This window comes from Megalobrama amblycephala, linkage group LG8 (assembly GCF_018812025.1).
Source record: "Megalobrama amblycephala isolate DHTTF-2021 linkage group LG8, ASM1881202v1, whole genome shotgun sequence".
In the NCBI taxonomy this organism is placed as follows: Eukaryota; Metazoa; Chordata; class Actinopteri; order Cypriniformes; family Xenocyprididae; genus Megalobrama; species Megalobrama amblycephala.
This window is the reverse complement of record NC_063051.1, coordinates 13915934-14043479: the sequence shown is the minus strand read 5'-3', so window position 1 is coordinate 14043479 and position 127546 is coordinate 13915934. Positions and strand designations below refer to the sequence as shown.

The following is a 127546-nucleotide window of genomic DNA, read 5'->3' as shown; positions in this document are numbered from 1 at the left end:
TCTTCTAAAAAAAAAAAAAAAACCATTATGCACTTCAGAACATTATGTTTTTAATATATAAAGAGCAGAAGGACAAACTTTGTCTGCCCGCTAGAGAACTGGAATCATCACAGAGAAAATCACACACAGCCACAAATGTACAAACAAACTAAATTCCTGTTACCGATGCTGTATATGTCAGCATACTGTTGGTATTCTCAATAACAGACAACAGAAGGGATAGCTATCATTCTGCTGTTAGATGACATTCTATTAGGCACAATGTTAGGGACTGAAACTCACCATTTTACACCAATCTTACATTCTTTGCACTGGCTGCCAGTCCGATATTGACTACAAGATTTTGTTATTTGTCTATAAAGCTCTCAATAATTTAGCTCCTAAATATCTCTCCGACTTGATTGTTACGTACTATCCTTCCAGATCACTTATATCCCAAAATGGTCGTTTTTTGTTGGTACCACAATCTTGCTTGCAACGCAGGGGAGACCGAGCCTTCGCAGTAGCTGGCCCTAAGCTGCAGAATAGCCTGCCACTACCTATCAGAACTGCTTCTACATTTGCCGAATTTAAATCTATGTTAAAAACACATCTTTTTTTCTTGTGCTTTTAATTCTTTGTAATTTGTATGTGTTCCTTTGCACTTTTCTTCTTCTTTTTCTTTTTTAAAGAAAAAAGCATTTTTTTTTTCCTCCATTCTTTGCTTAGAAGTAAAAAGAAGTTGGAAATACCTTGACATCCATTCTGAGAGCGGCATTCAGATGGTTATGTAAATATGTGCTGCACACTTTCCTCTCAATAACACATGACAAAATGACAGTAGTGAGAAAACAGCAGTTAAGAAAGAATCTGATGGAAGTGATGTGGATATATTTGCATCAACTCTTAAATATTTGCATGGCGACAGATGAGGCCATTAAATTACACTGTTATGATAGTTTGATTATAAACTAGGCTATATTTGAGACTATAGACTATGTAGATCTGGCTAGACTATTTCCAAACATGATGCCATCACATATTACCGATTCACCTGCTAATTGTGGACTGATACAAAATAGTCTTAATAATCTTAAGTCTTAGTCTTAACAATAATCTTTTGACTTTTATTTTGCCTATGTCCCAACATTTTTGCAGTGTGTTGCAGCCATCAAAATTAAAATTTGCTTATATTTACAAAATGCAATTAATTTCCATATGAGTCAAAGAAACTGCTCATTTAAAGTAAACAGCACTTGATTTTAAACTTAAATTTGTTTTAAGCAGAAGCAATTTACCTTTTGTTTTGTTTTTTTCTTAAATTTATTTTTACTGCATTCCTCTGACCGCAAGGTTTATGTCAAATCACATGTAATAAATAACAAAGGCTTCTGAATGAAAAAAAAAACAAACAAACAAAGGAAGTAGATTTATGTAACATATCACTGATCAAAGGACTCCTTTGAACTCTTCTGAGATCTGCACCCATCAATAGTTCTTTCTAATTAACCAAATAACCCAAGAGCAAAAACTTTTGGAACCTTTATAAAAATGTGCTTTCCATTCAAGTGGAAAGTTTATATATTTATTTATATATTTATTTATTATTTGCATCATTGTGATCTGTGAATTTACATTATGTTGGATACTAAAAGTTTGTATGTCTGTTTGTTAATGGGGCGTAGGGGTGTTAATTCATTAAACAATTAGATTTGAATATTGTTTGTATTTTGAAGTGAAAAGTTAAAGTAAGGCCCTTAGAAATGGGGCAGAAGGCCCCCAGTGGCATGTTGTTGCTGGTGTTTCTATGTTATTTTATGTACATTTCACATCTTCATTATCATAATAACCTAGCTAATTGAGAATTATGCATTTATACTATCTCAATTCATATTTGGTGACATCCCTTTAAATATATAGGACTATATAAAAATTGTTCATATAGTGTAATTCAGATGCATCTCATTGTTAACTGAGATACTGTTATTTGTAATTTTTCAAATTTTCAGCTGTCAAAATGCATAACCTTGCACAGAATGTGTGATTTATTGTTTTAGTTTAAAGCTGCTGTCCGCAGTTTTTCCTCTTTGTCGCCATCTGTTTGAAACATTGCGATTGCAGTCATATGCGGAACAGTTATCTGTACGTGCGTTGTGCCTCGGTACAGCTCGTCAGCGCGGATTAATCTAATGCTTGCTGTCAGTCACCACACCGGTGTGGATACTGAACTTAAGAATCACAGATTCTACGTCTTGAAAGTATGACCAATATAAGAATTTTCACTGGAAAATATCATCTGAACAAGTATGTAACATTTCTGCCACTTTTGTTCTGACCAACTGAGGAAAAAAGCATTAGGCCTACAATAAATCGTGCTGCCAATGATGATTAAATCTAACGATCGCTTAGCTCGGATCATGCCAAACCGTGCAAATTATTATTACTGTTATATTTTTCTCAAATTGTTATTGTTAACAACATCAGCACTGCGTGACTGTGTATTCAGTGTGTATTAGTGTATTACCTGTTCAATTTCCGTATCCACTCCACAGTCCGAAGTCTTTTGCTTTTTGTCTACGGCTGAATCTTCAGTTGTCACTGATGATTGTCATTTGGATATTTCTGGATTACAATCCGCCATCAAAATGATAAGTTTAATTATTTCAGCTGCTGTGAGAAAAGGCTATAAATGTGCCGCTACCAGCAGCTTCCTCACATGATATAACTGACTAGCCTGAACGGGACTCCTTCCTTTGTTTACGGATGTGACGTAATGACGCACAGAGGAACTGCTGCATGCATGGAAATCCGCCATGTCGCTCTTATTATAAAACATTATTACAAGCTTACTGTTGTGAATTGAGACAAGATAATTAGATAGTTTTGAACACTGGCTGGTTATGTACTTGTTCAAAAGTTGATTTTGGATAATTTTTAACCAAAAAATGTTGCGGACTGCAGCTTTAACAACATTTTAAATATATATATATATATATATATATATATATATATATATATATATATATATATATATATATATATATATATATATTTTTTTTTTTTTTTTTTTTTTTTTTTTCATATTTTGCAAAACAATTAAAGAAATAATAATAAATAAAATCAGAGGTCAGATGACATCAGTGATAACATCAGTGGGCCCCTGGTCTGCAATAATACAAGGCTGGCAAAATGGTTTTCACATTGGAAAACGTCCATATGCTATTGTTAACTGTGTCTCAAGGCTCTCTTTTAGTATACTCAGAAACATCACTAAGGGGATGAGTCTCGAAGGATGGGTCATAGACTTCTTTAAATCTTTCTAGAATACAACACACAGGTAAGGGTCATTGACAAATGTTTTTAAAAGTGAAATATAATTACTTTTGAAGTTTTATTAACTGTTAATGAGATTATGTGGTTTTTATGATCAATTAACACTGCTTTTGTCATTTTTTTATAAAATGGACAAAATTTGTCACCAAAAAAGATTTTCGGTTTAACCAAAATTTACCGAACCAGAGTTTTACCGAATGACACTTTTGTTTATACCGAATGACGATATTTTCGAACAATGCTAACAGGCTGATATCTAGCTAGCTAGCTAGTTAGCTTGATCGCTAGAAAGCAAAAGGACAATTAAACATTTTATATTAAGTAAGTTTTTAAAATATTACAACATTTTCCATGTTTATAGCGGTTGTACCGAATGACCTGATGTTTCGGGACATGCGTAAGATCAAGTGAAAACATGCATTTTTCAAATAGTTAAAAGAGTGTTAGTTACTTTGCTTCACAACCATTTGGTCCTTTGCACGTGTCTGAATGACGTCACATACTGTCACATGATACTGACCACATGATCCAAAATGGTTATATCGGTTACTCCAAATGACATCAATGAAATTCATTTTTCCGGACATTCTTTCTCATAACAAAGCAAAGACTTCTACACAATTTTAATACTATTTTGCACTATGTTAATGATGTTATAAAATCATGCCAGAATAAAAAATATATACATTTATTAGATTTTAAGATATTTTAATTACAAATGAAATGGCTGTATTGGCCTTTGGACGGTTAAACCGAATGACCTTTTGACACTTAAAAATCTTTAAAATACCTTTATATGTAACACAATATAATTAAAACCTTTTGGATTCAATAAAAGAGATCTAGTGGTACTACCTTACATACTTTGGATGTCATATCTATTAAGGCCTTTGGACAAAAAAAAAAAAAAAAAAAAATGTCATTGACCCAAAACAGCTCAGTAAGAGATAACAGTATTCTCTTTATGTGTCATTTATATCCAACATAGGCCTACTTTAATAGCTTGTGTAGCACTAGGGATTGAGTGACAAAACACAAGGAATTTCAATTTATGTAATATTATGAACTTAATATTCAACATTATCTTTGGTCTAATTGCACTGACAATATTTGATGAGAAATTAACTGAGATGGACGATGACATCACTGTTTTCTGCAGAGTTGTTTTATAGCCAAATTGAACTAATTTAATAATTTGTCTCTAAAGCAGCTCTAAAAGGAAAATGCCAAATTTAACTGAATTAATCATTATTTTCCTGTTTATCACTGTAAAGCTGCAATCTGTATTGTATAAAGTGCTATAAAAATATGACTTTATTATGTTATATTTTGTGTAGCATATGGGTCAGCGACATGACACTTTTTATGTCAGCATCTATTCATTTATATAAAAAAATATACTCATTGGGACTTGAATAAACATATATGATGAATATTTCTGAATTATAGGCTACTTCGTTTTAATATTTATCAAATAAGTTCAGCAATGTCAGGGTGATACATTTGTCTGGAATCATAACAGAAGAAAAAAAGCCTGATTAAAAGAGTGACATTTTTGAAAATAAAACCTTAAAGGGGTGGTTCAGTGGTTTGTTTCTAGCATAGTTTAACATGTCTTAATGCTTTGTTTAAAAAAAAAAAAAAAAAAAAAAAAAAAAAAAACATATTTTAATATATTTTACCTTTATTCTACACCTCTGTTTCCATTGTCATTCGACCGGTGTTACGAGATTTTCGGTTTCAGAAGGCGGAGCTTACATGAATATTAATGAGTTTCGCAGACATGCGCGATTGCACGTGCAACTGAGAATTTTAGTTCACATTGTATCTCAAGACATTAGTGGATTATTCCATAAAGGTAATTATATTCTCAGCGTCGCGGCTGACTTATGCCTAAACTACAGTTGTTTTCAACACGTAACAGTTTATAATGTGCTCATTAGTATGCACGATTTGTGCAGTCGTCTGTAACAATGACAGATACTTCGTGTAACAGCAGAACACCTTCAGCTATTGTCTACAATGAGTTCTGCTCCTCGTGCTCTTCCTTTGCGATGTTTTAAAACTCGGTATTTTATTGGTTGTTATTATTAAGTACATCACTGCCTGTAACAACTGAAATAAACCTGTAGCCTATAAATGTTTTTGAGGACTTAGCTATATCTATTCTGGTATTGTTCTTAAATTCTTGTTCATTTTGATATGATGTAGGCCTATTGCTCTTCAAAAGGATTAAAATTGTTTATGTTTAGGCTCACCAAGGTTGCATTTATTTGATCAAAAATAGGCAAAACAGTAATATTGCAATTTGTGTTCTATTTTAATATATTTTAAATGGCTGTTTATTCCTGTTCCTCCAGTCTTCAGTGTCACATGATCCTTCAGAAATCATTCTAATTTGCTGTTTTGCTGCTCAAGAAACATGCTACTATTATCAGTGCTGAAAACAAGGAAACCATGATACAGTGCCTGTTGATTCACAGAACAGCAAGTTTGAAGAACAGTATTGAAATTTTTTGTAACATTAGAAATGTATTTTTCCCCTTTAAAAAAAAAAGTTAATTAATTTATTTAATTAATCCTTGTTGAATAAACTTCATCTTTGTGAAATTCATTTTTTTTAAACAAAACAAACAAACATACAAAAAACTACAGTGATTCCAGACATTCAAATAGTAATTTAATGCAAATGCATTTGTGTAAATTATTTGGGGGCCACTGTCTGTAAAAAGATAACGTTTTGTTGTTATAAAAATAGTTTTAAGTAAATAAAGTCATTAAAATTCAAAGAGAGGTAAAAATGTCAATCTTTGACTAAAAATGTAATTTTTTGATCTGAGAATAGCTTTCTTATGTGTCATATTTTCATATATTAAGGGACTGCTACAGTAGCTAAAGTTTGTTGTTGGCAAGTCCATGCCCATCTTTTTGTACAAAAACAAAATGTCATTAAATGTCTCACATAATATCATATGTTCACTCCATCACACATTATACAAAGCATCTATTAATCAAAAGCAAATCAAGGCCATATTGCCATCTTTATTCCAGGATTTGTGATATATGTTTTGACATAGTTTAATTTTTTTTTTTTTTCTTTCAAAATTTCAATTTCAAAATTTCATGTGCCCCTAATTAAAACCCCATGAAGAACATGCATGTTTATGAACATTAATGACCAGTGAATTCAGGTTGACTGGGACACTTTTGTCAATTGAGATGACTGGGAAAAAGTTTCCCGATCAACCTTAATATATGTCAAATAATGAATGTTTGTGTATCAAAATAAATTGTCCATTTATATCACTGATCATCATTGTATATCCAGGTAGACAAGTCACACATGGTCAAAACAAGGCATGGCAGAGAATAACAAAAGGTTGCAAAAATCTTTATTTAGCCACTGATTTTGGACATTATTTATTTCATTTCCAGAGGGATGACCTAATTTTAAATCTTCATAACGGTTAGGTAACAGAAGAACATAGCAATACATCATTGAAATGGCAGCTGCATATTTTTTAACAATATGTTATTTATTTATTTTCCCATTTATTTGTTATATGAAATCAGTATAATCTACTTCAACTCATTCAGGTGTTCTGGGATGCTTGGTTTTATTGAGTAAATGAAAAATTAAACCTTGTGGTGTCAGTGTATCTTTCTTTAACATATATAAACGGAAACCATGAAAAGACAATATATTTTCAGCAATATTTTCAGAATTTTCCTCTGAAAATATTTCCTCTGAATTTTAGATACAATGTGAACTAAAATTCTCAGTTGCACGTGCAATCGCGCATGTCTGCGAAACTCATTAATATTCATGTAAGCTCCGCCTTCAGAAACCGAAAATCTCAGAAACCGAAAATCTCATAACACCGGCTTCGAACAGAGAAGCCACTCCCTCCGAAATACGCAATGTGCTCAGATTGGTTAGCTGGCCCAGTGTATCCAGAGCCATCGTGATTCGCTGAAGCGTCTGGAAACGCCACGCCCCTAACCATTTGTTACCGGTTAAGTGGGCTTCGGGGGAAATGTAAATAATGGCGATTATATTGCTGTATCAAATTGAGCCCGAATCAGACCCAGATGAACCGCAATCGCTGCTTTTAAAGGACGTTTATGAATGGTATTTCATTTAGTATTTGAGTCAAAGTGTTTAGATATGCTGTCACTGCTGTTTGTTAGCTTTCAATATACAGTTTTATCCTGATTAAAGCTTTACTGTAGCCGAATACATTACTGAGTAGTAGCATTTTTGTAAAGGTAGCGTTTAATTTATAGTATGAACAACTGTTTGTCTATGAACATAGAAGTTTGTTGGAGAAGTATGCACTATAATACAGCTAACTGGCTAACAAAGCAAAAACGCGTTGGTCTTTGTTTATAAGTTTAAAAGACATGTTCAAAAAATAAAACGTACTTACAGTTTGAAGCCAATAAACAGCAGCTTCTGCTTTTAAAGTGGGAACTGCTTCTTTCAGTAATAGCATTTGTGCATTCAGTAATAGCCATCCAGCATTGAACTCGTGTAGATTATGGAAGCTGTGTTCAGCACTGCATCCAGTGTAGAAAATATCACAGATTATTATGGGTTCTATAATCTTTTGACGCGTCGCGCCGCTCGCGTCTGGTGTACACAACTCTTCCGCTTCTACATGCTGCGGGACATGGCCTCGCCTAATTTGTTGCGTGCTCCCAGGGGTGTGTTTTGCAGGGTTTATGATGTCACCAACCCGGGAAGAAGCTTGTTGTAGTCCAAACGTTTTTGTAGGCATTAAACTGCCATAACTTTAAAAGACAATATCTCCGTTTGCATTGAGCTTTCAGCGCTGTAACTTTGCAGATACTCTTTATGCTCAAGCAGCAACACACTAACGTTAAAAAAGTGAAATCGCATTGAACCACCCCTTTAAAAATAGGCTAATATTTGAAAAACTCTTGTCTTGTGGTGATAAAAAAATAAACCAAACCAGGAAATTATAATCATAGAGCAGACCCAGACCCTAATGACTGTATGTCATTAGGTCAATAATTCAGAAATTTTAGATAATTTGACCTTTTTATGACAAGGCAACTAGTTGAGGTTGTAAAATGTCATTGTAGCAAGAAAGACAGTGCTCAACGATTAGCATGCAATACTTAACAAGTGGAGGGGTGACCAGACAGAGTCAGTTGCTTTGGTCAGTCACCATTTATTCACATTTTAGCTTTTCTGTACATATTCACAGTCCATACAGTCTCTCCATTAATACGATTCTAAATTATACTGTATGAACTGCCTCTGCTTGAAATTAACTACACATATACTTGTAACAACACTAAGACAATGTTTTTTTTTTTTTTTTTTTAATTAAACAAAATATACAGTACATGATGAAATCTAAAATATTATGTAACCAAATATAAGTGATTTTACAATGACAGTAAGCACATGTAGTTGTCATGGAAACCAGAATTACAGGCTGATTTCTTGTATAATGGTTGCACTTTTTTTTTTTTTTTTTTTTTTTGCCACACTAAACTTTGTGCACTATAAGTGTACTTTATTAGGCACATAAAGGACAGACGTCTGATGGGCATGATCCATTTTTTTCTATGAGCTCCATGAGCCTCACGGTTTCATTCTGGTGCCCATATTAGATGACACTGTTTACACTGAGTATAGCCTCTCTCTCTTTCTCTTTCTCTCTCTCTCTCTCTCTCTCTCTCTCTCTATATATATATATATAGAGAGAGAGAGAGAGAGAGAGTGGTGGAGAGTGGTGTTCTTAAATGAGGAGGCACATTTTTTTTTATGAATCAAATGTAAATTCATGTGCATTACTCTTAACGTTGATACATCTTCCTTGTTAATTGAACATTGCTTTACATTTACTTTACATTACATCAAAAAAGAAAAAAAGAAACCAAATACAATTCTATTTTGTAATTTTACATTAACAATGTATTGTAATGTTCTATTTATCAAAACCAAGTCAATCTCATCAAGTTAGTGTTTTAAGCATTTTTACATTAATTCCAAATTATTAAATAAATCCCGCAGTCATCATGTTTTCAGTCCATTTCAAGTTTGATTTTGACGTGACATAAAGCGGTGATATTTAACTGGGTGATCTGCTTACTTACTGTTTACTTACTTCCTACTGACATCATCATTTGTTCATTCAAACTGACGCACGGAACGCGCATGTAAACGAGGCGGGATTTATCACACAAACCAATCATATCTAATCATAACCAATTACATCCAATCATAGCGCGATATAGACATTGCCTCCTCTCACATGACTTTCCCCCATTCATTCCCAATTACCCGCCACAAAACCCACTGCATGCCGAGGGTCTAATTGTTTTCTATAAAAGCAAAGGGAGGCATGACTCCTGCTGTAACTTTACCTGCGGGTGTCTCTGTTGGGCAGTATTCCTTTAGAAATACGAGTGACTTGCGCTCTTTTTAATGTCATAATTTGTAATATTTGTGTTGTTTTAAATGTATTATGGATTCATTTCTCATCCTATTTTTTTTGGGAAAAAAAACACCCCTGGTTCCCTGGGGTTGAACCCACGATCACATGATCACATATTGTTATATATTGCAATGCTCTGCCAGTTGAGCTACGTGAAACCTGAAATGTGACGCAGATAAAAGGGAACAATGCATTAAAATGAAAGTGACCTGTTGTTGATAGGGGCACAACTTCAGGGAAGTGACAAACGACCTACAAGCTATAGGCGTATTGGTTGGAGAACATGTTGCAATAATACGTGAATGCAGCATTTGTGATTAGGCTATAATGTAGCTTAGGTGATATTATTATATAGTTTCACCATCAGCAGTTTTTTATTAAAGGTGCCGTAGAACGTCTTTTTAAAAGATGTAATATAAGTCTAAGGTGTACCCTGAATGTGTCTGTGAAGTTTCAGCTCAAAATACCCCGTAGATTTTTTTTAATTAATTTTTTTAACTGCCTATTTTGAGCCATAATTATATATGCACCGATTCCTTGCGCGGCCCCTTTATAACTCGTGCTCTCCGCCCCCGGAGCTCGCACTTGCCCTAACCAGCATAAACAAAGTTCACACAGCTAATATAACCCTCAAAATGGATCTTTACAAAGTGTTCATCATGCAGCATGTCTAATCACGTAAGTATGGTATTTATTTGGATGTTTACATTTGATTCTGAATGAGTTTGATAGTGCTCCGTGGATAAAGCTAACATTACAGACTGTTGGAGAGATTTATACAGAATGAAGTTGTGTTTATGAATTATACAGACTGCAAGTGTTTAAAAAATGAAAATAACGACAGTCTTGTCTCCGTGAATATAGTAATAAATTATGGTAACTTTAACCACATTTAACAGTACATTAGCAACATGCTACCGAAACATTTAGAAAGGCAATTTACAAATATCACTAAAAATATCATGGTATCATGGATCATGTCAGTTATTATTGCTCCATCTGCCATTTTTTGCTATTGTTCTTGCTTGCTTACCTAGTCTGATGATTCAGCTGTGCACAGATCCAGACGTTAATACTGGCTGCCCTTGTGTAATGGCTTGAACATGGGCTGGCATATGCAAATATTGGGGTCATACATATTAATGATCCCGACTGTTACGTAACAGTCGGTGTTATGTTGAGATTTGCCTGTTCTTCGGAGGTCTTTTAAACAAATTATATTTATATAAGAAGGAGGAAACAATGGAGTTTGAGACTCACTGTATGTCATTTCCATGTACTGAACTCTTGTTATTTAACTATGCCAAGATAAATTCAATTTTTAATTCTAGGGCACCTTTAATATAATGTAACACTGTAACATTTAGTTATGTTTTGGTTTGGTTTATTGAGTTTTGTTGTAATTCTCCTGTTCTCATTTGCCTGTGTTCTTTGTTGTTAATTAATTCCTGCACGTTTCTGTTCTGGTTAATTATCTCTCTTTGTATTTCAGCCCTTAGTTTCCTCAGTTCTTTGTTCGGTCTTGTTTATGTGTTGTGGTTGTGTTTTTTAGTATTTTTCTGCATAATAAAAGTTTTCTGTTGAATTCTCCTTTGTTGTGCATTCACTGCAGCCACTCGTAACAAACACCCAATTGATGAATTATTAGAAAAATTATGCACACTGACCCGAGGTGGTATTGTGGCCACAACACAAAGCAGACCTCGGGTGTAGATTATATTTCTAATAATTCAACAGCCCGGAATCAATTATTCCACTTATATTGGTTACCAAACCTCAAGATATTGTTTAGATATTTTGTTTGTAAGGTTTTTGTCTCGCCCCAAGCCTCCATTGTTATTTCCCAAATGTCATTTTAGAGCTAGGCCTACTAACGGAGGTTTTAGCCATTAATATGCAGACTAATACAGTTATTAGAGAGAGAGAGAGAGAGATTGCTTGATTGATCAATTGATTGAGCAAGCATGTGTGAATTAAAAGTGGTAAGTGTAATGTGGTCAAGACCTGCCTGAAACTACTTTAGCTGTACGTTTCCTGAAAATTAATTGCACACCTCAAAACATTCTTTAACCAATCAGAATCAACCTTTCACCAGCCCCGTAACACGCATGCAAACACCTTCTCTACCTCGGCAATGCAGCATCAAGTGCTCCTGTCCATGATGATATCATAGATGCTAAAAGAAAGACAAGGCGAGTAAGTCTGTGGAACAGTGCTTTATTATTGCACTAAGGTTTCTCTAATATTAATATATATGTGCAATACTTTTGTATCTTGTGCAATTTATATTGTATTTAAGCTATACTTTGTTTTTATGTCAATTGTTTCTTTAATACTGTTTTTATTTTGTGGTGGGGGGACTGGTTTCTAAAAAAGAGAAAAGTTAACAACAAAAGCAAATGTTGCCTATGGCAGATCCTGCAATCTTATTATGTTCTGATCGTCCATCACTGTGTGTGTTTAATGCTGTGTGGAGTGGCAGCTCCTCTTTGCATTCGATAAGATTGTGGCTGAAATAAACAAATGTACAAACGTGTGAAGTGTCTATTCATCTATGGATTTTAGTCTTCATTAGTTTGAAGACATTGGGCATATAAAGGGGCAAAGTATGAAAAAAAGATGACTCTGTTACCATGAGACTGTCTGTTGCTATGACAAAATGTTAAGTATTCACATTTCACATCTTACACATTAAGACAGCTCTGAGGAAGCATTTGCCTCTTTGAACTCCTTTTTTACGACTCAAGGACTTTTCCATTTACTGCTTTTACTATATGAGCAACCTCCAATATCTATATCTTTAGTGGCTGTACCAAACCTGAAGAAGGCTGTACAAAACCTCAAGAAGATTTGAGCATTTTCTGTGCTATTAGCGACACAAAACAAAAGGGCAAATCTGTCAATGCACCTCTCAAGCTTCATTGTGTCCAATAGGAACTGTCTCAATAGGACTTTCAAAAAAACCTTGAAAGACAGCAGCCAGCTTCAAGTTGAATAACATGAATGCAAGATTTCATTTGAAGTTTAAAAAAGATGTGTATTTATGGACTTTTATGAAATTGAAATACATTTATTAAGAAGGGATGCATACAATTGATTAAAAGTGATAAAGACATTTATAATGTTACAAAATATTTCAATTTAAAATGCTGTTCTTTTGAACTTTCTATTCAGAAAAGAATCATGAATAAATATTATGTTTGCACAAAAGTATTAAGCAGCATCTGTTTTCAACATTGACGATAATAATAATAAACTTAAACATGAATAAATGATCTGAATGATCATGTAACAATAAAGAATGGAGTAATGGCTGCTAAAATTCAAGTTAATCATCACATAAATTATTTACATTTTATAATATATTAAAATAGAAACAGTTATTTTAAATTGTAATAGTAATTCACAATATTACTTGTACTGTATGTTTGATTAAATATACTGTATTTTTCAAATAAATATATTGTTAATTGTCACAATAAAAGATACGACTCGAGACATAAGCAAGTGTGCTTAAATGAATTCCTCATCAGGACATGCAACATTATCAAGTCAGCGTAGAAACTGGTACTATTACATTTTATTAATTTCAGTATACCGAAGTACCAGTACTTTTGACATCCCTACTACAAAATATTGAAATATTTTAATAGTTGGTTGAGAATGTAGAAAGACTGATTTGATTTTGTCATTTTCAATGCTTATTCGAAAGCGTGGCTACTGCTGAGCTCCATTTTCCATGGTAAGAGCGACTTCACCAATTGGTGGATTTATCTTCAGGGTTTATAGGGTAGTTCTTTATCTAGAATTTAATAATTATTAATTAAAACTTTTTTTAATGATTCATATCGATTGTTTCACAAAAAAGTAAAAAATAACACTTGACTGGTGGCTTTTACAGAAGCATACTTGTATCACAGCTTAACAACACACGGTAATTAAAGGTGCTCTAAGCGATCCTGGGTGGAGTAACTTCCTGTTGACGTTCGAAGTGTTGTCAAACAAAACAGAGGCTAGCTAGACCCTCTTCCTGTTCCAACAAGTTCTTATATATTCTAAAATCCTAATATACATACAAATTTCAGTGAATCAAATAAAATTATACAGATACACTATTACACATTTACTGTAAACATGTTCATGATTTAGGGATGATGTATAAATACATAATGCAAACACACACACATTCCACAGAGATAACATGATCTATTGTTCCATCACAATATTTATACTTTCTATCTTTACCTTTAATTAACATTTTGTGTATATAATGAAACAGCATATTGTTTCAATGACAAGCAGCTACTTTGTTTTGTGTTCTGCCTGTGATAGACATTGTTATTCGTCAGCATGTAGTTGCACAGCTGCTCAAAGATTCTTCACTTCATCCTGACTGTTCAACCAGACTGTCAGTTCTATTGTGCTCTGCAGTGCATACCATTGCTTGTCATAAGCCTATATACAGTGGTGGTCAGAATTATTGGCACCCTTGGTAAATATGATCAAAGATGTCTATAAAAATATGTCTGCATTGTTTATTCTTTTGATCTTTAATTCATAAAATTAGCAAAAATCTAACCTTTCATTGAAGTAAAACAATTGAAAGTGGGGGGACAATCACATTATGAAATTAATGTTTTTCTCCAATACACATTGGCCACAATTACTGGCACCCCTAGAAGTTTTTATGAGTAAAATATCTCTGAAGTATATTCCCATTCATATTCCCATTTTTTTAGCACACCAGGGAGACTAGGAGCATGAAATTGTCCAGCCATGACTTCCTGGAGTATAAACATGATGAAACACAGGGAAACACAAAAGCCAAATTCCCTTAATCATTCATCACAATGAGTAAAACCAAAGAATATAGTTCTGATGTGAGCAAAATATTGTTGAGCTTCACAAAATAGAAAGTGGCTGTAAGAAAAAAGCTAAAGCACTGAAAATCCCCATTTCCACCATCAGGGCAATAATTAAGAAGTTCCAATCAACTAAAGATGTTACAAATCTGCCTGGAAGAGGACATGTGTCTAAATCGTCCTAATGCGCGGTGAGGAGGAAAGTTTGAGTGGACAAAGACTCTCCAAGGATCACAGCTGGAGAATTGCAGAGATTAGTTGAGTCTTGAGTCTCAGAAAGCCTAAAAAAAATTATCAACCAGCACCTACATCACCAAAAGTTGTTCGGGAGGGTTTCAAGAAAAATCCTCTGCTATCATCCAGAAACAGTCTCCAGCATATTCAGTTGTCAGACACGACTGGAACTTCAAACAGGACCAGCTTCTATGGTCAGATAAAACTAAAAAAAGAGCTTTTTGGCAGCAAACTCACCAGATGGGTTTGGTGCACACATGGATAAAAAGTACCCCATGCCCACGGTTAAATATACTGCTGGATCTTTAATGTTGTGGGCCTGTTTTTCTGCTGGAGGTCCTGGACATCTTGTTCAGATATATGGTATCATGGAATCTATCAAATACTAACAGATAAAAATCAAAACCTGACCGCTTCTGCTAGAAATCCTATAATGGGATTGGATTGTCCATCATGACAATGATCCAAAACAAACATCAAAACCAACACAAAAATGTGTCACTGAGCACAAAATGAAGCTTCTGCCATGACCATCCCAGTCCCCTGACCTGAACCCTAAAGGAAATGAGTGGAATGAACTGAAGAGAAGAAGCACCAACATGGAGCTGGGAATCTGAAAGATCTGGAGAGATTTTTTGTGGTGGAATGGTCTCTGATCTCTTGTCAGGTGTTCTCCAAACTCATCAGGCATTATAGGTGAAGACTTATAGCTGTTCTCTTGGGAAAAGGAGGTTGCAAAAAGTATTGAATAAAAGGGTGCCAATAATTGTGGCCAACGTGTTTTGGAGAAAAACATTTATTTCATAATGAGATTTTCCCCCCACTTTTAATTCTTTTCCTTCGATGAAAGGTTAGATTTTTGTTAATTTTATGAATTAAAGATCAAAAGAAAAAGCAATGCAGATTTATTTTTACAGTCATCTTTGATCATATTTACCAAGGTTGCCAATAATTCTGACCACAACTGTATATATTAAAAGTATGTTCCATCTGGACCAAGAAAACAATTAAATCCTCACACTCAAGACATTAATCATCTGTAATTACTCTGAAGTGTCAGCAGGAATATGTCTTTGGCAGTCTGCAGCAAGACGGAGGGACACAGTGGCCTCTGTGGTGCTCGGGTTGACCCGAAAGTGGTTGTGGGCAGGCTGGATAGCGACTATAAACTGCCGCTTAAAGGTCTTACTCAAAATAATATAGAGAAAAGGGTTAATGCAGCTATTAGCGTAGCCCATGCTAATGGCAAAATGATAGACATAATAAAATGAGGCACTGGGTTTCTGTATTCCCAGATGGACAAGTTGAAGGATGTAGTACGGAGCCCAACAGATGAAAAATGCCAAACAGATGGCCACAGCCATCCGAGTCACACTTTTGGTGCGCACTTGTTGGTTCCTCGGGGGAAGAGGTGCCACTGTGGTAGACATATGCTTTAAGATTTTAAAGAACACCACACAGATAATCATTAACGGAAGGGCAAACGCCAGCACAAACTGATAGATGGTGAACCAGCAGATACTGATGGATGGATTCGGTAGCAGGAGAGCACATCCCACTTGGCCACTGTGGAGAGGCATCAAGCCAGTGTACATTAAGACAGGGGTGATGGAGATGAGAGAGAGCGCCCACACCATCCCCACCACAGTGCTGGCGACACAGGTCGTCCGGACATGGTTAAAGCGGAATGGGTGGACGGTAGCCACGTAACGGTCCAAGGTCATAACTGTAAGGATGTAGGTGCTCACTGTCTGGCTGTTAGAATCTAAAGCAGAGATGACTTTGCACATGGTGGCTCCAAAACACCAAGATCCGTTGCCCAGGAGCTGATGGATGAGAAAGGGCATGCCGAGGAGGAAAAGCAAATCCACAATAGAGAGATTGAATATGAAAATGTCTGGTACCGTTTGTTTAGCCTGGCATTTGGTCTTTTTAAAGATGGTGTAGATTACAATAGAATTTCCAGTGATGCCCAAAATACATATGGTTCCATAAATACTGGGAAATATGGCATTTCCATACTGGACTCCCATAGTCACTAAGCACAAAATAGAAGCAAGAGAAGAAGTGAAAATAAATTTAAAAAGTACAGTGGTGTACAACATTTATTAAGCAGCATTTTGCTAATTCTTTTTAAATTATGCCGTTTTTATGGTAAAAAGAAATTGTGCCACAGTGCCTAAATACACATTCTCTTATAGGCTACGTTCACAGATGTAATCAAAATATCGATCTTTATTGAAAGAAAAACACTTAAGGACATGTAATGCACCACCTACATGTATATAACTAAACATTTCTCATATAGGTTAATAATAATAATAAGAAGAAGAATAAGCTGTTGCCGTATTCTGTAGACAATGTTTTATTCGCGAACAAGTTCAAAACATCAGTTCTGTTTCTTTAAAACAAACTAAATTGCCACCTTCACTTCCATAAAACTGATTCCCAGCAATATCTACCTACCTTGTGTATGTTCCGAGGAGTTAAAGAAAAGCAGAGATGCGTTTTCAGAGTCTTCAGAGATATCCATGGTGAAAATTGCGAAAGAAATGTTGTTTCTACCTATCTACCTCAGGCAGACAAACAAAGCAGCTAATAACTAATAACTAATAACTAAGTCTCGCAGTGCAGGTCCCACCTTTAGCACCGCCTCACATTTGCTAGCCTACTTATACACAATTTTCAAAGTACACACTGTTGTATGAATGAATAAAGACAAGTAAAAACGAAAGAATAACCCTGGGTAAAACTTGTTTGAAAACGCACGAGATGATGAGCAGCAGCATCCAGTGTCTCTGCAGAGAGGGGTTAGTCAGTCAACGCTCACTGTCTTTGGACACCAGCTGACACCTCCAGTCATAGAATGGAAACTGCACCTTTATCCATCAGGGCATCACAATTTCTTCTCCTATTTGCAAATGTTCTCGTTTATTCATAGGTTTGCAGTTGTTCAAATATCGATGGGGGGCGTGTGTCAGTCTATTTGTGTGTCCTAACCACTGCACCAACCCAACAACTCTTGCTGTTTCTATTGATTTCTTGACGTAACAGCGTATACTCAACAGATTACACAAATCATTACATTGCATATAAGTTTAAATATTTATCTCTACATTTTGATATAGCCTACCATTTTGATTTGTATTTTTTTTACACATTTAATTTTACATTAAATGTACAAAAATAGATATTTGAAAAATATACCCTCACATCAACATCCCACCTACCTTAAATGACAATAATTAGCCTTTCCTCTAGTATAAAAGTGGTGTTTTATGTGGTTCATTTTTGTAATGTCATTTATTTGAGCATATGAAGACTTCATATGCTCGTATGTTTAATCGTATGTCGTATGTTTAAAATGACCTATTAATTGCCATTTAAAGTGAAATTACTGAACCTAAACTTACGAGCTTGATAAAAATGCTCATTTTAGAAGAAAATTTCAGACGGCACTTAGAGGCTTTTGCATCTGAAATTTTCATATAATAATTTGTTAGTGCTGTTGTTCTGAAAATGTTTGTAAAATTGACTTTTGCAGCCAGACTCTTCTTATGGAGTGCTGCATTTCACCCTTTAACCATTAGATGTCGCTCCGCTCATCTGTGTGTCATGCTGTATTATTCTCATGGAGAACTGGAACAACCAATCTCTCTCCAGTTTTATGCCAAATCTGTACTACAATCTTCAAAGCGATGTTAAAAGGTTTGGATAACGGGGCACGCGCGTTAAATCGAATCTCTGATCTATACTGCGCTGTTTTTTTTATGTAGGCTAGTTTCTATTTATTAATTCAGTTTGCGAAGTTTTTGTTTGGACCTTTCCATCTTTGAGGACCATAACACGAAGGAAGCGGAAATTAACAGTCTGCTTGCTTTTTCCAGAGCTACTCCGGAGTCGGGAAAATGAACTGAAACAGTGAGCTGTTTAATATGATTTTACTGTTGTTAAAATAGTTTTATTTAGATCTTTTATCTTCAATGCGTAAGTGGGATCGGAGAGGGAAGACTCTGCACCTCTGTGACTTGGGTAAGTAGTGTTTCTGTTTGCATAAGAACTAATGTTCGACTCGTTTCAATCAGATCGATTTCTTGATAGAAAAAATATTTATACGTGGTGGAAAGATAATAAATATATACGAAGGAAATTATGTTCGAGTGGTGTTGGTGAATGATTTGCAAGGCTGAAAAGTTTAGTGTTAAAACAAAGGATCGCATATTCACAATCACATCATTGAACGAATCTGTTCATTTAACACTAACTATTTATAGCCTATATAGTAGGCTACCTTAACCGATTATATTAACACCTACAATACATATACTGCTGCAAACGTGCGACGCGAAGCGACAAACCAAAACGCTCCTATTATAATCAACGCTGTCCACAAGCGACGTGACTGTCGCCTAGGGCCCACATAGTTCAGCGCGAGCTGTCCGGAGGTCGCGAACTCGTTACATTGTTGCAGCGTGTTGACACTGACAGCTTGATTATAACGACAACCTTCTAGTATCTCACATCACTAGCTGTGTCGAATAGTGGATTGAACAAATCTTTTAAGTGAATCGTTCTCGTTCAATCCCATGCACCGACTCCAATCCCATGCGCGCGTGACTCCATTGGTTGCCTTTCTAAGCACGAGCAAATAGCATTCGAGTGTGGACTGTGAAGGAGCATTTTCAATGGTTTGAACGTTTGGACGAATACACCCCTTTACTGAACGAGACTCGGAGGAGTGAGACTGAACGCGATACATTTCGTTAGTGAGCGATTCGAACTGTACGATTTTTACGTCAACAATCTGCTGACCGACTGAACGTCGTTCGTTCGTTCTGTTCGTTTCGTCACGTCAATTTTTGACAACGAGGAGAAAAGTGAGAATTATGACCATACACAGTTAAAATTACGTTTACTTAAACTCAAAACTATTTTGTTTATTTTGTCCTCGGTAAAAGTCATGGGCCATGGCTAGCAGTTGAATAAATGAACGAATAAAATGAACTACTTTGTTGTATGAGTAAAACGCAAATGGTCCTTAAACAAGCAAAAATATCTTATGATATACGTAGATACAGACATTTTAATAAAAAATAATGAGTGTTTTAACGAATCTGTTAAGTGAATCATTGATTCAACTAAAAAGGCCTCTGAACGAACTAGTAAGCGAGTCAGTGAATCGATTCAAATGATTCAAATGAAAGGTAGTCTATGAATCAAAACACCACTACTGTAGAAAAGCTTTAAACGTGATCTTCAGACATGAATGTATGAAGAATTTGTTTGTACTTGAAATTAGTTGACATTTGTTGTGGGGCAAATGTGTCAGAGCTTAATGACTCAAAATCTCAGCAGCATCCAGTAACACCAAGACACCCCTCATTACATCTGATTCCTCTTATTGGCTCATAGTCAGTTGCAAGAAAACGTCAGCTCGACCCAGTTATTTCATGCCCTTTATATTTGCGTACATTGCACAGCTGCTTCACACCAGATCTGATTAAAAGGCAAAAAACAATCTTTTTTCCTGATGCTTTGTCCATATAGGTTAACTACAGTGTTTCAAATCTTTATGTCTGTCTGCAGGTTGACAGCACCCGAACAAGGAAGATCTGTCACTCCACGGACAGCAGGGACAAGGACAGAAATTAGGAGATTGAATCAGATCAGTTAAGGGTGTTATTCTGCCTGTAGAAACACTTCCTTCTGGAGCTTTATATCTGTCTCACGTCCTCACAGTCCATGCCATGGAGGCAATAGCTAAATACGATTTCAAAGCTACTGCGGATGATGAATTAAGTTTCAAGCGAGGAGAGATTCTAAAGGTAAGTGCCATTTATTGCTGCAGCTTTTTTCTTCTTCTGTCTTTCTATATGATAAAGCTATGAGAAACCACTTATCTACAGAGATCTCTAGCTTATCTGTTTAACTTTAATTAGTGTGGAAAATATGCTGCATTGATTTCATACGTGCAGTGATGTTAAGTAAAGTCAATTATCTTATTTGTATAGTACTTTCTCAGTGTACATTGTTTCAAGTCAGCTTTTCAGAAAATCATGATGTTAATGTTTGTAATATCGTCATGCCTTACAGTCAAATTTAGCAGATTAGAGCTGGGCGATTATATAGTTTACTTTTTGGGAAGAGATAAACAATCAAGCAGTTGATGTGTTGATGTGTGAAACACGCTAATAAATAAAAATGAGGGTTTTATTACATTTTGTCCATGTGTGGTAGCTTTGAGGCTGTCGGCCTTGTCAGAATACATATTTAAAACACTTTTAGGGGATTTGAACATTGAACATTGCAGCCTTTAATAACTTTAACTTCAGTAATCAATTCATACATTATTTTTGTATGAAAATAGTTGATATCACTTACACAAACTACAACTATCCCACTTTCATCTCAACCAACAATTTTGTCCTAATAATAATGTCTTAATAAAAAAATCATCATTATTCATTCAACTGTACTTGTTTACTAAGGTGACAACTATGTTCTCTATAATTTCTCTAAAAATGCCCCCCCTTAATAAACCACCTGCTATCAAAATGTAATTTCTTGTCCAAACTGAAAGTACAGTGGGCCAAAAAAAAAAAAAAATGTTTTTTAAAATTAGAATAAGAGAGGGTGTACAAGCCTTGTCAAAGGCATATATGACTTATATTCAATCAATATATCATCCATTATCATTTATATTTTTCTCAACTATAAAGAAAGAAAAAAGAAAATGGCATTTCAGCTGAAAATCTTTGGTGGCTAAAATTTCAGTGCATGGCTTATTTAAGGTTTAATAATTTTTATTTTTATTTATTTATTTTTTTTGCAATGATTTATATTATGTAAAGACATTACTTATAACTTTTTTATTAGGCTATTGCTGATAAGTCCTGCTTTAAAATTAAAATGATGTAAGGTTGTAAATCTTAAATATTTCATTATATTTGTTGTTTGCCATGCCCAGTTCTTTTTGGAAGGCAAAAAAAAAAACATGCAATGGACTTCTACTTTTCTCTGTCTGCTGCCTTTGATGTCACAGCTCAGGATAATCACTAGTGAAGGGTTTGAGACTGTGCACATTCTTGTGGTGCCATCAGCCAATCCGTGTTGTCATGATATAATTTTAGTGTGGCTCTGTGATTAGTCGTGACTAGTGATTAGTCGTATGGCATTTAGGTACAGATGATTGGCTCAAAACAATACGGCACTCATGAGCAAAGATGGCAGATACTGCACCAGGGGTTCTGTGCCAACCGAGCAACTGTCATTAAAATGAATGGGAATGCTAATGGATAGCTTTCAGACCTCCTTACCTGCAACTGACCAGCAAGTAGCATACTTTGCCATTCAAATGTTTGGGGTCAGTAAGAATTATTATTATTATTTGTTTTTTTTGTTTTTGTTTTTGAAAGAAATTAATACTTTTATTCAACAAGGATGCATTAAATATATATATTTTTAAAGTGACAGTAAAGACGTTTACTTTTTTTTTTTTTTTAAATCTGTTCTTTTGAACTATCACGATATTGGGAAAAACCTGACATCTTTATATTGTTTTTTTCTGCGATTATATATTGAAATATGAAAATATTTTATATGAAAATGATTTTACCAGATGACTTGAATAGATCTATTTGGGAAGAAGTAATTATTCTAGAATGATTAGGGTGTTTTTATAGGGGAGTAAGTCTGCATAGAAATTAATAAACAAATTACAAGCATACAGTAGATAAATATAATGGAACAAAGATACAAATGAACAGAGTGCATTATGTTTTACAGCTAAGACTAACAGTATTCCGAAATTGAATCAAATATAAAATAACACAACACTGCAAAGACTTCACTATTTAAATTAAATAAAATTAATCTTTGTTAAAGCTACAAAAGTGATTTTCTCTTTGTATTTTGTTGTTTGATTAACATTAATGACACAGACAGCAGCAGGAAAATTAAGCTACTGTTACTTTAAGACTGAATGCACAGATCCAATAGAGTGGTGCAGGTATGACATCAGAACCCAGAAGACTAAAGGCCAGCTAGCGTCTGTTAAGGTAGTTTTTGTGGTGTGTTCCACACGTTTGCACTCGTCGGACTCACATTTGCCGAATCAGCGTTGGGGCTTTTGGTGAGAGTGGGAACTTTGATTGGATGTTCAGTTTAATGATTGAGATCGAGAATTAAAGCGAATGTTATGAAAGAGAGCAAGTAAGTCAAGACGGCACAAACAGAAGGCTGTTCTAATGTTATGTTATCCTACCCAAGATTTCCAAAACGCAAATATTTTCATAACAACATGAGCCACGTAAAATGAAGAAACTTATGAAAGAAACTAACTGATATTCAAAATGGTAAGCAAGCGCTGCTTTGTTTACCTTTTGTATATATGCTTATATCTTGTATATCCTTGTTTTGGTTTCTTTAGTTGAATGTGTAAATGTGTTCTGTGTGCTTTCCTCTCAATAACAAAATAAGCAAAATTGAGAAGAAAGCAAGCTTTTTTTAATAAAGCACAAGAAAAGCATCTGATCATAGCAACGTGGATATGTTTGTTTGCACGAGCTCTGCACTTCAGCTCTCTAGTAAAGTCACGTTTATTTATATAGACCTTTATACAATTGATTGCTTAAAATCAAGCAGCTTTACAGTGTCTTGTTTCATCAGAAGTACAACTTAATTTTCTCCTATAAAGCAGCTACCCAGTGTGTTCATGTTTTCACTCATGGACCTCGACGGATTGAACAGGAGAAATGAACTGGAAAAGATTTCCACGTGAAAGAAGGCGGAGCCTCCGCACACACCTACCTAATCACTAGGGACAAATGGTAATACAAAGGTGTTTACCAGCCGTAGCGAACTCTTCCGGAAAGTTCGCTTTGGCAAGCTGTTTCGAACTCCCAAAACTAACTCCAAACAAATTTAGTTTTGGCCTGATTTTTTTTTTTTTTTTTTCAAATTACGTCACATCAGTTCGTTCTTCGACTTCGCTTGAAGTATATCGGGGCCTTAAGGGGGTTTTCACACTGTTTTCACATTGTGCACGTTTGCCATCTCCACCTCCCTCCACCCCTCTTTTGAGGAAACAGTAGATTGCGAGCCATTCATTTGTCGCTCAGATTGCACTCACTATGCGTGATTACACTGCACACTCACTCTCGCTTGTATTCCAGGTATATAATCACCGTTGTCATCCCCTACATGTGTTTTGTTGAACTAATGAAGTTGTCATTGGCTAAAACACATGCACATGTTATTTTACTTCCTGAACAAGTGTACACCAGAGTCTCAGTTTCTTTCACATTCACGCGAATCGCACCACAGTTCCAGTGCATCCGAACTCAGTTCTCCTCCTACAGGTAGTCTTTGGGTTCGGTACCCCGGTGCGCTCCTGGGTCTGCATTACAGCTTTCACATTTTACCAATTTTTCATGGGGTCCATGCTCCGCTAAACTGCCAGTGTGAAAGCACCCTAATTTGCTGGTGGTTCCTTTGAGATTTCCCTATGGGAAATTACACACACCCACACAACCATAAATTGAAAAACCCCATTATAAAACCCCATAGGAAAATCACGAAGGAACCAGCAGCGAATTAGTCTTTCAGGTTCTGATGTCATACCTTCACCACTCTATATATTGATATTGATGCGCACATTATGATATAGATGCTAAAATAATATATATAATACAGCAAAGAATCCTGAAAAAGTGTATCATGGGTTCAACAAAATATTAAGCTTCACAACCTTTTTCAACATTTATTATTTATTCATCACAGGCGTAAGTTACATTTTAAAATATATTAACTTAGAAAACAGTTATTTTAATATTAATATTATCATTATTATTATATTACCGTATTTTTGATCAAATGTAGCCTTAAGCAAAAGAGACTTCTTTCAAAGACCTCTTTCTGTCCTGAAAGGATTTTGGACTGGATTCAGGAGTGCTTGCCATCCTGCTTCAATTTAATTTAGGTCACGTATCAGCTATTCTTGCCCCCTGGACCTTTCAACCAGCAAAACGCAAGGCTTCAAAGCTGCACATCTTTCTCAACATTCCAGACAACTTTTAATCAGCTGCGTACATAAGTACTATCTGCTTTTGCATTCTGCCAACTAGAATATGATCACACACTGCCTTTTTCACCTGAGTTTAACTTTTGGCACACAATTGAAGGGATAGATATACTGTGCCAAGTTTAACACTAGCAGAAGGTCAATGAAGGACCATCTCTCAAGAAAACTTTTAAGCCATAGGGTCATGAAATGCATATTTTATTATCTTCAAAATCTAAATTTGCCAGAGTAACATGACAAAAAAATAAATGATTCATGTCTCCTGGCAAAAATTTCACAGACAAGGCTTAAGCTAGTCCTAGACTAAAATGCATGTTTGAGCTGTTTTAACTAAAAGTAACTTGCACTGACATATCTTAAAATATGTCAGTGCCATTGTTTTGTCTCAAGATGCACACCAGTAATGTTTTTTTTTTCTAGGGTACGTTTATAAAAGCTACTTAAATACCCTAATTGAACTAAGGCCTAAGTCCTGTCTGTGAAACCAGGCCATAGTGTCTATGACAGGTGGGATTAATTTTAGTAATCACTAGCAACTTTTCATATAATAGTTTTTTATTTTTATTTTTTTTATAATTGATCATATTAAAATTTGCAGGAGTGTAAAGCAAGGAATGCCACATGTCTTCTCTGCTTCTTGCCTTTTCTTCATTTACTTTACCTCTTCAGAAAGAAAGTTGGGGGCTGAAGAGTGTTAGTCTTGGTATTTTTCCTCCCCTGCTCTTTGGCAATGCCTGCACAATCAATCAATCCATCAATCTTTTTCAGAGCAATTTATGGAAGCCACAATGTCAAGACAAAAATTCCATATTTTACCAGACCAGTTGTGAGTTTGCTGTCTTAATTGAATGTGTTAGGACTAATTGTATTATTGGAAAATAGTGCACACCCAAGGTGGTAACATTGCCATAACTGGAGGCCACCACAAGTGTACATTATTTTTTTAATAATTCAGTGGTTCATTGTCAGTTATTCCTGTGTTACCTCAGTTATTTTATTTTTTATAAACAGCCCAAGACTCCAAGGGCACTATTTTAATGATGTAAGAGCATGGTCTAAAGAGCACGGCACAAGTGCACTTAGGTTGTGTCCGAATCCACTTTTGCCGAATCCCGGCCCATGGTCTAAAAGGGTTGTCCCTATTCTCTTAATGAGTAATGAATGTGTTTTGGGCATAATGTGCAATAAACCAATCAGAGTCTCATCTCCCATTCCCTTTAAAAGTCAGTTGTGCTCGCACCATGGCGGATTCGCTATTTAGATGGCGGAATTTGCAAGTGGAAAAACTGAATGCTTCTCTAGCAAGGAAACGGACTTACTCGTGCGCGAGGTTAAAGCGCGCGAGCAGACCATCTATGGGACAAGCCAGATTCCACCAGAGCATTTTTATCTTTATGCACACAATAATAATCGTTTAGTAATCCTTTTATATTTAATATTTGGCATGTTTGTGTGCTGCTGCTCCATGTGTGTGTAAGCAGAGTGTATTCATGCCTATAGGCGCATATTACTAAAAAAATATTGCGGCATTGACTTTACACCAGGTTTCAGTTTGTCAATGGTGCAGTCTATTTCAGTTGCCTCAAAATAGCAACACGCCAACAATGCGCCTGAACACGCCTCATTTTCACAAATGGGCGCAAATGCATTTGCTATTTAAACAAAGTGGCGCAGGACGTAAAAATGATAACTGCTTCGGGCTGCATTGCACCGGGTGTATGATAGGGCCCCAAAACTTTTTAGAACTAGCAATGGAGGCTAGAGCCATTGTTATTGTGGAATAATTTGGCACAGTAATATGGAACTGTGATGTTCTCAAGACCTGGTTGGAACTACTTTATCCACAGTTATTGAAGAATAATTAACACATTAGAATATCTGCCAGCCAATCAGAATAAAACATTCTAGGTTCAGCCATTCTGCCATGGTTTAAGATGAAATTGAATTAATGAGACAAATACACATATAAATGAATCTGACTCTTGAGTTTGAAACAAACTACTGAACTCCATCAGAGCCAGTACTTTACTTACTGTTGTTTTAATAAGTGGTATTATGTATGAACAATGTTCTGTTGAATAAGTAACAGAATTCTGTTGGAAACATGGATTATATAGTGAGAGATGTTTCCTATTTTGCTGTTCTCTGTATGAGAATCTGAGAATTTTTTTTTTTTTTTAAAGGGGGAAGGGGGAATAACAGCCTAAAGGTATCCCATGGGATAACAGCATTTGCTTCTAATATGCTGTGAATATTCCTAAGCCCCGAGAGTCTGTTAGGTTGGCCTAGAAATCCTGGCTAATTACTGTATCAGCCTTTAGTCTGCAGGATAGGATTTGATCTTCTCACTTGGGTTCTGTTTTGAACCTCCGGCTACAGGGAACTCGGCTTTTTCCAGAGTCTCTTGTGATTTTGGTGCTTCCCCCACACCTCCCCCAAAGGCAGCATTGAACATTTTAGCTGTATGTCTGATATATTTATATATTTATTGCCCTACTTTCCTAGTTTTATGGGAGTTGATTTTGCATTCATGGGAGTTGCACCAAAGAACATGCCACCTGCAAAATAAGAGGAATCCTCTCACATATATCTCCCTCTTTCTTTACTCTCTCTCATGATGTAACAAACCCTTGACTTCATTTCATGACTTTTTTTCCTCCATGAAAAATTTTGAATAACACACTTGGCGCTCTTTTCCTTGCTACTACAGTGAAAGAGGGAGTAGCAATTGCTCAAAGGGAAATATGTATAATTAATTATGATGAAAGACCAAGATCTGGCTCAGATATAGTGCTACAGAAAGGATAAAGGCTGTTACTTTTTTTTGTCCATTCTTTGAATTTTCGGTTTACATCATTATCTGAATAATCTATTGTATTCATGTGTCATCGCATAATTTAGGATAATTATTCCTTTAAACTGTTCGTAGACACTTTATGAGCCAGGCCGAACTCTTTTGCTTAATATATTAGTTTGCTCTCTGTAGTGCCCTGACAGAAGCCCTAGAAAGGATGTATTTTCAGTATTTTTAGCTTCGTTCTCACTGACTTAGAACATTCATCCAAAAGCGCCTCTGGCACAAGGCAGAATGCCACTAAAAAGGTTCTGTGCTTTCAGGTTTGAGAATTTGACATTGCGTTAGAGATGTGACTAGCAATGCTACAGTCTGTACGGATAATATAGTTGCAGTTAAAGCTTATAGTTTCAGCCAAACACCTGGTTTTATATGGGAGAGTATTAAGACAGCAAAATGCAAGGAGTTTTTTTGTTTTGTTTTGTTTTCCCCCTGTTCTACGATTTGAGATACGGAAATTACATCAGTGACAAAACACAGTTGTGTTGTGTGAAAAGAACAGCAATCCGACAACTTTGAAAGTCATAGAGTGTACCCAAATGCCTGCACTCAATAGCACCAGATTACACCAGAAGAACCCACAGAATCCATCAATTTGTTTAAATGCATAATCGCTGATGTCCATCCACAAAGAGTTTCAATGTATTCAAAGGAAAAATGAATAAATAACCGAAACTAACAAAATAAAAAGTCACAGCGATTAAATGCATAATCGCTGATGTCCATCCACAAAGAGTTTCAATGTATTCAAAGGAAAAATGAATAAATAACCGAAACTAACAAAATAAAAAGTCAAAATAATCAAAGTGACTTTTTATTTTGTTAGTTTCGGTTATTTATTCATTTTTCCTTTGAATACATTGAAACTCTTTGTGAGTGCAGGCATTTGGGTTGACATCACTTTTGTCCTTACTTGACAAAACTGTATATTACCCACACACTCTATGACTTTCAAAGTTGTCGGATTGCTGTTCTTTTCACACAACACAACTGTGTTTTGTCACTGATGTAATTTCCAGTCAAAACACATTTCATACTGCAGGACTTGGATTGCAGATAGGTCTAGATATTTAACCTTCTAAATATCTCTCAGGCATGTGTGCTTCTCTTACATTGTGTCTTTGTGTCATAGACATGGATTCAAAGCACCCGACGCCTGCTTTAGTGACACATCTCTCCGTCTGTTACCGTCTTTTAACTGTACAGTTTTGATCTTCTGTCTGAACATCCATGACTCACAGAACCAGACTGATTTTCATGCGTCCTGCGCATCCTCCTGTGCATGTGTGTCTGGAGTGTGTCAGCCTGTGATTAACTGCTTGGCCTTCAGGGGATGTTTGGACTTGTAATATCATGGCTGATGCCAGTCTGATATTATTGGTGGTGTCATTTGTTTATTTCCAGAGGAATAAGAAGCAACACAGAGATTCATTAAAATACATCAAACATAAATAAAATTAATCATCCTTTTCAGTGTGAAAAAAAAGTTATTCCTCTGGAAATAAATAAATGACACCACCAACTTGCTGCTACTACTAATAATAATACACTGAACAAAATTATAAACGCAACACTTTTGTTTTTGCCCCCATTTTTTATGAGCTGAACTCCAAGATCTAAGACTTTTTCTTTGTACACAAAAGGCCTATTTCTCTCAAAAATTATTCACAAATCTGTCTAAATCTGTGTTAGTGAGCACTTCTCATTTGCTGAGATAATCCATCCACCTCACAGGTGTGGCATATCAAGATGCTGATTAGACAGCATGATTATTGCACAGGTGTGCTTTAAGCTGGCCACAATAAAAGGCCACTCTAAAATGTGCAGTTTTATCACACAGCACAATGCCACAGATGTCGCAAGTTTTGAGGGAGCGTGCAATTGGCATGCTGACTGCAGGAATGTCCACCAGAGCTGTTGCCCGTGAATTGAATGTTGATTGCTCTACCATAAACCATCTCCAAAGGCATTTCAGAGAATTTGGCAGTACATCCAACCGGCCTCGCAACCGCAGACCAGCCCAGGACCGCCACATCCAGCATCTTCACCTCCAAGATCGTCTGAGACCTGCCATCCGGACAGCTGCTGCAACAATCGGTTTTCATAACCAAAGAATTTCTGCACAAACTGTCAAAAACCGTCTCAGGGAAGCTCCTCTGCATGCTCGTCATCCTCATCGAGGTCTCGACCTGACTGCAGTTCGTCATCATAACCGACTTGAGTGGGCAAATGCTCACATTCGATGGCGTCTGGCACTTTGGAGAGGTGTTCTCTTCACAGATGAATCCCGGTTTTCACTGTACAGGGCAAATGGCAGACAGCGTGTATGGTGTCGGTTTGCTGATGTCAACGTTGTGGATCAAGTGGCCCATGGTGGCGGTGGGGTAATGGTATGGGCTGGTGTATGTTATGGACAACGAACACAGGTGCATTTTATTGATGGCATTTTGAATGCACAGAGATACCGTGATGAGATCCTGAGGCCCATTGTTGTGCCATTCATCCACGACCATCACCTCATGTTGCAGCATGATAATGCACGGCCCCATGTTGCAAGGATCTGTACACAATTCCTGGAAGCTGAAAACATCCCAGTTCTTGCATGGCCAGCATACTCACCAGACATGTCACCCATTGAGCATGTTTGGGATGCTCTGGATCGGCGTCTATGACTGCGTGTTCCAGTTCCTGTCAATATCCAGCAACTTCGCACAGCCATTGAAGAGGAATGGACCGACATTTCACAGGCCACAATCAACAACCTGATCAACTCTATGCGAAGGAGATGTGTTGCACTGCATGAGGCAAATGGTGGTCTCACACCAGATACTGACTGGTTTTCGGACCCCCCCCCCACACACAAACACACACACACACAGTAAACTGCACATTTTAGGGTGGCCTTTTATCGTGGCCAGCCTAAGGAACACCTGTGCATTAATCATGCTGTCTAATCAGCATCTTGATATGCCACACCTGTGAGGTGGATGGATTATCTTAGCAAAGAAGAAGTGCTCACTAACACAGATTTAGACAGATTTGTGTATTTGAGAGAAATAGGTCTTTTGTGTACATAGAAAAAGTCTTAGATCTTTGAGTTCAGCTCATGAAAAATGGGGGCAAAAACAAAAGTGTTGCATTTATAATTTTGTTCAGTGTATTAAGTTTGAATTGGTGCTGTCTGTTTAGTCTCAGATACTAAAGGCGATTTAAATTCTTTCCAGCCAGCATCAGCTCTCCATTGCCCTTGAACACAAAAATAATCTGTTTAGGTAGGTAGGCCTGCTGGAAAGGGTACATGCCAGACATGAGGTGAAAATCTTTGGATTAGAGGATATTATTAGCCTAATATGGTTTGCCTGTATAGTTAATTTAATATTTTGATTATCACTGAATTAAGATCCTGCAAAATTTTGCCCCCCTGCCTGAATACTTCATTTTCCATTTTTGTCTCATGAGCAATTATGCTTCCTTTGTCTTCCATAAGTGCTTTAGGCACACTGGACCATATTTCCTAGAAAAATTATAATGGCCTACATTTTCCAGATTGGTTGTGCAGTGTGACCAAAACCTTACAATGTTGTAATGCTTTATTACTGTCACATATATGCTACCGTTCAAAAGTTTGGGGTCAGTATTTTTTTTTTTTTTTTTTTTAAAGAAATTAAAGCTTTTTTTCCAGTAAAGACATATTTAATTGATCAAAAGTGACAATAAATAAAAACATCTAATTAAAATGTTCATTTGAACTTTCTATTCATCAAAGAATCCTGAAAAAAAAAAAAAAATTAAGCACACAAAAATATTAAGCAGCACAATGGTTTTCAACACATACAATAATAAGAAATGTTATTTGAGCTGAAAATCAGCATACTAGAATGATTTCTGAAGGATTGTGTGAAACTGAAGACTGGAGTAATGGGTGCTGAAAAATGTAAACACTTTAGAAAACAGTTATTTTAAATTAATAATTTTACATTTTTTTTTCAAATGCAGTCTTGGTGAGCAAAAGAGAATTTTACCAAACTTAAATCTTTAAGTGGTAATGTATTTTTGGTGGAAATTTGGTAAAAATACTTTATATGTATTACAAATTAAGTAGCCTCCATCTAGTTGTCATGGTTCTGTTTAGTTAGTTTCATTTTCATGGTCTTTTAATTTGTTACTTTCAGTCACATGTGTTTCCATGGTCTAGTTTCCCGCCACTTATGAGTTGTCATTGTTACTGATATGATTAGTTCACTATTTTCAGCTGTGTCTCCTTATCAACCTTGTTTGTAACACTACTTAAGTTCCTTTGGTTCCTCTGTTCATTGTCGGTTATTGTTTGTGTTACTCACCCTCTGTTACGCCTTGTGGTTTTTCTGAGTTTGTTTTATTAAATACCTCCATATTGGAACCTTCTTAATCTTCTTCATCTTTGGATCTTTCAAAGTTGTGACAGTAGTATGTCTATTTTTGGATTACCAATTGAATTAATTACTTAATCTCATTGTTCCTTTTTTGTTTGGAACTTGAGTAACAAAAACCAAACAGTTTTATGTTAACTAATATTTGAGATCAAAAGAAAATACTATAAAACAAAATACATATAAAACAAATAATTTAGTATAATTTCTGATAGAATGAGCCATGTTAGAAGCCAATAAAGTTTTCAGAGCCGATAGCCTCATGGACAGTGATCCGACATATGGTACAACTGTGTCAACCCGAGTTTGATTCTCGGCTCGAGTTTCTTTGCCGATCCTGTTCCTCTCTCTCCACCCTGTGATTTCCTGTCTGATCTCTACACAGTCCTATCCAATTAAGCCATAAAAAGACCAAAAAAATATAACTTAAAAAAGAAGCCAATAAAGTCTGTACAGTTATGCACAAGATAGTCTCGGCCAGTTGTAGTTTGTTTCTATCATGATTGTTTCATAGTGTTATCTGAATTGCACTGCATTCTCTGGTGCTCGCATTGGTGTTATTTGTTTGTTCTAGGCAGGGTGAGTAATAATGTGATATTCACATGAGCCGTTAGCAGTCCATTGTGATCCAAGCTGGGACAGCACCACAAGACATAAGATAAGAGCATAAAACAATCTAATAATCCATTAGTTTTCTATTCTTTTGCTAAGTTTTTGCATTACAGTAATTTATGTAGCAACGTGTCACATACACTAATATAGAACATTCACTCACATGTGTGCGTTTACAGCATCGTCAAAGGTGGCTCATGCAATCGGATTTTGGAGTAAAAATATTCATTTTATATTATGCCTTGAGTCACATGCACAGGCATGTCTTGGGTTGTGAGTGTTTGTGTGTCAGTATGAATTGTCTTGGATTTCTAGGGACAGAGCTTGTCAATATTAAGAGCAAGCTGGTTGACAGATGTGGTCAGAGGCCTTGTGACTCAGCTCTCTCCCTGCATGAGTGTTGTCAACACCTCCAGGCTTACACTCTGTCTTAACCAGGCATGACATGACAACTATGACCAGAAGTTATTCAATTTCACAGAGAGTCAAAACATCAGCAACTGGTGGTGATTTTATGCAAATGCAATGAGTACCAATAGGAATAAATACTTTGTGTCCATTGAGGTAGTGTAGTGGCATGTAGGCAAGAAAGAGAAGTTCATGTTACTGTGAGCGATTTACCTTCCGTATGGTTTGCCTCTGTCGACATTTCTGATGAGATCTTCGGAGTACTCAGATACTTTTGCCCATCCCCACAAGTGGCCAACAATACTGCAAAAGTGTGAATGGGGCCTAAATACTTTCGTTCATGTTGTTCCAAACCTTTCTTTCTGACTTTCTTTCCTCTGTGGAAACTAACATATATATATATATATATATATATATGTGTGTGTGTGTATATATATATATATATATATATATATATATATAATTTTTATTTATTATAATAATATTATAATTATATTATTTAATATAATATTATATAATATCTTTTTTTTTTTTTATTTTTTTTTTTTTTTCTCCATACACTGGAAGTCAATGGTCATTGAAATGGGTTACCAACATACTTCAAAATATCTTCTTTTGTCCTCTGCAGAAGAAGGTCATACAGTTTTGGAATGAGGTGAGGGTGTGTAAATGATGGCATTTTTCGGGGTCAACTATTATATTATTATAATAATAATATCTTATTTTATTGCTATCATGTGTTACACACACCGACTCCCTATATGGGCGCAAATGCACCATCAGTATCTAAACTGTTCATGTATTGTATTACTGTTTGAATCTTCCCCACTCTCTTTCTGTTGCTATGCTCTTTCTGCCTAGCAACAGTGCTTAGCTGCGGGCAAGCATGCTGCTGGTAGTATGATCTCTGAATAGGGATTTAGTGGTTGTGGATTGGGGCCGGCTGACATCTCTGAGCCACAAACCAGTGTTTTAACATTTGGACTTGGTGTGGGTATCACATTTAGCTATCTGTCTGCTGTATTACTTTTTGTCTTTTAATAAAGCTTGCTCTGATTCTGTGTTGTGTCTAATACCAGTTTTCATCCAACCACTGCAAGGGGTTTTACTGGAAAGAGACAAAATTGGGGCAAATTTTGCATATGCAAATTCTCCTCTGCACCCACACAGAGATTTCCTAAAATTTAGATTACTTTCTTTCACCAAGATTAAAATAGTAAAAAAAAAAAAAAAAAAGAAAGAAAAATAAAACATTATTTTCCACTCTATTTGTTAGTGCTTAGAGTTCGAGTAGATTTAGTATGTCTTTTTTAACTGAGACTGTTCTTTTTTCGCACCAAGACCTACTTTAATTTTTTTTTTTTATTTTTTTTTTTTGGGAGGGGGGGGGGGTGTTGACATTGTGGCTTGTTTATATATTCACTATTTTTCATGAACGCAGAGAAAAGAGGCGCCATAGCATGGTTGGTGTGAGAGCAGATTAATGGTTGTTTACAGAGAGTGAAGGGATGGGGAGACCATCTTTCAGAGCTGTGAGAACGTTCCAGGCTATAGGATGATATTCCCATTTATCTTAGATTGTTGTGTCATAACATACTTGACTTAAGCAAGACTGAGAGAGTGTCTTTGAGCCTGAAGTAATCACATTAAGTGATGCTTTTCATATTTGTTGACTTAATCTTTTTCAAATGAAAGCCCTCCACCTCTGAGATTGTCCACAGGTCAGTAATGGACTCCTCTCTTTATTTCATATTGGAAGGCAATGGTCATTATCACAAACGGTACTTCAGTTATGAAAGAGACATGAAATGCCAGCCATCAGGACTGATGGTAATGGTCCACATCTTTTTGCGCAATTCATCTGGTTTAGTTTTGCAATTTCACAAAACAGGGAGTGTGCAATGTATTTCTCATTAGTGCCAGAGAAGTCTTATGTATACAGGATGTTATGTGTGGCTTAAAGCTGAAATGATGGATATTTCCTGTATGCTATTTATGGAGCAAGGCCTTGGGTTTTAAACACCACAGCCAGTGATATAATTGGCTCCATAGCTCCTCTGTGTTCTGAGGGAAGTGTCTTCTGTGGGCTGACTGGAGGTTTACTGCGTGGACACTGTGTAATAACAACATGCTGGTCAGGTTTTGAAGTGTCTATTGTTTTGCCATCAGGTTTTAAATGAGGAATGTGACCAGAACTGGTACAAGGCAGAACTCAATGGAAAAGAAGGATTCATCCCTAAAAATTACATAGAAATGAAGCCACATCCGTAAGTATTTGCTCTTTTTAGTCACCAAAAGAATAAATATGTGAGGAAAACAATCTTTACAAGGGTTAGTTCGTCCCAAAATTCAAATTCTGTAATCAATTATTCATGCTCATGTCATCTCAAACTCATAAGACTTTTGCTCATTTTCGAAACACAAATGAAACCTTAGAGATTTCTGGCGCTCCATCAAAAGTTCAACCAACTAAAACTTTGACACTTCAAAAACTTTATAAAGACATTGTGAAAGTAATCTATGTGAATCGAGTGGTTTAATTCAAGTATTCTGAAAAGACTCAATCATTTTTATATGATGAACAGATTTAATAAAGATTTAACATTGATCAAAGCACATACATGAAATATTGTACATTGGAAGCTCATCCGTACTTTCTTAGCCAATGAGGTTTTTTCTGAGCGTCTGTGAGAACCAATGAGGTTTTTTTTTTTTTTTTTTGCATGCCTCAAGCAAGAAGTGTCTTGGTTTGGTTGAATGGACTTTCAGTGTAGGGACAGAAATGTCTCAGGTTTCATGAAAAATATTTTCAGTTGTTTCAAAGATGAATGGAATTCTTTTGGGTTTGGAACAACATTAGGTTGAGTAAGTGACGATAGAATTTTCTTTTTTTTTTTTTTTGGTGAACTATCCCTTTAATTCATTATTTATACAAAGAAAGACACATTAGTATATGTAGGAAAATAATGCAATAACCATATTTAAAATGACAGTGTTGAAATGGATCTGTTGAAGGTCTTTAGTTGTTTCTTTTTGTTCCGTTGGCTGAACTCTGCAGTTGAAAGTCAGCTCTTGTTACATATTGTCAATGTAATGTCTGATTTAGTACCCTATAATATGAGTCCATGCCTTTCTTAGAACAGTAATTCTCATCTAATATATACACACACTATATCTAATAAATACACAAGTTAAACTTCTTATTTTCTTGTCCGTCCAGTAAAACTGGACACTGCAGATGGGTTTTTTTTATTATTCATTAAAGATGTGCTTCTCAGTGTCATAGAATTTCTCATTTAAAAACTCTTGTATAATTGGATGTCACCAGTACATTCTACAACATCTTAACCATTGCTTTGGGATTTGTTCTGAACACACAGCTGGTTTTATGGGAAGATTCCCCGTGCAAAAGCAGAAGAAATGTTAAATAAACAGAGACACGATGGAGCTTTTCTCATTAGGGAGAGTGAGAGTGCACCTGGAGACTTCTCACTGTCTGTCAAGTATGTATTTGTCATTCTGTTCTTTTCTATTCTACTCAATTTTATTTCTCTGTGCCAAATAACATTGCCAATTTGTATGTGACTGTTCTGAAGTCAGAGTAATAAACACTTAAAAAACAGAGGCTGCTGATTTTGAAATTTCGATGCAGTAATTGAATCTGTTCTTGTAAATAGGGGCATGTCAATGAATAATTGATACAGTGCAGCACAAAATATGGCTGTTTCAGCACTTATTTCGAATTCTTTTGTGTAGTTTCTAAACTAGGCCAACACTGTCTGAATCATTCAAACGGTTCTCCACAGCTGCAGACATCAGAGTTCATGATAAACTGATTTTTTTCATTTTCTTTCTTTTTTTTAAACTATAATTGCAGTATCCGAGTGCTATAAATGCAACCGGTTATGATGTAATTCTCTAAACACTGTTTTTTTTGTCCCTTTCCCATAGATTTGGGAATGATGTCCAGCATTTCAAAGTCTTACGGGATGGAGCAGGAAAATACTTCTTGTGGGTGGTCAAATTTAACTCGTTAAACTCTTTAGTAGATTATCATCGGTCCACTTCTGTGTCCAGGAATCAGCCCATTTTCCTCAGGGACATTGAACAGGTACCACAGGTAGGACTGAATCAGTGCTGGAACATTTTACAAATACTGGTACACTTTGGTGTACACTCATTTTTAAAGGTGCAATGTGTAAAATTTGGGAGGATCTATTGACAGAAATGCAATATAATATACATAACTATGTTTTCAGTGGTACATAAAGACCTTACATAATGAAATGTTATGTTTTTATTACCTTAGAATGAGATATTTCATCTCGTACACCACGGATCCCCCCTCCATGTCAAGTTGCCATTATGCGCCGGCATGTTTCTACAGCAGCTCTAAATGGACAAACACTCTACAAAGCGCGTCACTATGTTGTTGTTCTTCTAAGCTGTTCGTGTTTTTAGAGGCAGCTTGCATCGTCACTATGCTGAATACGCACAAAGTAGTAGTAGTGGTAGTCGTCGTCTGGTTTATTAGAAGCAGAGACTGTTCTTTGTTAGAAGTAAGAAGAAACCTCATTGCTTCACAAAAGCTACTCTCTGCTCGACATGCCAGCCAGACGGCCACTGTAGCTTCTCCGAAAGAGAGGGGTGCGAGGGGTGAGCTGCTGTTAGTTGCAGTTCGCAACCTCACCACTAGATGCCCCTAAAATTTACACACTGCACCTTTTTTAAAGCATTAAATGCACAAATCCCAACACCTTCTTGACAAAATCCAAAATCCAACAAATAAAGTCATACATTATAATTTTTATATAATCAATTGAATTTACGTAAATAAGTATAATATACGTATAATATAATAAGTATTAAAAATATAGTTTTTAATGATAAACTCATTTTACTTATCAATAGTCTTATATTTAGTTGTCACCCTTTTACGAAATGATTTTCCCCTTGATGATAAACTGCAACACTTGAATAAAACTGTGACGCCTTTTCCACAAATTGTAGTGTTGACGGCATGTGCAATCATTCCACCCTGTTACCCAAGTTATTTAGGGTCATGAAAACCATAAAACCATGAAACCATCAGGTTGCACTTTAATGAAAACAACAATAGTACTCATTATGTTTATTACTATGGGAAAAGTGTTTATTTTTTTGCTTTTCTGAGCAATTTTGTTCTTCTGGTTTTAAAAGCAAAGTTGAACCAATGTCACGAAAAGTAAGATATGCCCATTTAATTCAGAGTGGTGATTGGCTGCTGTCTGTGGCTGGAGAGTACGTCATCAGTTTCTGAGCTTTTCTCTTCATTATTCATGAGAATAAACTCTTTTAATCCAATCACTGCACTGTATTATACATAAAATCAAATTACAGTGGAGGATTCAAATGTCACAAAAGAACGTTTCAGCACTGTTCGTTCACCTCTCTGTGTGTGTCTTTTGTGAGAATCCCTTCAATCTGATAGTTTACTTTGCCGGATATAGCAAATGATGGCAAAATGAACACGTTAATCAAGATTAATGATGTATGCTTAATTTCACAATTAGTACACGATAAACACAGTTATGATTGCAGTTATAACCAGGCATTAGGCCAGATTGAGTTTAAAACAATGTCATAATTTGTAATATTTCTCAACATTCCTACTTCTTTTCCACAGCATTCCACATATGTTCAAGCTTTGTTTGACTTCGACCCTCAAGAGGATGGAGAGCTGGGTTTCAGGCGTGGAGATTTCATCCAGGTCTTGGATAACTCTGATCCTAATTGGTGGAAGGGGGCTTGTCACGGACAGACCGGAATGTTCCCTCGTAATTATGTCACACCTGTCAATCAAAACATGTAACTTTAAGAGAAAATGTTTGCCTGTTTAAAGCACTTGTGGACTTCCAGCTGGGTTGCCACGGAAACGGAAACCACAGAGTGGAGAGAAAAGGCTCAATTGGTGATGTGGATGTCGATTGGCTGAAAAAAATAGAGACTGTGCTGTTTGAAGTGTTTGACATTTTATGAAGCACTATTGGCTGTGTGAGAAGAATGTTCCAGACTGATATTTCATTCATGTACTGTGTATCACACATCAGCTATGTTTTATATGCAACTTTATTTCATGTTATATGACATCTGCTGTACTAAAAAAAAGTCTTATGCCACAAAGAAGAGGTTGATATCACTCAGCACGCCATTGCGTTACAGTTTTGCACCAGGATTCATTTTAAAGCACCACATTATCTTTGATTTGTATTGTTAAAATGCATCATGAAATTTTCATGCTCTTTTTTTTTTTTTTTTGTATTTTGTCTTGTTTCCATAAGTGGTGTTGCTGTGTTATTTGGTGTAAGATGATCAAGCATAAACTCATTTCATGCCATAGTAAAATTACATGTTTAAAATTACATAACGTCTTTTTCTCTTAAAGGGACAGTTCCCCAAAAAAATGAAAATTCTGTCATTATTTACCGACCCTCTTGTCATTGCAAATGTGACATATCATTTGTGTTCCACAGTAGAAAATTAGGTCACATAGGTTTGGAACAATATCAAAGTGATGCCAGAATTCCTATTTTTTGGGTGAACTCTCCCTTTAAATCAAAATAGCTTGAAAATAATGTAATGGTGCCAAAGCATCTGTAGCAGATCAGATCAATGATCAAATGTTAAAAAAAAAAAAAAAAAAAAAGAAAAAGTGGAGCATTTCATGAATCCCTTTAAAATGCCACTGGATGTGATTCCATTTGGGATCTTCATAGAGTATGTTGGATACTCTGAATTATTCCTGTATAAATTACATAGAATAAAGATATTTCCAGTGAAACCTCCCAATGCATTTTTTTTTTTTTTTTTTTTTTGTGATGCCATATAACTGGTAACAAAGGGCTGATTTTTTTTTTTTTTTTTGGCAATATCATGAAAGGTAATTACACCAGGGGGCATTGGGTGCCTCCTTTTGAAGCTGCAGGCTGCACACTGATGTTATTTGAGATATTCCTTTTTTTCCCCTCTCTCTCTCTCTGAGTTTGTTTATTTTTTGAGTTTGTCATTATGTGGGCCCAGTTTAACTAAATGAAAACTATCAAATGTATACACTAACGTGTGCCAATTTTTGATGCTGAATTTTTTGTGTAAAGCTGTAATATACATTTAAATAGAGACTTTCAAAGCTTCAGTTGCTTTCTATTTGTCAAGATAATTTGTTCTCTCTGTGAGAATTTACTCCACTGTTCCACCAATGCACTTTAAAGTTCTCTAATGTCTGGGGGGGCACATGATTACATGTGGTTTGAAACTGCGAGGACGATCAGCTGTCCTTCCTGTCTCCCTGTAGTATAGGCATCTTACATTACGGACATTGCGTTTTTTTTTTTTTTTGTTGCTCTGGTCACATCTGCACTCCTCATGTCTCCCTGCAGCAGGACTGTGGCATGTTCACAATCAAGCACCCTGGGCATCTACTGGTGTTCTTCAGAGTCGGTAGAAATGTCTCTTTAGTGTCCTAAGTTATTGTAACTGTGCCATTAATTGTCTATCGCCTAAAAACTGTTAGTGTCTTAAGGACTGTTCCACAGGTGCATGTGCAATAATTATTTATGGTTCACTAAACAAGCATGACAAACATTGTATAAACCCTTTCCATTAAAGATCTGTAAGGCTTATTTGGATTTTACAAAATTATCTTTAAAATACAGTAGCCTAAATGTTTAAGGTTTAGCTGAAGTAAACTTCAACAATAGAAATGCACATAAGGCATCAGTTTGCTGTCTGAATAGTGCAGTTCCATAATGCTTGCAGTGTGTAATTTCTGAACAGTAGAATGGTAGTGTGGTGGTTGGCACAAGGACTGCAATAAAAGAGTAAACAATCATTCATACATTTACCTTAATATATAAATAATACACACAACATTGTCCTGTATAACATAAAAAGGTGGTGAAGGGAACTCTAAAGTCTATCCACTTCTTATCTACATTATTTAAAAAGCATGATGGTTGCACTGCACAAAACAACTTTAATCCATCCATTTTTAAAATGCCTTGTTCCATGCAGGGTCACAGGAATGCTGCGGCCAGTCCTAGCATCTTGAGCCATAGGCAGGGAAACACCCTGGGTGGATGGCCAGCAACTTTAATCCTGAATTTGAAAATAATTAGGAATATTTCTGTGTATTTTACCCAATAACTTATGCTGCCATCTTCGCTCATGGGAGCTCTGTTCTCGGTACAGACGTTTTTAAGCCAGTCACCTGAGCCAGAAAATGGCATGTGACCTAATGTACTCTGGAGATTATTGGGAAAATGACGACGTGACAACGTTGATCGGGTGATTTTGTCAGAATACTGCTATTGGAGTTATTTTTGGGTAGACAATGGAGAAGAACAGCTAACTATTAAAATCTTGACGCATTGGGACACAAACTAGACCTACAAGGACTTCAGGTAGACCTTTAACTCTGACAACAACTGTGTCCACATAAAATAAGTAGGGTATTTGTGAGCAACATGTAGCCTTTATCATATAAACACTCTTTCGGTGGCATAAAATGCTCATGTATTTTCAATTCCATTGTAACGTTATTATTAGAAATCAGACAGACCTGTTCTCTTTTACCTGTGGTGAATAAATTGTCCATGGCGAAAATGTTTTCAACTATAGTGTTTATCACTTTGACTGTTTTTATTATTTTATTTTATTTTTATTTTTTCTAAAGAATTCATTTTCGTTGTATCTGTTCGGGTGTCTTCAGGTTGGAGTAATGCATACCGCAAGGTAACAACCACTTGTTATTTGTCTCCCCCTAGTGACAGCTTGCTAAATAAAGTCATTTTTCAGAACGAGTAATATTGTGATAATTATGTAAATAGTTTACAGAAGCTCTGTAAATAATACGCGAACACAAACTGGTTCGTTTTAAGTGTATAATGATAAGATACTACATGCCATGGTGGTGCACGTGAGTGTTGAACCCATGTACCCCCAATATTCGGAGGTATGTCCAACACCATCAGCGCATGCGCACTGACCAGTCCACGCCATCAGGAAATAAACACGCGCGAGGATTCCGCGTTTGAAGTAAGAGAGCAATATATGAAATGTGTTATTTCGCAATTCTTTTGACATAAATTAATTTCTTAACAAAGCTAGAAATTGTGCTAACTTACAAACTACTAAGCAATTCAGCACAGCGATGTCAACAAGATGAACAAGTGCACGCGAGCGATCCCTGCCATGTTCCCTGCCCTGCCATAAATGAATGCATTTGTTTATTGCTTGTATGTGTTCGTCCCCCGTCCTGATTATCTTATATTCTTGCTAAGTTCGAGGAGCATGGATTCAGCATGGGCGGCTTTTGATACGGAAACCCAGTCTATGCTTCAAACAGCGATTAACGGTATGTAAACTTTACCTGACTTCCCTGATAGTCCATTAAAATGCTTTGGCAGGATTTTGAAGTGACATGTCATTAGTATACCTTTGCAGGTTAAGAACTTTAAAAGCACAAATGATTTTATTTTAAACTCCTTCCTCACAGATCCAAAGACAGTCGATTTGGACAAGCTTTCTAATGCCATTGTAACACAGTCATTGAAAGACCTCTCATTCTGTAAAGATGCTGGCCGCATATGTTATGCTGTAGTTCAGGTAAGTCTTTCTTATGTTGCTCATTACCTTGTGACCTTTAATGTAGCTGAAACAACTTGTTTTTGTTGCTGTTTTTGTCTGCAAAAACACAGAATGAAATTAACCTCCATTGAAAGCCTGTTTTTGTTTTATGGTGAATAAACTTTTGTACTTAATAGGCAGAGGCTCAGAAAGCTGCAACTAGTGAGTTCAGACGAAAGCTGTTGAATCGTCTACAGCAAGAGTTCATTGCCAGGGAGGAGACTAGAAACCGCTCTGTGCAGGAGTGGGTGTGTGTGGTCACGTTCATTTGCAGCATATTTGATTACATCAAGGTAAAAGATCTCAGTAGGCAATTTTTAATTTATATTGGATGGTCTGTTTTTCCTCCCAGATTTTTGACTGGCTTGCTTGTTTTTTAGGTAAACAATGCTCCTGTTGTGGCCCTTGTGGATCCAATATATGACTGCCTCTTTACGTTGGCTCAGCCAGAATCCTTGATGAACGAGGAAGAGGTAAGATGTATTTCGGCACATAAACGTTTGGAAGTAAATTTCATTTTGGAAAGAATGTATTACTGTTCATCAACATTATAATTTTTGAATATCTGCTGCATTGGAATCGTAACCTTGTTTCAAATTAACATTGTCAAATGGTTGATAAATAGCTTTGTACTTGTAAAACAATTTTGTGAAATTTTTTTTATGTTAAATGAGCAGTATATCCAAATTCCCAGTATTCATAAAACTGTAAATAAAATAAAAATACCTGAATGACTTGAGGCCCTGACATACTCGTTCTTTGAACAAAGTTTGAAGAACCTGAGTAACGAAATGCTGTTTTCAAACATTCAGATGCCACCCACGCTGCAAGTGGTGTTTAGATGAATATTTAAATATGTGCTGTGGACTATCCTCTCAATATTACAACAAAGATTCACAGCGGCGAGAAGGGAGCAGTCAAGAAATCATTTGATCATAGGGATGTGGATATGTTTGCACAGATATGTCTGCAGTTCGGCACTTCAGTCACAGCAAGTCCAGTCATGTAATGTTTATTTATACACCACTTTATACCATACATATTGCTTCAAAGCAGCATAATAAAAAGGAAAAAAAAAATAGCATCATTTTAGCCAAGTTCTTTAAATTCAAGAGTCAGAATTTCAGTTATAATTACAACGTCAGTTTTAACTATAAAACAGCTCTCCAGTTTATTCATGATTTTATTGTCTGCCCTCGATGTAACGAGTGAAAGAATGAATGAGAAATGAATGAATGAGCAAAATTTATGGACCAATGGTAGTTCAAAGGTGTTTAACAATACTGCACAAAGTTTTCCGGAAAGTATATGTGGGTCAATGACATGACGGGTCATTTTTTTTGTCCTTAATAATAATAAAAAACAAAGATATGACATCCAAAGTATATAAGGTAGTACAACTGGATCTCTTTTATTGAATCCATAAGGTTTTAATTATATTTTGCTAAATATAAAGGTATTTGTGCTTAAAATATCTTAAAATGTAATAAATGTATATATTTTTTATTCTGGCATGATTTCGTAACATCATATATCAACATAGCGCAAAATGGTATTAAAATTGTGTAGAAGTCATTGCTTTGTTATGAGAAAAAATTCATTTTATTGATGTCATTCGGAGTAACCGATATAAAGGGACCATTTTGGATCAAGTTATGCAGTCAATATCATGTGACAGGATGTGACATCATTCAGACGCCTGCAAAGGACCACACGGTCATGAAGCAAAGTAACTAACTCTCTCTTAACTATTTGAAAAATTCATGTTTTCACTTGCTCATACGCATGTCCCAAAACATCAGGTCATTCGGTAAAACTGATATAAAACACAGACATAAAAATTTTTGTAATATTTTAAATTATCTCGGCTTTTTTTTCTTGAAATTTAACGAGTTTTTTCTCATAATTTAATGAGTTTATTCTCAACATTATATTTCGACTTTTTTCTCGAAATGTAACATTAATCTCGAGATGGTTTTATAATTTTTTTATTATTGCTTGGCCCTAATCCTCTTCCGTAAATTTTAAACTGTCGTGAAGTAAGTTTTTTTATTTATTTAAAAAAAAAATTTTTTTTTATATATATATATATATATATATATATAGTACCTACTCTGACAGTACATGATTTTGGAAGATGCAAAAGACAATTTCTTTGGCCATTTGTAACAGATTTCAGCTTTGACTTATTTTGAATCCATGACAATTAAATGCAGGAATTTCTTTTGTGTTTCTAACAGGTGGACTGCCTGGTCTTACAGCTTCATCGTGTCGGTGAGCAGCTGGAGCAAACAAACTCCCAGCGCATGAATCAGCTCTTTTATTTGCTACGGGATGGTTTTCTCCTTCAGGAAGACCTCTGCTCCATGACAAGGCTCTTGCTCCTAGAGATCTTGGAGTTCAGGGCCAGTGGCTGGACCCTCACTGAAACTGCACACAAGTACTACTACAGTGAAGTAGCTGACTGAGGAGAGAATGAGGTTCCTTGTTTAGCATTAGGGATTCAAGCGTTCAGTGTTCAAGTTCTTAAGAGTAATTCATGGGAGAAAGAAGTGGAAACCCCATGTAACAGTACTGTGGAGCAGTAAGGCAGAGCTTGAGTTCATGCATTTGAATGTGTTTTGTTCGGCGTTTGAGTTTAGCTCAGAATGTTCAGATTTGGTGTTCTCTTTTCTGGAATCTCCACTGGATGATGATGATTCAATGCAATAAGAAAAGCTATCGCTACCAGCCCCAAAACTGTGAGTCACCAGCAGTATACATGAATAGCAGTTGTCTTTTCAGTTTTTTTTTTTTTTTTTTGGACATAATGTAAACTTTGTTTATACAGTTTCGTATTTTTATAGTGAAGGGTTATTGCAATATCAGTGGAAGATGCTCTGACATTTACCGGTGTTGTAAGTACATTAGGATACCTTGTAAAAGTTTCTTAATTTTATATTAACTTTTAAAATGGCCTACATTGTTAAAGTTTCTGTTTGGGTCAAAATGTGTGGGGGAAAAAGTTCAGTCATGTTGGCTGCTGTAAGATTATTTTACAAAATTTGAGAGCATTGTCATTGTCTTGTTTACATACTATAAAGTCTATTATTTTGAGGTTCATAAATGAAGGTTTTGTTCTCTTTCATTGCCAGTGTATAAGCATTTCCTAAAACTAAGTTGATGTGGAATGGCCAGTTCAGAAAATTTTACTAAATTGTAATTTAGTACTTTAGAATGATTATAAATGGTGCCAGATTAGTAATGACAAAAGGGTAATGACAAAACTATTAACAAACTGCCTTAGTTGTAAAGATTGTTAAACATTTAAAACAGCAGTCTTAAAAATCCCAAATATATGTGATGTATATAAATAGTAATTAACATTTAGCATTGAGCTTAATGTTTAACTTGCACACAAATTAGAGATTCAATTATATTTACTCCTATTATTCTGAACCCATTTCAGACTATAGAGCAAATTGCTTGTTCCTAAAAACACCACTTGAAAACCAACATCAAACAACCACACAAATGCCCACAAACCAAGACCATAAATTGCCACACTCAGACCTCAAGACCTGGGCCCGTATGTATAAAACTTCTCAGAAATGCTCTTAAGAATAATCTTAAGTTTTGACTTGAGTGTCAAAAAATTCTTAGTAAAGAGTAGGAGTTTTCTAAGAGTAAGAGACTTTTATAAAAAAGCTAAAAGCAACTTTTAGTAAAGCATAAGACTGATTCTTAAGTGCTGACTGAAGTCACACTTCAGTGTTGTAAACTAAGGACTACAATGATGTCAACTCAAAATGGCCGCCCTTAACCTCTGAATCAGCCAACAGCGAGTCAGCAAGGTGAAGTCACAGCAGCACAACACCAATAATTTAATATAAAAATAAAAATATTTTTTAATAATTTTTAAAAATGTTAAAAGATGTAAGCATATCGTGTAGCTGTGCTTGGAGTCCATTGTTTCATGTGATAATGAAATAAAATTTAAAATTATTTAAAATTAGTTTGGTGATTAGGATTGGAGTGTGATTTCAAATATCAAGTGTTCAACAACAAATTTGAGAAATCGCATACAGCACCTTTTATTAGGTCAGTTTCAAAAAGAATTGACAATCAAGTTTTATCAACTCCCTGTCAACATATAACTCCACTACATCATATCTTCTTTGGAAAGCATGTATCTCCTCTTCTTTGCTGCCATCTTGTTACTCTTAACTAGGTTAAGACACCTCTACAGCTCTCTTAAATAATTTAGGAGCTAAGACCTAGTCTTGACACTTAGGAAACTTTATGAATCATATTTATTCTTAAGTCTAAGAATAAGAGTAAAATTACATCATTCTTAGAATTTTGACACACTTAAGGCTAAAATTTTACTCTGAGCGGCTTTATACATACAGGCTCTGGGCCAGTATGTATGAAACTTCTCAGAAATGCTCAAGAATTTTGACTTAAGTGTCAAAAAAATCTTAGTAAAGAGTAGGACTTTATAAAGAAGCTAAAAGCAACTTTTAGTTAAGTATAAGACTGATTCTTAAGTCTTGACTTAAAGGTTCTCTAAGCGATCCTGAGCGGAGTAACTTCCTGTTGACGTTCGAAGTGTTGTCAAACAAAATGGAGGCTAGCTAGACCCTCCCTCCTCCTCCTCCTCCCCTCCCATCCGTGCTTCCTGAAACAGTCATGAACGCGCATTTAAAATCATTCTTGTCGGTTATTGGCTGGAGCATGTTTATTATGATTCGTGGTCCAGGCTGCACCAGTTTGTTTTTGTTGCCGTTTTTGGAGCTTGTGGCGACTACAGAGACCGCATTTTTTTTACAGTGTGTTCAGGGGACATGCAGCTAGCGGATAGTGAGGAGATGTTTGCTGTATGTGACAAAAAATGTTTTGGCCTAAAAACGCGTGACATCGCTTAGAGGACCTTTAAGTGTTGTGAACTAAGGACTACAATGATGTCAACTCAAAATGTCCACCCTCAACCTCTGAATCAGCCAATAGCGAGCCTGCAAGGGTGAAGTCACAGCACAACACCAATCATTTAATATTATTAAAAAAATAATAATTTAAAAAGACACTAATTATTATTATTATTTTTAAAAATAGCTTTGCATTGTGCAAAATTATCACAAATTAGTATTGATGGTGTGGAATCTTTTTCTATTGATATATGTCTCCTCATTTACATTCGGTGCATTGATGTGAACACGAGTTCCATCAATGGCTCCAACAACTCCAGGGAAGCCCATTATCACCATAAAAGTGGCCTGCATTTGCCACTTGGTTTGATTGTCAGTTGGAAAGTCAATGAACTGCCATAGAGGAGTAGTGGCCAAATGTGATGTCCAGTCATATGAAAAATTTTAAAAATGTGTTAAAAGACGTAAGCATATTGTGTAGCTGTGATGGGAGTCAGTTGTTTTATGTGTGATAATGAAATGAAATTTCAAATTATTTCAAATTATTTTTGGCCAGGCTGTCATGCAAAGAAATTATGAACATGCGAAAACAAGAGAGAACCAATGAAATAATAAAAATGGTTTATGTTGTAATCAATGTCATATTTTAAAACATTTAAATGATATAAACATAAAAATATTTTCCTCATATTGTAGGGTCATTAAAAAAAAAAAAAAAAATCCTTTGCACATCAATTTTGGCCACTATGTTTGTTGTGGTAATAGTACAGTAGGTCAGTTACAAAAATAATTGACCATCAAGTTTACATTGTTTTATCAACTCCATGTCATCATATAACTCATATCTTAATTGGAAAGCGTGTCTCCTCTTCTTTGCTGCCATCTTGTTACTCCTAACTAGGTTAGGAGACCTCTGCAGCTCTCCTAAATAATTTAGGAGCTAAGACCTAGTCTTGACACTTAGGAAACTTTATGAATCACACTTATTCTTAAGTCTAGGAATAAGAGTAAAATTACATAATTTTTAGAATTTTGACACACTTATAACTAAAATTTTACTCTGAGCAGCTTTATACGGGCCCAGGTACATAAAACCAGCATAAAAAAACTAAAAGCATAAAACTAATCAACTTTTTATACCTCTATTGTGTTACTCTGCCAATGATACCAGATATGAGATAAATGGTTTGAAAACATTTTAATACAGGGCCCGTATGTATAAAACTTCTCAGAAATGCTCTTAAGAATAGTCTTAAGTTTTCACTTAAGTGTCAAAAAATTCTTAGTAAAGAGTAGGAGTTTACTAAAAGTAAGAAACGTTTATAAAGAAGCTAAAAGCAACTTTTAGTAAAGTATAAGACTGATTCTTAAGTGCTGACTTAAGTGTTGTAAACTAAGGACTACAATGATGTCAACTCAAAATGGCTGCCCTTAACATCTGAATCAGCCAATAGCAAGTCTGCAAGGGTGAAGTCACAGCAGCACAACACCAATAATTCCATGTTATTATAAAAAAAAAAATCATTGAAAAAGACACTGAAACGTTTTAATATTTAAATTTATTTTTAAAAATTGCTTTGCACTGTGCATAATTATCACAAATTAGTATTGATGGTGTGGAATCTTTTTCTATTGATATATGTCTCTTTATTTACAATTGGAGTTCATCAACGGATCCAACAACTCCAGGGAAGCCCACAGTCAACATAAAAGTGGCTTTCTTTTTGCTGCATGGTTTGATGGAAAGTCAATGAACTGCCATAGAGTAGTGGCCAAATGTGATGTCCAGCCATATGAAAACTGACTTCAACCTTAATTCAAATATTTAAAAAAAATGTGTTAAAAGATGTAAGCATATCGTGTAGCTGTGCTTGGAGTCAATTGTTTCATGTGTGATAATGAAATAAAATTTCAAATTATTTTTGGCCAGGCTGTCATACAAAGAAATTATGAACACATGCAAAAACAAGAGAGGACCAATGAAATATTAAAAACTGATTATGTTGTAGTCAATGTCATATTTTAAAACATTTAAATAATTTTAAAATAAAAATATTTTCCTCATATTTTGATGGTTTAAGCAAAATTGTTTGCGATTAACAAGAAACTTTTGTTTGTATTGTGTTCTGTTTGTTCATTTGTTTGTGCTTCCTTGTCATTCGTTCATCAACTGCGCTTTATTTTACGTTAAGCATTTTGTTGCGCGTCAACTGTGATAAACAGACATCCACTCTCATTACGTGTGTAACAGTGGCCAGACAGTGAGAGTTTTGCACGTAAACTACTGCACACTTGTTTGGGTTGATTTAAAATATCAACAGTGTTCAACAACGAATTTGAAAAATCGCATACAGCACCTTTAAATGTGTTAAAATGCATTAAACATTAATTATTTTTTTTAAGTAGGCCTAATATTAAATTTATTAGCCTACATTAATTTAAAGTTATTATATTTCTTATTAGGTCATAGTTACAAAAAGAAATGACAATCAAGTTTAGATCATTTTATCAACTCCATCCGTCATCATATAACTCCAATACATCATATCTTCATTGGAAAGAGTGTATCTCCTCTTCTTTGCTGCCATTTTGTTACTCTTAACTAGGTTAAGACACCTCTCCAGCACTCTTAAATAATTTAAGAGCTAAGACCTAGTCTTGACACTTAGGAAACTTTATGAATCATATTTATTCTTAAGTCTAAGAATAAGAGTAAAATTTTGACACAGTTAAGACTAAAATTTTACTCTAAGCCGCTTTATACATATGGGCCCAGGAGTAGGCCTACTATAAACACAAACATCTCAAAATCCATATATATATATATATATATATATATATATGCGCATAAAGCCCCAGAACTAACAAAGATTTGCGCGTTACATGACATACTTCAATTCTTTAGACAAAACAAATGTTATATGGTGTTTTTTTTTTTTTTTTTTGTAAAACAAATTACAAACTTTTATTTGTGTTATGCATAACTCTTTCAATCCTTAACTATGAAAATATTAATTATTACACGTTTAAATGTAATTCATTATATATGTTATCTATGATAACCTAAACAAAAATTGAACAAGTGTCACACTTGAGACGTGATGTGAGAAAAAAAAAACATAAATATACTTGTGAACATAATATTTTACCATAAATTATTTACATTAAGGAACTTCGCTTCCTTTGTGAAGACCACAAGCCACTGATTCCTACAGAGGCACGAGAATGTCACATGACGGGTATGTGTACTTTGTAGCTAGCTCTCGTCAGCTAAGCAATTGTGTGATCATGGCGGATCCGGAAGGAGAGTCACTGGAGTCATGGCTAAGTGAGTTGTCATGCTAATACATTAGCAGAATATGTTTTTATTTTACTCTGTAATGTCTTTAAGATACAGAGAACAGCCATATCCAGATGCTGTTTGTGACCAGTTGTTTGCTCTTGTCTTGGCGTGTCTGTGATATTTGTATTGACATGTTGATGTCAGGAGGGTTGGATGGACTGACCCATCCTAGCCAGCATTTGGGGTATCGTAGATACGTTTGAAATGGGCAAAATTTGGTTCGAACGTGTCTGTTATGCATATGAATGTCTAGGTAGGCAGCGCAGTTCACTAGGTTTTGAGTCACATGCACAGTTGTGGTTAGCAAACTCCTCTGTCATCCACCAATCAATTCAACTAATTTTGAACTGCTGTTGTCTAAACACTTTTTTATTGTTAGCTCTGAAACAGTTGCTTCTGTTTTAAATAGAAAACCAACCATTTTGTCTTAAACTTAAGCTGCAGTTTACACTATTGTCTACTGTAGACCTGCCTCTGGAGTTGTTTCATTATCGATGAACTTTGCAACACTGACACATATTGAGCTGAATTGAATCAACACTAAATTAAATTAAGCTGAACAACGACACTATTGCCTTCTGTACAGCTGAATTTGGAGTTGTTTCATAGTTGAGGAATTTTGCTAAATGAAGTTGTTTTCCTGTTTATTTTGAAACGATTTGTATTGTATAAAGTGCTATGTAAATAAATGTGACTTGATTTGGATAAGTGTCTTCCAAATGCATACATGTATTATGACTTTTGTTATTTAATGAATATGTTTATTCAAATGTTCAGCAGAACAAGAGTAAAGCATAAGGGAATTTATTTTTCATTTTCTTTTTAGACAAAGCCACCAATCCTTCCAACAGACAGGAGGAGTGGGAGTACATCATTGGGTTTTGTGACCAAATCAATAAGGAACTTGAGGGGTATGTTCACCTTTCATGTTACTGTCTTCTGTATTACAGAAACGTCTTTTTATGATTCTTGACCTGGGATTTGAAAAAGTTCTATTTGCTAAGTGAAATTATCATGGTTACATATACACTACATGACTTTTGCCCAGGAGTCGACGCTAGTTGCTGAAAATCAGCAATTCGTTTAATGTATGATGCCCAGTTTTTCTCTGTAACAATTTACAAATGTATGATGAATATTGTTTTAAAATCTGCTCAGATTTTAAAAGTTGTGATGTGTATTTTATTCCAGCCTTAAGTAGATAGGATGATTCTATAATACAGAAACTGTAAAGTTTGTGTTTGTTCTCATGAATCACTGATTTGAGAATTGTGTCTATAACTTGAAGCCCACAGATATCGGTCAGATTATTAGCACATAAAATCCAGTCACCCCAAGAATGGGAGTCATTACAAACACTTACTGTGAGTTTATCTCCTATAGTCTTTAAAATTTACCAAAAATTGTATGTTTTAATATAGTGACCAAACTAAATTCAGATTGTTCTTACAGGTTTTAGAAGCATGCATGAAGAACTGTGGGAGAAGGTTTCATAATGAAGTTGGAAAATTTAGATTTTTAAATGAACTCATTAAAGTAGTTTCACCTAAGGTAAGTTAAAGGATTATATCCACCAAAAATGAAAATTCTGTCATCCCTTATCCACCTTCAAGTTATTCAAAACCTGTATGATCCGTTACAGAAACAATACTTCCATAATAAGTTTTTGACTTTTTTATCCTGCAGTATTTGGGAGACAGAGTGTCTGAACGAGTGAAGACTAAAGTAATAGAGTTGCTCTACAGCTGGTCAGTTGCTTTACCAGATGAGGCAAAGATCACAGAGGCCTATCAGATGCTAAAGAAGCAAGGTGCTTTCATCACAAATATAAATATTTGCATCTACATGAATCTGACCTACTTATTTTCTGCGTTCCAATTTTGCTATACTGTCTTGTTCAATCTTTGCCACATTGTTTCTTAGGAATTGTAACAGAAGACCCAGAGGTTCCTGTGGACAAGACCCTCGTTCCCTCGCCAAAGCCCAAGAATCCAGTGTTTGACAATGAGGAAAAGAGTAAGGTGAAGAAACACATTACAGTATTAGAGCTTAAAGAAATATTCCAAATTCAGTACAATTTAGTCTCAAGTGATAATATTTGTTGTATATGTTGATTAGGGCTGCACGATATATCATTTTAGCATCAATATCACGATGTGCACATCCGCGATAGTCACATCGTGATTCTTGGATTAAAAGTTTGACCATCATACAATGAAAGTTTATCATTTGTTTTAGGTCTTGTCAGTTTAAACATTCAAGCGATTTTAAACCATTTGAGCATGTAAAGATGCAAAAGAGAAGTCAGCTCTTCTGAACGTGTGACTGTTTTCTGTGCGCACACACAAACACAGAGAGAGCTGCTCAGATGCACATGAACTCTGAATGCCATTCTCTTCCACGTCTATTTGTGCCTGAATGGACACATGCATGCAAAAAAAATGGTCAAAATGCACGTTTATCCTCGTACACAGTTCCTTATTGCTTAGGTGAAATAAACAATTGAGAATGAAAACTGGATGTGTAAGAGTATTTTGGATCTGCTCAGTCGGTCTTAAAGTGACAGCAGCCTAATATTCCTGCTGCTGCTTTCTGTGTCATGAATGTTAATTACCGGTAAACAACAAAAGACAAAGAGAAAAATCACTTTTGTAGTTTTAACACAGATTAATTATATTTAATTTATACAGTGAACAGTATGCAGTGTTATTTTACATTTGATTATATAATTTCTGTACCTGAATGCTGCGAGACTTACCTGAAAAATATAAAGCACTATTTATTTCATTTGTATCTTTGTTCTATTATATTTATCTATGCTTGTAATTTGTTAATTATTTTCTATCCATATTCACTCACCTACAAAATCGCCCCAATAATCTTAGAATGATTAATTCTTTCCAAATTCAAGTCATCTGGTGATTTTTTTTTTCTTTTCATATTGCAATATATATCGCAAAAAAAACAAAATATCGCAATGTCAGTTTTTTCCAATGTTGTGCAGCCCTAATGTTGATTATCAAAAAATAATATATATATATATATATATATAATTTTTTTTTTTTTTTTTTTTTTTTTTATAAAAAAAAAGCAAAAGTTACACTGCCTAGGTTGAGTGAGGCACTTATAGTAGAATGAATGGGGCTAATCCATATGTTAAAATGCTCACTGTTTCAATTGTGTAGCCGCAATACATAAACAATGAGCGTTAACATGATTTGAGTGTGATAAAATTACTTGCTAACCTTTTCTGTGAGAGGTTGCATCAAATTTTATGATTTTGTTAATGTGACTGAAAACAGATTATTGCAAAACAAATTCAATGCGCATCTGCGACCTGCGTACAAAGTACGCACAGTTACAATAATTTGGCAGTACTATTCTGGTGATGAAATTTGCGTCACTGTGCATGGACCCTCATGTACGCGTAAAAACTGAAGTATACTTTGGGCTTTAAAGCCGTAAATCATGATACCATAAAATACCAATTTTTTTGACAGACATTTTAACAGAAGAATCACTGTGATTGCTTTTATGGAACTGTATGCTTTTAGTTCTGCTTTTTTAAATCCAAATGCTGCTGACAGAACTTAACTTGTATTGAACCTAGATTATTTTTTCAAGGGTAATTGTTTTGTAAATTTGTAAAGCATTGTCTATCTATAAAAATTTCCTTGCAGCGTCTTGCGGAACTTCTTAAGAGTAAAAAGCCTGAGGATCTTCAAGAAGCCAACCGCATTATCAAGAACATGGTCAAAGAGGTAAGTGCTTCAATAACCTTATGCTATTTTTTTTTAAAACAAATATTTTGTCATTACTGACAAATAAGTAAATCCTTCAGATATCTACAAAAACATGGGTGCCAGTTTTTTTTGGAATGCACTATTTGTATTCATGTTGTTGGCTTCATATAGTATTGAAATTCTCTTTCCATCATTTCATTCAATGTAAAAAGTATTTGTAAACATTATATATTACTATGCTTTTGGAGATGCACCACTTGACATTTTCATAAAATATTGTCATAAAAAAGGTAAAATGATCTGATATTTTAAGAGACTTGATATTATGTAATTATTTAATATTAATCTGATATTATTTGTTGACCTTGACACTTGCCATGAGGTTCTACTATGATGTGAGATAATTCCTATTTTAAGGTTTTCTTTTTCTGCATGTTTTTTCTGCATGTTGATTGATTTTAAGCTGGTTTAAGCAGTTTTGTTAAAATATAGTTTTGTAAGAAATAATGCCAAAAAGTATCAAAATGAATTTTAATTCAGAAATTAAAAGCATGCTTATGGTAGATTTGATGTATTTAAGTCATTGCCTTTTTGTTTACTTTCTTAATGGTTGTGCTTGCAAGAATTCATATGAATTCCCTCTTACTTTGCTTTCAGGATGAGGCTATACAGCAGAAAGCTTCCCATCGTGCCAACACGCTAGAGGAGGTGAACAACAGTGTAAAGCTCCTTAATGAGATGCTAAGACATTTCAAAAAAGATGAGTCGACACAAGCAGATAAAGAACTTCTAACGGTGAGACCTTTTATATCCAGTCACTTAACTTGACTTAACTTGCATTTGTATGTAATTGACCATGTGCAACTTTATGTTCATAGGATCTTTATAATGACTGTGACAAACTTCGAACTGCTGTCTTCAGACTCGCCACCGAGACAGAGGATGATGACACTGCCTTAGGTAATACACATTAGTAAATAAAAACTCATTAAGGTCTTGAGCCAATAGTGTATTAGAACAAAATATCTTTCTTTCCTTTTTCACATGTATCTTGTGGTCTTTGGTGCAGGTGATATTTTGCACGCTAGTGATGATCTCTCACGGGTAATCAACTCCTATAAAAAGATTGTTGAAGGACAGACCATTGTGATTGACATGCCAGGGTTAACAGCCTCAAAACGTATGTATAATGCACCAGAATTGTTACACTTTACACATTACAAATTTTTTTTTTTTTTTTTAAATGTAGCATACTATATCTGAATCATCCAAAGAGCTTGCATGGTTAATCAAACTTCAAGTCTGAAAATGCTGTTTTCTGTTTGTTTAGACACCAATGACGGAAGCTCTTCTGAGATTTTGATTGATTTGGCTGATTTGGACTCTGGGTCCCCTTCACCCCTCAAACATGTTTTGACTCCACCTCAGCACTCCGATTCCCTTCCTGCTGACCTCCTCACACTTACATCTATAATTGGAGCTCAGCCTTCCTCTTCCAACACGTCTTCTGGGTCGTCAAGTTTCCAAATCAGTCCTCCATCAAGCCAGCTTCCCAGCAGTCTTTCTCTTCTGGATGAAGAACTTGGTTCATTAGGTAAAGACAGCTTTAGATTATTTTGCAATATATGGTGGGTGTTTTATTAGGAATGTATTTAATATAAAATTGAATACACCACTGTTCAAAAGTTTGAGGCCAATATTTCCACACTTTCCACATTAAGCAGCAAAACCATTTTGAGGAAGGAGAAGAAGAAAAGAAGAAGAAGAGAAAAAAGATTCTTGAGCACCAAATCAGATGTTAGAATGATTTTGTAAGGATTGTGTAACCTTGAAGACTGATATAAGGGCAGCTGAAAATGGAGCTTTGCCTTTTTACGGGAAAAAAAATTAAATGTATTAAAACAGAAAACAGTTATTTTAAATTATAATTAAAATTTCACAAAATTAATGTTTTACTGTTTTATTTCTATCAAATAAATACAGCCTTTGTAAACAAGTCTTTAATTTTAAAAACAAAAATCATACTGACCTTAAACCTTTGTACTGGAGTGTAAGTAATATATGTGTAATAGAATATTATAATTAACATAATATAATAAATATAATTTTATATAAGAATGGGTTTAAATTCTATAAGTAACAGTCATCCATTTAATGCAGTCTCAGTGTTTAACACTCTTAGTATTAACTGACTATTTTCCAGGCCTTGGTAGTCTGGACTCAAACTCAAAGAAGTCAGCAGAGAAGAATACAAAAGAAGCTCAAAGCAATCAGTGGATTTCTTCACAAGTAAGATTACAAGAGTGCTGTATATATAAATGTATAATTAATTTGAAATGTGTGCCTAGAAAGTCTGCATTTTGTGATGTTTGATATCTACCCATAAATCTTTTTTCTAATTTTTTTTTTGTAATGACAGACTTCTAAACCAGTGGTTGACCTGCTCTGCAGCTCTGCTCCATTAAATCCTCTAATCTCAACAGCACCACCTACCTCTGATGCTACCTCAGTTACAGGCTTTGAAAACTCCCTCCACCAGAGCAGTAAAGATTTTGCCATGCTGGACCTGGACAAGGCTAATAGGTAGTGAGAAAATAAGTATCAACTTCTTAAACAAAACCAAAAAATATATATTTTATTTATTACATATTAGAATTATTTCTGGCAGATCATGTGACACTGAAGTAATGGCTGCTAAAAATAAAGCTTTGCAATCATAGGAAAATACTTTTTTCGAATAAATTCAAGAGGATAGATGCTATTGGTAAATGTGAGTTGTTCACAGATGAAGCAGTTTAATAATAGCATTAAAACGTGGAAGGAAAGGGGCACAACATGCACACTCTATTATTAGAGCCTTTTATTACGATCAGAGAACTGGTAGTGAAGTGTTTCGTTTCTTTTAAATACAACTAATTATTTGTTTTTCCTATATGAAGCAGCCAGTCCAAATATTCAAGCTCGGGCAGCAGAGAACTTAGAGCTTGGGAAGAGAACATTCATCCTGCATTACCCACATTCAGTTTGCCCGCTGGAATAACACCAGTGCCTTCTGCTGTAACCTCTGCCAAACCTCAGAGCTTCGCCCCAGACAGCCCTCTCTTCAGATCCCTCTCTCCAACACTACCCACCAGTCAGTCACCCTCAGGCTCGGACATCTCCCTAAACAGTGTCTTTGTTCCACTGGAAGCCATTAAACCAAGTAAGGCCAATAAATGAATATGGCTGCTGTTGATAAAAAGGTTACTTTTTATTCTGATATAAAAGCAATTATTCTAGACTTAATTACTTTCCTGAATGGCTTAGAACTGTTTGTTTTTCCCTTTTTTTTCACAGGTAAGGAGTGTCCAGTTACAGCCTACGATAAGGATGGTGTTCGGGTGTTGTTGCACTTTGCTACTGACCATCCACCTGGTCGTCCTGATGTTTTGGTGATTGTCGTGTCCATGTTAAATGCAGCACCACTGTTAGTGAGGAATGTAGTGCTTCAGGCAGCTGTGCCAAAGGTGAGAGGCATGAAATGAATCTCTGGAAATGGTTTCAGATGGTTTTGATTGAGTGTTTGACTTTTACCTCTCTGATTTGTGATTGACAGTCTATGAGAGTGAAGCTGCAGCCCCCTTCTGGAACAGAAATGGTCCCCTTTAACCCCTTCATGCCCCCTAGTTCTATCACACAGATCATGCTGCTGGCTAACCCACAGAAGGTGAAGAAAGACACACACATTAAACATGTTTACTTAGCTATCTAAATGAGGACATTCCATAAACTTCTGTTGTTTCCATATACAGCTAGTTATAAATACTATAACTTAACCCTAACCTTAAAACAAAACTTTCTGCTTTTTTTAAATAAAACATCCTCAAAAGTTAGTTTTGTCAGATTAAGCTCACTTCTGGGCGAAAATTTGTCAGCAAAATATGGTTAAGTATGTATGCCCACAGACAATTTTCTCAGGACATTAACAGGACATTTATTAAAGAAAAGCAACTTAATGTCACTTTTTTTTCTGTTTCCTGCTGTAGAAATAAAATGGGTTAATCACAAAATATTGCCATCTAAGATGGCATCAATAGCATTAATAATGACATTAAAATCAATAAATTATACCATTAATTTGTTTCATGCTAACATTAACAAATGTATCACCAATGTATCCATGTGTAAATGAAATGGGAAAAGATAATTAGGTAAATCATTAACTTTTGACAAACTTTATTTTAAATTAAATTATATTATTAATTAAATTGTTTTGCTTTTTTGCAAACTTGTTAGACCTTGCACTAATGCCTAACCTTGGAAAATAAATTAATTGTCATGTTCAGTATTGTGGCCTATTTTTGATATTCTGTTCTATTTCCTTTGATTCCTGTTTCCCTGATCTGTTTAGTTTCTGTTTCCATGGTTGTTGATTTAATTACACACCTGTCTCTAGTTATGTTAATTACCATTTCCTTGTGTATTTAAGCCCTGTCAGTTCTTGATTCTGTGTTAATCATCTATGGTTTATGCAGTTAGCATTTCTCTTATGTTGTTCCTATGATGTTCTGAGTACTTTGCATTGTTAATAAAGACTATCTATTTGTATCTTCTTTGTCTTTGTGCATGCTGACTACACATTACATGGCAGAATGCTTTTATATGGGATTTCTTGACTATGATCATGTTTGTCACCATATTTCAAAAATGACTGCATTGCTAATTCCAGCAGTATTAGTTATTAGATGTAGTTTTACTTGTGGCTATACAATTATAAATGTGTGTTTACATGAAACAATTTCTGTGATAAACTCAATGACTCTTGTATGTGTATGTGTGTGTGTTTTGCAGGAGAAAGTGAGAATGAGGTACAAGTTGACATTCATCCTTGGAGATCGACAGGTCACAGAGTCTGGAGAGATAGACAAGTTCCCTCCAGTGGAAAGATGGGGTCATTTATAGCTGTGTAAGCATTATTACTGCTGAAGAGAAATGTTAAACATGGTGTGTAAGCACATCAGTGAGCCCTCAACAGTGTGTCAAAGATATGTTATGTCCAGGACTTTACCTTTGACGCACTGGATGTTAAATTTATAAATCCCAATCTCTGAGTAACCACATATGTCTTGATGTGCTGGTCATTAGGTACTGTTGTCATTAACATAAGCGTGTTGCTTATAGTAATAATGGGTCATTTTATTGTTAGCCACCACTTGACAATTCAGCACTGGACATGTTACGATTTTTCTCTCTTTCAATCTGTTCCGTGATGTGATGCACCAGTTCTGCTAGTGCTTATGTGAATTTTATTGATGTTATTTCAGAGTTACGTATTTATTTCATTACTGTTTATCAGATTCTTGGTGTTTGACATGGCTGGCCTCACTGGTTTAAAGCCAAGTTTACTTTGTTTTACGTCATTTAGCAGAAACTCAACAGATAGCGGTAACGGGGGGGAAAGGTGCAAAGCATACTTTGACTTCTGTGTTTTTGGATGTAAAATTTCCCTTTTTTTTTTTTTTTTTTTTTTTTTTTTTTTTTTTTTTTTCAACAACTGGAAGAAACTCTGCCCTGTATGTAGAGTTATCCGATTTTCTTTCTCTCTCTCTCTATGTGTGTGTATAATTGGACAGGAGGCTGGTTTTGATGTGTAAAAAGACAAATTTTACATTTTGGGGATATTACAGATGCCATTATTTATATTATAAAATTTGACTTTTAAATTATTTGTTTGCAGTATGGACTTATGGGAGTAATGGAAGCCTTTTTTGTATGGCTTTTGTTTTGTTTTGCAGCAGACGCCTCAGTATTATTTTGTTGTACTGGATGTGTCCAGCAGCGTATTCTACTTAATGATATTCAAATATGATTATTAATTTGACTTTTAAATTATTTTGAAGAAGAGCTTCACAAATCTTCCAATGATGATACTGTTCTTTTTAGATTCTTAGTAAAATATAGAATTTAACATTATGTATACTGTTTTAAAGACAAATAAATATATTGTTTTGAACAATGTGGTATGTTTATTGGTTGCTGTTGGCATTGTCAAATTATTCACACCAAAATGCAGCTGGGGGTATTTGCTATTTTATCAAGCAATAAAACCAAGTGGAGGATGAGGGTCAGTAATGGGACTCCGGAAGTTGACCCTTTTAAATGTCGTCATATCCGGCGGCATTACGCGCGTTCTTGTGAGGCAGAGGCAATCATGGCAGACGAGAAGCCAAAGGTGCGTGTACAGGGCTCTTTATAAATGTTCTAATAAGCGCGATACTTATTTGTTATATGTTTAACGAGGACTATTTTCCATATTTCTCATTTATTGTGATTCATTGAAATGGTAATGGTCTTTCATAAAGCTAACGCGCTAATTATCCAGTTTTCTAATGTTTCTTGAACCTTATACGCGCTGCAAGCGATGAGACAAAACTTATATTAAACAAAGCACTGTATTTTGGAAGCGCGTGTGGCACGCTTGGGTCCACTGCAGTTTCTCGCGAGCTCACTTGACTGTTCGCGCGTAAAGCTCTGGACTCTTTAATAAGTGCCGCAGACTGACCATAGACTGTAAGAAAGACTGACGCGTTATGGGAGTTCATTTATTTGTGTTTTAATCATGTTTTGACAGATTTATTTTTGACATTTTCAATATTATGGTGTAACTCAGTATTATTTATTTATAGGTTTATTGCTGTTCTGTTGTTCAATATCGATTTATTACTTTGTCTAATGGTTTAGACTTTGGAGGACAATATTTTAGATGGGTGGAAGCGTCTTGTTTTACCACTTAGCTGTAATGTATTGTTGTTTATGGTTGTATACCTTACCATGATTACAAGATGCTACAGTGCACTAAATCAGTTATTTTGGTCAAGCATTTATTTACTTTATGTATGTATGATAACCTTATTTCACTTTTCATTTCAGGAGAGTGTGAAAACAGAGAATGACCACATAAATCTGAAAGTAGCTGGGCAGGATGGCTCAGTGGTTCAGTTCAAAATCAAGCGGCACACACCCCTCAACAAACTGATGAAAGCATATTGTGAGAGACAGGTAAAACGTTTTCATGCACATTCAGCTGCATCATTTACCTTCCTTTAAAAAAAACAATAATCCTTTCGCTAAGTGCACAGGTTGTTCTGTACTTGACACTAAGCGACAGGTATAGAAGATGGGAATGTCTGGAAATAATTGGTTTTTAAGTTTGATATAAATCTCAGCTGTATGTATCTGCAGCCAATGAGCTTCCTTGCACAACAATCTGGTTCAGTATTCGCTGAAAGCTAGTCCAGCTTCACGTTATCAGAGTTCTTCTGAAATCCTCCACCTGATCTGCTATGAGGAATATTATTTATGTCTGTGTGTTTAAAAGCATGATTTACATGCTCACTGGCAGCATATGTAGTCCGCCAAGACCAAATACATCAACACTGTCATATCCTTTTACACAGTGTTTCTCAACTCAAGTCCTCAGGTTATGTAGATGTTATCTGAAACCTCAATCTCAGTTCAGAATGGTCCTATCTTTTGAGAACAAAAACTGATCTCTGCAGCACATAACAAGGTACATCTACTAACATTTTTCACATTATTTTTCTTTAAAGTTGGTCTTAAATTCCAGAGCAAGGGCTAGTATAAATCTGGTTGTTAATGTGTATTGAGAACTGATCAGATAAGCATAAAAATGAACAGTATTTTACAGTAATTGTTTGCTGAAAGCTTGATTTAGAAGCTGTGAACTTTTCTCACATTTAGGTTCTCAGAAATGTTGTGAGAGCATTTGGTTGCAAGTGGCAGTTTTATAAGAACATTGTTCATGGGAATGGTTTTGATCTTGATTGGGGTGGGTGGAATTTTTGTTAAGATACTTTCACTCTAACATTTTGGATGTAACTGACAAGCATAAGCTATTGTATGTCAATCATAAACATAACTACTGTAAAATAATGTAATAGCTTTTTGCTTTTATTAGTATGCTTATTACGTCTTTTCACCTCTTAAATGTGTGAATAAAGCAGGATTTTTCCCAAGTTTCTGCTAGACCTAGCTCTGTATGTAACCAGTGGAATCTCAAACTCAATTTACTACCAAATTACCAATTTGTATGTGCAAAATGTTTGTTCACGTACCTTGCAATGTGCTTTATAGATCAAGTTTTGTTTCAAAGATCTGTGACCAAAATGTTGAAGGTCATTAGTTGGAACTGGTAGTATTAAAAATAAAATAGTTGGTAATTTGTCATTATTGAAAATAGAAATTGAGAGGCATTTTTAAGATTTTTTTTTTTTTTTTTTTAAGATAAATGCATCCATAGTGATTCAAAAATTGGGCCTGTATATTCTGTAAATCACATGAATTGTTGAGGTATCATTTGGAAGACATGCAATACTATGCTGAAGGTAATGCTGTAGGTGATGCTTCATTTGTCATTTGACATGGCCTTTGCAACACAATATTCCAGTTGGTAGTTATGTGTCTAAAGCATGCTTATCACGCAGTCAAATCAACATTTGATCTGTTCACAGGGGCTAACAATGCGTCAGATTCGGTTCCGGTTTGATGGGCAGCCAATTAATGAGACTGACACACCAGCTCAGGTACAGTTCACTGATATGACCACTTCTACAGATCGGCATGCTTAAAGCAGGGCTTGACATTAAATTGGTCATTAACTTGTCCAAGTAAAAATGTTGCTTGTCTGGGGAAAAAAATAGGATTTAAAAAAAATATAATTTATTCTGAAACAATATTATCATCAGTGGTTCTAACAGTTTTGACATATTTAAATCTGCTCAGTGGGCAGACACAATCTAGTGATCAAATTTTCATAAATTCAAACGGCTGATTCATTCAAGAATGAGGCAGTTGTTTACTCAACCGATTCATTCAAAATCATTGAGTGTTGCTAGGAGATGCGCTATGTATGATTCTGCTGTGATCTCTGTTTGGAACTATTTTTGCTGCTGAAATAGAAGAAAAAGGTCAATATTTCATCAAAAATGTAAATGACTTAATATTAACTGCTTGTTTATTGAACTGCAGTATGAAATTAGGGTTAGGCTAACCCAACCATGATGGTATTCAGAAAAACGCCATTCTTGGTCGTGTGATGTTGCTTAACTCTATCATATGTTATACATCTAAAAATTCCACATTTTTACCGCAGTATGTTAACTGAATTTCTTTGTGTGTGCTGCGCTCGTTTATTTCATTTTCTCTTTGAGAGGCTGCTCAAACCTCAACGGCACAACATTGTTACCATCAGTACATTATTCATGATATATTATCCACTCTCGATCATCACTTAACACTAACTCCTGGTTTCACAGACAAGACTTAAGCCTAGTTCCAGACTAAAATGCATGTTTGAGCTGTTTTAACTGAAAGCAACTTGCACTGGCATAGCTTAAAATGTGTATAATTTACAGTCTGTCTCTTTTAATCTGTTTGCAGTTGGAAATGGAGGATGAGGATACAATTGATGTATTTCAGCAACAGACTGGGGGCCTGATGTAAATAACTACCTCTGCCCTCCATTACCATTGTCCTCCTCTCTGTGCCCTGCATTTTTTTTTTTTTTTTTTTTTTTTAAATATAGGCTGACCTCCCTCCATCTTTCCAAAACATGCCCACTAAAATGCACATCAGCAGATGAATGGCATTTTTAAAATATATTTGTGTAAACGCATTGATATATTTCATCAGATGTGGATTCCAAGGCTAAAATGATTTGATCAGTCATCAGATCTGGTATATAGAATTGTGGTCAGTGTCAGTTCTAAAGTACTGTTTTGTTTGCTTAGAGCCGTTGGACTTTTTATATATATTTTATATATGTTGATGTATTTCTCTTTTGTACTCAGGCTAATTTTATTCAGTGATTGTTGTGAATTGAAATGTTGATAAGATTTTGTGTTGGAATAAAACAGTTTTACAAAACCACTTGAGGCATTTTTTATTATTTATTACCTTGAAAAGAACTACCAACATACACTGCGTTCCAAATTATTATGCAATTGACATATCAGTAAGATTTCAGTACAATAAACATTCAGATTTTAGTTTTTCTAAGTTAAAAAATAAAAATGTTTGTTTGTTTATTTATCCATGTCTTTTTAGATAACTGGTATCAATCTCAGACAAAATAATTTGCCAGATCTATGGAAACCCTACTTAGAGGTTGTTCCACATTATTATGCAAGTCACAGTTCTCATGCAATATGGGGTGGAAGAAAGATCTTTCTGAAGATGAAAAGCATGAAATGGTGGAATGTTGTGCAAAAGGCATGAAAACAACTAATATTGTGTGAAACTGAATGGAGATTATCAAATTATCATAAGATTTGTGAGTGATTTAGAGCACAGCAGAACTCAGTCAGATAAAGGCTTACTAATGAAAGTTCCTATCAAAAAAAATTATTGTATTAAAAGGGCAGCTATAAAAAAAGCCAGTGTTGAGCAGCAAACAGGTATTTGAAGCTGCTGGTGTCTCTGGAGTCTTGAGAGCCTCACCATGCAGGCTGGAAGTTGTGCATAAAGATGCATTTTAGACACCACTAACCAAACCTAACAAAGAGAAACATTTACAGTGGGTTTAGAAATACATTTTCAAACAGTTTTATTGCTGTGGTGTTTTTTTGCAGCATGGTACTATGCACTATCCTCCTTTTTATACCATAGCTGAAAATGGCCAGTTATGAGCTCCACATATCTTGCAAAAATCATTTTAATACCCTCCATCTCACTTCCCAGTATTCCAGCCCAAATAATCACCCACCAGCTCCTTGCTGACGTCACAGTCTTGTTGGAACGTGGTGGCCATTCACCAACCATCCAGAAATCCATCCATTTAGACCATCCATTGTAGTACGGCATTAGTCAGTGAATAAAACTATTTAAAAATGAGTCTTCATGTATTTCTAAACCCACTGTAAATGTTTCTCTTTGTTAGGTTTGGTTAGTGGTGTCTAAAATGCATCTTTATGCACAACTTCCAGCCTGCATGGTGAGGCTCTCAAGACTCCAGAGACACCAGCAGCTTCAAATACCTGTTTGCTGTTCAACACTGGCTTTTTTTAATAGCTGCCCTTTTAATACAATTACATTTTTTGACAGGAACTTTCCTCAATAAGCCTTTATTTGACCGAGTTCTGCTGTGCTCTAAATCACTCACAAATCTTATGATAATTTGATAATCTCCATTCAGTTTCACACAGTATTAGTTGTTTTCATGCCTTTTGCACAACATTGCACCATTTCATGCTTTTCATCTTCAGAAAGATCTTTCTTCCTCCCCATATTGCATGAGAACTGTGACTTGCTTAATAATGTGGAACAACCTCTAAGTAGGGTTTCCATAGATCTGGCAAATTATTTTGTCTGAGATTGATACCAGTTATCTAAAAAGACATGGATAAATAAACGAACAAACATTTTCTTAGAAAAACTAAAATCTAAGTTTATTGTACAGAAATCTTACTGATTTGTCTCTTGCATAATAATTTGGAACGCAGTGTAGTTAAACTAGACATTGTGTTTCCAGTATTCTATTTTTAGGTACAGTTGTGGTTTACTTACACATTGAAGAATCTACAAAATTAAAGTTTTGTTGTTTTTTTTACTCCCTGAATAAGCTATTTCACAAAACAAATGTTTACCTATATAATCAAGACCAAAAAAGCGAAAAAAAAGATCAAGATGAAAATATTTTGTGGATGATCCATGACTTTAAATTTAGTCTGTTGTTTGTCCCGAGCAGTTAAACTGCCCACTGTTTTTGAGTAGAATTTTGCACATTATTTGGTTTTCTAGTATCTTCTGCATATGAACTCTTTCCAGCAGTTACTGTACGAGTTTGCTGGTCAATCTTTTCACTCTGAAGGCAACTGTAGGACTCGTAACTATTCTAAAAGGTGCAAACATTCACAGATGCTCAAGCAAGCAACACGAATAGAAGATGGGGTGTAAACTTTTGAATAGATTGGTAATTTTAAAAAAATGTAGCTTTAATACTTTATTTTTTGACTTAGTACTGCTCTTTGGAAGCTTCATTCGATGCTTAAATATTTCCCAGAGGTGTAAAGTACTTGAGTAAATGTAATTAGTTACTGTACTTAAGTATCTTTTTGGCTACTTTGTAGTTGTACTGAGTATCAAAGATATTGGCAACTTTTACTCTCTACTTGACTACATTTTTGAGCAAGTAAATGTACTTTTTACTCCACTACATTTGTGATGAGTAATGCAATTACAAATTAAATTTTTCATGGCAGCTAACTTTTTCTGCAGCAGATTGTTTCTGATATAAAGAAGCAATAAAGCCATTTAAGTGCATTGAAGGTACTATATCTTGTGCATTTTGCCTTTACTTGTGCATTTACTGCCTTTAATTTTACTTAAATCCGCAATATTGACAAGACTGTTTTGACGGATATTGGTTTACTTATGGCCACTTGAGCTTAACTGAGACTTGAGAGTTTGTAGACATTTAAAAGGTTGTTGTGTCGACCTTGATTTATTGCAATATTGAGGTCAGTTTTATTTTGATTTTAGAAAGTAAACTTGATTACTCATCTTACAAATCAACTGTTTCTTATTTTCACTGGTATGTCTCTCAGGTGTCGAGGACTAGTGCATCTCTGAGCCTACATTCAGCATGAGTAAAATACTTAAGTACTGTCAAAATCAGATACTTTAAGACTTTTACTCAAGTCGTATTGGAGTTGGTTACTTGTAACTTGTAGTGGATGCAAGGTATCTGTACTTTCACTCAAGTATGGTTTTTAGGTCTTTACACCTCACATTTGAGTGACTTTTTTTTCATGAGTCACTCAAATGTCGACAGTTTTTATTCTGAACTCATGACCGCAGCTGTATTTTTCATAAAACAATACTTACTCTCTGGCGCCGCTCCAGTGGCGGATCTGCAGAAGTGCAGTACTAATCGCGTCTAATGGGCGTGTACAGGAGCGCAGATTCAGCACTAGAGACTGATGCCCTGAGCAGGAGACGCTCTTTGTGGCTTGATGACAATAATCTGGCAAATATAGTTTGGGAAAAGCGGTGAACAGAAGCTGTGAGTGTTCAAGATGACGACCACCACCACTTATCAAGGCATGGATCCGACCGCGAGGAGCAGCTCCAGGTGCTGATAGATGTCTATAGGAAGATAACAATGCTCAAGCGGTTTAGGTCGTAGCAAACAAATTATTTAAGATTTATAATGGCTAATGGTATCTCAGTACGCTATATGAGATGTAATATCACTGACCAAAGACAAAATTATTCTCCAGCCGAACGATATTGATGTAAAAACACTGATGAGAAATTAGCACCATCTTCGGCACAAATACTGCGTTTTGGGGATAAAATGGTTCGCCGTAGCTCAAAGGCAAAGTATATTGGATTTTAAAAGGCTCTTAAAGCAGAATTTTGGTTTATAAATGCCTGTTTTATTGTACAAATATGTGAACCCCTCTAGCAGTGTCTGAATCCTGTTAGCTGCTTTTTTTTGGGGGGAGACACCAGAGGCGCGTGCAGCATTTTTTTGAGGCATAACATTCGCTTTCCAGATCGTATATATGTATATAATGCTATAAAACGCTGTCTAGGTAGGCAACTCGCAAGGCTTTGTGACACGGCCTTTGACTGCAGCATCTTCAAAAAGACAGCCACACAGTTAATGATATAATTGTTGAGTAATTAAAACAGCTTCTTTACTGCACTGTATAAATCGTTAGTAAATTTGAAACGAGTCACTCTCCACGTTTTCTGAGTACGAGAGGATGCTTGAGCGCGTGTCTCTCTCTCTGTGTGTGTGTGTGTGTGTGTGTGTGTGTGTATGTGTGTATAAGGTTGGGTGCGGTTCAGCTGGTGTAGTACAGAATTATATTAAGCTCCCTGTTATATCTGTCTTATCGTTTCATTAACTGAATGCATTAATGACGTGCAGATTAGACAATTCGTCAGGTTTATCAGTCGTTTCTTCTATCAGTCGGACTGGTGGAGGGATTTTGAGTGAGGTTTATTTCATCACGCTTGCTGTCAGACGACAGCTCAGCTCAATGATGCTTTCTTGGCATGAATAAGAGCAGCATGAAGATAAGTATTGTGTAAGTATTTTGATTTACAGTCAGAATATAATAACAAATCGAGTTCAATCAAATAATACATGTACATACATCCCAACTCCCCCCAACACAACTAAAGCAACACAGGTTTTTTTTTTCTCATTTTCTTTCTTTCTTTTTATCTTAAAGGCACACTTGGTAATGTTAAGTTGTTTTATTTATTATTTGGTCCTCGTGGGTCAGTCACTTTGGATTGATGTTGCCCACAACCCTTTTTGCTATGTTAGGGAATGTATGTGATGTGACAAAAAACACTTAAGAAGTCAAAAATAAAAGCTGATAGGGAATGAACTGTAAACCACAAAAAAAAAAAAAAAAACCCACAAACCAAAAAAAAAAAAAAAAGAACATTTAAAATAGAAGTAAACATTGCGCATAACTAAAGACAAGCAAATTACTGATCGGTTCCAAAAGTTGCATTTATGACATATTTTAATGTTTCTTTGTTTTCCATACCAGAGTGCTGCGTCCACCAGGTGGAGGTTCAAACCTCTGCTTTGGTACAGAGGAAGAGAAACCTGTGAAAAAAAACAAAATGGCATCTAGCATATTTGATGAACCCGAGGACCCTCATGCCCATCGGAGGAACAATCCGCCAGGTGCTGATTTTTCTTAATAATGGTTAATTTCTCTTCTTTTACTTATAGGCAGTGTTATAGAGTACCTCAGGGATGACGTGTTTTTGTAGGCAAAACCCAGAAGCGAGTTAGCATTTTAGGACTTCCGGTTCCGTCGCACTAAAGTCTATGGGTTTTTTGAATGGGTTTTAGCTAAATCGCCTGAAATAAGGTCTGTGGTTAACAAAGCCTCTAAATATTTTCGCGTTTTAATCTATGACATAAAACACACCAGTTATAACCCGCATGTGATTTTTTTAAACCTTTATTGTCTCTTAAAAATGGCAGTTGCTAACAAGTTGCTAAAAGGGACTACTTCCTTTGTCGGGGACTTTAGACGTCATCATGACAAATAGGACATTTGGACTGCATTTCTCATGAAACAATGGATAAGTATTCATAGACAGCGCAGATCATAATCAGCAAGCATTTTTTTTAAATAAAGTTGTTTTTTTAAATAAAGTTTGAGGAATCTTGGTGGTGGTGACGTTGATCCGCAACCACGTTGTGCTGTAGTCCGTTTATAGCCTACTGTTAGCATTTATTTAGGCTTCAAAATGTATAAATGTTGTACATATTATCTTGATAGACAAAACGTGTAAGTGTCATAACCCTTTGTTAAACACAGAGCTTTTTTTTTTTTGTGATTTTCCAAAAGTCTATGGGAAAAATGCATAGGCTTTTGATCGAGGGAACCCGTGCACAGCTAACTTCCAGGTTGCCTACAAAAACACGTCATTCCTGAGGTACTCTATTCCCTTGCCTTTAAAGGAATGTAATGGCATTTAATAGTGCTTGAGTTTTTGAAGTTCCAAAAAGCACATCCATCCATTATAAAAGTAATCCATGTGACTCCAGTGGGTTAATAAATGCCTTCTGAAGCAAAGCGATGGTTTTTTGTTAGAAAAATATCCATATTTAAAACTATAAATATAAACTATTATCACTGGCTTCCGGCAATGGTCGTACGCACGTTCACGAGAGAGTTGAGTTCCTTAAAGTTCCCCTGTGGTGAAAATCAAGTTTTTAATGTTATTTATATGTCTATGTGGTGTTTTTAATATGCTTTAAGGCAAACCATGTGCAAATTCATAAGTCAACACCATTGCTGAGTATTTTCTCTTTAAAACGGCAGTGATCTAGAGACAGTTTAAAAAACGCGGTTTGAAATCACTGGTGTTTCTTACATCACAAACTACCTTGTAACCAATCACGTCAACATGCCGGCGGGCTTTAGCATATCATTAACTGACCACTCTGAGGCAAGGGAGTCTCAAGAGAAGAGAAGCCAGGTTATCCCAGTATATTTTTCTGTTGATATGAAAAATTGTGTTGATTTAGCAACATAGCGTTTGTATGATGAACTATATGCCATTCTCCACCGATGTTCTGAGTTGTTAAAGCATTTGTAAGGATACTGATTGTCTCACTCTGCCTGACTCTGACATGGCAAACGGAAACATGGTTTGTGTAACATTAGCAACGCATTATTAGCTGTTTGATAACATAAGGCTAGTCAAGCAAAAGGCTAATCATATTAATTACCATTGTGCAGTGTTTAGTTGACCAAGTGGATCTCTGAGCTTGTGTGAGTGAGTGGAGGCGGGGCTTAGCATATTCATAGACTCATGTTTACTAAATGAAGCAAGAGTTACATTCAAGCTATTTTAAGGCATGAAAAATTTATTTCACAGGAAAAAAAATTCTTTAAAAAAAAAAAAGTTTTAATAATGTCGTATTGGTGATCAAAGATGAGTTTTAAGGGATAAAATTATTGACTACAGTGGGACTTTAACTATTCCTTTAAGTTGACTAAACCCTTGAGAAAATGAAAAGAAATATTTAAATAAAGCAATAAGTCATTGTTTACAGTGAATTTATAACAGCTAAGGGGCATTGTTAGGCATGACATGGAGCGGAGTGCCTAAAACCCCCTTAGCTGTTATAAATTCACTGTAAACCACAGCTTCACTGGGCTTATTGCTATTAAAAAATGGTTTACCACACAATACAAATATTACAGCCAAAAAATATGTATCAATGCAACTTTAATGAAGTGAAATCATTAAGGCTTCCTTCCGCTGGAAAAAATAGTCCCTGACCCTGAACAGCAAACAGAAGTTACATTTATTACGCCATTAGATGGCGGCAAAGATTGTCTTTATGAGCGAGTCACTCAGTCGCAAAGACTTTTATATTGAAACTTGTTGTGAACACAGAACAAGACGCAAATGACAAATGCTTTGACCAGAGCTGTCAGTGTCAGCAGGGCACGGAAAACCCATTAAATGTTAAAAGGACAAGATCACAGCGGACATTCAAACTGATTTTTTATTAGGGAAAATACTAAATTTGAATACAGGTAATACACTCGGTCACTCGATATCTCTCTCACAATACTCTTCTACATAATGCAGTAAGCTTCAATGAACAAAATCAATAGAGAACAAACATATGTTTACGTTGCTAAGACAGACACAGCAACATACACATCCAGTGGCGCAGCGATACTTATGTAATGCGGTCAGCTGTATGTTTCGGGAATTTTACAATGGTTTTGAACGCGGCTCTACCAATCAGAATCAAGGGCCGGAACTATCCATTTCATAATTATAGTTTTATGAGTATAGACTGCTTTAAATGTTTTTTTTGTTTGTTTTTGTTTTTTTCCAGACATAAGCTGCTGGTGGAAGCAACAATAACTTTATGTGACTTTTTAGCATGTGTGATATTGAGCAACCAAATGCTGAATGTGTTTCAGTTCCACATTTAAAAACTTAAGTCTTGCTAATTCTTAACCACTTTAAAAACGATAACTAATGTTACTTATGAATTTATTTATTCTGTTCTTTAATCTCTTAACATGCTTAATATGCTCTTAAATGTATTTTTTGAATAACAAAGAATAAAATACTACTTATAGACGGTATATCTCGGCTGGTAAGTATTCTCTATTGTTTATAAGATCAGTGCACAGATACTTTTACAGTTCTTATTTGTTTGAAAGGTGGGAAGCCTACAGGTGTGTTGTGTGGTGAGCCATCTGCCCCGCTCAGAAGATGTTCTGCTCAACCAGTCAACCAAAGTAACACCACACTCGACAATAATGTACCTGTGGTAAGATATGGAGACAGTTTCAGTCATTAAGGAGTGAAAACTTGGATCGAAGTTCAAACTGACTTAATTTTTAAATTTTCTATTTTAAAATGTATTGCTGAGAATATTATAATTTCATTTTTGCACAGAATGGTGATGAAGACTCAGTCAATGTTGGTGAGTGTTCTAACTCTTCATTTGATTTTGCATGATTTGATCAATTATTTTAAATTAAATAAAATGACTTGAATGCACCTATTATGAGCATGTTTTAATTAGCTTCATTTTGAGAATTTTTTGGAGGGCATAAAACTGACATTTGGATATTTGACTCAACAGTGACAAAATGTTTACTGCACATGTAGGCTTACTGAGACATACTAAGTGTCAGGATCCCAAAATTTACTCATTCTTCCTGCTGATGCTTCACGTCTTATTGCCTGTCTCCACTTTTGTCTCCTTAAAGGTGCCCTACAACCAGTTTTTACAATGTATATAAGTAATATAAGTCTAAGGTGTCCCCTGAATGTGTCTGTGAAGTTTCAGCTCAAATTACCCCATAGATTTTTTAAAATTAATTTCTTTAACTGCCTATTTTGGGGCATCATTAACTATGCACCAATTCAAATGAAACGATGGTAACTTTAACCACATTTAACAGTACATTAGCAACATGCTAACGAAACAAGACAATTTACAAATATCACTAAAAATATCATGTAATCATGGATCATGTCAGTTATTATTGCTCCATCTGCCATTGTTCGCTATTGTTCTTGCTTGCTTACCTAGTCTGATGATTCAGCTGTGCACAGCTCCAGATGTTAATACTGGCTGCCCTTGTGTAATGCCTTGAACATGGGCTGGCATATGCAAATATCGGGGTCATACATATTAATGATCCTAACTGTTACGTAACAGTTGGTGTTATGTTGAGATTCGCCTGTTCTTCGGAGGTCTTTTAAACAAATGAGGTTTACACAAGGAGGAAACAATGGTGTTCGAGACTCACTGTATGTCATTTCCATGTACTGAACTCTTGTTATTCAACTATGCTAAGGTAAATTCAATTTTTGATTCTAGGGCACCTTTAAAGACTGGCTTTTACGGTTCAGTAGCTTATAAAACTTAGTTCTGGGTTTTTTAGCTTGTTTGCTGTACACCTTGTCACATAGCAACTTTAAGGCATTGTTCTGTTTTTTGTTATAAGTCAGAAATGACAAGGAGGCAGCCTCACGCAATACAAAGTCAATGGAGACGGTTGCATTGTGTGGGCGTGGCCTAAATGCACTCTGTCTCTATAGGCCTCTAGCGACCTCTAGCGGACAGAATTCTTACATACTGCACCTTTAAGTATTGAATATTTTATTTGAAAATAATGATTACAGATCTGCTTATGTATTCAAGGTTTAAAGAAAATGTTTAGAAACCTTTTTTGTTGTTTACCACATTTTTGGAGTCATTATGTAAAAGTTTTTCAAAACAACATGAAACAAGTATGAATACAAGTAATTTGGCTAGATTTTAAAAATAAATAAAATATTAATTTGTCATTGACACATTTGTCTTACTCTCTCATAAGGGTGAGGGTAAGTGAAAATATAGCAAAAACTAATAGAAAAAAGAACAAGAACATTTTTTCCCATATATTTTTATTGAAATGTTATAAAATTACCCGATATTAATTTTTCTTTTTATTTATATGTTCACAGATAGCACAGAAGAACCTAAACCTGTTCAGGAGCAGCATGACACACCAGCTCCTCCTTGCCTTTCTGCAGCAGAGCAGCCTGCAGCTGGGCTTCCTTCTGGCCGTAGAAACCCACCGGGGGGCAAATCCTCTCTCATCTTAGGCTAAAGAATTGCCACACTTAAGGATAAGATCTGGGCCTATGTGAAACAAGCATCTCAGAGTAAATGTGCTGTTCTGTAGTCAGTGATCATCCTCTGCATAACTGTATTCATAAAATGACATAAAGCCACAAAGAACTGATTCAGATCGGGGCAATTTTGTCAGAGCGTGCCACAAATCTCTGAGCTGTGATTTGTTCAAAGAATATCTTTGAATGTGTTGAGTGTTGGTCTCTCAGTCTTGTGTCGACTAAAGACCCTTTAGGAAAAACAAATCCTGTGTATGCACTGCTACTCTCAGATACTACAAACCATAGGCCAAAATTTGCCATCAAAGTTCTTAACATTCAACATTTAGAAGGTTAAACTGCATTCACGTAAGCCTAAGAAATGTCTCCCTGATTCAGTGTTTGTCTCCCTTTTCATGTATTAAGTTTTTGTCAGCACTTTATGAACTGTGGTGCCCAATTTGCGGTGCCTCAGACCTGCTGGTTAAGACACAAAGTTTCACATCCATCACTGCGAATAATAAAAAAAAAAGAGGCTGAAACATTTGTAGATGTAAAGGGGAAAAAAAGGTATAAAAACGGATGTACTGATTGCTGAAGAGATTTTTAGTACAAAAGAACTACAAAAACACATTGAGGTTTACAGTTACACATTAAATCATTGCCTGCACATTCAGGTGTGTGGTGAAAGAGATAACAGAGCAACAACATGAGAGCGCAACGAAATATTACCATCTAGTCACTAACAGGTGTGCCAGAAAGGTGCATGTGAGCAAGCTATTATTTATTTGTGTTTGTTACAAAATACAAAGTTATAAAACATGTACAAAAACACAAACAGCCACAGTGTAAAGTCATTTTATCAAATCATTCATCAAGTATTCCATAATCAACAAAAAGATTGAAAGTTCTTATTGCCTTGTTATTTTTGACGTATGCCAAAAAGGTGCTGTAATAAAGTGTGTAATAGAGTCTGTTCATTTTTTTTATGTACATGAACTTTTCTCAAATTAAAAAAAATTAGTACATTTCTTGTCTTGTCCTGAGAATACGTAAACGTCACTGCCGTCCAGCCTAAACACCTTACCAGTGTTTTTTTCTAATTCTCCTTATATCCAATAGTGTATGATTAACTGTACTATGAACAGGTGTTTAAAATGTTTACAACATTTTCCCCTGGTTTCCCAGACTAAAATGCATGTAATGCAACTGAATGCAACTTGCACTGAAATATCTTAAAATATGTCAGTGCCATTGTTTTGTCTCAAGATGGCAGCACCAGTCCTGTCTGTGAAACCGGGCCCTATAGCTCATAGTGAAAGTGAAAGCAGCCCATGGTCACGATCACTGATCTGTACTAAAAGAATGGATTGCTCGTTGCGTTCATAGACATTTTTAATGTTTAAACTGCCAGCAAGCAATAAAGCCACCGGTAGTGTTCGAGCGGCCATCTTACTATTATCTGGCGACAGAAGACCTCATTGATTGCAGACAAAACATTGACATAAAATCATCCTAAAATCATTAATTGATACTTAACGTTATCTGTAATGTTTATGATTGTTATGGACAGAAATTGATTCGGATTAAATATTACAATACATACAAGCCCCTATTTCTATTTTGCTCTGAACTGTATCAAAATCAAAGGTTTACCATGGGCCATGGCGACAGTATACGTAATGTCTCTTTTAGGAAAATTAAGGCGTACCATGAGAGGGCGCTAATGGCATTTTTATTTTTTTTATTTTTTATTTATTTACATATTTTTAAAATGTATTATTAAAATCTATCTGCATACACTCATAACATATTGAGAAAGTAAGAGAGAATGAGAATAAATAAAGGTGTGCTTTATTCAGTGCTAGTTTAGTTTCGTCGCTTTTTTCACACATTAAAAATTACATTACAGATAGTTAACGTTTAAAAACAGCCTCAAAATGAGTAAACGCTCTCTAAAACAGATAATTCGATTGAAAAAAAAATGCAAAAAGGCTTAAAACTTTTGAGTAGGGATGGAGAAATGAAGCCTCTTAAATCTATGAAGCTTTTCTCTAACCCTGCGTCTCAATCAGCTCCCTAGCTCCCTGGGTTGTGAATCAGTATATCGTGAAAATGAATGTGGCTGACTCCTTATAAGTGCCCTGACTACTGAACTAGGTAGCTGATTGAGACGCACCCTTTAAAGCATCAAGAGTGTTGAAAACAGCGCCATCTTGTGGCGGGTAAAATTTACAGCAGCCATAAACCTGAGTGCGCCAAGCACAAACAAAAGCCTGCAACGCTAAATGTGTTTAGTTTTCTGATAATACAATTCACATATTTAAGTGTGGCAATAAATTAAGTGTAACAACAAAAAATAATAATACTAATAATAGCCTACCTACTGAGTTGTTTGAGGCAAGTAAATTGTGCTGTTATTTTTATTGTTTTTATACTGGTTATATGACAGAACATATGATAATGTAATATATGCTACAGGCTTATATATTTAAAATGTTAAATGGACTTGAACTGAACTTCATATACCTGTACTAGGTAGTGGTCTGGGTTAAGTTACATTCTGATACCCAAAGTGAGGAATTCACGTGACTGGAAAGAAAGGCTTCGTTTTTCACTAATCACATGTTTCTCGAAAACAATATGCACATTTCGAGACAAAGCCGCTCAGTGAAAATATCTGTCTACACAAGTACATCAGGGAGCAGTTACTAAGCGCGTGAACAGGAAAAAGAGTTGGGGTGTGTGCGTGCGTACCATGAAATAAAATCCCGCAGGCGCCCCTGACATAGGCTACACAGTCAGCGTTATTTCTCTGCATAAGTTGTTAAGTTGTTTCTCGTTATTTCTCTGCATAAGTTGTGAAGTTGTGAATGTGTGTGTATATTATATTTCCTGTCTTTTTTGTTTACCAACATTCAGACTCTTGAAGATCTTGGAAACCGTTAGCATGACAGTTTGCATATAGGCTGTTTGTAGCCTATATTGTTGAGCTAATTATTCATTTTTAACAACGTTTAAGTTGTTATCTTTACTGCTTCGAAATACATGCTGTTAATTAAAACACTGCTGAATCATTTACAGTTACTGTATGAATAAAATCAATGTTATATAATACAACATATTAGAAAGCATTTGTATTCAGATGTCAGAGGAATCATTTTGACATTTGCCTTATATAAATGCTGAGGTGTCTCGTCCGTCAGGTGATCTGATATTGAAGATAAACGTAACTTTTAATAAGCAGGGGAAATTCCCTACTTTAAACAAATGACCATTTAAATGTTTAGGATGTTGTGAGAGGAGACAAAAACGCTGACTCGTTAGGGAGTGTTAGGGAGTCTCATTAAAATCAGACGATTAATTCAATACAATAGCAGGGAATACCAATATCTTCACTTTTTATGACATGAGCAATCCAGTCATTTATATAAATCAGTGGTCACACATAGCCTTCACGTCTACAGGTAGCAGAAATGTCCCGTTTAATTCTTGAAGGAGGATTTGTTGGTTCTACCGACTTACATTGCTATCTGTAAGGTTGTACAGTATGAAACTAATGGTCGTCTGCTATTACTATTCTGTAAAAATGTAAACATTTAACTTTTGTCTGACATGCATGCATGCTTCTTTTGGTTCACAAAAGCTTGTCTGGACCTACGTTTTGTGATATTAGTCTATATTGTTTGTGGACAAATCTGAACTAGAAAGACTTTGTCAGGTGTAAAGATGAAATTGTATTATAGTTTAAATTAATATTAAATGCAATTCTTCATTCAACCCAGGAAAAAATGGGGAGCTTTTAACTGAAAAATCCAAAAGGCTTCCCTTTGTAAAAGTCTTTGTAATCTATCACCCTTTCTAATAGATCCAGTTACAATTTCCAAACCATTAATTCTTAAAGTAGACGGATTAGAATCATGTACAGATGCATAATGCCATGGGGTAATCTTTGTTTCTTGTACGAATTACATTTTTGTGATCCCATTATCTATATTGAAGTCTACGCTTAGTCTGGAAACAGTTAGGCTACAATGACATTGAAGCCTATAAATTACATACTTTTACAATTAATAAAGGATCTAATTGAATACATTTTCAAATGTATCTCAAACATTCCTCACAATTAGCTCACAATTGGAGACAACTGAAAAATCTCACTTGGATCACTTTGGATAATCCCCTAGTTCTACCAGAAAGACTCGGGAGGCGAGATAACATAACACTGATATTTATTACCAAACAGCATGTAGAATATAAAATGTTAATGTTCTTTGGCATAGGCCCCGTCCGTAGCTCACGTCCTGAGGGTTGCAGACTTTGCGTTTCCTGCCTGAGGCTGAAGGCAAGGGTGTAGCCGACCCCCGGGGAGTATGGACAGGGACCATCCTGGTGGTGGTGGGGAGGATGGAGGTGAAAGTTTGCGTCAGCATCTGCGAACTCAGACAAGTGTAAGTCCCAATCTTTTATACTCCGAGTGTTAGATAATGATTGGTCTGAACTGATAAGTGACGTAACAATTGAGTTTTCCTGGCAGAACTTGCGCTAGAGCTTCATTTCCTATTTATTATGCTTGATTTCATGTGAGGCAGTACTAAATTCCATAACAAAATACTTTGTGTGGAGCTGTTCTTTTTACTTTTCTTTTTAAGTAGGTCATCCTGTTGTAGTAGTGCTAGTGCTACAGTCTTGATCTCATATCTGTCTTAATCTTTGGAATTGACCCAGTGGAATGCGTTCTGTCAGCAGGGGAGTTTCGTCTGAGGAGGCAAGGGAGGCAGTGCCTCCTCAAAATGAGAAAATAATCCATATTACATATAAAACAACACAAATATTACAAATTATGACATTAAAAAGAGCGCAAGTCACTTGTATTTCTAAAGGAACACTGCCCAACAGCAACACCCACAGGTAAAGTTACAACAGGAGTCATGCCTCCCTTTGCTCTCCTAGAAAACCATTAAACCCCCAGCATGCGATGGGTTTTGTGGGGGGTAATTGAGAATGAATGGGGTCACGTGAGAGGAGGCAATGTCTCCATCGCGCTATGATTGGATGTAATTGGTTATGATTGGATATGATTGGTTTGTGCGATAAATCCCACCTCTTGTTGACGTGACGTTCCACGCGTCAGTTTGAATTAACAAATGATGGCGTCAATCGGCAGACTAATTGAAGTAAACAGATCACCCAGTTAGATAGCACTGCTTTATGTCACGTCAAAATCAAACTTGAAATGGACTGAAAACATGATGACTGCGGGGGGTTTTAGCGCAATCAGCTTGGTGAAATTAAAAATACAACTTTGTGTCTGTGACAGACGGTGTTTACGGAGCATGACTGATGATCCAAAATAGCCTAAGTTGACTATTAAAAAGAAAAACATCAATACACAAATAAAATATATTATTATTGCCTTTAGTTATTATTTGGAATGAATATAGAAATGCTTAAAACACAAACTTGATGAGATTGACTTGTTTTTGATTAATAGAACATTTATTGCAATACATTGTTAATGTAAAATTACAAAATAGAATTGTATTTGTTTTCTTTTTTTCTTTTTTTAATGTAATGTACAGTAATGTTCATTTAACAAGGAAGATTAATGCACATGAATTTACATTGATTCATAAATAAATAAAAAATGTGCCTCCTCATTGCAGAACACCACTGCACGCCACTGTCTGTCAGATGTTTTAGATGAAAGCTTTTTATGTGCAGGATGGTGTTATGGCCTGTATTCTTTCTGAAAAGTGAAGTATGTAGACATCCCTCTTGGTCTTTATAAATAGTAATGTCTAAAAATGTATTTATCCTGATTATATTCTAAACTCAACTTAATACATGTATTTATGGAGTTCAAAAATGCATGAAAACTTGTAATTCGGTTTCATTTCCTTCAAAAATCATACAAATGTCATCTGGTCCACCATTTTATTTTTGTGAAAAAAGGATTAATCGTAGTATTGAATACAAACTCCTCCTCCCAGACTCCCAAGAAAAGACTGGCATAATTTGGTGCAAAGCATGCTCCCATAGCAGTACCTTTAACCTATTGGAAATGTTATGTTTCAAATTCCATTCTGTTAATGTCAGGATAAATTCTGCTGGAGGAATCTCATCCATCAATCTCATCTCATCCATCAGATGTTAAATAGTATTTTTAGGCTGTCAGGGTTTTGTTCAGTTTAGTCTTTGTTTTTTGTTCAGTTTAGTCTTTGTTTTCATCACATTCTTATTCTGTTTGCTCCAGTTGACCCAGTTTTCCAGTTTGTTTGATTAGTCATTTAGTTCATCTGGTGTTCCTCTATTATCTCATTAGTTCCCTCATTAGTTCTTGTATAAGTACTTCTTGGCTGTTTCTCAATATACGTTCTTAAAGGAACACTCCACTTTTTTTGAAAATAGGCTCATTTTGGCAGTACCACTTTTAGCATAGCTTTAGCATAGTTCATTGAAGCTGATTCGACCGTTAGCATCTCGCTCAAAAATGACCAAAAGGTTTTGATATTTTTCCAATGTAAAACTTGATTCTTCTGTAGTTACATCGTGTACTAAGAATGATGGAAAATTAAAAGTTGTGATTTTCTAGGCTGATATGGGAAAAATATCAAAACTCTTTTGTCATTTTTGAGCGAGATGCTAACGGTCTAATCAGATTCAATGAACTATGCTAAGCTATGCTAAAAGTGGTACCGCCAGACCCGGAGATCGGCTGAATGGATTCGAAAATGGTAAAACTCAACTGTTTAACTCTAGGGGAGTTGGAAAATTAGCCTATTTTCAAAAAAAGTGGAGTGTTCCTTTAAGCGATCTTGCGTCCTTGTGTTCTTGCTCTACGTCATCATCAACCGGCGAAGTTCAGTTCCAATACTCAAGAACGCAAAATCGAGTAGTGACATGCATTGAACCAAAGAATATACACTAACAAGAAGCGACACTTAATAGAACGTTTCATTGCGACACCGGCGCTCAGCAGCAGCCCTGCTTTTCTGCCATTTTGGGGTGAAAGCGAGTCGCAGTCCACTAGTTTCTATGGCAATATCAGCTGCTTTGTTAAAAAAAAAAAATGTACATTAAAGCTGAAATCCAACCTGAATGATGACAACACAGAATAAAATACTATCACTAGTGATCATCAAATCCTTTTTACAGTTTATTTTACAGACTTTGTGTTTAAGTCTTCCACTTCACAAAACCTTTGCTCTCTAGAAACCCAGTCAGTTTGGGTTAAAATTCTTTAAAAGGCTTATAAACACTGAATTATTACCAACATATGAAATTAAATTAAGGACATTCAGAAAAAAAATTGGGAATGTTGGACAATAAATATATGAATATAACAGCTTGATTTTGCAGTGTTGTCGAATGTCCACTGAAGCAAAAGTGTCCAAAAGTGTGAATTATGCGATAACGGAAACAACAATGCATCATGTATTATAAGATCATTATGTTTGTAATGTGATCCATTAAAACACAATATAGCCTATTTCAATTCAGACCTAGATACTATTATTACTATTACTCCACTAGGTCTAAAATATATTGTTGGCAGCAAACATGATGATATTAAATGTATTAATTATTAATTGACTATTGATAAATGTGTAAAGTTGCATAAAATGGAAATACTCAATAAAGTAGGCTAAATACGTTACCTCAGATGGATGAATGGTTGGATTCCATAACTGGTAAAATAAAACATATATAGGCTAAGACAATACAACATTTACTGTAGGAGCCATACAATTTACTGGTGACTTAAAGGATTAGTCCACTTTTAAATACACTTTTCCTGATAAATTTACTCACCCCCCATGTCATCCAAGATGTTCATATCGAAAAGAAATGAAGGTTTTTGAGGAAAACATTCCAGGATTTTTCTCCTTACAGTGGATTTCAATGGCTACCAACAGATTGAAGGTCAAAATTACAGTTTCAGTGCAACTTCAAGGGCTTTAAACGATACCAGATGAGTAATAAGGGTCTTATCTAGCGAATCGATCGGTCATTTTCGAAAAAAATACAACCGTTTATGCTTGTTTATGCGGAAAGTACGCTCAAGGCGATATTTTGTTTATAAAGCATAAACGGTTGTATTTTTTTTCGAAAATGACCGATCGATTCGCTAGATAAGACCCTTATTACTCATCTGGTATCGTTTAAAGCCCTTGAAGTTGCACTGAAACTGTAATTTTGACCTTCAATCTGTTGGTAGCCATTGAAATCCACTGTAAGGAGAAAAATCCTGGAATGTTTTCCTCAAAAACCTTCATTTCTTTTCGATATGAACATCTTGGATGACATGGGGGTGAGTAAATTTATCAGGAAAAGTGTATTTAAAAATGGACTAATCCTTTAATTTAAAAAACTGTTCTATTGCGCTTCTGATTTGGCAGTGAAATTCATAAGATGTGAAGGATTCTATGGTCCAGTTAGTATTTTCAGCCCACAATGGCGCTCCGGATGTTTTCCTTATCCAGTCCCCTCTGAAACACACTTGGCCTCACCAGCTCACCCCACGCCAGTGCCCTCCACATACCGCTCCAATGGCTGCATCCATTTCTGTCCTCCTGTATTTCCCCGTGTCCGACGATGGGGTTCCAACAGTGCTGACCAAGGGGCCAAAGTTGCAGACCCAGCATTCACATCTGTCAGGTCAGCGCTGAAGTCCGCCTCCCTTCTTTCATCTACAGCTGCTAAGGCCATCAGCCCAGTGAAGAAGATAGCCACCATTCCAGAGCTTCGTCCCATGATGGCCGCCATTCCAGAGCCTTGTCCCGATATGGCCGCCATTCCAGAGCCTCGTTCCATGATGGCCGCCATTCCAGAGCCTTGTCCCGACATGGCCGCCATTCCAGAGCCTCGTCCCATGATGGCCACACCTGGACATAAGTCCTTTCCAGAACCCGCAGAGGACCTATGGCTAATTGACTTTTGGTCAGAACCAATACCAGACCCTGAGTCTGCTACAGAGTCCACTCCAGCCACTGAGTCTGGGAGGCTATTCCTGAATGGCCAGCTCCGCCCTGGCCTCCCGAGCTCCCGGAGCCTCCCTGGAAGCTCTCAAACCTGCCAACACTGCCCTGCTCACCTGCCCGTCACCTCCAGGACTTAAGGGTGCCCGCCTCCCTCCCTGTTTGGACTCTTGTTTGGCACAAGGTTGCACTTTCCGGAAGAGGGGGTAATGTCAGGGTTTTGTTCAGTTTAGTCTTTGTTTTCATTACGTTCTCCTTCTGTTTGCTCTTATTCAGTTGACCCAGTTTTCCTGTGTGTTTGATTAGTCATTTAGTTCACCTGGTGTTCATCTATTATCTCATTAGTTCCCTCATTCATTCCTGTATAAGAACTCCTTGATTTTATTCACTCTTTGTTCTGTCACTGTTATGTTTGGACGAGTTATTAAACCTTTAGAGTTCTTTGGAAACCTATTCTGCTCTCTTCAGCCTTTGCGCACATACCGTTACACCATCATGGTTGATGTTAGTGTATAAAGCCTCCACGTCCATGACTACCAACAAAGCAGGATCAACAGACCCAATATCTTTTTTTTTCTTTCTTTAAAAAAAAAAAAAACATCTGTTGTGTACGGTGGCTGAGAGAGCTAAACGTGCTGCAAATGAAGAAAACAAATGCAAATAGAAAAAACACCAACAAACAAAGAAAACATCTTCATCAGTTTGACAACACATGCGCTGCATGTGTCCACAACACATACAAATAGTGAAACGTGCTGCAAAAGTCCACAACACATACAAATAGACAAACACGCTAAAGACCAAGAGAGATTTCTACATACTTCACTTTTCAGAAAGAATACAGACAGTGTTGTGGAAAATGTAATTTTTCATATGATTTTTACCTGTATTCTTGTGAAATATGATGCTTATGGAATATGATATGATGTTAGAAATAGAAAGAGCAAGATATGGTATGGGAACATGCAAGAGGTATGTTAAAAACATGTCTGTGCTAACAATGTGTGGAAAGATACAGCTGCTAAGAGATGTTCCTAATATGGTAAAAGGACAGAGGCTTCAGCCTTGGAGGTTAGAGATATAAAAGTGAGGGGAAGCTTTCGTTCTTTGTCTTACACTCTGCATTTTTTTGTGAGTCTGTATGACTGTCTGACCTTTCTTGCAAGAAATGAAACTTTTAAAAGACATCTGGATAACATGTCTCTTATGTAGTGAGTCGAGTCAATTTTTTTTGCCACAACAACAGTAACACCAAAGAGCTTTCATCCAAAACATCTGACAGAAAGCATTCCAGTGGGTCAATTCCAAAGATTAAGACGGATATGCAATCAAGACTCAGCTTTAAATAATCTGGCTATGGATTTGAAATATTGTTTTAAACAGAGAGGTTATCCAAAAAAAAAAAAAAAAAAGGTCAAGCAGGCTTTGAATAAAGTGACTCTACTACAAAATGTCTACAACATACTACAACAACCGTATTTTGTTACTGAATTTAGTACTGCCTCACAAGAAATCAAGCATATAATAAATAGGAACTGGGGGATTATCCAAAGTGATCCAAGTCTATGGGAGATTTTTCAGGTGTCTCCAATTGTGAGCTAATTGTGATGAAAGTTTAAGTGTGGACACTGCAATCACTGTGAAAATATAATTCAAATCCAAATCATTTGTAGATGTTTGCACAAAGAAAATGTATTCAATTAGATCCTTCATTAACTGTAAAAGTACGTATGTAATTTATAGGCTTCAATGTCAATGTAACTGTTTCTATATGGGCCAGACTAAGCGTAGACTGCAAGATTATGGGTTCACAAAAATGCAATTCGTACAAAAAACAAAGATTACCCCAGGGCATTATGCATCTGTACATGATTCTAATTCATCTACTTTAAAATGATTGGTTTGGAAATTGTAACTGGATCTATTAGAAAGGGTGATAGATTACAAAGAATTTTACAAAGGGAAGCCTTTTGGATTTTTCAGTTAAAAGCTCCCATTTTTCCTGTTTTGAATGAAGAATTATTTAACTTAATTTTTGTAAAATCATTACCATTATGATTATTGTTATTATTATTATTATTATTATTATTATCATATTAAGTTTTCACTTTCTTTTTTTTTTCTTTTTTAATGTATGTGATTATACTTTGAAACAGTTAATGATATTATTGGTCCCCCTATAATGGTCTTTTTGGTTTCTCCCATTTCTACTGAGCAACTGATTATACCTGTGACTGTAATTTTGTACCTGACGCACTCTGAGGAAGGCTTAATGGCTGAAATAAATCAGTGTGCAGTGTTTTAGTCATTTTTAATGTTTCTGGAGGGAGCCATGTTTGAATAAAGGCTTTTTAATATTTTGGAACCAGTAGAAGTGCCTTGAATTCTTTATTTTCTATAACACCTTCTGGGATTGCTAAACAGAGGTCCTTTTAGCAAGTAGCGCTCCAAGATGATCAATTAAATGCAATTAGTTGAACTTAAGATTGCCTTTTTGACACACTCAAGTATTTGTAAGTAATTTAATTACTTTTGTTGTCTTTGAGACAACAAATAGAGTACTGCAGTGATTACTTGTCTTCACTGAATTTATACTTGTGTAAGACTTTTGGCAATATTGAGGTGCTATGTGATGATTTCACGTGCTTCCGGTTGTATTTAAATTGATCTCTAGGATAAATAATTATTATTTGTTACTTATACTGTAAAATAAAACTGCAGTAAGGGCCCCAAACTTAAAAATGTGTACCGTTAAGATGTTGTATGGGGCAGTTAACTTACTGGCAATAGTGCTGCCAGAAGTTGCAACAAAAAAACAATAAACAGTGCAGGCCAACACAGAAGTTAGCATCACTCTGGTTCCTTTGACAAAAACACAATAGGATTTTTCTATTGCAGGAAATTCTGCTTGGTTATTGTCTTGTCAGGTGATTATCACTTCTTATTAGTCTTGTTATTGGTCCTTGTCTTGATTTTCAGGTGTGTCTTGTTTGGTCACTGTGTATTTATAGCCCTCATATTTCCATAGTCTCTTGTTGCTTTGTTGTTGTAACTCACAGGTGAGTTTTGTTTAGTCAGGTCTATGTTCAAGCTCAGGTCTCTTTGTTAATGTTCAAATCCATTCAAAGTCAAGTTTTATTTGGTTTATGTTTTGTAAATAAAACTGCACGTGTTCGCAACTTGACTCGCCTTCAGTGGACTGATGTTATAAAGAGATTATTAGTTACTTTCATTTGAAATCATGTTTTATGGTCTCACGTTTACTAATTTCAAACTATCTTCTTGCAATTTCTTTTTAGAGTAAACAGTTGTTTTTCCATCTCCATGTAATCTGTTCAATTAATCTAATTCAAAATTTCTTCCATTGCAAAGCCACTAGAATATTATCATTATTAAAGTACAGAGTCATACTTGATCATTTACATTTGATTTCATACATTGGAATATGAACACAAAACGTAAATTTTTGTACGTTTGGATAGGTGTTAAAACGCAGAATATGGATGTATTGGCAGCATTTAAACATAGTACATTATTATGTTTTTACAGCAAAAAAAAAAAAAAAGTTAAATATTTACAAATTGTTCATGTCATAAAGATATGTGTATAATTTTCCTTTTATCATTTTATAGATAAATGTAAGATTCCTAAACCCCGCCCTGAACCTAAACATACCCATTTTATACAGAATATTAAAAGAATAAAATATAATGGACAGAAATGTGTATAGAAAAATGACAATTTTAGTAACAATAGCATTAAAACGATATTTTGAACCGCTAATCCTACACCTACCCCTAAACTTACCCATAACCATTTCTTAAATCTATACTATTATAAATAAAAGAATAACAGACAAACAAGCATAATCACAATAATTTATTTATTGCAAAAATGTCAAAATTGGTACCAAAAGAAGTTTAAATGATGATGAGTTATAGTTATGGTAGTTATAGTTATGGTAATAATTTCTCTCCGTGAAGGCGCTCACTCATTTCAAATGTCAATCCACTGAAACATGGCATCTCACAATCTGTGACGAAGCAGGTGAGAGCCAGTTCAATATTGGTGCCATAAACCATGTCGTCATAACGCTTCTTGAGGGCGCAACTTTCAAATTTGATTCGTAATGAGCACGTGCTTTCGTGGCGGTCGCTGCTGAGAATGAAGATGAAGATCGCTGGATAAATGGCTGAATTTGGATCTGTTCCTTACAAATATGTGGATTCTAAAGATCTGGAGTACAGCAAACAAATAAAATTGATGTGATTTGTGAATTTATGTTGTGTTTTGGTACTGTCAGTCGCTGCATAGGAGAAAATGCCTTTTGTGTCCCACAGCAAACAAACTAAATATTTCAAAATTTGAAGGTTTTAAAGTGTAGTCTTGTTTAACATTATATAATCCTCCGAAACAAGTTTGCAGCACAAGTCATGAACAGAAATGTTATTCATTATTTCAAGTAGATGCGTAAACTGCATTTAATAAATGCGACGTTAATTTATAAACATTAATGCCATGATTTTAATATGAATGCATGGCAATTACGTTTTAGTGCTATAAATACGTCAATCTTGTACGTTTTTGAGTGTATGAAAACATAAGTAATTGTCTGTCTGGTAGAACCACACTTTACATAAAAATACACATATTCTCATGAGATTATGTTGCAGCATGATGTAACAGGCTTCTTTTGGTCAGGTGATGTTTTGAACCCAGATCAAAGTTTCAAGACACATAATAGCGAGCCTGATTCATGAGCCATTTTTTTCCCCTTTAATTCATGCCTCGAGTCATGACTTGTCACAGGAGACATGAGAAGAGGAAAGACTGAGTAAACAAGAACAAAGAACAAAACAAGAACTTTAAAATGCAGAACCCAGAAATGAAATAGAATTTTGACAAAGGGAACATTAAGCTAGACATTAAATTATTAACTTTAGCTTTGATTAAAGTTAACTTGTATTTTTGTTTAATGTATATTTTCACATTTTACAAAAATTTGTGGACTATTCAGTGTCGCCATGGACCCATGGGGTCACTAAGCCTGTTTAAATCCACATATCTCTGTTAATATAATGATTTTTTTAAATTAATGAACAGAAACAGGCTCCCAGCAACTTTTATGTTTTTACTTATAATGTCAAAAATTTGTTTGTTGAACTAAAAACAGTTAAATCACTTAATATCGATTTCACTTAAGCCTATTCTGTCTTTACTGAAGAACAAAAATACAGATTTTAATGGTTCTACTTTTTTTTTTTAAATTATTATTATACACATATTCAACAAACATTTTGGAGGTTTAATGCCAACCTACAGTTGGAATCCCTGTTCAGACAAGTTATCCAGCCTGTGCAGCCAACAGATGGCATACCCAAAATATTTGAATAGTGTCAGATTACATGATAGTAAAAGAGGATAAGCTACAACTCCAACCCATGATTCACCTCAGTTTTATTTGTTACATCCTCATATTATTAAAATTGTCCATCTTCAAGGCTCAGTTTTACTTTCCATCTGATTGAAACACTAGCCATTTCTCTATATGCATTAAGAAATACATAATGTTTTTGTTTGTTTGTTACATCAGTATTTAATTTTTTCTCTTTCTCATTAAACCCAAAATCCCAAAACAAAGTAACAGTGCCTGATCATAGACTGAACATGTGACAAACAGGGGACTTGTTGAGCAATATGTTAATATGTTTATCATTTGACAGAATATACTTGTTTTGTTGGAAAAGTATATTTGTTAATGAGTTTATTAAATAAATGTCACTTGGTTTGATGTTTATAGAATGCAAAGGCACTCATATATTTTTAGATGTAGCTTAAATTATCCACTTAAAGTGGAAATGTAGTGCAGCATGTAACACATTTACTGTGAATTCAGGTGTTACTAAAATATGTTGAATAGCTAACAGGGCGCAAAGAATTATGAGATAGAATGAAATATAACATTTCATTAGTCTATTTTATGACTCTTGATGGTTCAAAGACATTTATTTAGCTTTGTTACATAAATGTAGAAAGAGAGAGAGAGAGCAGAATTATCTCATCAATGGTCTATTTGGGCTGTGTCAGTTTCAAAATGAATAAATTCTTTGAATTGGAGCGGTTAGAAATCAAGAACCCACTTGGAGTTAATTTCGCTTAGGAACGTTGTGTAAATAAATGAGAATTATGTTGTGTTTTTTTTTTTTTTTCATTATGTACATTCTTTTCCATTTGGAGTCCTTTTTCATAAAAGTTAGAGTTATTTACTTGTTGCAGTATAATATTTGCAGTTTATGTGGTTCAGTAGCTGTTGGTCACATGCATTAATGTGGCTCTCGGCTGATAACGTGTAGGCCCAGAGCTGCGTTTCAATTTTTTATGCCCTTACCTCACTAACTTCCCGCCATCTCATTCACTTGGATATATGTCATTGCTTTTGTTGCATGAGTGCCCACTACTGCACTACTGGCAGAACCCAATGGGTGCTTCTCAATATCCCTCCTCGTTTCCTCACTCCTCCATCCTATGACCCGGATACCGATCGAGCTCAGCCATCTTGAAGGACATCTCAATTCTCTAATTGCACCATGAGGAGGCGAGGATCGAGGAGTGAGGAAGCTTCCCGAGGAGTCATGAGCGAGGATACACAGGTGCATCCTTTGCGGAAGTCTTTCTCATTGAGAAACATGATGCACGCATAAATTCTCCTCCCCCTTCATATCTGTCACAATAATTTAAATGTATGCTTTAATGTATGCAGTTTAAATAAACTTTACATCTCACATATTTAAACGGGGCATCTTGCTTTATTAATATTTATTATATATTTTTTTAAATAACCAAACTTTAACAGCATGGGTAGATCCCTCGAGTGCAGCTGATGACGCTTTGAAGTGACGCTAAAGCAAGCGAGGATATATCATTTCACTTGATTTACGATCCACGAAACGAGGATGCACAAATAAGAATTGAGAAGCACCCAATGTGTTGCAATGTGTTTAAATGGAACACCCTAAGCCCTTGAACACTTGGTATCCGCAATGGAGTTTATTTATTATTTACATTTTTTTTTTCTTATGTGTTTTACTCTGTAGGCCTATATGTATGCTTGAACTGAAAATATAAAAAAAAAAAATTACACAAACAAAAATTATAACTATACAATAAACTACAACAGTCATCTTATTATAGCTACAATATAGTTATAGTTAGCGAGTGTATGTCTAAAAGTGGAGATAAACATAGCCTGATGGAGGTGCAGCAGGTGTTACAATTGCTGGTTGTAAGCATAAGCTCACACGACGAGGAAGATATAAGTATACAAATCTTTAATAAGCCACAGGTGAGGTAAGCCACAGACAGGTTCAATGGAGAGACAACCACACAATACACAAACGATACCAGACAATACTGAATAGGAAACACAGGGCTATTACACAGGGAAACAAGGAGGGTGATTGAACACAGCTGAATGTGATGATAGGAGTGATCAGTAACCATGGTGATAAACTAGTGGCGGGAGAAGGCACAACACAAGTCCAAAACAGAGTGCACATGTAACAGGAAGTAATTCCAAACTGGTTTTGAGAGCTATCTATGCCCTTAATTTCAGTGGTTCTCAACCTTTTGGACTTTTCCAGTAGCCTATTTCATAAACTGGATAAGGATAAAGGATAAATATTTTTTTTTAAATAATTTTTACTCAATTTCTATACCTGATAAAATATTTTAGAGCTTGACAAGTAGAAAATGTGTATATATAAAATGATCCATATAAGATTTTAATAATTTATATGACTTATCCCAAAATCACACTTTTAGCAAGGCAATGGCAATTGATGCAAAACCATTATGAAAAACCAGGGGACTGCAGTTGTAACTCAAATCCTGCTGGGTTCATTTTGTTGGTCTAGACTTCTGTCAGAGAGTTGTAATGATGAACCCAAATACTAGAACTTACAAAATACAATGAAACAACAAGGAAAATACAAAAGAAAGCACATGGGATCAAGAGTGAGCAAACAAGACCACTCAGCTATGTAGGCAAGTGGGAGTGCAGTTCACAAAATGTCAAGTCCTAGAGGACAATGTCGTAATTCTTGCACTGAATGAATCCTCTTCTCAGTCTACCCCCAAACAAATAACTCTGCAGCTGTGAGAGTACATTCACATGACCTCATGAGGAAATGATAAATTTCAAATTTGAAAAACATTATAATCACTCCTATTATAAATCCCTTTATATCTGTGTTCATCTTAAGATGAGAAGAGTGTCTTTGACAAAAGATAAAGAGAAAAGCGTCAAAGTCGTTTTAAATTTAGGCCTAGAAAATCACACACCATCAGGAGAATCCATCACTGCAAATATCTCACACAACATTGTTATATCTGTGACTGATTAGTCATGATGCTCAATCAATCTGTGTCATTCAGAAAAGATGTGTGTTGCGCAACAACACTTTTATAGCTTTCTTATTTGTTGTTGGTGCGCTAAAATTTCTTTTTTTATTTTTCTGGTGAGCAGGGGCAAGTATAGATCGACTTTCATGATAATTTTCAAGATTCTCCTGGGAGTCAACATTATCAAATAAGTGCCTAAAAACTTCAACTCTTCTGAGAAGGCTTTAGGAGTGTGTTTATGGGAATTTTTGACCATTTTTCTAGAAGCACATTTGAAGCACATCAGGCAGTGATGTTGGACGAGAAGGCCTGGCTTGCAGTCTCTGCTCTAATTCATCCCAAAGGTGTTCTATCAGGTTAAGGTCAGGACTCTGTGCAGGCCAGTCAAGTTCCTCCACATCAAACTCACTCATCCATGTCTTTATGGACCTTGCTTTGTGCACTGGTGCGCAGTCATGTTGGAAGAGGAAGGGGCCATCCCCAAACTGTTCCCACAAAGTTGGGAGCATGAAATTGTCCAAAATCTTTTGGTATGCTGAAGCATTAAGAGTTCCTTTCACTGGAATTAAGGGGCCAAGCCCAACCCCTGAAAAACAACCCCACACCATGATCCCCCCTCCACCAAACTTTACACATGGCACAATGGAGTCAGACAAGAACCGTTCCCCTGGCAACCGTCAAACCCAGACTCGTCCATCAGATTGCCAGACAGAGAAGCGTGATTCGTCACTCCAGAGAACACGTCTCCACTGCTCTAGAGTCCAGTGGCGGCGTGTTTTACACCACTGCATCCGACGCTTTACATTGCACTTGATGATGTAAGGCTTGGATGCAGCTGCTCGGCCATGGAAACCCATTCCATGAAGCTCTCTACACACTGTTCTTGAGCTAATCTGAAGGCCACATGAAGATTGGAGGTCTGTAGATATTGACTCTGCAGAAAGTTGGTGACTTCTGCGCACTGTGAGCCTCAGCATGCACTGACCCCGCTCTGTGATTTTACGTGCTTACCACTTCGTGGCTGAGTTGCTGTTGTTCCCAATTGCTTCCACTTCTGACCGTGGAATATTTAGTACTGAGGAAATTTCATGACTTATTGCACAGGTGGCAATCTATCATGGTACCATGCTTGAATTTGCTGAGCTCCTGAGAGTGAACCATTCTTTCACAAATGTTTGTAGAAGCAGTCTGCATGCCTAGGTGCTTGATTTTATATACCTGTGGCCATGGGATTGGAACACCTGAATTCAATGCTTTGGAGGGGTGTCCCAATACTTTTGGCAATATAGTGTATCTTGCATTTATGTTCTGTTATGGGCATATTATTACCACTCATGTATACATTTTTCACTTTTTTACAACTTGGCCAATTAAGAAAATGTTTCCATCTTGGGGAGACTTTAGTCTATTTGGACTTGAAGAGAACAAGATTGTATATGTATTTACCAGTTCTAGCAGATTATACACTAACATGGCTTCCCAGGCCAGATAATACAAACAAATACTTAAGGGGGCAGAAAAAAATTTGACAATGTTATAACCTGGAAGAAATATTTTATAGGTCTTAGTTTTATGTCACTAAGAACTTGAACAAAACTGGTGCAGCAACTGCTGCATGCCACGTGTATTGCAAAAACACGTTGTTGTTGTTGTTAAATTATTTACTACACAATTCAGTTTAACCAGGTGCTTTCTGCTCCAATATAGCACTGCACCATGTGTATTTCATTTTCATCTCAAACACACATACTTAACAATCACCCCCCTTTTTGAGCATAGATCTGAAATTAAATGGTTGTAATTCATGAATGCGTTTGAATTCAGACCTAAGGTTGGTCTTTTTTTATATATATAAAGAAGACTCAGCAGAAGTGAAAGCAGCTCAATAAAAAGTGTAATTAAAAAGTTACAGAAGTTTAAGTTTACTGAAAATGTACTGAACTAAGCATTTTTATTTCATACAAAATATGTTTTCAAAAATTAACTCGAAAAATAAAGCCATATGTCTAATCAAGTTGTGTTCCAAATTTGAAGTTGATATTTGAAACATATATTTGCATGGTAATACAAAGTCCCATTTCAAAATGGTTTTCACAGGATGAATTTTGAGTGTTTAAGCTTTCAAATGATATAATTCTCAAATTATATAATTCTCAAACAATGCAGAGTGCTTGTATCAGTGAAATGTGCACTTATGATTCATACTTAATGAATTATTTCTTTTATTTTTTGGAAGAGTAAAACCATTCATAATTTCAAAATCTTTTTCTGTTTCAGTTTTATACATGATTTATATATTCACAAATAACACAAATGTCAATTGTTCAGTGGTACTTTTATTTTCAAAATGAGTCAGAGTCAGACTGAAACTCTCTCAATCAAAGCCCATTATGAAGATCCCATTACAAACTCATGTTCTGAAAACGTAACAGGCGGAGGTCCTGTTGACCTTTACTACAATGCTGCTGTAACATCCATAGATTTGACAACTATTTGGGCTGTTTTTGGTGCATATCAGAATTTATAAGCATCGTCTTAATATGTCCAGGAATGAGAAAAGGTGTTATAGATAGATCACTATCAAATAACTGAGCCTATTCTGTCCAATCTATTTCAATTAGCTGAGAGATTATTTAAAAATAATCAGGTATCCGTCTAGCAAGATGTTTTTAACCTCTACTGATTTATCATTAAACTCAAGCTCTTTGTCGGGCTGTCAGTATTCTGGTTGTGATTTTCAAAGGAACAACATAAGAAAGTGATTTATGCTGTGGTATGTGCACTGCAAACACTAATAAAAGTGAAGGCTGTCAAAAGTTGCAATGAGGTTATGAAATCAGGTGCAACTTGGTGTCTTAGGTCACAATGAGTCATTTTTTTACAACTGGAAAATCTTGCTTTGTTTGCTGATATTTTGTCTTTTGAGCACAATGTTCTTTTAGTAAACAATGTTATGGAGAAATCAGCCAAAATGTATCTACTAAGTTTGAGAATTTTTTTTGGAGAATCTGCAGTGAAAAAAAGGAGAAACAGCAGGAATATTTACAAAAGAAAATGGCACTCACCCCTACTTCTTTCCAAGTGGATATACTCTTTACAATTGTAAAAAAAAAATGGTAGGAAAAATTGTAACAACAACTTTTTACAACTTTGCAACAAACGTGAAGCAGGCAAGCAAAACAAAAAGGTAAATTAACAAACAAACAAACACTCAAAATTTCAGCAGAGCTCCCTCTAAAACTACAGCAGTTTCTTTTATGCCCTTGCTCCTGGGCCATGTCACAGGAGGTACAGATAGATAGATAGAGAGAGAGAACAAAAACAGTAGCAGTGCACAAACAAAAAAAAGGATTGGCAAATTATGTCAAAAGACATAACAATGCCATTAAAATGCAGTTACTTGAATAAATGGAGGAGTCTTTTTATACACATCTTAACAGTCAATTCTGAAGGACTTGGGATAGATGCTTTTGGGAATAGTTGTGTGGGTATTTTTGGAGATCTCTTCCAGCCAGATGTTTTCTTTTCTCTGCCAGATCTTTCTGATTGTAACTCAAACATATTAAGTGGAAAAGTACAGCTCTGGGTCACCATATACATGTTATAAAGAGATGCATAGGGTACAGTACTGTTTTTTTTCAGGATACTATATAATGAAGGTAAACTTCACATAAGTAAGTTCTATATGCACAAGCAGATTACTGCTCAGGGAATGCTGCTGAAATCGATGGAGAATCAGACACAGTTTGGAATCAGGTACAATTTCTAGGCCAAATGATAAACCAGCGTGACAAACTGATGACTTCCATACAATTGTTGACAGTTAATAGTAATTTTTATTCATTATAGTCCATATGCTCAGTTAGTTCTCTTTGTTTTATTTATTTGCATGTCTTTACATTTTTAGTCCTTAGCCCTGAATCTTCAACTAACATGGGATGATAAGACATTACAAAATGTAACAAACAGCTGATTTCAAATATGCACTTAAGACATTTCGCATTTCATCAGAAAACTAAAAAAATAAAATAAAACAAATTGTTGCATTGAATAGTACTATTTTAGACCTCAAACTGACTGTAAAAAGAACATAAAACGGTGATGTTGTTGAGTTGCTGTAGTTTTACAAAGAAAAAAGGAAATGTCCCTGGGAAATATTCACAATACTATATAATTCATTTAAGACAAACAAATGGCTCCAATATTGAAAATAATTTTCCCTTGCTTGCAAAACGAGTAAAGGGTTTATAAAACTATTCGTTTGATAGGCTGTTACGTAGGGTGTGTCGAAAAGACATAGCCTAGTCATACTGAAAGTGAAAGCAGATAAAAGCTGTTCATGACCCGTGCGGTCGCATCTACTCTCCTTGTCCATTTGAAGAGCATTTACACCGTAAGTTTTGTTTAATTTTCCGCCTATTTTCGATGGTGCCATTTTTTAAATATCCGTAAGGTTGAACAACCATATGGTTTAGCCTTATAACGTAGCTAAAACTTACATAGCAATGCGGTCAAATACTAAAAAGACAGGCTAAAAAGACAGCAGCGTAAGAATCGGGCACATTAAGAGAAGTGGATCCGACTCTTATGTTTATGAATGAGTAGCCTGGTGACTCTTAAAATCTATTTGGTTTTTATCATTGCGTTTCATACACGGAAATAATTGTGTAGGCTATATAAAACACTGCGCATGCGTCAACATAACTGAAATAGGCTAACCTAACTCGGGCTCTAAAAATGGACTGCATACCAATCCGTTTTCATTTAGTGGTATAAAGTCATGGATCTAAGAGCACAAATGAAAAACAGTACGATTAAGTGAAGCCAGGTTATAATACAACTTTTGGTTTAATAATTTACAATATGCAATTACGAAGTTAATGGCTAAGCAGTGCTCCCACAGGTTTGAAATAGGTTACAGTATACTATAGCCTACTGAGGTGGTAGCTATAGGTGGAAAATTCTATTACCCACGGCACAAAAATGCTACTACTACTACACGTGACAAACAACAAATAGCCTAATGTGTGACTTTTAAAAATATATTTATTGAAATTAATTTTGATAAAGAATATGCTGTTTTGGGGGATATGAAGTTTCTTTTTTTTTTTTTACCTGTTTACCACAAAATTCCTCAACACCATGCATATGGAATATTATATTTTTATATTAAAAGAAAACTTGAATGATGATCAAAACTAAATATCAGTTGTTTCTGGATATTCATCTAGGGCTGAATCCAAAAATCACCCCCTATATATTCCCTACAATTAGTTCACTAATAAAGTTCACTTGAAAGAGTGACTGAAAACGAGACATTGAATGCATAGAAAGGTCCACTTTTGCATAGTTTAGCTTGCTGTTAATCATTTGAAACTTAGCAAACTAACAGCTCCAGTAGTAAGATGAAAGGATTTATTTTGAAATTATATATAATCCTTAGATAAACAAATTAATTTGTTGTTGTTTTGTTTGTTTTTTTTTGTTTTTTTTTGTGCATGTAATTTTTTTGCAGTAATTTGTTCACTGCAAAAAAAAAAAAAAAAAGACCAGACTGTAACGCATACAATCTACAGGGACAATGGAGGCCTACAAAGATGAGAGATTGTGCAAAGAGGTTAGAAAGTACCCTCATTTGTACAACTCTTGCACAAAAAAGATGTTTACATGAGTTGTAACTCGTGGCGAGAGATTGCTCAAAACTGTGAATGCGTCAAACGCCTTGCGAATGCGTCAAACGCGATGCAAAAGTCCACAACACTTACAAATAGAGAAACGCGCTGCAAAATTCCACAACACTTACAAATAGAGAAACGCGCTGCAAAAGTCCACAACACTTACAAATACACAAACACGCAGCAAAAGCCCACAACACTTACAAATACACAAACGCGCTGCAAAAGTCCACAACACTTACAAATAGACAAACGCGCTGCAAAAGTCCACAACACTTACAAATAGAGAAACGCGCTGCAAAATTCCACAACACTTACAAATAGAGAAACGCGCTGCAAAAGTCCACAACACTTACAAATACACAAACGCGCAGCAAAAGCCCACAACACTTACAAATACACAAACGCGCTGCAAAAGTCCACAACACTTACAAATAGACAAACGCGCTGCAAAAGTCCACAACACTTACAAATACACAAACGCGCTGCAAAAGTCCACAACACTTACAAATAGACAAACACCCTGCAAAAGTCCACAACACTTACAAATACACAAACGCGCTGCAAAAGTCCACAACACTTACAAATACACAAACGCGCAGCAAAAGTCCACAACACTTACAAATACACAAACGCGCTGCAAAAGTCCACAACACTTACAAATAGACAAACGCCCTGCAAAAGTCCACAACACTTACAAATAGACAAACGCGCTGCAAAAGTCCACAACACTTACAAATACACAAACGCGCAGCAAAAGTCCACAACACTTACAAATACACAAACGCGCTGCAAAAGTCCACAACACTTACAAATACACAAACGCGCTGCAAAAGTCCACAACACTTACAAATAGACAAACGCGCTGCAAAAGTCCACAACACTTCCAAATAGAGAAACGCGCTGCAAAATTCCACAACACTTACAAATAGAGAAACGCGCTGCAAAAGTCCACAACACTTACAAATACACAAACGCGCAGCAAAAGCCCACAACACTTACAAATACACAAACGCGCTGCAAAAGTCCACAACACTTACAAATAGACAAACGCGCTGCAAAAGCCCACAACACTTACAAATACACAAACGCGCTGCAAAAGTCCACAACACTTACAAATAGACAAACGCCCTGCAAAAGTCCACAACACTTACAAATACACAAACGCGCTGCAAAAGTCCACAACACTTACAAATACACAAACGCGCAGCAAAAGTCCACAACACTTACAAATACACAAACGCGCTGCAAAAGTCCACAACACTTACAAATAGACAAACGCCCTGCAAAAGTCCACAACACTTACAAATAGACAAACGCGCTGCAAAAGTCCACAACACTTACAAATACACAAACGCGCAGCAAAAGTCCACAACACTTACAAATACACAAACGCGCTGCAAAAGTCCACAACACTTACAAATAGACAAACGCGCTGCAAAAGTCCACAACACTTACAAATACACAAACGCGCTGCAAAAGTCCACAACACTTACAAATACACAAACGCGCTGCAAAAGTCCACAACACTTACAAATAGACAAACGCCCTGCAAAAGTCCACAACACTTACAAATACACAAACGCGCTGCAAAAGTCCACAACACTTACAAATAGACAAACGCGCTGCAAAAGTCCACAACACTTACAAATAGACAAACGCCCTGCAAAAGTCCACAACACTTACAAATACACAAACGCGCTGCAAAAGTCCACAACACTTACAAATAGACAAACGCGCTGCAAAAGTCCACAACACTTACAAATAGACAAACGCCCTGCAAAAGTCCACAACACTTACAAATACACAAACGCGCTGCAAAAGTCCACAACACAAATGTGCTGCACAATAGACAAACGTGCTGCAAATAGGCCTGCTCATAATGCACATACGATCAGAATGTTAACAATCAAAAGTATAAACAAAATAACTCACCTTTCAGGTGCACACCACGAGTAAACATTGAACAATCCCAGCGGTCCCAGACAGGTACGTCAATGTGTTCCCTATAACATTTTCGTTGTGGTCTGTGCCAGTCCTGGCGCCAGGACAAACGATTTGGGGGATATTATTTTGCTTTAAAAAATATTATTAATAAAGTATTAATAATAAATAATATTTTTAAATATTTTTAAATAATTTACTTGATTTTATGTCTCAAATCCCAGTCAATTATTCACTGCAGAAAGTGAAAGTACAGAAAAGCGAAGAGAGCAAAGAGAGCTCTACTTCAACATGTTCTGATAACACTATTTAACCTTCATTTATTTCTTAATATTTCTCTTGTGGCCCATACGTATTAAAAAAAATGAGGAGAGATGTAGGTGTTACAAGTTGTTTTTTTAAAAAATGAGGAGTTAGCTAATCTTATTACAGCACATACGCGTGATGCACTATAAATTATTGTGGGGCAAATTAAATTATTAATTTAATTCTAAAAGTAGCCTAATCATCATCATCATCCTCATCATCATTCAGATCATCGCAGAAGGGGCTTGAGATCGCTGGGCCTGGTATGTGCTATTTGCAGCGCGTTTGTCTATTTTGTAAGTGTTGTGGGCTTTTGCAGCGCGTTTCACTATTTGTAAGTGTTGTGGGCTTTTGCAGCGCATGTGTTGTCAAACTGATGAAGATGTTTTCTTTATTTGCTGGTGTTTTTTCTATTTGCACGTGTTTTCTTCATTTGCAGCGCGTTGAGCTCTCTCAGCCACCGTACACTTTGGCTCTCTGCACCACATGTGGGGTTGTCAGCGGGAGTAAACAGTTCTTGAGGTCACAGAACAAGCAAGTACGAAATGCGTAGAGCCAGGGGAGATTTTCCACTAGTTAGGGACCATCACATGTGGCGTTTTTGCACGCTTAAGTTCGTTATTTTATATGTTTATGCAAGACAAGCGCACTCAAATGTCTAAAATCTATGTGTGGGAACTTGCAGTACTGCTAAGACTTTATAGAAAGAAGCCGTAAAAGAGGAGACTTAGTTTATGGAAATGGAAAAATTCTGTTAAAGCTGTTTTGTCTTAATTTGAATGTGGATATGGATGTTAATTATTAATAAATAAACAATTATAGCCTACATACTTAATGATTTAGCACTATTGATTTATTTACTATTAAATTATGAATGCTGTTGCAATGTTGCAATTTTCTTCCTAAATCACTATCAGCATTAAGAATCATCTCTTTTTTGCAATTACTATTTTTATCAATGTTTATCCACCATGTACAATGTATGTATATCATGTTTACATGCACACTTTCTGATTAGGGACCATATTCTGTTTAAACTCTATTTATCTGAATGAACTAACATTGTACTTAATATTGCTTCCTGAAACGCAACCTAAACTTTCACAATAGTAGATTATAGATAAGGTTACAAACAATTACACTGCAATACAATGTACAATCTTTTTGTTATTTTGTTAACTCTCGCTCTCTCTCTCTCTCTCTCTCTCTCTCTCTCTTGCTCTTCCTTTCAGAGTAAACATGGCTTCATTGATGGTTATGGTATTTGTAATAGTTTCTCTCTTCATCCCTGCTGTGAGGCCTAGTCAAGGTACAATGCTTTAATCTTCAGAGATTTATTGGATTTGCACTGTAGCATAATTTCACAATGATGTTTGTATCAAGTAGAGATTAAGATTGTTTGTTGTGTTTAGAGCAGTTTCCAAGAAGGTTCTGGGCTCAATACAAGTTCATTATTTTTTACATCAAGTTATTTTCTTTGGTTATTAACAGCATGCACAGATTCTGTCAATTGACACTTGTATCAAACTCTGAACATTCCTTTAAATATAAATAGTTATGCTTTCACTAAAATACAATAATGATTTTTTTTTTTTATGTTTATACTTGTATATTCAGCAGATTTGTGGAAATTGGAATGCCTGCCTACAGTTGGAATTGTTTCTGAGACCACAGTTATCACATGCTCTTTCAAAGGCTTTAAAAAGATGGAAATAGTTGCAGTTTCTTTAACAAAAACCACACAGGAAAAGCCAGTTTTTACAATGGATCCAGATTCTATATCAGGAGATCAACGCATTAGTCTTGAAAACTCAGAATTGGGTCCATCATTGAAAATCTCTGACACCATGTTTTCTGATGAGGGTGAATATTTGTACAATGTTATAACAGACAGAGGTGCAAAAATGGCACAACTTAGCATCAGTGTCACAGGTGAGATTTAATTCCTTCAGTCATATCAAATATAATAAAACTGAAATTCTTAGCCATTTTGTTTTAAAACTGGTTATTACAATACTTTCTGCTTTCTTGAAATGTATCAATGTCTTTTCTCTCAATAAAGCCAAGTACAAAAATCCAATCACAAGCACATGGCCTGAAGCTGTCAAAGGTGGAGGGCACGCCACCCTTTACTGCAATGCTACTGATGGCTACCCAGCAGGCTTCATCCATTGGTTTGACCGTTCTGGAACTAATTGGACCATTAATTCAAACACAACAAAAGCCACCAAGGATTCCAACGGTTTAAAATCTGTGGCCTTGTCTAGCAGACTGACTTTCAAGACTATTGACGCGGGCCTGGCGCCATTTAGATGCATCGTCTTGAACAGCAGATATGCTCAAGATGGAGAAAGCACAATATCGATCACATCACAATCATATGGTAATTAAGCCTAGTTTTCTTACAATCTCTTACTTGAGTGCTTATTTAACCCTTTGATGCACAAGCTATGAAAACCCCTTCTAATGCACAACATGGGTCAAAAATGACCCATATTCATTTCCTATGTTATGGTATCAATCATGGCTGAGTGTTTCTTTGCTGAATCTTTAAAAGAATTGTATTTTATCATGTATTTATTCCAGGTATTCCTTAAATATCTTTGTTTTTGACTGTCAAAAATCATTGTTTATTTTTTTCTTTCTTACTTTATAAACAAACACAGTTTTTGTATTTCTACATCAATTTTACACACATGGGTCAAAAATGACCCATATAGAAATACAAATTTTTGCAAGTAGGAACATATTTACTGCAGACAACTGTTCATCTGCCACACATTTCACATCTTAACAAGGCTACTTTTGTATATTTGATGGATGAAAGTCATATTATATTTCATATAATAGGCTTTATATTATATTTCGTAATTTTTATTTTTAGTCATAAATCAATGCTACTGGTCACCTTTTACATCTATCAGTGTTCCTGAAAAGTAACAGTTTTGAACAAGGTTTCTGTCCAACAGTGAAAATATATAATAAGTGTATCGATCAACGGTTTGATGTGTATTTGAAAATATTCTTGTGCTTTTGATTTTCTTTATCTAGAGTGTTAGTGGCTGGTCCTCAACAGAACCTGCACATACACAGTTACGGAAATCCGGCGGAAATTATAAAAAGTTACAAAAATCTGTATGCTGACCCTCACGTACACATAAAAAAAAAAAATTAATTCAAAAAGAAAGGAAAAATTAAAATAAGGATTTGTTTATTGAGTAATACCTGGAATAATGAAATTTATTGTAATATATGCGATATAGAAAATAATAACTCATTCAGGTCACTTTAGACCCATGTTGTACATGTCCAAAACTGTTACTTTTCTGGAACACTGACAGACTTAAAGGGTGACCAATTGCATTGATTTATGACTATATATATAAGGCTAATATATTAAATATCATAAGACTTACATCCATCAAATATACAAAAGTAGCCTTGTTAAGATGTGAAATGTGTGGCAGATGAACAGTTGTCTGCAGTAAATATGTTCCTACTTGCAAAAATTTGCAAATATTAAAGATTTCTATATGGGTCATTTTTGACCCATATATGTAAAATTGAAATACGAAAACTGTGTTTGATTATAAAGTAAGAAAGAAAAAATAAACATAATTATTTGTAGAAAAATGAAAATTCTGTTATCATTTACTTTCCCTCAAGTTGTTCCAAACCTGTATACATTTCTTTGTTCTGTTGAACACAAAAGAAAATATTTGGAAGAATGTATTGACTACCATAGTAGGGGGAAAAAAATACTGTGGTAGTCAATGTGGGGTGAGATCTGTATCATGGATTCTGAAGATCTACTTTCTCAAAGTGAAGACAGTGAGCATGTTTTTAGACAAAGCAAATTGTAGGGAGCTGGCAATACTTTTTGGTATCATTTTTTCTTAGCTATGTAATTTACAGTAGTACAATAAAGCATATTGCCACATTGCCATATAATCTGCATATTGTAGATATCTCTACTGTGAGACAGCAAATTTCTAAATCTGCCCATTATCCTGAAGATAATCTTTTTGTACATGATATATAAATATATATATATATATATATATATATATATATATATATATATATATATTATAACATTGTCATGGAGAATATGTGCTGGTGTCAAATGTATGTATATTGTTTCTTCAGATGATTCTAACAAGGAAAGTTTAGCGTCTAATACAACACACATTGTCGCTGGTGTGATGGTCATTGGATCACTTATTGTTGGTCTTCTGTTTGCTCTGTTGATTTTCCGAAAAAGAAATGGTCAACGTGAGTATACCTTTAACATTTGTTCTAAAGAATACTGAAAACTTTTGTTTACTCTTATTTTCTTTTATATACTAATTTCAGTGACTGTTATGTCTGAGGAAGGATCTCTGTGAAACAGAATTTTTACTTTTTTTGCATCCAAAAGGGGAAATGTGGCTATACTTAGGTTTAGAAACAAGAGGCCTCAGCAGTTCTTGTGTAAAAAGGAATGTCTGGTGTTACTGAAAGTCCTCAGAAAGAATTACAGTACTTCCTTATCATGATTTGATAGTTATGACTTTTGTTAGGTTAAACTGCAGTCAACTATAGGTTTGTTAAGTGATGTTTTAACTTCTCTATAGTCCTCTAATTAAAGGTTATTCAACAATATGGGTTTGAGTAGTCAGTAGTGATATATAATTTTGGACTTAAATTTATTCACAGATGGTAGACGACCTTCTGCACATCCTATGCTAAGTATGTTACTCAAATGCATGTGATTTTATATTAACAATGGTGTTGGGTTAAACATTCTCTCTGTAAGGCATTTTCTGTTTTCAGTTTCTGTTTCAACAAATAATCATAGCTTGAAATAGATTTTCTCTGTGGATCATTTCAGTTTCACTTTTCCACTTTTCCATGTGCATGTTTAATCTGAGATACAATCTTTGTAGACATATCCGGTGGGAAAATGACAGCAGCTCTGGCTCATTCTAATAAAAATAAAAATGTGTGTGTGTGTGTGTGTGTGTGTGTGTGTGTGTGTGTGTGTGTGTGTGTGTGTGTGTGTGTGTGTGTGGAAAAGCTGCAGGCTGCTCTTGTGAGGGGTCACGAAATAGTTTATTTGGGACTGATACTTGAGCTCTTGCTTGTGCAACCCAGTGACATTTGCAGAGACTGCACTAAAGTTCTTATCAATTAACAATATACAACATGTTTTTTTTAAATAGGTTATGAATCAGGAAACAGTTCTGAAGATACTCTGGAAACAGGCAACTACAGGTAGGCCCACAGTTAATTTTTGATTATAGGCACAGATCTAAACAGTATTACACAATTTAATATTACTTAACAGTTAACACTTTGTTTTAGCTCATAAGTTATATTATTGACATTTTCACTTCTCTGTTTGTCTTTTTTTTTGTATTTTTTAGTCCTAAAGAGTGAAGGTTCCACTATCAGCTGATGAAATTGAAACTAAGGACTGATTTTCATACTGAGGTCAGCACAGCCACCATTTCACAAAAACAAAAGTGAAGGCATAAAGAAAATGGCAGCTGCTTCAGTTTTTTGTAAAGTGTGGGCCAATACGATGGACTGTAAGATTACAAAGGCTTAAAAATCAGCTTAACATCTCTGGTAACACTTTACAATAAGGTTTCATTTGTTAACATTAGTTATTACATTAGTTAACATGAACTAACAATAAACAATTCTACAGCATTTATTAATCTCATTCAACAATCAACAACTGTATTTTAGTGATAAAATGATATTAACAAAGGTTAATGAATGTAAGAAATACATTTCTCACTATTAGTTCAGGTTAGTTAATACATTAACTCTCATTTATTAACTAATGTTAACAAATGAGACCTTATTATAAAGGGTTAGAGCTTCTCTTTACATTTACAAACAAATGTGGGTTTAGGGAGCACGTATACTATACCGGCAAAATTTCCATCACTACATCTATGTAAACAATCACTTTTCAAACTGGGGTCTATAGGTTCTCTGAAAATGTAAGGAAAGATTTTACAAAATGTAATTTTTTCTATGGCTGTCAAAGTTAATCTGAAATTGATTAAATACGATATGTCAATATGTCATCTGGTCAGAAATCATAAATCATTATTCATGATAATTTTAAATAAATTTTCAGCAAATTTAGGAAATAATATCCAAAATGTAAATATAGTTGTTTTTTTTAAGAAAGTTTCTCCTCACTGCTGTCACATTACCCACTGAGTGTTTTATGTTCAAATTTTCTGTAAAGCTGCTTATTAACAACATTTATGCTTATTTAGAAAAGTGAGATTTATAAATAAATTGAAAATGTTTCTTCTGATCATTATACATCAGACAGTCCTAAACAATCATTTTGTAATTATGTGTGTATTTCTGCCATTGTATCACTGGTCACTTAAGATTTACCTCAATAAATAATTACAGTAAAAAAAAACAACAAAAAAAACACTTTAATTCAAAAGTGAATTATTGCATGATTTGGGTTGTAGTGATTTTCTATAACTGTGACTTTCTATAGTGTACAACTGTGTGCCAAAAAGAAGAGTAGTTCCTGTTAAAACAAGGAGTGTTGTGGTTTTGAAGTGGGAATGCACTGAATAAAGGTAGTGTGTTTTCTTTCTTGATTTTGAAGAAAATGATGAAATATGCCTCTTTGTAAAATGCAGCATGTAGAGATGCTTCTAAGACTGAGCGATGGGCATTCCGGAATTGTAAGATTGTTTTGGGATGTATTTCTATTTTTTTCTTACTGTACAGAAATAAAAGAAAAAGGAAATTTTGCCTTCTCACAATCTTTTAGTCATCACATTACAACCCATGGATAACTGGATATATATATATATAATGTGTGTGTTTTCTTGCATATGTGGTTTATGAGGACACAAATGTGTATAATGACATGGGTATTACAACGTAATCATGGTTTATCGCTCCTTTTCTTGAAACCAGTCTTGATCATTTTCGCTCCCTTCCGGAATGTTCACAATCCTCAAGTTAGCCCTTAGTGATCTGTTCTCCAAATCTTAAATGCGTTCGAGGAGAGGTGTTCTGTCTGTGTTTGCAAAGTTTTTATAGTATTTATTCAACTTGAAGTTCTCCCCAACCAAGGGATTCCGTCACGGCCAAACGGCTTTGATCCACAGTCTCTCTTTGGATGACAGTCTCTCTCTTGACTCTCAGTCTCTCTCTTGCTTTGTAAAGGGCCGATAGGTTCCTGAATCAAGACAGAAATGTCTTCCCTAAAACTAATATGCTGTTTAGTTAATTCAGAAATCAACTGGTCCATGGAGACAGATTCAAAAGTTTCTGCCGTGGCCTGTTTTTCGAGATTGGAAGTAGCGGCCATGGCTGCTTACCAGCAATGCTAGCGGTAGCTCTCATGGTCGGTGGAACTGAAGCGTGAGCTTGCTTCTTGCTTCTGAGTTAACCTATCATAATTCATCCAGCGATGTTCTAAATAAATATACCAACAATGACTGACACTCTATGGCATGTAACAGGCTTAGTTTAATAATGTAGGTCGGGAGCCCTTCTTCCTACCAGAAATCACCATGATTTAATGATTTACTTAATAAAAATACAATTGTTTGTTCATGTTAGTTTATAGTGCATTACTAAATTAAGTCAATTCACTTTTATTTATATAGCGCTTAATAAAATACAGATTGTTTCAAAGCAGCTTTACAATGATAAACAGGTAATTAATGATTAATGATGCAAACAGAATTTAATTCTGCTGTAAAGCAGCTCTAAAAAGACAATAGTTTGCTGTCTAACAATCTCAGCTTCACTGATTGGCTCCTGCCAGGAGAAGGCCAGAAAAAAGGCCGGCACTGCTTCACAGAAGTAGAGAGAGAGTAGTAATTAGAGAGTTTGACTTGCCACATGGACCTCATCTCTCCTGATAGCTTTACTGTGTCTTGTTGCTGAGAAGTTTCAGCCATTTGTTTCAGCCATACTGTGATTTCAGAGTTTAAGACAATTTTGTGAGAGAAAACCCGCAATTGGAGTTCATTTTGTTTGAAACCATTTTTCTCCTATTTATGTAGGGAGGTCGGTAAGCTCAGTTGTGGTTTATTTTATTTATTTATTTGTGTATAAATAAGTTATGGTTAAAATTAAGTTAGGAATCTTTTTGTTTGTTTTGTTGGCCCTGCCCCCTCTTGAAGCTTGTTTCAATCTATCCTTTATTTTGATTCAATAAACATCAGTTTATGTTCACTATGTGTGTTACTGGGGCTGGAGATAACAAGTTCCTGCACTCTTTCTACAGATTTTGTTACTTTAAGAGGGCTAGTATGTAACACAACACAGAAAAGTATGTCATCAATATCTCTAAAATAAGCAAATTAGACAATTTAACTTAAATGAAGGGTTGCAAAGAGGAGTACATAAGTTCATTCCATTATCATCAAATAGTATCTCCTCCCCAAATTGAAGCATTCTGCTATGACCCTTCTTAGCACTGAGTTTACAAGTTGTCATATCTGTCTGGTTTAACTTCTGGAGGATGACCTTCTTGCGTGCCTTGATGTTTGTGTCAGGATTCTGAGAGGGAGAACCCAGAAACAATAGAAGAATGAGCAGCGGGTAATATTTATAACTAACAAAGGAAAAGCACAAGATGAGGAAGGAACAGGGTCCAGGGTATGAGGCAACTCCAGAAAATAAAGCAACAATGGAGACAAGGCAGCGGCTCAGGAAACCAGAGTCTGAACACTTGGTGAAGTATCACCAGAGTGGCTGCCAGGTCAGGAGAGTCAGGAAGCAGTGTACACTGTAAATTCAAATAGTATTCTTTACTATAAAAACACTAGTATGTTTACTTGATTTTAACCAAAATGTTGACTTTACTACAAATTTGTAATTGTTGCTGAAATTTTAGAACAGATAGTTCCCATAACTAATGTAATTTGAGTAAAATTACAAAAACATTTCAAGACATGCTAAGACATCCCTCCACACAGTGCAGAATCACACGGACTGAGGATTCAACGTTATGTTTGCAGAGTGGATCTACTTCGGTGAAATAAAAGTAAAAGCTATTCTTGCCGTCTATTAATGGCTTGTTTACTCAGAAAACCCAAGTTAAGATCAATTAGTTTGATGTTGATTTTCCTAAAAAGTTTTTTTTTTTTTTTTTTAACTTACCATGATGGTGATTCATGTTCCCTTTGGTTGGGCACTTGGAACTTTGTTAAAGATTTTATAATTCTCTCCATTTTGGTGCAGCCATGCATCAAGAAATCATTGTTTGTGGTTTCAAAGGAAGAGTAGTAATAAAAAGATAATTTTTAAGAGATGATCTGATTTCTAACTGAATGTTGTTTAGTTAGATGTTTAATTTTCGTATTCAGTAGTAATGTTTTAAAATGTTTGTGCTATATGTTATCAATATCTTGTTAAACTTTTAATTGAGTATCTGTAACAGAAGCTTACAGCTGACCACTTGAGCCACACACAGATCTTAAAGGTGCCCTTGAGTGATTTGAAAAAACATTTTAAATTGTTCCCTGATATCTACATAGAGGGTATGTGGCTTTTTTATGGCCGAAAATTGTCCAGATATGGTTTTACAGCTCCATTTATAACCCCACAAATAGCCCCTAGAATGAAAAGGTCTGTTTTTGCCTTATTTGGAAGGCTCATGAATAGTAATATGGTGCTCCGCTCTGATTGGCTGTTTCACTGTTCGGCTCCTTCCAGTAGCTCACACTGATAGCGAACAAATCTGTACTGTACGGCGTGAACGATGGAGAGTTTTGGTATTCAACCTTATATGTTTGAGCCTGTTTCTGACGAAGATGCAGATGTAGAGGAACAACCAATTTTGTTGCGATTGGCCATAGACGTTTCTGAGTGGTAAGTTAGTCTTTATTTTCAGTATGCACCTGCAAAACGTAACTGTTACGTCAATGGAACTAGCATATAGCGTTAACTTTACACTATAACTCATAACGTCAGTATTTGCAACTTTGTTTTTAGCATTGTAAAAAAAAATAATTGTAATAATGTGTCGCTGTATGGTTTTACAATGATAGCTTCTTCACTTTGCAATAACAACTCTAAACAACGAACGAAAATTTGTTTCTAATATATTGACATTACCGATATGATTTTAAATTTGATTTATTTAGCCAACCAAAGTAAAGCATAGAAGACATTCCAAAAAAGCAGTGTCATGTTTACTACTCAGCTGCCGTAGTGTGATTACGATTTAGCTATTAGTAACAAAAACTTACATCGTCTATAAATATCTTTTTCCACAGGTGTACGCATACAAGTCATACAAGTTCTCAAAAATAAAAATATTTGAAAAAAAGTGACTAAATGTCTTGTCAAATGACTATCGTTTCAGTTTGAACGGTGTAGAAAGTTAGCTAGAAGGATCGAGTATCTGTAGCTATCTGTAAGCAAATAAACTAACATAGTTAGCTTCGGTGTAATGTGTTGTTGGTTAAATATAGGTCAAATTATAATTATATCCGACAAAAGAGAATTGGCATATGTATCTACGGTTATGTTATAGATTTATATAACAAAGACAGTAATAAATTTTAACCTCACCGTTAATAGTAGTTACGTAAACTTTGCTATTTGTTACTGTACTAGCATCTTGCATTAGATCTAGACAACACTGGGTACATGGTCGTTAATGTTGTTAGCTCACTAAGAAACTTTACATTTAATCAGAAATAGTTTCTACAGCCAAGATGTGGATAAAAGCACTACTTACTGCTTGCGGGAATATAGTTGGAATTACCCCTTTCTTCAGTGTCAAACGCTGAGCGAAGCCTGCTTGATATTGTCCCAGGTTAGAAAAGCTGTCCGTGGTGAAATGGGCAGAGCAAACTAACAACTTTGAGTTAAATTGTTCCGGTATCCGGTTATAGATAAACATCAGCCATGCCTTTTGACAGTTTTTTTCTGGAGGAAGACTATGAAAAGTTTTCACATCCCCTTCACAGCCTGGAACATAACATTTATTTCCATGATCTGCCATTTTCGCTGTTATCCTCGCTTGGCTTGTTTCTTCACTCTGCTTGCAGAACTTCCGATGATTCCGCTGGGCGGTTCCGCCTGGCCTGGATCATGAGCATATGCAAATATTGGGGGCGGAGTCCCCGACTGTTACGTAACAGTCGGTGTTATGTTGAGATTCGCCTGTTCTCCGGATGTATTTTAAACAAATGAGGTTTATATAAGAAGGAGGAAACAATGGGGTTTGAAACTCAGTGCATGTCTTTTCCATGTACTGAACTCTTGTTATTCAACTATGCTAAGGAAAATTCAATTTTTGATTCGAGGGCACCTTTAACATTCAGCATGCAAACCACAACAATGGTGACAATAACATTTTATTTAAAGTAAATTAAGTACTCTCTACAGTTCTTCTTTTAGTTAGTAGTACTCTCGTGTAAGTGAACTATTCTAACAAAGCTTTTGTCAGTACAACATACTATTCTTCTTTCACTTTACTTGAAGAAAATGTGGAAACCGATTGCACATAGTTTTTTTAAGTCTACGTAGCATAAAATGGCAGATTAAAGTCATGTTGAGAATAATAGTATTTAAGATGTTTGCAAAACACAATATAACAATGTTAATTAAATGGAATTTCTCGTGTAATCTTACAATTAAATCTTAAGTAAGATTAGTAAATATTCTAGAGTATGTTAACTAGAATTGACATTAAACTAACTTGATATTTATTACTTAATTTACTTGGGAAGAGTTAGATTTCTTAATTTTAATAGATTATTAACTTAACTTCAGTTTTCCCTTTAAGTTTGCGTTGCAAAAATAAGGCAATCGGTTTCCAAACTTTTTTTAAGTAAACTGAACTTGTTAGAATGTACAGTGTAGGAACACACACACACACGCACACACACACACACACACACACACACACACACACAGATATGCGCACGCATGCACCCACGCACCCTAAGACTCAAGACAACAGAAGAGACAACAAGAGATAAACAAAATAAAACTGACAACTCAACTACAGAAAACAAAATAAAGAAACTAAACTATAACTGGAGCTAGCTAAATAAAAGAAATACAAATTCAAGAAATAAGTAACTGGAACTTGCAAACAAAAAATAAATAAAACAAAACTGCAACCTTGCAGGGAACTATAGAGAAAAGATTAGTACATCAAAAACAAGAGAGAAACCAAGAATAAAGCTGGGGAGAACTAGAGCAAAACCGGAACTCAAAAAACAGGAACAAAGAATTCAAAAGGAAATAAACACAAAGCTAGAAATGACAAAGAATACTAAATGCACTGACTGACAAGCAACAAAACTTGACACACACAATGAATACAACAAACCAGAAAAGACTTGTCTCTACAACCTACAAAATTAAGGTTGGGTGAAATGCTTGTACACTGCAGGTTTTTCACCTTGGGAGAATGTAGGGTCAGTGTCATGTTGGAAAAAATGCTCAATGCAGTAAACAAGAAAAGGGGGTAGCACTTTATTTTACAGTCCTGTTCCCCATGTACATACTATGCACTTATTATCATAATTGCGATAACTGGGTAATAACTAGGTACTAACCCTGAAACTACCCCTAAACCTAACCTTAACCCATTACCTTATAATACCCAGTATTTTCTTAGGTAAGTACACAATAAGTACATTTAAGTGCACGTACTGTAAAATAAAGTGCAACCGAAAAGGGTAGCATTATCATACATTTGTATTACAGTACATGTGTGAATTCATGACACCAGTAATAAAGCACAAATCCTCCACACCTTCAGTATACTCACATATATAAACTTTATACTGCCACTGAACTTCACTGTGTGGGCCAGGCACTTCATTGCTGCCCCTTGCGGCACCTCTTCGATGACTGACTTGGTCTCGTGAGACCAAGGGTATGGATTCCCAGACAGCTTTATTTTGTTAACATGGACTTCCTGCATTAACAATCAACCATTTCACTGCTGCATCTTACTGTATGAAATTAGATAATCACTATTCTCATCGCTTAAGCCAAAGCTTAAAATGAAGGCCTGTGGAACGTTGCATAAACTGCTTAGACTAGTTTTACAAGTTAGTCATCTAGTTTTTTCTTCAAGATTGGTCATAACTTTAAAGGGTTAGTCCACCAAAAAATGAAAATTCTGTCATTTATTACTCACCCTCATGCCGTTCCACACCTGTAAAACCTTCAGTAATCTTCGGAACACAAATTAAGATATTTTAGTTGAAATCCGATGGCTCCGTGAGGCCTTCATAGGGAGCAATGACATTTCCTCTCTCAAGATCCATAAAGGTACTAAAAACATATTTAAATCGGTTCATGTGAGTACAGTGGTTCAATATTAATATTATAAAGCGACGAGGATATTTTTGGTGCGCCAAAAAAAAACTAAATAATGACTTATTTAGTGATGGCCGATTTCAAAACGGGAAGCATCGGAGCACAATGAATCAGTGTATCAGAAATGAATAAATGTGGAAACAAATAAATAAATGTGGAAATAAATAAAAATCGAAATGAATAAATGTATAAATAAATAAAAGAAAAAAATAAATAAACATAAATAAGGAATTAAATGTATAAATAATTATTTGGGTTTTTTTGTTGTTTTTTTGCTTTTCTAATTATATTTACTATAATTACATTTTACTTTTTATTTATAATAGGCTGCTAATACTAATTCTATTATACTTATTTTTAATTATTTTTTTATTAATTATTTAAAAAGTACTTCTGGCATACATTTAAATTGACGCCATGGTGTTTCTTATTATTTGTCTTGTCTGATTTAGATCAATGTCCTAAACTGATACGTTTAAAGGTGAAGTATGTTGTTTGTGTGACACTAGCGGCACATTGCGGATTACAAAAATACAGCATATTTTGCAAACGCATCTTTCGCATGTCTCGCCACAGTCAACTCAAACATCGCAAAAACTACAGGTGCTCGTAAAGGCACGTCTCAACAGGTTATTATAGGCTATTCTCAATAAGGTCCAACATATTAGAAATACTTTTCGCTGTGTTGCTATTTGTCATGAACATGCCACTGAGTACACTGTCTATAGAGAATGCGAGTGTCTTGCATATTAGATATAAACCCATTCATCATAACTGCATCGGCCACATTTTTTACACGACGCACCACCCAGCATACCCAATTAAAAAAAAGTCTCCCCTTGCCACTGATATATACCAGTGGTATGCATAATTAAAATATATCACATAATTAAACATAGAAATACACAATTTCATAATTACAATTATAAAACTGTATCAGTTGTTTTAATTGCAAATCATTAATGCAAAACTAAGGTTTCAATCAGGTCGATTAGAGAATGAGATTTACAGAAATAGAGATTTAAAATCTCTAGCTTTTGTAATCATCATCTGTGCATTTGATGTACAGGCTAAATCACACTCAATAAAGCAGGTCTGACTAGGATTTGTGTCGCTGATTCACAGTAATGCCTGTGTTTTAGTTTAATTGTTTAGATGCATTTTTATTGACATTAATCATATGTTGGAAACTATGGGGCCCTCCTAGTTTGCAACAATTCTAAGGACTGGACATAAACATTTTGTCCAAAGAGACCAGTTGCATTGCTGAATAGGTCTCATTTAGATGTTGTATGTGGGATTTGAATAATCTAAAATTGACCCTCTACAGCACAGCGTTGCCCTCAGGCAACAGAAAGTTTTCGTAAGCCCTATGTTTAATACATTTTTCTTTAAATGATTACAACCAATTAGAAAGGTTGAGAGTCCAGTAAGGTGTGGGAGTCACTATCAAGCACCATTTAAAGGTGGGACACCTGTTCTGACACATGGTCACAGGAGCACATGGTGTGGCAAGGATATTTGCTTTATTAATCTTATTTAAAATGACATGAACTGTACATAAAAAAAAAAAAAGGTGTGTGTGTGAAGGTGTAGAGGTGTTGCCCTGAGGGCAACATGCAAAATAATAATAAAAAAAATGTATGCGATAAGGGGTACTTTTCGAGGATGTTTTGGACAATACCTCACATTGGCCATAATGTGTTATAAGATGCAGGGTTCCTGGGTATGCAGAAACACCCAAAGTGATGTGCAAAAATTGTAACATACAGTTCTATTTCACAGCAGAGAAGAACTGCTTTTTGAAGTTTCATACAGAGTGAAATCTTATTACATGAAGTACATTATATGGCGTGACACACTACATGATACAAACCTATGCATGTTTCAAATTCAATATATCAGTGTCTTTAAAGTGTTTTTCCATTTTTACTTAATGATTTCTTAACATTTAAAAAAAAATAAAAAATCAATACAATGTTCCCATATGAACCAAAAAAAAAATGTGGATTTTTTTTTTTTTTCATGTGCCATCACCATGTGTGCAGTAGAGGGTTAAATGAATTGATGTGTGACTATACACCATGCACATGTTCTATGCACATTACAGTGTTTACATACAGGAAGTTCAAGACTGTAACACTTCAAAATAGTATGACACAATTGAAAAGAAATTTGTATATGTATGAAGGTGAATGATGTATGCTTGATTTGCTGTGAATGATGTGAATTTTAGCCTGGATAGTCCTATGAACTATGTCATGTAGAGATGTTGTAAGGTTGTAGTAGTGAGGGTGTGTTCTGTATGTTTGTGTATAGGAGATGGGTGGTGTCTATCCTACCATAATCTGTGTTATAATTTAGCTCCAGTGCTACTGGGCCATGTAGCTATGAGTGCTATGAGGTGTAAATGGCCTCTTGAAGTACCTCCACCCCATCTCCTACTGTACATGTCAAGTTGTGTGTGTCCTGGCTTGATGCAGATGGGACTAGAGGCATCAGTCTGAAAGGCAAACAGACACAGAGAGAAAAGCAGTTTAATCTTGAACCTTTACACTTAGCCAGACAGTTGTTACAGATGGCTTTAACCTGATTTTATTAACCTGATTTTAAGAGAAAATTTGTTTTAGTTTACAGAGACATGGATCATTATTAATGACCATGTTTCTGCAAAGAAAAAGGCCAGATAAACTGCGTGTTCATGGTCAGATCTACTGCTGGTGTTTAAGCATCATCAGAAAATCTTGCACCTTAAGCTGCTGTGGCAGTTGTGGTTACACAGTCTGCTATGTTGTGAGCATTAGGACACCCAGGTCTGCTTGGAAAATCTCTTTAAATGATGTTGTTTACACTAGCCAGATCTGTGATCACAGCATCAGATCACCATTTGTGGTGCTATGCTGTTTGTTTAGCAATTGGTATTTATGGTGTCATTCAAACACTTGACCATTTGGATCTCTGTGGTCTTTACAACAAAGTTGAAAACTCAAGATCGAAAACTTTACAACAAAGTTACTTTTTCAAATAAGTAATGCAAGTTACTTTTTCACATTTATTGACTGACAGCTCTCCTGTCCCCGTTTTGAGAGAAATAAAGTGCAGAGATGTTTGTGTATACTCTGTGAACATGATCGTTATTGTAGTTCTAGACTAAATGTAAACATGCATCTACTCATCTCACTTGCACAAAAACATTCAGTATTCCTCAAAATTAATAAAAACAGTGAACTGCAATCTCAGAAGTTTACGTAAACCTGTAATAATTAACTAGTAAATTACACAAATATGCTTTATGTATTTAATCTCACTTTATTAACCAATGTCTTTGCTGCTGATCTTCAATTATCTAATTCTACCATACTAATAAGCAAAAATTACTTAATACTAGATTTAGAAATAAGTGTTGAACTTCATTCTCCTGCATCCTATTCTTCTTTAATCCAGAATGGCAGCAGAGTTGAAAGGTTTGTTTGAGCTGCGCCCTCTACTGTACATGCATAAATATGCATTTCCTTCATCCTGATGCTAGGTGTGCAGCCTTTACATTTGCCAAAAATAGAACTTTTTTGTTGTTATTAAAAAACAAACAAGCAAGCCAAGCCCAGGTGAGAAAAAGTAACACAAAGTAACATAAAAAGTAACTAAGTGACACAATTAGTTACTTTTTTAGGGTGTAACACAATATTGTAATGCATTACTTTTAAAAGTAACTTTCCCCAACACTGACTTCCCTGATCAGATCCCATGTGAGCTGACACTCCCAGAGAGGAGTTTGCTAACATTTGCGCCAAATCAAATTTAAATTATGATTTTAACTTGAATGGATTTAGCCAATTCAAGATGTGACAATCAGGTTGATCATTTTAGTTGGTAAATACTGGGCATTATCATTTTTCTCATTGAAGATTTTTGCACAGATAGAAGATAGAGAATTTCTTTGCCATTAGTTTGATTTTTTTCCTTATGTTTTTTTTTTTCTCTTTTTTCTTAACAGTTTAATTTAAATCAATGCAATTGTGAACCACATTGTAGCCTTATGGCAATTCTTTGCTGCTGTACATAGTGTAACTGCAGCTATACAGAAGATAGCAAAGTGTTCCACTTAGGAGACAAACAGATTCAACATAGACACACATGCAACTTGAAACTGATATACAATTTCAGTACTACAGTTATTCCAACTTACACAAGACACATGGTCTAGAATGCATAGCATCTACAACCTTAAACCTAAGTGTGTCACGCAACACTTACAGTAAAGCAGTCATATGTTTTGAAGAATGAACATTTGTGTAATTGTGTGAAAGCTTTTGAGACACTGAAAAACATACTAGAGTGCAGTGATTGCAACATCTGAAAAAAGACCAAAGTAAAAGCTAGGTTGTATAAGACTGAGCCTTAAACAGTGCTGTTTACACCATACATTGTAACATTAGTTATGAACCATTTTAGCACTTCTTGAACAATTTCAAAGTATAGTGATTTGATTTGATGTAGTAATGCATCTTATTCTTTGGTTAAATTTCTCTCATGAAGCAAGGACAAGCTGTGCATGTCCTCTGAATGGGTGAAACCCTCAGGCTTGGCTACAAGACTCTCGGTAACATCATAATTAGGGCCCAAGCATGATCAATTCTTCTTCTTCTCCGAAATGAATCGCATTTTTTGAGGGCCTAAACGTGCTCGAAAACTCATGAAACTGATATGGGTTTCAGAATTAGGTGTGGCAAAATGGCTCGATAGCACCACCTACAATATTTCAATTAAGCGCCCTTTGTGCTACGTTTCATGTACAAGTATGAAATTCGGTAGACACATTTAACAGCCCAACACCTACAATACCTCCCCTGGTGCAAAATCTGAAAACCCAACAGAAAGTGAGATATTTAGAATTTTGCATTTTTTGCAATTTCCAGACATTGTACTTTAACAAACTCCTCCTGGAGATTTAATCAGATCAGCATCATATTTGGTCAGTCTAATCTAAAGGCCTTTGCAACATTAAAGCTGCAGTCCGCAATTTTTCCTCTTTGTCGCCATCTCTTGTTTGAAACCTGCAATTGCAGTCTTATGTAGAACAGTTATCTGTAGGTGCGTTGTGCCTCGGCACAGCTCGTCAGCACAGATGAATCTAATGCTTGCTGTCAGTCACCGCACCGGTATGGATACTGTATTTCAGAATCACAGATTCTACGTCTTGAAAGTATGACCAATATAAGAATTTTCACTTGAAAATATCATCTGAACAAGTAAGTAACATTTCTGCCACTTTTGTTCTGACCAACTGAGGAAAAAGGCATTAGGCCTATAATAAATTGCATTACCAATGATGATTAAATCTAATGATCGCTTAGCTCGGATCATGCCAAACCCTGCAAATTATTATTACTGTTATACTTTGTTCTCAAATTGTTAATGTTAACAACATCAGCATTACTATGACTATGTGTATATTAGCGTTACCTGTAGATTTCAATTTCTGTAGCCACTCAACAGTCCAAAGTCTTTTGCTTTTTGACTATGGGTGAATCTCAGTTGTCACTGATGATTGTCATTTGGACCTTTCTGGATTACAATCCACCATCAAAATGATAAGTTTAATTATTTCAGCTGCTGTGAGAAAAGGCTATAAATGATCCGCTACCAGCAGCGTCCTCATGTGATAAAACCAATTAGCCTGGACTCCTTCCTTTCTGTTTATGGACGTGACATAGTGACGCACAGAGGAACTGCTGCATGCTCAAATTTCCTGCGGAAATCCACCATGTCACTCTTATTATAAAACATTATTACAAGCTTACCATTGTGAATCGAGCTTAGATAAAGAGATAGTTTTGAACACTGGCTGGTTATGTACTTGCTCAAAAAATGATTTTGGATAATTTTTAACCAAAAAAAGTTTAAATTGCGGAGCTTTAAATTGCGAAGATCTTGAGTTTTCGCTGGAGGACGTGTCCATGGCGGCCTGACAAAATTCGATGTTTCACCATGAAAAAAAAGTTGTTGTAACTCAGGCATACAATGTTGATCTGCTCCAAACTTCACATATTTGAGAACAGCCTGAACACATCTACATGACAATATTCAGTTATAGTAATAGAGCCACCCACTGGCAACAGGAAGTGACGTGTTTAACACTGTGATGCACTACTAGCAACATACTAAAATATGCAATTGAGTGCTAAACATGCTACAAACATTCTAAAACATGCTAGCAACACCTAGCTGAGTGCTAAAGCATGCTATTATCATCATGAAACAGGAAGTTGTTGTAACTCAAGCATACAATGCCTCAAACTTCACGTTTGATAAGGCCCTTAATTGGCAAATACAAGTGACTGACATAGTCCTTATTTACATACTTAAATGCATATTGCCCACCATGCTCTATTTTCCTAAAGCTACCGGGTGTCTGTGGCACGGGTGCGAGGGCCCTTTCATCGCTGCTTGCAGCTTTAATTATCATTATGTACATCAGTTAAATTTTAGTGTGTTTTCCTGATTGCAGTCTCTAGGACTGAAAGAGAATTTTACCCACATCATTAGAGCCCGAGCACCGATGGTGTGAGAAACCTATTGCTCGGTCAATTATTCTTCTTCTCTGGAATGAATTGCATTTTTTTTGAGGGCCTAAACAAATTTGATTAAAAAAAGTACTTTCTTTCCTGAAAATCATGTTTTTGGTCATAAAATCTATAGTGTTGCTCACAGTCACATGCCACTTCTCCTGTGAGCTCAAAAAAATGATGGGAGTGTGTGATATTGATGACATCACCCTAGCTCTTTTCTGATAAACTGACACCGTGTTACAACACTCCATGGTCTCCCTTATATTTTCCCAGTATAGCCTAATTAAAAACAAACAAACAAATAAAAAAAACCCACTTGCAATAGTTTTAGATTTCTTGCCTTGAAACACGGACGCTCAAACAAAATCAGTCATTTAAGTAGCATTTATAAATGTACACTAGAAAAAAATCTTGAGACAAAACAATGCCACTGACATATTTGCTGACATAGTTTCTTTCAGTTAAGACAGCTCAAACATGCATTTTAGTCTGGGACGAGCTTAAGCCTTTCTGTGAAACTGGGGGTATTAGTACACTATCATTGCAAAAAGGTATGCAGTGTAGGCTTGTGTTCTCACTAAATTGCTCCCAGATGTAAGATTGTTGCCTAGCATAGTAATGAATAGGTACCCATTTTTTTCTAAAATACTTACAGGATAAATAATTTGTTAATTTTCCTGGTTGTTACCTCTTTATTCCCCAAACTTTACATATTATTCACTTATACCTACATGTACATGCTTTACCGAAAGATACTCTGCAAATTCGTTTTACTTATGCAGTACTTCGTGGGCTGTAATCTAAAGTGTTACCGCTTCTATTAGCAGACAATGACTACGTTTACATGGACAGCAGTAATCTAATTACTGACCTTATTCTGATTAAGACAATATTATGATTAAGGTGTTTACATGAGTTGCCTTTAAAATATTCCTTTCATGTTCCTGTTTTACATGTTATATAACATAGATCGATTAAGGGCAAACGTCATTACGTCCCCACGGCACGCCGTCCGACGTTCTCTACAGAATTTCACGTATCACCACACAGTTTGTGCCATATACAGTTTTGGGTTTTTCATTTTGAATCTTACAAAAGCTTCAAGTGCAGTTAATTATTTGACATGCAATATATGTGCAAATAGATACAGCAGGGGCTGGCGCAAAATGCGGCATCGGCATCTCGCAGCGGCACTTCCGGCGGCATCTCCAGCGGCCAGTGACTTCTTCGGCAGCTCTCCCTACAGCGGCATCTTCAGCGGCCGCGGCATCGGCATCTCATAGCGGCACTTCCGGCGGCATCTCCAGCGGCCAGTGACTTCTTCGGCAGCTCTCCCTACAGCGGCATCGGCATCGGCATCTCATAGCGGCACTTCCGGCGGCATCTCCAGCGGCCAGTGACTTCTTCGGCAGCTCTCCCTACAGCGGCATCTCCAGCGGCCGCGGCATTGGCATCTCATAGCGGCACTTCCGGCGGCATCTCCAGCGGCCAGTGACTTCTTAGGCAGCTGTCGCTAGAGCGGCATCTCCAGCGGCCGCGGCATCGGCATCTAGAGCAGCCAGGGACTTTATTCGGCAGCACCTGCCGCTGGCCATTATAATTCAATGTTGTTTTTTGTTTTATTTTAAAAACTACATTTAATCAAAATAACATAATATACCAGAAGACTATCATTTGTAAGCATTTATCACAAATTTTGTTAATAACGTTCTGATGCTCCACTACATAAGAGAAAGTAAATCACATGCTTTGATAAAATAAAATTGCAATGTTATCCATTGCTTTGAAATGCACATGAATATAAACTGATATTTATACAGAAATTAATTTCTGATAGACTATGCTGCACAAAGCTGAAATTGCGGCATCTCGTAGCGGCATTTCAGGTGGCATCTCCAGCAGCCACGGATATTCTTCTAATTTTAAAAAGCTACATTGCAACAAAATAGCATTATATATCACAGGACTGTCATTTATCATTAATTTTTGTTAATATGTAGGCCTTTTCTGACGCTGCAGTTGCTATCAGAGCACGCTAAAATTACTGCGTGTGTACATGAGTCATTCTACGAAACGGGTGCTATTTGGGTCCGCAACATTTGATCAGATGCATAAGGCACAAAAAATGTCCCAAAGTCTGTTTCCAAAGCTTAAAGTTATTAATTCAAGTGTTCTTTTTAACATGATATATGATCAAATGTTTTTTTTTTTTTGAAGATTAGCATACTATTTTTAATCATTTTTCATTATTACATAGCCAATTTCACATGTCCGTGTTAACCAACATGACACTTGCATCTAAAGTATCACCAAATAAGTTATATATTTTTTTTCAAACATATACTATTTTCAGGATTATATTTGTGTCCCTGTTTACACGAAATATATTTATTCACAATAAACCTTATTTTTTTGGTAAATATTTTATGATTTGTGCACGTCCCTCAGTTTGACTTACCACCCTGTCACACTAACTTGTTTTATCTATAAATAATGCTCTGTTCCTTTAAATGACATCACAAAGCCTAAGTGACATCATTTGAGCCTTATAGCCACCAAGAACAAAAGAAGGCAACTATGCACATTTTTTTTACATTGTTTATTTGTTGCTTTTTCATGTTAGGCAGGGCCCGTCAAGCTTAAACTTACCACCCCGGTGGTGGTAAATTTCATCCCAAAATGTCCCCTGATAAAAATCATATTCTGGGGGGGTAAAACTTTTTTTTTTGGCAGGTTTCCTTTGGTAAAATTTACATTCCAAGAGCTAAATATCATGTTATTTGGGCTCGCTTCAACCCGCGGACATGAAAAACAACCCACGGCAACAGTGTAAAAGTAGCCTAGCCCAATTTCGCAGGAAAAATGCAGACTTGGCAACAATGTTTGGTTCATTAATTCACTCATTCACTCACTCACTCACACACTTTTTACTCAATTTGAAGGTCTCCCCTCCCCCAGTTTTTAAAGTTTAAAACCAGCAGATCATATAGAGAAACACTTCGTCCATACCACCCCGTCACATCAGTTACCACCCCGTTACAGGGTCATTTTGTTAAAGGTTTATGGAAAGAAAATGAAATATTACATAAATTAACGTTGAATGATGTTCTTGTTGTGTGGACTGATCAGATAAATGTAACTTTATTTGTATTTTTTAAGTACAAACAATGAGGCCATTTAAAGGTCAAAAGGTCAATTTCAAGATTAAAAATCTAAAAATAAGAAATATATATGAAATTACAGACTTTCTACTGATGGTTTCCAAAAAAAGGGACATTTTTCTATTATTAGGAAAACATTAGATTTTAAAAATCTGTTTCTTGTTTTACTATTCCAATGGACAAAGCTGAAATTGCGGCATCTGCAGCCACGGACTTTCTCTGGCAGCTGTCGCTGTTTGTGGCACCTGCCGCTAATTCGGTGTAATATTTTCACTTTAAAACTATGTTTGAAGAAATTAATATTAAGCTGCTATATACACAGGACTGTCATTACATTATATAGCTACCATAAGTCATATGCACACGCAGTAATTTCAGCGTGCTCTGATAGCAACTGCAGCGTCAGAAAAGGCCTACATAACAAAATTAATGATAAATGCTTACAAATGACAGTCCTGTGATATATAATGCTATTGTGTTGCAATGTAGCCTTTTAAAATTAGAAGAATATCCGTGGCTGCTGGAGATGCCACCTGAAATGCTGCTACGAGATGCCGCAATTTCAGCTTTGTGCAGCATAGTCTATCAGAAATAAATTTCTGTATTAACAAAATATCAGTTTATATTCATGTGCATTTCAAAGCAATGGATAACACTGCAGTTTTATTTTATCAAAACATGTGATTTACTTTCTCTTATGTAGTGGAGCATCAGAACGTTATTAACAAAATTTGTGATAAATGCTTACAAATGATAGTCTTCTGGTATATTATGTTATTTTGATTAAATTTAGTTTTTAAAATAAAACAAAAAAACAACATTGAATTATAATGGCCAGCGGCAGGTGCTGCCGAATAAAGTCCCTGGCTGCTCTAGATGCCGATGCCGCGGCCGCTGGAGATGCCGCTCTAGCGACAGATGCCGAAGAAGTCACTGGCCGCTGGAGATGCCGCCGGAAGTGCCGCTATGAGATGCCAATGCCGCGGCCGCTGGAGATGCCGCTCAAGCGACAGCTGCCGAAGAAGTCCCTGGCCGCTGCGAGATGCCGATGCCGCATTTTGCGCCAGCCCTCTCTCAATAGATACGGAGCCCTGCACATGACATGCAAGAAAAAATAAATAAATTGTGCGCACGATTTACTAATTAAATTCCCTCGATTTATAAATGATATGCGCATGATTTATAAATTGAGGGAACAAATTAGTAAACCGTTCGCATGATTTAGCCTAGGCTACTATTTATTTTCCCTCTCATGTGAGGGGCTCTGTAAATACAACGTTGGATACAAATTCTCCAGCAACAGGCCTCCTGTACTTTAATTCGGCAACTTTCATTCATGCCACCACGACAAACTCAGAGGTTCTGGATGAGAGATGAGGTGAGAGGAATTTGATTTGTGGCTTCTTGCTTGAAAACGGTATGTGTCCTGTAGCAAAGTGCGGCGAAAACTGCCACATGACGTTAATAGTGTGATTAAGGTGTGTACATGTCTACAATGCACTCCAATAATGCGACTAAAATAGGAATACTCCACCTTTCTTAATTCGATTTGTGTTTACTTCGAGTATGACTTTAGTCGGATTAAGGTAATAAAACATTGCTGTTTACATGGTCCTTTCTTAATCAGAGTATTGTCTTAAAGGTGCCCTCGAATCAAAAATTGAATTTTCCTTAGCATAGTTGAATAACAAGAGTTCAGTACATGGAAAAGACATGCACTGAGTTTCAAACCCCATTGTTTCCTCCTTCTTATATAAACCTCATTTGTTTAAAATACATCCGGAGAACAGGCGAATCTCAACATAACACCGACTGTTACGTAACAGTCGGGGACTCCGCCCCCAATATTTGCATATGCTCATGATCCAGGCCAGGCGGAACCGCCCAGCGGAATCATCGGAAGTTCTGCAAGCAGAGTGAAGAAACAAGCCAAGCGAGGATAACAGCGAAAATGGCAGATCATGGAAATAAATGTTATGTTCCAGGCTGTGAAGGGGATGTGAAAACTTTTCATAGTCTTCCTCCAGAAAAAAACTGTCAAAAGGCATGGCTGATGTTTATCTATAACCGGATACCGGAACAATTTAACTCAAAGTTGTTAGTTTGCTCTGCCCATTTCACCACGGACAGCTTTTCTAACCTGGGACAATATCAAGCAGGCTTCGCTCAGCGTTTGACACTGAAGAAAGGGGTAATTCCAACTATATTCCGCAAGCAGTAAGTAGTGCTTTTATCCACATCTTGGCTGTAGAAACTATTTCTGATTAAATGTAAAGTTTCTTAGTGAGCTAACAACATTAACGACCATGTACCCAGTGTTGTCTAGATCTAATGCAAGATGCTAGTACAGTAACAAATAGCAAAGTTTACGTAACTACTATTAACGGTGAGGTTAAAATTTATTACTGTCTTTGTTATATAAATCTATAACATAACCGTAGATACATATGCCAATTCTCTTTTGTCGGATATAATTATAATTTGACCTATATTTAACCAACAACACATTACACCGAAGCTAACTATGTTAGTTTATTTGCTTACAGATAGCTACAGATACTCGATCCTTCTAGCTAACTTTCTACACCGTTCAAACTGAAACGATAGTCATTTGACAAGACATTTAGTCACTTTTTTTTCAAATATTTTTATTTTTGAGAACTTGTATGACTTGTATGCGTACACCTGTGGAAAAAGATATTTATAGACGATGTAAGTTTTTGTTACTAATAGCTAAATCGTAATCACACTACGGCAGCTGAGTAGTAAACATGACACTGCTTTTTTGGAATGTCTTCTATGCTTTACTTTGGTTGGCTAAATAAATCAAATTTAAAATCATATCGGTAATGTCAATATATTAGAAACAAATTTTCGTTCGTTGTTTAGAGTTGTTATTGCAAAGTGAAGAAGCTATCATTGTAAAACCATACAGCGACACATTATTACAATTATTTTTTTTTACAATGCTAAAAACAAAGTTGCAAATACTGACGTTATGAGTTATAGTGTAAAGTTAACGCTATATGCTAGTTCCATTGACGTAACAGTTACGTTTTGCAGGTGCATACTGAAAATAAAGACTAACTTACCACTCAGAAACGTCTATGGCCAATCGCAACAAAATTGGTTGTTCCTCTACATCTGCATCTTCGTCAGAAACAGGCTCAAACATATAAGGTTGAATACCAAAACTCTCCATCGTTCACGCCGTACAGTACAGATTTGTTCGCTATCAGTGTGAGCTACTGGAAGGAGCCGAACAGTGAAACAGCCAATCAGAGCGGAGCACCATATTACTATTCATGAGCCTTCCAAATAAGGCAAAAACAGACCTTTTCATTCTAGGGGCTATTTGTGGGGTTATAAATGGAGCTGTAAAACCATATCTGGACAATTTTCGGCCATAAAAAAGCCACATACCCTCTATGTAGATATCAGGGAACAATTTAAAATGTTTTTTCAAATCACTCAAGGGCACCTTTAATCGTGTTAATATCGGATTACTACTGTCCATGTAAACGTAGTCAATGAAAGGGAAAGTAAGCCCTGATTTTCATACTGAGGCCAGCACTGCCACCTTCTGACTAAACTAAACCAAAAGTGAAATATAGCTGCGAGCAGCGATGGCGGGCCCAAGCCCGGTGGCACCGCCACCCCGGTGGCTTCAGGGCAACTGTGCACAGCGGGCAATAGGCACTTAAAACGGTTAAACATCAAAGGACTATGTCAAATTCACTCCACATTTACTGCACTACAAGGTGCCGCTATAGAGCCCCTCCTCCCTGCCCATTTTCAAAGGATTACATGTGCCAAGTTTTAACATTATTCTGATGAATTTTGAAGCAAATCAGGTAAAAATAAGAGGGTGATCTCAAAGTATGCTGAAAGTGACACATTTTCTGCTTCCAGTTGGTGGCGCTATGACTTTGAATCACAATAGTCACATCCATGTGATCAGCCTTGAACACCGAAGACTAAGCCGAAGTTTCATCAAAATCAATTAATGTATGCAGAAGTTATAACACTTTGTTTCCCTTTTCTTGCCATAAATTCGTTGCCTCGCCACGGCCAAACCGTTTGAGATATCCAAAATCCGTTTGCAATTAAACAACTTCAATGTGTTAGCAACAAGTTAAAAAAAGCTTGGTGTAAATTGGATAAACCCTGTAGGAGTAGTAGTATAAAATTCATAGCCTGTTTTTTCAAAAAATTAACATTCAAACCAAAATAGCTGACTTCCTGTTGGTCGGAGCTAATGAATGTAAATTAGAAATTGTCCGGCTTGATGAGAACAATATGTGTACCAAGTTTGGTGACTGTAGGAAAAACAAACCCCCCACTTTTGTCAAAAGGTGGCGCTACTGAGCCCCTCCACCACGCCCATTTCTATGGCTTTGTCCATGTCTACTGGTTGACAATATTGATGTGTGTGTCGAGTTTCATGCAATTTGAAGCATGTTAAGAGCCTCAAAAACACTCAAGAATATTATTACAGTTTGACCTGTTGCCATGGCAACAATATTTCAAATATCAAAAATCCTGTCATAGGTCTACATCTGCTGTGTATTGACATTAC

The 127546-nt window shown here is 35.7% G+C and overlaps 8 protein-coding genes across 15 annotated transcripts in view; 7 read left to right on the top strand and 1 right to left on the bottom strand.

The window, feature by feature from the left end:
* Positions 1-15857: 15857 nt before the first annotated feature.
* On the bottom strand, positions 15858-17997 carry mchr1a (melanin-concentrating hormone receptor 1a). Its single transcript, XM_048198469.1, has 2 exons — positions 17348-17997; positions 15858-16919 (listed from the first exon to the last, which is right to left on the bottom strand). The coding sequence occupies exons 1-2, from the start codon at positions 17412-17414 to the stop codon at positions 15925-15927; spliced, it is 1062 nt and encodes a 353-aa protein (XP_048054426.1). The 5' UTR covers positions 17415-17997; the 3' UTR covers positions 15858-15924.
* Positions 17998-18477: 480 nt separating this feature from the next.
* grb2a (growth factor receptor-bound protein 2a) lies at positions 18478-40065 on the top strand. 2 transcript variants are annotated; one of them, XM_048199552.1, is made up of 6 exons: positions 18478-18913; positions 20468-20706; positions 35415-35512; positions 36626-36748; positions 37197-37365; positions 38911-40065. In XM_048199552.1, the coding sequence occupies exons 2-6, from the start codon at positions 20629-20631 to the stop codon at positions 39094-39096; spliced, it is 654 nt and encodes a 217-aa protein (XP_048055509.1). In that variant the 5' UTR covers positions 18478-18913; positions 20468-20628; the 3' UTR covers positions 39097-40065. The 2 variants fall into 2 exon arrangements, with proteins under 2 accessions (XP_048055509.1, XP_048055510.1); XM_048199553.1 differs by lacking the exon at positions 18478-18913 and adding an exon at positions 19524-19758.
* Positions 40066-42177: 2112 nt separating this feature from the next.
* On the top strand, positions 42178-46014 carry mif4gda (MIF4G domain containing a). Its single transcript, XM_048199554.1, has 6 exons — positions 42178-42317; positions 42563-42636; positions 42778-42887; positions 43046-43201; positions 43289-43381; positions 45149-46014. The coding sequence occupies exons 2-6, from the start codon at positions 42573-42575 to the stop codon at positions 45374-45376; spliced, it is 651 nt and encodes a 216-aa protein (XP_048055511.1). The 5' UTR covers positions 42178-42317; positions 42563-42572; the 3' UTR covers positions 45377-46014.
* A 4974-nt stretch (positions 46015-50988) lies between these two features.
* On the top strand, positions 50989-64828 carry gga3a (golgi associated, gamma adaptin ear containing, ARF binding protein 3a). Its single transcript, XM_048199550.1, has 20 exons — positions 50989-51143; positions 51985-52069; positions 52447-52522; positions 52611-52709; positions 52845-52968; positions 53082-53179; positions 54839-54919; positions 55559-55696; positions 55780-55861; positions 55971-56081; positions 56232-56495; positions 57105-57190; positions 57321-57484; positions 57844-58103; positions 58238-58407; positions 58497-58607; positions 59732-61112; positions 61811-61939; positions 63412-63483; positions 64340-64828. The coding sequence occupies exons 1-17, from the start codon at positions 51041-51043 to the stop codon at positions 59840-59842; spliced, it is 2163 nt and encodes a 720-aa protein (XP_048055507.1). The 5' UTR covers positions 50989-51040; the 3' UTR covers positions 59843-61112; positions 61811-61939; positions 63412-63483; positions 64340-64828.
* Positions 60988-64828, top strand: sumo2a (small ubiquitin like modifier 2a). Its single transcript, XM_048199551.1, has 4 exons — positions 60988-61112; positions 61811-61939; positions 63412-63483; positions 64340-64828. Exons 1-4 carry the CDS (start codon positions 60999-61001, stop codon positions 64400-64402), a joined length of 378 nt encoding a protein of 125 aa, XP_048055508.1. The 5' UTR covers positions 60988-60998; the 3' UTR covers positions 64403-64828.
* Positions 64829-67804: 2976 nt separating this feature from the next.
* jpt1a (Jupiter microtubule associated homolog 1a) lies at positions 67805-75618 on the top strand. Of its 3 annotated transcripts, none has more exons than XM_048199549.1 (6): positions 67805-68030; positions 68880-68997; positions 69475-69614; positions 72640-72749; positions 72878-72905; positions 74441-75618. In XM_048199549.1, the coding sequence occupies exons 2-6, from the start codon at positions 68966-68968 to the stop codon at positions 74584-74586; spliced, it is 456 nt and encodes a 151-aa protein (XP_048055506.1). In that variant the 5' UTR covers positions 67805-68030; positions 68880-68965; the 3' UTR covers positions 74587-75618. The 3 variants fall into 3 exon arrangements, with proteins under 3 accessions (XP_048055506.1, XP_048055505.1, XP_048055504.1); XM_048199548.1 differs by having other exon boundaries at positions 68838-68997; XM_048199547.1 differs by lacking the exon at positions 68880-68997 and having other exon boundaries at positions 67808-68030.
* A 20613-nt stretch (positions 75619-96231) lies between these two features.
* zgc:174863 (uncharacterized protein LOC100136852 homolog) lies at positions 96232-106671 on the top strand. 5 transcript variants are annotated; one of them, XM_048199544.1, is made up of 9 exons: positions 96290-96361; positions 100333-100431; positions 101126-101202; positions 101514-101825; positions 101956-102276; positions 104043-104168; positions 104592-104624; positions 105098-105149; positions 105302-106671. In XM_048199544.1, exons 3-9 carry the CDS (start codon positions 101133-101135, stop codon positions 105312-105314), a joined length of 927 nt encoding a protein of 308 aa, XP_048055501.1. In that variant the 5' UTR covers positions 96290-96361; positions 100333-100431; positions 101126-101132; the 3' UTR covers positions 105315-106671. The 5 variants fall into 5 exon arrangements, with proteins under 5 accessions (XP_048055500.1, XP_048055498.1, XP_048055502.1 ...); XM_048199542.1 differs by having other exon boundaries at positions 96292-96361; positions 101511-101825; XM_048199543.1 differs by lacking the exon at positions 100333-100431 and having other exon boundaries at positions 96232-96361.
* A 17126-nt stretch (positions 106672-123797) lies between these two features.
* Positions 123798-127546, top strand: part of grm2a (glutamate receptor, metabotropic 2a) — a 34315-nt gene continuing 30566 nt past the window's right edge. The window contains exon 1 of the mRNA XM_048200939.1: positions 123798-124004. Within this exon, the coding sequence (XP_048056896.1) occupies positions 123798-124004 (207 nt within the window). The remainder of the gene's footprint in view (positions 124005-127546) is intronic.

What these genes read in the sequence shown, in the direction of transcription:
- grb2a (XM_048199552.1), top strand. Translation starts at nt 20,629, where the DNA reads ATGGAGGCAATAGCTAAATACGATTTCAAAGCTACTGCGGATGATGAA. An exon ending in ATAGAAATGAAGCCACATCC is followed by an intron (nt 35,513 to 36,625) that starts GTAAGTATTTGC and finishes CTGAACACACAG; the next exon opens with CTGGTTTTATGGGAAGATTC. An exon ending in ACATTGAACAGGTACCACAG is followed by an intron (nt 37,366 to 38,910) that starts GTAGGACTGAAT and finishes TCTTTTCCACAG; the next exon opens with CATTCCACATATGTTCAAGC.
- zgc:174863 (XM_048199541.1), top strand. Translation starts at nt 101,133, where the DNA reads ATGGCTTCATTGATGGTTATGGTATTTGTAATAGTTTCTCTCTTCATC. An exon ending in ACTTAGCATCAGTGTCACAG is followed by an intron (nt 101,826 to 101,955) that starts GTGAGATTTAAT and finishes CTCTCAATAAAG; the next exon opens with CCAAGTACAAAAATCCAATC. An exon ending in CCGAAAAAGAAATGGTCAAC is followed by an intron (nt 104,169 to 104,591) that starts GTGAGTATACCT and finishes ATTTATTCACAG; the next exon opens with ATGGTAGACGACCTTCTGCA.
- mif4gda (XM_048199554.1), top strand. Translation starts at nt 42,573, where the DNA reads ATGGATTCAGCATGGGCGGCTTTTGATACGGAAACCCAGTCTATGCTT. An exon ending in TATGTTATGCTGTAGTTCAG is followed by an intron (nt 42,888 to 43,045) that starts GTAAGTCTTTCT and finishes TGTACTTAATAG; the next exon opens with GCAGAGGCTCAGAAAGCTGC. An exon ending in CCTTGATGAACGAGGAAGAG is followed by an intron (nt 43,382 to 45,148) that starts GTAAGATGTATT and finishes TGTTTCTAACAG; the next exon opens with GTGGACTGCCTGGTCTTACA.
- mchr1a (XM_048198469.1), bottom strand. Translation starts at nt 17,414, where the DNA reads ATGGATATCTCTGAAGACTCTGAAAACGCATCTCTGCTTTTCTTTAAC. An exon ending in CTCCTCGGAACATACACAAG is followed by an intron (nt 16,920 to 17,347) that starts GTAGGTAGATAT and finishes TTTTGTGCTTAG; the next exon opens with TGACTATGGGAGTCCAGTAT.
- gga3a (XM_048199550.1), top strand. Translation starts at nt 51,041, where the DNA reads ATGTCACATGACGGGTATGTGTACTTTGTAGCTAGCTCTCGTCAGCTA. An exon ending in AGGGTTAACAGCCTCAAAAC is followed by an intron (nt 56,082 to 56,231) that starts GTATGTATAATG and finishes CTGTTTGTTTAG; the next exon opens with ACACCAATGACGGAAGCTCT. An exon ending in GACCTGGACAAGGCTAATAG is followed by an intron (nt 57,485 to 57,843) that starts GTAGTGAGAAAA and finishes TATATGAAGCAG; the next exon opens with CCAGTCCAAATATTCAAGCT.
- jpt1a (XM_048199547.1), top strand. Translation starts at nt 67,975, where the DNA reads ATGACGACCACCACCACTTATCAAGGCATGGATCCGACCGCGAGGAGC. An exon ending in TCGGAGGAACAATCCGCCAG is followed by an intron (nt 69,615 to 72,639) that starts GTGCTGATTTTT and finishes TTTGTTTGAAAG; the next exon opens with GTGGGAAGCCTACAGGTGTG. An exon ending in TCGACAATAATGTACCTGTG is followed by an intron (nt 72,750 to 72,877) that starts GTAAGATATGGA and finishes ATTTTTGCACAG; the next exon opens with AATGGTGATGAAGACTCAGT.
- sumo2a (XM_048199551.1), top strand. Translation starts at nt 60,999, where the DNA reads ATGAGGGTCAGTAATGGGACTCCGGAAGTTGACCCTTTTAAATGTCGT. An exon ending in AAGCATATTGTGAGAGACAG is followed by an intron (nt 61,940 to 63,411) that starts GTAAAACGTTTT and finishes ATCTGTTCACAG; the next exon opens with GGGCTAACAATGCGTCAGAT. An exon ending in AGACTGACACACCAGCTCAG is followed by an intron (nt 63,484 to 64,339) that starts GTACAGTTCACT and finishes ATCTGTTTGCAG; the next exon opens with TTGGAAATGGAGGATGAGGA.